Genomic DNA, 113,044 nt, shown 5'->3' with positions numbered 1-113,044 from the left:
GCGAGGAGCCGGCGTTTGGGGCCGGCACCGGCACCGGGGCCCGGAGATGCGGCGGCGAAATGCAGGAGCGCACCGGAAAGGGGAGGGGGGGCAGGCGGCGGGACCCCCGGGGGGGCTGCGGGAGGAGGGGGGGGGGTCCGGCATCTGCTCGCCCCCGGGGCTCCGGGAAGGGCCCGGCGGGGAAGGGCCCGGTGTCCCCGGGCTGCACGGCGGGGCCGGGCTTTACCGCCTCCGTTTGGGGCCGCGGCTTCTTTTTAATTCCCGTGATTTTGGCTCCCCAGAGCCCGGGCGGCCCCGCCGAGGCGCGGAGCTGCGGGCGCTGCTCGGGCACGGAGCGGCCCCGCAATGCGGCCCCGCCGCCGGGCACGGCTCCGAGGAGAGATCCGGTGCGAGGCTCCGGTGCGAGGCTTCGCTGCACGGCTCCGGTGCACGGCCACGGTGCGAGGCTCCGGTGCACGGCCGAGGTGCGAGGAACCGGTGCCCGGCCCCGGTTCCCCGCCCCGGTGCCCGGCCTGCCCGCTCTCGGTGCTCCGCTCCCGTTCCCACCGGAGGGAGCCGGGAGGCCGGGATTTGCCCCCGCAGCCCCCGCTGGGATCTGGCACAATTTCGTGTGACCGCGGGATCGGGACCATTTGGGGTCGGGGGGTACCGGGGGCGTACCGGGGACCCGCACCCCACGGGACCGGGGCCACCGCGAGCATCCAACGGGCGCATTTCGGCCGGGCTCAGCCGAGCAGGACGAGACCTGGGGGCGATTTCTGCCCCCCCCTTTGCCCCCCCTGCCCCTCGCCCCCCCCAGGTCGGGCGTTCCCGGCGCCCCCGGTGCCCCGAGCCCGGCCCGGCCCCGCGGAGCGCGGGTGGGGGGGGGCGCGGGGCGAGCGCCAGCTTCGGGTCGCCGCTGCCACCGGCGAGTGCCAGCCGGGGGGGGGGAGGAGGAGTCATTGCTTCAGTTTAAATTTCATGGCATCTGTTCATTATTATACAGTGCGGATTTTTATATGGACAGCTAAATTAAAGACAGATTTCTGCCAAAATTGCAGATACCATAAAAAACGGATGCTGCCGGCGCTGGGAGCCCGCCGCGCTGCGGAGCCCGGCCCGACGCCGCCACCGGGCCAGCCCGGCCGGGCCGAGACCCCCCCCGGGGCCGGGAGGGGGCTGCGGGGGCCGCGGAGGCCGCGGGGGCTGCGGGGGCTGCGGGGGCTTCGTCTGCTCGGGAGCGGCCGCCGGGGCCGGGGCTGCCCGGGGTGGTGGTGGGGGGGTCGGGGCGGGCCGGGGCTGGCAGCGGGCCCCGGTGCACCGGGGGGCTGCCGAGCCGCCCCCTCCCCCAGGCCGGCCTGCCAGGATTCATCGCAGAGGAGTTAAAACAAGGACATCTGTGCCTGGAATCGCTGCGAAGCTCCAAACCTGCCAACGCCTGCTGGCACGGCCCCGCCGAGCAAATGCCTGGTACTCCGGAATGCTGCGCAGCCTGGCAGCCCCCACGGCACAGCCCGGCCCGGCCCGGCCCGGCCCGGCCCGGCCCGGCTCGGCTCGGCTCGGCTCGGCCCGGGGCCTCTCCCCCCGTGGGGTGACCCCCGGCCGGTCCCCGGGGCCGCCCCCACTCGCGGTGGTGCCCGTGGGGAGCTCCCCATGCCCCGTGGGGACGGGCACGGGGGTGGGCGGGGAGGGGACCCCCGGGGACGGGGGAGCAGCCGGGGGCGGGGGGGGCACCCCTCTGCGGAGCCCTCCCCAGGCCCGGGGGGGCAGAGGGGGCACAGCCCCGGCGGGGGCAGCGGGGGAGGCTGGAGCCAGCGGGCGCGGGGCCAGCCCTGGCCGGGAGCGGTGGGGAGCAGGTGGCGCCCACCTGAGCCCCCCATGGCAGCCGGGCCCTCGCTGTGGGACCCCGCTGCACGGCAGGAGCCTCACACAGCCGCGGGGATCCTTCCCTTCCCTTCCCTTCCCTTCCCTTCCCTTCCCTTCCCTTCCCTTCCCTTCCCTTCCCTTCCCTTCCCTTCCCTTCCCTTCCCTTCCCTTCCCTTCCCTTCCCTTCCCTTCCCTTCCCTTCCCTTCCCTTCCCTTCCCTTCCCTTCCCTTCCCTTCCCTTCCCTTCCCTTCCCTTCCCTTCCCTTCCCTTCCCTTCCCTTCCCTTCCCTTTTTCTGGGACCCCCATCCTGGCCTCCAGCCCCATCCCCTTGGCACCTCTGGATGCCCAACTGTGTGTGCCACCCTCTCCCCATCCCTGTCCTCATCCCTGTCCCCATCCCCATCCCCGTCCCCTCACCCCGGGGCCAGGCCCGCCCCCCGGCTTGCTGCCCTCGCCCCCCTCCCCGTGGCAGGCGGTGGCACATCTCATATGGGAAATGTCCATTTTGTTGCTACTTAAAAGCTGATTTACGGCGGCTGCATCGCAGCCCTGCCTTGGCCTGCGTCCCTCCCATAATCTGCCCATTTCTCTTGGCAGCTCCGCCGCGGCCGGGCTCGCCCGAGGTCTGCGGCGGGCGGCAGCAGCGCCCGGCCCCCCCCGCGCCCCCTTCGGCTCCGTCCCCTCTCCTCCCGCCGGCTCGGGCAGCCTGTTCCTCATGCTGGTGCTCACAGCTGGATCCCATCTGCTTTGATCGGATCCTGACAGCGAGGAGACAGCAGCTCCGCTTGATGCCTCCGCGCACCCGGCGCGGCGATGGAGGGGCCCCGCCACCCCCAAACACCCACCTAGGCCACGGGGCTGGGGGGGCAGCACCAGGGGGGGCTCTGCAGCACTGCTACAAAGCCCTGACCTGCTCCCGTCCTTGGGTTGGGCAGAGAGGGCCTGGAAGCGGGGCAGGACAGATGGCCACGGTGCCCTGGACAGACCCCGGTGGCTGCGTGGGGCACGGTGGCAGTGCCAGGGCTGGGCCGAGGCCCCGCAGCCCCCACGCCGCTGCCCCGCGGTGAGCAGCCTCCCGGCTGGCCTGGCCCTCCCGCACGCTCCTAATTAAATTTTACCCGACTATAAATCTTTTTGTTAAATGTAATTGAAAAACACACCTTTGGAATCATCAAATTAACCCGGCATCCTCTTTATTAGAGTAATTAAAGCCTTTCTCAAGTTAGCGCCGGGCGGATCGGCTGGATTGTGCCGTAATCCCGGCAAAGCAAACAAGTTCAGAGCAAAACTAATTACATTTAGAACAGCTGTGATAATAATCCTAATTCAACCCCATTTGGTGCCTAAAATCCGGAGATCCAGCAGCGAGGGCAGGAGGAGGGGTGCCTGCGGCCGAGTTCTGCCCTTGGGCTCCCGCACGGCCCCAAGCCCCTGGCAGCAGGGGCTGCGTGGTGCCAGGACCCCAGCACCCATGGGTGCTCCGTGGGATCACCCTTCCCAAGCCCTGCACTCCTCCATGCCCGCAGGGCCAAGCAGTGAGGCCGGGGCACCCTCGAATCGCCCATGGCGAGCTCCGCATCAGCTCCATCACTGGGTGGTTTGGGGATGCTTGGGGAGAGAGAATGGGTATGGGGCAGGATGAGGCCCCCTCCCCAGCTTGTTCTGGCTCACCCCAAACCTCGGGGAGCCCCCCACGGCGGCTCCTTTGGGGTGCCCTCTTCCTCACCCACAGCTCCCGAGTCCCCTCTCCCCACCTCCCGCCCAACCCCGGAGCCCCCGCGCCTGGCACCGCCGGGGACGTGGCGGGGAGGGCGGTGGCGGCGGTGGCAGCCCCGGTGGTGGCACGGTGCCCGGCCCCCCCGGCCTCCCCGGGGACGCGGGATCGTGCGGCCGCAGCTGGCGCGCGCAGCCGTAATGGCCACGGCTGGGCTGGCACGGCGGCCCCGCGCCTGCGGGCACGCGGGCAGCAGCAGCTTGTGCACGGTTTGTCCTTGACGAGTCCCCGCGCGGCCGCCCCGGCACAAAGCCCCCGCCGCCGAGACCCTCCCCAGCTCATCACACGCGTGGCACCGTGGCCTCGCCGGGCTGGGGTCCGGCCAGGGCACCCCAACCCACCGCCAAGGGAAGAACCCCCCATGGGCATCGTGCCGTTGGCATCCTCCTGGCGGCGGAGGCCGGGGGTCGAGGCCGAGCCCCCCCAGCGGCAGCGCCACGCACGGAGCTGGGTGGGAGGGAGGGAGGCCGGCTGCATCCCGGCGGGGACCTCGGGGGAGCGTTTGCTACAAATGTATATTGGAGCTTTTTATTAAAGTTGCCAAAAATTTGTGTTAGCTAATGGATTCTTAATTCTGTCTAAAATGAGAGAAGGAAAATTATGCTATTCATCTTGTATTGGTTTGAAATCACATCTGACAACTAATCGATCATACTGTGGGACATTAACTCCTTTGGATTGGGGCCCAAGCCGGCTCTCGCAGGCTCCCTCGCTCGCGCGCTGGATTAATTTAACTACTTTACTGCTGGTATTTTGGCACATGGCTCCGAGGGCTGGTTCCTCTCCGGTTGGTGCTGCTGAATTATTTGCCTTCTCCGGATACAGCTGGCACGTCTCGCTGCATTATCCCCCGCCCCGCCGGCTCCGCGACCGCCCCTCCGCGTGCCGCCGGCGCCCTTCACCCGACCTTCACCCCGTGGCCGTGGCCCCCCAGGTCCCCCCGCGCCCCCCGTGTCCTTCTTGGGGTTATTTTTTAGGCCCAGCCCTGGGTGAGCATCGGGGGATGCCCAGGGGGACAAAGGGAAGGTCTTGGGGACCACGCGACGGGGGTGGCCTTGCTCCCTGGCCCTGCAGGTGAGCCGTGCCTCAGTTTCCCCATTGCTCCACGGGTCCCCAGGGCGAGCAGGGGTCCCCTGGGTTCCCCCCAGGGAACACGGAGCTGGTGTGGGACAAAGCCCGGCCAGGACGCCCCCTGCCACCGCGCGTCCCCATCCAGCCACCAGCAGCGCCCAGCGGGACCTAGAGCACCCCGGGGAGCACCCGGCTTATATAGCGAGGGTGGGCGGGGCAGCGGGCGGGGCCGGCTGTGATTGGTCAGCAGCACAAGGTCCTGACAGTGGATTGGATGGAGGAATGAGTCCCGGATGGGGATTGGCCAGGAACTGTCCCCGTCCCTGGGGCCGGGAGGGTCCCCGGGGGCACCCAGGGGTGCGGACGCGCTGCTGGGGACGCTGGCGCCCCGCGGGAGCCACCCCCGGTGCCCCCGTCCCATGGGTGCTGCAGCACCCGGGGGTCCCGGTGCCCAGGGAGGGGCCGCAGCAGGGCCCGGCCCCCCCAGCGCTGGGGGCACGGGGACAGCCCCTGCGCCACGGTGGCTTCTGGTGGCTCCTGCGCGTGGGAAGCCGTCTGCCACGACGTGTCCGTCTGTCCGGCAGGTGCCTGCCCGCCTCTGGCTGTGCACCCAGCTGGGTGTCTGCCTGCTGGGACCACCCATCCATCCCAGCTGCCCGTCCGTCCATCCCTCTGTCTGTCCGCCCTCCTGCATGTCCGTCCATCCATCTATCCGCATGTCCGTCCATCCGTCCGTCCGTCCGTCCGTCCATCCATCCATCCGTCCACGTGTCTGTCTGTCCGTCCACCCACCCATCCGTGCATCCGTCTGTCCGTCCATCCATCCTCCCATCCACACACCCACCTATCCGTCTGCTCGTCTGCCCGTCCGTCTCTGAGTTACCTATCCGTCCGTCTGTCTGTCCGTCCACCCATCCGTCTTTCCACCCATCCGTCGCTCCGTCCGTCTGTCCATTCCTCCCCCTGGATGCCGTGCCCCCCGCATGTCCCCGGGGGGCTGTGTCACCCATGAGCGTGGGCACGCTCACCAGGGGGTGCACGGGGTGTGCACAGCGTGCGCACGATTACCTGGTGCACGGCCTCGGGTGCGTGTGCGCGTGCAGAGCCCAGCTTTGCACACTTGTGTGCTATGTGGACAGGGTGTGCACAGCTGGTGCGTGTGTCTGTGTACATGTGTGTGCACGTGTGTACATGTATGTGCCTGTGCGTGCACGTGTGTGTGAGCACGTGCACGTGTGAGCGTGCGCTCTCGGGCTGTGCACTCACCCAGGGCCGTGCACCCCCTGCTGTGGGTGGCACCAGGCGGAGCCAGGCAGGGCGTGGCCAAACGGGAGGGGCCTAACAGGGCGTGGTCAAAAGAGGAGGAGCCTAACAGGGCGTGGCCAAAACAAGGAGGGGCCAAACGGGGTGTGGCCGAATGGGCGGAGCCTCCAGCACCAGCCCCGCCCCCGGCATCGCAGCATCCCCGGCCCTGCCCGCGAGGCCCCGCGGGGCCCCGAGCACGCGGCAGGATCCGGCCCCGCTCGGCTCCCGGTGGCTGCGCCGCCGCCCGCGCCCCCCGCCCGCAGCGGGGCCGGGCCAGGCCGGTGCCCCCCCCCTCGGCGGGGCCGGGGCCGGGGCCAAACCGTCCCCGCAGCGCGGGCGTCGCGGGCTGCGCGTGTGCAGGCGCCTTTTTTTTTTTGGATAGCAGTAGAATGCAGTATGCAAATGAGATGGTTATTACCGCAATGTTCGTCAAGCTGAGCTGAGAAGACATTAATAGCCTGATGAATATGCATGTGAATTTGTTAATTAAGTTAATTATTCTGCTGAAAATGCATTCGTCTTCCAAGGACATTTTCCCAATGATTTTTACATGCTTCAGTCATTAGTCATGCTATATTTTATCAGGGAAATGAGTTTGCTTAAGTTGTAAAAAAAAAAAAAAAAAAGGGAAAGAAAAAAAAAAAGAAGAGAGAAAAGAAAGAGAGCGAAAGGAAGCCGGGAAGGCAGGAAGGGGAGCAGGAGAGGCAAAACAAAGCGCGGGCGGCGGGCGCGGGCCCCAGCCGAGGGGAGCACCGGGGGCGCGGGGCTGCAGGTGGGTGCGGGCACCCCGGCGCTCCCGGCACCGTCCCCCCCCCGGTCCCCCCCCGGTCCCTCTGATGACAAACTTTTTTTTTTTCCGGTGCCAAATTTCCAACACATTAATTAATTGTTGTAGCCAATTAACTGTAGTTGTGCAAATGAGTTTAGCACTAATTACCATGCAGTGCCTGTAATCACATAAAAAACTTGCTGAGAGATGGAGGGAGCGGGAGGGGGGGGGGGGGGGGCCGGGCAGCAGGGGCTGGCGGGGGCAGAGGGGACAGGGCCGGGTCCCCCCCCCGGGCACGGGGCCGTCTGTCCCCAGCCATGCCCGACACCCACCCGCTCTGTGCTGCAGGGGGGTCGGCAGCAGATGTGGGAGCCCCCAGCGCCAGGGCACGGCCCTGGCAGGATGCGGCCGTGGTCCCGCAGCCCGGGGCAGCAGCAGGGCGAGGCCACCCTCGCGGTGTCACCGCGGTGTCCCCAGGGCTGGGGGGGGTCTCGGTGGGAGGGGGCGCGGGAGGTCCGGCCGCAAGGTGGTCGTGCGGGGGCAGATGCTCACCTGCTCCGGGTCCCTGTCCTCAGAGGTGCTGGGGCACCCCCACGGTGTGGCATGCCACGAGCTGTGCTGAGCTGTGCCGTGCCATGCCACACCGAGCCGTGCCGTGCCATGCCGAGCCGTGTTGTGCCATGCTGAGCTGTGCCGTGCCATGCCGAGCCGTGCCGTGCCATGCTGAGCTGTGCTGAGCCAAGCCGTGCTGTGCTGTTCCGTGCCACGCCGAGCCGTGCCATGCTGAGCCGTGCCATGCTGTGCCATGTGAAGCAACAGCAGAACAAAGGAGGGGGACGCGTGGCACCAAACGGATGCTCAGGCCGAGCCCCGCTCCTTGTCCCCCCCCAGGCCCCCCGGGCAGAGCTCCCACAGCCACCAGCGCCTGGCACCCCCCGCCATGCCCCCTGTCCCCCCCCCCATCACCCCGCTGCCCCCCTGGGCGCTGGTTTCGGCAGTGCCGGGGTCACCAGGCCCGTGCCGAGTCCTCGGGCTGCTCCCTCGGCCACTGCCGGTGGTGAGGGGCAGCTGGGGATGAGCCCCCCCCCCCAAGCCGGGCTGCAGGCAGCGGGCGGGCAGCAGCCAGGCTGGCACCAGGCCCGGCCGGGGATTATCTGTGCCATGGATACGGGCTCCACGGGGACCGCCTGCCCGCCCGGCTGGGGCTCCGGGTGGCACGGCACGGCACGGCACGGCATGGTGTGGCACGGCATGGTGTGGCATGGTATGGCTCGGCACGGCTCGGCACGATGCTGCATGGCGCTGCATGGCTTGGCATGGCACGGCACAGCACTGCAAGGCTCTGTATGGCTCAGCAGGGCACTGCATGGCTCGGCACGGCTCGGCACAGCCCCGCATGGCACGGCGCAGCCCCATCTGGCTCAGCTCCGGCAGCCCCACGCACCGCGTCCCACCACGAGCGGTGTCCCCCAGCATCCCCAGCACAGCACCAGCCTCTCCCCACCCACGCCCCCGTCCCCGTCCCCGTCCCACGCCGCCGTCCCCGCCCGGAAGGCAGAGAGTTAACGCGAGGGGCCCGGCGTGCTATAAATTTTGCATCCGAGTGTGGGGAGCCGGGGCGCGGGGGGAGGCTGGGAAGGAGCCAGTGGGCTGTCTCTAGGTAACAATAAACACTGCGAGCACGGAGCAGCTGTTACACTTACTCTCTCTGCATCACAATGCCGAAATAACGCTAATAAACCCACATGCGCGCGCATCCGCACGCCCCGGGCCGGGGGGAGCGGGAGCTGGGGCGCGTGGATGGATGGACAGACGGATGGAGACGGGGCTGAGACCCTCGGTGCGGGCAGGGAGCCCCGAAGCCTCCCCGCGAGGCCCGGGAGAGGCCGAGGCCGCAGAAGCGTGGCCGTGGGGAGGTGCCCGGTGCCCACGCTGGGGCCTCCCGTGGCCACGCGGTGCCGGTGGTGGCCGTGGGGACGCCGCGGGTGGGAAGGGGCGGCCACCGCGTGTCCCCGCTCCGGGCAGCTGGGGCGCTCGCACCGGGATCCTGCAACAAAGGCTCCGGCGCCGCACGGCACCGCGTGGCCGGGGGCTGGGTGGCACCACGGTGCCCTGTAGGATGCCCATGCCAGCCCCACACCAGGGCTGCCCCCATTGCCCCCCACAGCAGGGACCCCACCTGGGGGGGGGCGCGGCTGTGTCAGGACCGCCCCCCCAGCACCATCCTGCCCCCTGCACGCTGCCGGTGGCTTCGAGGGGCCGGGGCACGGCGCCAGCCGCGTGTCACACCTCTGGGGCATGTGGGTGTCCGGGGTGGGGGTGCCGGGGCTGTGCCCCCCCCAGCAATGTGCAGGAGGGCGGGGGGCCAAGGGGGCCGGGGCGGCGGCAGCGCTGCAGTTTGCATTCCAGCGCAGGAGGCAGCTGTGCCGCAACCCCGGCGCGGCCCCCCCAGCGGCACTAAATATTAATGCCTGCCCTACATTGCACGGCGGCACCTGCCACGGGCGAGCCGGGAGCCCCCCGGCCCCCCCGGCCCTCGCTGGCCAGGCAGCTGCCCCGGACCCCCCCAGGGGCTGTGCCAGAAGGTGCAGGGGGGGCTGCGGCTGGGCCAGCTGTGCCCCCCGCCTGGGCAGGGAGGAACAAAGCGAGGGCAGGGGCATGGGGCAGGTGGGGGCAGCGGGGCACGGAGAGCGCGGGGGGGGGTCACACAGAGCCCCCCCGCTCCCAAAAGAAGCGGCACCGGCCCTGCAGCCCCCAGCCCGGCCTGGGGGGCACAGCAAGAGCCGGGGGGCAGCGGGGTGGCTGCGCACTTTGCCAGGTCCAGCTGCCGGCGCTCGCCGCTCGCCCCCCCAAGCCGCAGCTGAGGCCGTGCCGCTCATCACACGTGTGCCAGGCGGCGGCGGGCTGGGGGCCGTGCCCCCCCCCCGGCCCTGGGCACCAGCCAAAAGTCCGGAGCCGAAAAGTGGCGGGTGATTGATGGCAGCGTTTGCCGGGTAAGCGCACCCCGCGGTCCAATCCTCCTACCTTCCCCAATTCCTCCCCTGTCCCTATTCAGAGATCATGTTGTCTCATGTTGGTCCCAGAGGCACCATTAATTAAAAATACATCCAATTAAATGGCAGGTGAAAGCGTGCAGGCGCGGGCCCTCCCCCCGGCCGCCTGCCTCGGCTCAGCTGTGCGGCTTCGCGGGGGGGGCGCCGAGCGGGGGCCAGGGTGCTGCGCCAGGCGCCTGCGCGGGGCCCGGCCAGCCCCGTCCCCGGTGTCCCCAAAGCCACCGGCTGCGCTTCGGGCCCCGTCCCCGTGCAGGCACCTGGGGACGGCGTGCGGGGTGGCAGGGACAGGAACGGCCCCAGAGGAGAAGTCCTGGATTTGCAGGGGGACGCGGCGGTGGTGGCACAGCCACGTGGGCTCGGCGTGGCCGTGGGGACACGGGGACACGCGGATGTGTTGAAGGAACACCTGGGGGCTGCCGCCACGGCCAAGCTGGTGTCCTGCGTGGGGGGTGCGGGGACACGGGGATGGGAGGGTGTGGGGTGCGGGGATGTGGGGTTGGGGGGATGGAGGGATAGGGGGATACAGGCATGCGGAGATGCAGAGATGCAGGATATGGGGATGTGGGGAGGTGATACGGGGATGCAGGATATGGGAATACGGGGATATGGGGATGCAGCGATGCAGGGTGTGGGGATGGGGGGATACAGGGATGCAAGGATGCAGAATATCAGGATGAGGGTATGTAGGATATGGGGATACGGGGATAATGGGATGTGGGGTTGCAGGCTATGGAGATACAGGGATGCAGGATGTGGGGATGCAAGGCAGGATATGGGGATACGGGGATGCAGGGGTGTGGGGATGTAGGATATGGGAATACGTGGATATTGGGATGTAGGAAATGGGGATGCAGGAATGTGGGGATGCAGGATGTGGGGATGCAGGATGTGGGGATGCAGGGACATGAGGGATGCAGGATAGGGGGATGCAGGATGTGGGGATGCAGGGTAAGGGAACGCAGGGTAAGGGAACGCAGGATGTGGGGATGCAGGGCTGCAGGATAGGGGGATGTAGGACGTGGGGGTGCGGGATGTGGGGGTGCAGGGCTGTGGGGCCGGGCAGCGGTGCGGGCCGGGGCCCGGAGGGGGCGGCCCGGGCCGGGGAAGCCCCCGGCTGCGCGCTCGGCTCCCGCTAATTGCGGATTTTAATCTCGGGCGCTTTCCGCTCGGGGTGCCGGCAGCAGGCACCAGCTGGGCGCGCCGCCGCTTTAATCAAGCTGCGGGCGGGGGGGCGCGGGGCCGGGCGGCCCCGGGGGGGCGGGGGCTGGGGGCTGGGGCCCCCCCCCGGGCTCAGCACCCGCAGCCGCTCCCCCCCCCCCCCCCCCGGCAGCAGCCCCGCGCCCCGCACCGGCGGAGGGGAGGTTGGGGGGGGCTCCCGTCCCGGGAGGGGGGGGCCCTGCCCTCCCCCGCAGCCCCTCGGGGGGGGTCCCCCCGCTCCTCCCCGCTGCCTTCTCTCCCCCCCCCCCCCGCGGCAGCGCGAGGTGGGAACAGATTCGGGGAGGAAGCGGCGGAGGCGCGGGAGAAGCCGCCGGTGCCCGAGCAGCTGCCAGCAAAAAGCGGCCGCGGGGGGGGCGCGGGGGGGGGGGGCGCGGGCGGGAGGCGGTGGCCGTGGGGACAGCGACACCTGGTGACGGCCGCGCGCGGCCACGCGTGAACGCGCGTGCACAGGCGTGAGCGCCCGGACGCGCCCGGAGCTCGGTGCGGGCGCGCGCGCGCCTGGGTGTGAGCGCGCCCGTGCAGGGGGCACGCGCGTGCAGGGGGCACGCACACGCACGTGGATGCGCACGCACGCGGGGCGCACGGACACGCGCACATGCGGGGCGCGCGCGGACACGCACGGATGTACACGCGTGCAGGGTGCGCACGTGCAGGGCGCACGCACCCACGCAGGTGAACACGCGTGCAGGGTGCGCACACACACACAGATGCACACGCAGGGTGCACACACACACGCGCGCACACACACGCGAACCCCTGCAGGGTGCCCACACCCAGGCACACGCACCCACCCGCGCACACACACACTTGTGCACCCATGCACACGCGTGCACTGATGTGCTGCCCGGCCTGGGACGCATCCTGGGGCTGTCAGAGCCCCTTTAGTCCCCGTGTCACCCCCCCCGTGCCCCCGATGCACACTCACCATCGGCACAGCTCCGCGGCGCGGCACCCACGCGTGGGCTCAGCCAAGAAACATCGAAAAGGCAACCTGAAAAAAAAAAAAAAAAAAAAGGGCCAAGACTCAGCAAGATCACGCAGAGGGACCAGGAGGCCACCAGGCGCCACCAAAAGCCCGGAGAGAGGTGGGGAAACTGAGGCACGGGCCGCGGCACGGGGGAAGGCGGCCCCACCGTTGGTGTAAAAGCAGGAGATTTACAGCGCTGCACGGCCCCGAGCCATTTGGCACGGCAGCTGCTGCGAGGGAAGTTCAATGCAAAAAATAAATTAAATGGAAGCAAACGCCCTGGTCACCTTGGGATGGGGTTGATGCCGCAGGAGCAAGGGCGGGGAGGCAGCCAGCATCCAGCTGGGATTTAATCCCCGTCTCGAAGGCTTCCTCGGGTTGCAACGGGGACACCCCCGACAGGTTCCTAGTGGGGAGGACGTGGGGGGTCGTGCTCAAATAGGACCAAGGGTGCTGCGTCCTGCAACCAAAAGGGCTTTGCTCAGGGTGCTGAGACAACCAGGGGGGCCCTCTCGCTGCGCCCTGGGTGATGCCCCAGGGCGGAGCAGCCCTGGGCAGGGCGCAGGAGGATGAGGATGAGGACGGATGGGGCTGCCCGGCTCCCAGCTGCCCCGCTCATAAATCACGAGGAGGGCGGCAGGGAGGGCGGCCAGGTCCGGCTGCTGGCGAGCTCGCTCCCGCTTTCGGAGGCACAGCAAAGCGCGGCGCCTCCGCCCGCCCCCCCCGCCCCCCCCCCCCCCCGCCATCTGCACGCGGGTGTATTTTAAGACGTGTCAGCGGTGGGGATGCTAAACCAGGCGAGAGGAGAGCGAGGAACCGGGGCTGCAGTGGGAGACGAGGGGCGGGTGCTGCCGAGCGGGAGGCACGGCGGTGGCACGCAGACCCCCACCCTGTGGGGAGCCCCCAGACAAAGCCCGCGGACCCCAGCCTCCTTGGGGCCCCCGCTTTGCTCGCTGCAGCCCGGACGGGATCGGGCCTGGCTGGCACCGAGGATGCTGGAGCCAGCCCGGAGGAGCAGCATCTCCCCGCCACCAGCTCTGCTCCTCCGCCTTAGCACCAGGCCCCAGCTCAGCCCCCCACCTGCACCCCCCAGGGTCCCCAAAAACGGCTGGGGCCACAATGCCCCAGGCTGGTGCCATCGCTGGGGGGCAACCACAGCACCGAGCCCCCGCTGAGCACCCCATGAGCCAGGCTGCGGCCGGGGCTGGCATGGAGAAGCCCAGGGAGCATCCGCTGCCACCCCAGGAAGGGCGACGCATCCGTCCCCGAGGGGCCTCGGAGCACCCGAGGGACGGGGCTGCCTCTGTCCCTGGGGCCGTGGGGACCCCCCAAGGCTGCGTCTCTGTTCCCGGCCCCCCCGGGCTCCGTTCAGCTCCGGGCTCCATCCCAGCAGCAGCCCCGGCGTCGCCCCCCGACCACATCTGCTGCTGGGGGCCGGGGGCTCGCAGACCCCTTCAGGGGGGCACGGTTTGGGGGTGATCACCGCGACCACCCGGCCCCGGCCCCGCTCACTTACCGGCACCGCCCGCGGCGCGAGGGAACAGGATCGGGCGCTGGGAGAGGGAAAGGCTTCGGGGAAACCGCGGCTACCGCGCCATCCGGCAGGGCTACGGCGAGAAGCGGAATAATTCAGTGCAACGGAGCAAAAGGTGATACAGTAACAGGAAATATTTAATTTTCCAATCTCCACTTTCCATTTTTATAAACTGAAAAGAAAAAATTTTAATATATTACAAAATATCTGTACAGAGACAAAGGTACAACCGAAAAAAGGCGCGCTCAGTCTTGAAACGGAACTCGGGAGAGGTACAGAGAGAGCCCGGCCAGCCGCTTCCCCGCCGGGCACCGACCCCAACGCCACCAAATTCGGGAGGAGAGGCGGGGTGGGTTCCTCCAACGACTTGTCTGCAACCTGCATCGCTTCCTAAATCCTGTCAATGCACGTTCCCCCCCCCCCCCCCGGAAATCCTTTTGTCTTCTTTGTACAGAGCCACTTAAAAAAAAAAAAAAAAAAAAGAAAAAAAAGAAAAAGGGGATGCTGAGGCTGCAGGAGGGCGAGCACCCCCCAGCTCTCCTGCACCACGGGGTGACGTTTGGGACCAAATCCTTGGCCCTGGCATCCGCACCCTTCATTCTGTCCTTGCAGGGACCGGGAGCCTGGTGGTGGGACCAGTTTGGAAGAGCCACTGGTGGAGGAGCCCCCAGCTCTGCCCACGCCTCTGCCAGGGAGCGGCGAGAGCCACGGACCCGAACAAGGGACAGAAGTCCGGGATTTCTGTCCTCTGCTCGGGGCGCAGGGGGCCAGGAGCCCACCTGGGGTCCCCGCTGCAAACCCGAGGGGCCCCGGAGCTGGGGCCGGTGCCTCGTGGTGCCTCCCGGCCCCGGCATCGCCGCGCGGGGAACAGGCCCCGAGCTCGGCCCCGAAGGCTCGCGGGGCTGCGCCAGGTCCCGGGGAGGCCGCTCCTGCCCTGCTGGTTTAAGGAAGGCTCCGTCCTCGTCGGGCTTTTCTGGGGAGAAGCCAATTTGGAAAGATAATAAATAGGCATCCGCTTCCTAAGAGGATTCAGCACTGGAACACGGCTTTTCCTTCCAAATTGGATGGGCTCGGGAAGAAAAGGCAGAACAACAACAACGAAAGCTCCAACACGCACCAGCGCTGGCAGCTGCACGGTGGAGAGAAACAAAATAAATTTAAAAAAAAAAAAAAAAAAAAAACCAACTCTGGAGAGGTGACTGCTTTATTTAGCGCGCTCTGCATCTTACACAACTTCTCTTCCCCCCCCCCCCCCCAGCACATCAGGCATAAACTGGCAATTAAAAAAAAAAAAACAAAAAGCTGCCCCAAACCCCAGACCCGCGCCGGGGATGCGCAGCCCGTGCTGGCGGGAGCCGCTCGCCCTTCCCGGCCGGGCGCATCGGGGGAAAAAGAAATAAAGCCAAAGGCTGCCAGGAGCGAGGCCCCGCGGCCCCTGCGAGCGGTCGGCTCGAACTCAACGAACAACTCCGGTTTCCATAGGAAAGGCCTACTCGGAAAAAAAGCTCATAAATATGTACCTCTGTTTTATCCGTCTCTTTTGTCGAAGTCTCATGGAAACGGGCACCGCAGCGCCCTGCGGGGGGAGGAAACCCACGGGGACGCTTCCCCAACAAAAATATTTACGCTCATCCCAAGGGCGGGGGAACGCCGGCGGCCCCGAGCCGCTGCCCGCCCCACAGGCGGCCTCCTGGAGCCTCCCCACCACAACCGGCGTTGGTTTTGTTTTCAAACTTTAATTCTTTCAGTGTTTTGGAAGTCCCGAATGACACAGAATACATATTTTTAAGTGAGGTGTTCTCTTCGGCTCTCGAGAATCTAAAAAAAAACAACAACAACAACAAAAAAAAACACTTCCCACTGCAACTTTAGGGCAGGAGAGGTACAAAACCCAAAGAGACCCTTCACGAAAGCCAATTTTCTAAGGCTACTGTCAGAAGAGAAGCGCCCCAGAGCCACGGCAGGGGGGGAGACGTGGCCGGGGTCGGAAACTCAACGTGGAATCGAGCGAGGAAGGGGCCGGCGGGCGCTGCGTGGGAAGGAAGCGGTGTGGGGAAGTCTGAGTAGAAGCCAGTGCCACGTCCTGGCTGTCCACAGCCAAGACAACTGAGCCCAGTGTCCCTGCAGAGATATATTTCCATTTATTTATTCCATTTTTTTTTTTATAAAGGGGATTGAAAACATCGCTTTGGGAAGCAGGCTCTCCCTCAGCCCTACCTGCCCCCCGCTTCTCCCTCCGAGAAGCGCTGCAGCCCAGCTTGCGAATTTTCTTTATTTCATTCCTGCACTGCGGCTGGTTTGTTCCATTCCTCCTTTTTTTCCAACAGCTCCCCCCCACCCCCCACCCCCCGCTGGCTCAGGGCAGAGAGCTCACCGTGTTTTTTTGTCGCTACCCAAGCACGAGAGGTTTTTCCAGCGCGCCCCCCGAGCCGGGAGCACAGTACGTGGCGGGGCGCCGCGGCGAGGAACGCAACGGGGAGCGTGGCAGCAGCTGAGCGCGGCCCAGCCCTCGCTCTGGCCCAAACCCTGTCACTAACGGGCGCGAGGCGAGGCAGGGAGAGGCGACGGCAGAGGACAGGGATCAGTAGGGAACCCCTCGGCCCCGTCCCCCGCGCGGAGGCACTCGGCTCGGCCCGCGGTAAGCCTTCCCGTAGGGCGCAGCCTGGGTCGGGGCACCCCAGGCGTGGCCGGTTCCTGCCCCGCTGGCAGCGGCCGTCCCCGCGCCCAGCTCGCCGTAGTTTTGGATTTTGGCCTCCGGGTGCACCAGCGTGTTGTTGCTCCCCTCGGTTTTGGTGAAGGACTGCCCGACCGAGTGTATGGCTACGGGGACTCGTGCGAAGCGGAGGTCCTGGTCCCCTGGGAACTGGACAGAGCCCATGCCCTGGTAACTGCTCGTCTCCCCGAGGTGGCTCACGGAGCCCAAGAAGGTCCTGCTTTTCCCCAGAGGCTGGGCAGAGGGGTCCAGCAGCGTCTGGCCAGAGTTCAGCTCCTCGGCCCCGAATCCCCCCTCGGAGCCCTCGGCGCTGTAAGTCCTGGACGAGTGGGACCTGACGTAGTCCGCGGACCTGGAGGCCTGGTGCTCGTGCGCCGCGTGGCTCTGCGACTCTGCCTCTTGCTGGGAAAAAAGCTGCAGCAGAGCAGCCGTCACGGCTGGGTTCAGCTCCGGCGCTGCGCTGGAGAGGTCTCCTTCGGAGAGAGGCGGCGGCGGCGGCGGTCCGGGGGGCTCGGGGGGCCTCTTCTCTGGTGGGAGAATGCGAGGAGGACATGCTGTGGAAGGGTTACTCCTTTTAAACACCGTCTTAAAAAGCACGCGAGCAGATATAAATACATTTCTACCAAAACAAACATAAAAGCAAAGAGCCCTACCACGCCAGCCCGCTCTCCAGGATGCGCTGGAAGAGAGGCGGAGGATTTTAGGGGCTGGCACTCGCTGCAAGCCCAGCGCACACATCCGTAAACGGCTCCCCCGCGCTCCCACCCAGTCAGCAGCAGCTGCCCTAACACCTGGGCACCCGCAGAGGGAATTCCTGCTCCCGGATCAAAGGCTAAGGCAGGGAGGGAGACAGATGTGAGCCACAGACAGCCCGTGCTCCGTGAAAGCAGGGCCTCCTGCCCACAGGGACACCAGTGACACGCTCGCTGGCAGCCGGGTGCCTGACTGCGTGCCACCGTGCTGGTAAAGGGTTTAGAACAAAACCCAGCCCAAAAAACAGCCCCAAACCCAGCCCCGACCCCATCCCACGCCCCAGCACCAGCTCCTGACTGCGCCCAACACTGATGGGAAGGGGACAGCTACCCCCAGCTGCGTCCCCGGCCGTGTCCCCTCTCTGCCTCCAGGGCTCCTTACCAGGGGCTTCCCGGCTTTGCCTCCCCCCCGACCCTTCTAAGAAGTATTACGGAGTACTTCTCCAGCGTACAGCCCCAAACAATCTCAACCCCCAACCATTTGCACAGCACAGGCTGCCCTGCCACACGTGAAAGCCCGTCCCCTTTCCCCCCTCCCCGCTCAGACCCGAAGCAACAAGCACTCCTGGATCCAAAGGATCCCTCCTGGCAAGAACAAAAGCACCCTCCTAGCACGCCCCCACCACGATCCTGCTGCTTCGCCTTCCTGAGCCGGCAGGAGAACAAAGCAGCCGGGTGAGGCGGTGCGAGGAGCCCAGAGCAGAGCTCGGGCCCTATCCTGCCGAGGCAGCCGCCCGCAGGACGCTCGCCCCGGTCCTGAGCCCTGCACTGCCTGCGTCTCACTCACCACCAGGATCGGCTACGTGGTGATTAAAGCTATTACTGGCGATGACGTAAGAGGCCACGAACGCCTGACTCGAATCAGATCCTCAAATCATTTGCAAAAGTGGTTATTAAAAAGGTCAAACTTTATTGTGAAAACCAGTAGTCTTCCAGGACCACCCCTCCACCCGTATCCGTCAGTCCACTTTAAAACTAGATTGTATTTAAATCCAGAAAACAATCTTCAGGTAATTTTAAAGCCAAGCTGATTTGGGGACAGCATAGCATTTAAAATAATTATAAACAGAGAACAATGTTATTTAATTGAATCTGCTCTACAATAACCTAATTATCTTCCAGTACTAGGGCAAAAAAAAAAAAAAAGCACGATCACAACTGGCTTGTGGTGGGCGGGTGTGTTGAAGGCACGAGAACACAGCACGTTCAGCTACATTGCAGAGGAGTTGTGTATCGGGCCAAAAGAGGCTCCCTGGAGAGTCTGAGACATACTCAGGAGGCGCTTCTAGAATTTGGTGAGGTCGTCACAGGATGTTGCTAATAATTCAAAAAATCAACAGAAAAAAAAAAAAAGACATGGAGACATTTACACTCACCTCTGAAAAGGAAATCCAAGAGATCACTGATACAGTAGGTCTTTAAACATGCCTCTTACTCGCTCTACAAGAACCAGCCGTGCGGCTCAACCTCAGAAGTTGCTGAATTTCAGTGCTTGTAAAAGTCAGACTAGGACGTACGGACCAGGCACGCTGAAGCCGGATGCACAGTTCGTGTGCAGAACTGCTACTAGCCTTCCGTTTCAGCGCCCTCCAATGTTTCAGTTCTCATGATATTTACAATCCTCTCTGCGCTTTTTTTCTGTTTGTTTCTTGAGTGGGCAGGCAAGTAGGAAGGGGACGGTGAAAAAATAGTTGGGATAAATAAGACAGGGAAATCCGCACAGCTGCAGATCCAACGCCCTGTGCAAAAAACCCTACCTGAGTGTGTAAGCCCAGTGTGAAATAACAGCAACTAATGACAGGGTGCAGACTAGCAGCTGCTAGGAGTATCAGAGGAAGAACTGACCCGCCACAAGTTCCCCCTTTCATTTTGTTTTTTTTTAGGGAAAAAGCAAAGCCTTTAATCTTCACTGACCCACTCGCAGTGGAGTATTATGGGTTTTCGTGTTTTGGAGATCTGAAGCAGACTGGTAAGTGTGCGTTTTGGCTCTTTGCAGTTGTTATAAACCTCCTGAACAGTCCTGTGCTTACCGCAGGGAGTGGGTCAGTGGCTTTCTTTGGAAATCTAGCGCTTGACCACCACATCCTAGCCCCCAGCTCCTCCCATCCTCACCCCCCTGCCCCGCTTCACGAGCCTCCCTCTGACACAACTCTCCAAACATCTCGGTTCCTCCCGGGCAGTTAAACTACAGGCACTCGTATGGAAGGCTCTAATTGTTCAAACAAGTGAATGGCATCCCAGATGCACAGGCTACGGTCATGAGTATTTACCTGTACTTTCCTCCGGATGCATTGTAGGGGTTTTCCTTGGCCCCCGCTGCTCGCTGCTTTTCTCCCCGTTGCTCTCCTCCAGGGTTATAACAGGCTCCTGGCTCTTCATCAGCTGGCTGAGCAGAACGGCCAGCACGTTCTGCATATCTCCCTGAGCACCGGCTGCTTCTGGAGTCACCTGCTCCTCCAGTGGCTGGGCCTCCGTGGGTGGCTCTTCTATGGCTTCCTCTGCTGCTGCTGCCGCCTGAGACTCCTGCTGCTGCGTGGTGGCTTCCGTCAGAGCGTTGATGGACTGGTTGAGAGCCTCCAGCTGCTGCTGCATCTCCGGGTTCGAGTGTACGTTTAACAGCTGGGCCATCTGGGGGACGCTCAGATCAGTCTGGCTCTGCAGCAAGTTCAGTAAAACAGCCAGCTCGCTCTGATTCAGCTGCTGGGTGATGTCTCCAAGGCCTGCAGGAAACACAAGAAGCATCACAGAAAGGTCAGGGGAAGCTACGTCTCACCAGTCAGTAATCGTGGCACTGCACCAGCCAACACCTTCTCCGTGGGCCTGGGGAAGGCGTGGAATCCTCTTTCTGGAGCCCGTGAGATTGTTTGCTCAGATTTCCCCATCAGCTTGCCCCCTCCAGCCTGCGATCAGCTCAGAACGGCACTGCAGCAGCACCCCGTGGCACTGCTCACACACTGCACTCACCCACGGCTGCAGCTCTGCTCTGTTAGGAAGAGGGAGGCTTTGCCGCTGCCCGCCCAAACCTACCAGAACCACGCACGGCTGCTTGTTAAAATCAGCTCAGCCAAACCTGCCCCCCGTGGGGCCGTTAACTAACCGAGGTCATCCCAAAATCACAGCAACTACACCCCTGGTCGTGGCAGCGAGCCTCAGATGCGTGATGGAGACCTGAGCCCGTTTCAGTGGTGATCAGAGCAGCAAGAGAGAGCAGTCAGCTCCTCCCGAGGCCCCTGCAGCGCCCCGTGGCCCAGGAGCACTCCCTCCTGCACTAGAAAGCAGGTTTCCTGGGACAGGGCTAAGCTGCTATTTGGGATGGAAGATGGGCGTGTTCCGCTGATGCGGCCAAATAAATTAGGTCAAGCTGAAAGCAATTCCTCACAAAAAGCTGGCCTGGGATCAGAGGGCCCCGTCCTGACCTGTGAGTTTGTCTGAAATGCCTCCTTTAAATGGCATCGCCTCCCTCTGCACCACGCAGGGCCAGAGCCCTCTGAGTGGCACGGGTGGCCCTTTCACACTGACCTTGCAAGCCAAGCTCCTTGGCAAGCACGGCGCGCTGGTTTGGTTTTAGAAGCTTAAAATTAATCTTCCCGTACAAATTCGGCTTCCCTTACTGGTACACAACCGATGCCCTGACACTCGCTCCTCTCTCTGTTAACCCAAGCAGCACCTTTTGTCCATCTGCCAGGTTTCAGCGAACACATGGGTCGTGCGTTCCCTCGAGCAAGAACCGTCTTCCTTGCTACTTGTCTGTTCAACATTTGACACAAAGGAATCCTCAGCCCGCATATGGGTTTTCCTCAGGCTTCCAGAGAACAATCGGAATGGTCTGGGCAGCTCTGCGTATCTCTACACTCCCGGGAATCAACATACCTCCCCCCTCCAACTATTTTTGGGACACCAGAAGGTTGAATGCATTTTGGTACAGTGCACAAGTCCCTGTCCTGGGAGTCTTTTAAGACCAGAGGATCTTTTCTCTAAGGAATAATGCTCAATAATATACATTTTTGCCCACCAACCCCTAGCCTGTTATCTCCCATGCCTAATCTTTATACAATTTGATCAGCAGGATCAAACTCCAGTTCATTTGCACGCTCTTTAGATGGCTGCTCCTGCCAGCCTGTTATCTGTTACTTTGCTGGCTGAAGCAACTCTAGGATTCCTCACATTATTCTTTGTTAAAGCGTGCTTAGGAGCCGATAATATAACTCTGACTTCTGAAGACCAGCCAGAATGCTCTGTAGCCAACAGTTTTCACAGCAGACAAAAAAAAAAAAACCAGGAAGATTCTGGAATGCCCCTTGTGTAGAAATGTAGGTGAAAGAATCAGACTGGCATGAAGAGATGCAAGCACCCCACATCCAGGGGAAACTGCAGACAGAGGGAAGGCAACAGATCAAGAGGAGCCCTTCACAGGCCAGACGAGGCACTGACCTACTGCATCTCCAACGCCAGGCTCTGTTTTGAGCTGGGCAGGCTGTGAGTGCACAGGACTGCTGTTGTTTTTGACAGTGTCTGTGCTTGTAACAGAGGTAGTTTCTTTCCGAGAAACTTTTGATAATGGTGGCTCCTCCACTGCAATCCCGCTCTGCCGCTGCCGCCGTCGCTTCTTGCTCCACAGCTCGTGGCAGTCCTGCCAGTGGGGAAGGCTGGAAGAGAACAAGACTTGGCAGGTAAGAAACGTGGCACCAAAATAAAAAAACAAACCACGTTTGAAGACCACAGAAAATTATTAGTGCCATCAGAGAAGCATGGATGTTCCTCTAACTGCAGCTCTACTATTAAACCCAGAAGGGGTGAGTGCTAGAACCAGGAAAGGCAGCTCGATTTCCTGTGAATCACGTAATCTGCACTGAGGTCGCACTCCTGAATGGACTGGGTTCGCTACAGTACACACACACCCATCACAAGCAAACTTACACCCAGCTTTGTGAGCACAGTGGCTTTAGAAAGCAACTCATTTTAATAACCCTGAAGGAAGGGGAACCTCAGAAGCTACTTGCTGTACTCGCATGCAAAGTAGCGAGAGCAGAATTTTATAGTCTGCCTGATTGGGGTGGGAGAAAAGAGCTGCAAACAGCGGCTGCTGAGCAGTGTTCGCTCTTCTAGCCAACTAACAAGCCGTATGAACAAGGCCTGGATAAACACGGCCTGGCCAGTCCTCGATGGCACAGAGGACAGGGGTTTACTATGTGCTGCTCTCATGTCTCCCAAGTTTTAGAGCACCTTATGAGCATTACGTTGAGCTTTATAAAACCAGCCCCAGTTCCAGGCAAAAATGAAGAGACGACAAGAGCTATCTGCTCAGCCATATCCACATCCAGGGGCAGAGCTGAGAAACAAATCCAGAAATCCTAACTTAATTCTGACGGAAAAAAAACAAAAAGGCCAAGTCAGTGATTCCTTCCCAAAACTCAGCAGAGCCCACCACCGGGGAGGATGCCAGCTGGAACTTACTCTGGAGGGGCCATTTTGCTCAGGTCAACGTCCTTAAGGAAGTCACTCTGCAGGGCCTGTTCTGCTGTGCAGCGCTTGCCAGGGTCTAGCGTCAGCATGTGGTCCAGCAGGTCGAGAGCAGACGAAGGAATGCTGCACAGAGTTGGAAACACGGCTGAGTTAAGGGGTTGTTCTGAACTGGGGGAGCTGCCAGCTTTCAGAGAGCCACCTCACGCCCAGGAGAAGTCTGTACACTCAGAATTTATTACTAAGGGATGCACAGCTCAAAGACATCACGACAGGAAACAGATCCACAATATTTTTAGTCTATTTTTTTCCCCATTTAAGAAGAGCGGTCCTGCCACAAGTCCCACAAGCTTATCACGCAATTATCCTCTCCCCCCAGAGAGCACATCTCTGAAGTCACACACAGCCTCAGCACTGGGAGGATGTCACGCTGCCAGGCGTGCCTTTCAGATACAGACCGACAAGGCAAGACCCAGCTCAAAGTGTCCCACGTGCACAGAGGCAGGGATTCCCTCTGGAAAGCACGTGTGGCAGATCAGCTATTTAGTGGACAGTGAGCCCCTTCCAGCCTTCCACAGGTGGAAGAAACCCTCATGGCTGCCTGAGGACACAGGAGAAGCATGGGAAGCACGGCTGCACCCTGCCAGGTACACTACAGCCGAGGGATGGATCTGTCCCACAAGGTAATAGGCGGCCGTAACCCCCACACGGCCGCTTATCCTCTCCTCAGTGGAAACTTACAAGGAGAACTCCTCACGCAGGCGCCTTCGGTATTGCTTCTTGGGTTTCATAGTGTTGAAGTAGGGCAACTTGATGACATCTGGCCACACTGCTGGACAGGGGCTCCCACAGAGGCGGCTGAGAAGCAGAGAAGCAGAGTAAAATCAGCAGGTGAAACGCAGCAAGAAGCAGAAGCGTCACTGAATCAAGTGAAGACATTTCCTTTCTAAGCAGCTCAGCATACCGACAGCATAGGTAAACGACAGGTTAAAAAGATGGAATCAGGAAGAGGAAAAATGCTTACCTGAGTTTATAAGCCATCCAACAAAATGAATTTTCAGTGTGAGATGTAATTTAAGGTCATGATTTTTGCGCTCATCTAACTACAGCAAAGATCACTGAGGGTGCATACATTAGTGGCCACACACTTGATAGTAGGTATGGACACCTAGATGCTTAACTATTCACATTTGCAGTTACAGTCATTTACTGATCCTATTTTGCAGGCAGATTAAAGAAAGAGGGCTCTTATAATACAGTGACTATGTGCACGAGCAGTTTCTGCAGTACCTCTTCTCATAGGCATGCATGTGCAATGCTTTACCTGATTAATTCAAGCTGAGCCAGTTCCAGATTGGCTTGAAAAATAGGCTTCTTTGTAAACAGTTCCCCGAGGATACAGCTGGAAAGAGGAAAAGCAAGAGGTCACACCAGCAAACCCTTGGGATGATCGTTTGAACACTGCAGCATTTCTGTTCAGCAGCAGGTTTGCCTAAGGAGAGTTATTTGCATCGGGGCTTGTAGTTGAGGACTGACAAACTAACCTACGTGTACAGTCACCAATTCCACGCAGCTGGGAAATAACACTCACTAGTCTGGTTAACACGTCATGGGCTTCACACTAACTCTTTGCAGGGAAAGTAGGATGTGCCAATAGCTCAATAAGAAAAACAGACAGGCATCTTTATCCTCCAGGTTCAGCCCAATTATCCTTCCAACTTTACTGCCACAATTTGGGGGATATCCGCGGGCCCAAATATCCTCAGCTGCCAGGAGCCTGCTGTTTGTCATGGCCAAGCACAGAATACAGACACAGAATGCACACACAACACTTGTACAGCTGGAAGGGAAAGAAAAGAAGGAGTGGGGACAGCTCTGGCTCAGTCAGTCCTTAACATCTACCCTGAAGCCTTCTGGTAGGAATGACAATCAGTGCCAAATATAGCAGCAGACTGATAGCGGCACCTGTCTGCTGGCGCTGGGCTGACCCCACTCATTTGGCACAGGACTGCGAATAGCAACGGGACTTCATGGCGAAAGTTTCCAGAAGTAATTAGGAGGGCCTGCCTTTTACAATGCCTTTGTTGTTTGCGTACTAAGCTCCACTAAAAGTTTACCCGTGTATATCACAATGGGATGCACACACTTCAGGAAATCCAGTCCCACTTCTAAATGTTGAATCCTCAAGATTTTGGTTCTGAATCACTTGGAAGAGTTTTTATCTTTGCGGCTGAACTGCCCAAAGATAGCTTTAGTTAGGTGACAGCCACCTATTTACTTAAAGCACAGAATTTTGGAAGTATTCCTATACTATTCCAGCTAGGCAGAGTGCTGTCACAGATATTTTCAGAGATTAGCACAAGTCAGAGGCTACCTTCCATCAGAACTACTCCATTCACATGATGTTCCCAGCCCAAAGAGGACAGAAGATACAAACCAGGCACTTACCCACAGCTCCACACATCTATGGCCGGCGTGTAACGCTCCTCACCTAGCAGCAATTCTGGAGGTCGATACCATAACGTAATGACTTTATTTGTGTATGGACGGCTGGAATGGAAACACAAACGTAAATTGACATCAAGAACCGTAAAATCCTTACAAAGGGTAATTATTAATTCCAAAGCATGGAGTTAGGCATGTAAGTAGAAGCAGTGGGCCTTCAAGTGCCTAGACTTTCACAGCACCTGAGTTAAACAGAGCTGCTGAGATATTGCAGCTTTTATAATCTTGCCTAAACGCACCAGACAGCGGGTTGTAGGTACTCAAGACTGAAAAATCCTGACCTGCAAGAGGCAGCAGCATGCTGCCGCAACTGAATAGTGACCGACCTCAACAGCTCACAGCAAAATGTGGTCCATGGCAGGCAGAGATGTTTCAGTTCCTCATGGGTGTGTCTGTCTAATGGGAGGCTATTAACACCAGCCAGGAGGATTTTCTCCTGACAGCTGGAACTGCAGTACACCACTTACACCACGCTGGAAATCATTTCTCAGGCAATGCCAGGACTTCCAAGTGAAGGGACTACGCGGGTATCAAAAACAAAGGAACTCATCCCACCTAGGTAAGTCATTTCCCTTCTCCTCTACCCCCAGCCTCACCTCTCCTCCGAGCTGTAGAGTCGGGCGAGTCCAAAATCTGCAAGTTTGATTTGCCCACTGAAAGACAAAAACATTCACTGGTTTGAACTGAGCTGGGCTCACGTGCTGCAAGCAGTAAAAGGGAAGGAAATCCCTCCATGTAGCAGAAAGGCCTAGTCAAGCAGCGTTTGCAGTAATTACTTCTGGCTCTATCAGTCTTAGTTTTTCAGACGCCATTTAATGCTTAAAAGAAATAAAGTACTAATTCAGTCCTATTTCTCTCACCATCCCAACAGACCAATGTCTCAGAAACTTCTATATGACAACCAGACCTGTGGATGCTGTTACGTGCAGTATCATTCTCACAGGTTCAAAGTTTTCTTAAGGGTATCCAGACCACAACTTGAAAATTAACAGCAAATGAATAACTGTGATGTATTCTGCAACGAACCATGTTACTGCCAAGCACTATCTGGAGAAGAGAGAATTCAGGGAGAGCTGCTGCTTTTGACCTTAACCCTCAATGGTTTCCCTGCATACCAGCACTTCCAATAAACGGTATTTCTGCCAAAATGCCATGGAGACCAAGGGCACAGGGAGATCCAATTTAAGCTAACACAAAAAGTTAACTACAAGAAGCTGCCAAACAGTTAGCAGAGGGTCTCATGTGGAGAGACTGCTACTGACAGCACGTTACACAGAAGGCTCTTAGGGCTGTTCCCCCTTGCAGAAGGAGCTGTGTTCCCAGCCAGCTGCAGCACCCAGGAAAGCTAACACTTAATTTCAATCGTCTGTCACGTTGCTGGTGGAAACATGCAGGACTTTATTCTTACAGGGGTTCAACACCTCCTATTCCTAAGCTTACTCAAGGTGAAGACAACCACTGAGTGCTTTCAGCTGAACCCAGGGAGAATGCAGGGAAAGGAACTTGGAAAGAACTGTGTCGACTGCCAGGTTACCTGTTGTTCAGTAAGATGTTGGAGCACTTAATATCCCGGTGAAGGAAATTCTTTTTGTGACAGTAATCCAGACCTTCCATTAACTGTTTCATGAAAGACTTGATATGGTCCTCTGAGAAATGTACCAAGCCAGATTCTAGCAGCCCCATTAGGTCATGGTCCATGTACTCAAACACAAGGTAAAAGGCACCTGGTAAAATAAAGAGGAATAATTAAGACAAGAGAGGAGAGACCAAGGAAGAAAAAAGAATGAAAGTACATTCAGTTGTTGAAACACTCTTTTCTTTGTGTGTTCAAGCCGAACATCTGAAATCCGAATGTCCAAATTCTGAACAAATCAGTCACCTTTGAAACAGTCATGTTTATCCAGGCATTTTTTATTTTTAAAAGTTACTTTGTTGAAAAGACTACTGCTATGCACGCCTTAAACTGGTGTTTCTGTTGTCCCCTTCTCTCATGACGGGGAAGCCCACAAACAAACCAAAGCAGGTGGGATGCTGTTGCACCATTCTTCCACAGTGGGAGAGGACAGAAAGCTTTCCCCTGTTGGTGAGTTTGTCAGCACTAATCAGTGCTAAGTGACCCCATATAGGCTTTTTTTCCCTCTAAAATTGCTTCTCTGACTCTATAGGAAAAAATGCAATGCATCCTTTTAAGCCTGTGTCTCCCTCTGCACTGCGACAACGCACAGTAACCAGAACCTATCCTTTGATGTAAGGCCAAATCTGGACGCCAAACTTGCTGGAAACATGCACTGAGGAGGAATGCAACAACAACGAAATCTACAAGCATCGGGATTTTTAGTTTCACACTAACAAACAAATGAAATTGCAACACCTCTTAGGCTAATTGAAGCCACACCCTGCAGCGAATACTACCTTTGTCCTTCTTGAAATCCAGTGCATCTTGTTTGTCCGTGACAATTTCCTTCATGTTAACAACACTGCGATGGATCAGCTGCCGAAGGATTTTGATCTCGCGGATGGCTGTGATGGGGAAGCCTTCCTTTTCATTGTCCAGTCGCACCTTCTTGAGAGCCACCAATTCACCTGCCAGAACAAGGCAGCGTTAAAGCCTCCGCACACATCCCTGCTAACAACTCTGGGTTTCCAGCAGGGTGTTGAACATAGCTACAGACACAGCCAACATCCACTCAGACACAGCGGAGCTGCTTTAGCTACCACCCCACTATTTTTTACTAGCACTGCTCTGTCAAAAGTTATCGCGCCAACACAAGGCAGGTGACGCCAGGGCTCCTCTTAGTTTGCTTTAGTGGAAAAATCAGACAGGTGAACTTCAATTACCCCAGAAGCAGCTCCAGTCCCTTTCACAAGCTCTGCTCCAATAAAACCAGATAGGGGCATGGCTTCAGTTGGCGTCTGTGGCTGCCATGGTTGTGCCTACCACGACCATTTGACCACACACCACGTTGTGCACACTGGATACACAATAACAGGAGCGGAGAGGGCAGCTGGGCACTCTGCAGCATTTCAGAGCCTGAAATGACCTTTACCTGTATCCTTGTCCTTGGCCTTGTACACCTGCCCATACGTCCCTTCTCCAATAATCCCGATGATATCAAACTTGTCCACGCAACGCTTCCCCCAGTCGCTTTCTGTCTGCCGCCTTTCCCCATATCGAGGACAACAGATTCTGAAAGAGGCAAGAGGGCTGTTAGACAGCTGAGTGCTCCACCTCACCCCTCAAACACCCCCGTTCAACCGTTTGGGGCTGTGCCCTAAAAAACAACAGCAGGATTTGTCTGTGCTCTCATACGCCAGGAGCATACATTTAAGAGTTTAATGAATTATGCTACGTGATCTCAGCTACTCCAGATCCAGGTGCTGTCATACAGGGAGGTAATCCTACTCCAGAGACTGAGGCACCCCAGCCAGAACACTCTCAGTATCAGCTCTTCCCGCTTCTGATACACACCTGCCAGCTGCGCATCGCTAACAAGCAATGCATTTCTCCTCTTGAGGAAATAAGGAGCACACAGCAGAGTGGAGAAGACGAGCAAAGCGGACAGCATGCCGCCTTAAATCCACAGGCTTTGAGATAGCAGAACCACTTTGCTACAGCCTTCCTGGGGCATGCAGGTTACTACGCAGATTTCTACACAGATCTCATTACAGACTTTAAGAGAGTAGCTCGAAGAACCAAAGCCGTATCTTTATCTAACAAATACCAAAGATTTACATTACAGTAAGGCGAAATTATTATTTGGAACTTTTCTTTTAAATAAAACCCAACTTTCCATATACGAAGTGCAGTTAGCACCTTGTACAAAAATTACCAAGGGAGCTCGCTGTTTCGACAGTTGCATAAGTTTTGCTACCAAGGGAAGTCGTGGGTGCCCTGCACACAGTCAGCTCTTCTAGGAGCTTCAGCGTGCACCACAGCACTACCGTAAAGTTTTGGAAACCCAGGCTGACACCTCTGAAGAAATACAAAACCCAACAACCAGAAAGAGCTGAAAAAAGACAGGCAGCCTTACTTTGGTCTCTTCTTGAAGGGTTGCTGAGGTGGTGTGGCTGCCTTTGGTTCCGGGGAGTCGGGAGGAGATGGATCCCCCCCAGGGAGCTCTGGAGGGAGCGGGAGGTCCGTGAGTAAGTGTCGTGGTCTCTGCTCTCTATCTTTCTTCACAGGTTTTGGAGGAAGAATCTCTTTTGGACTAAACTCCGAAAAGTTAATACAATACAGGAATCAGACTTAATAGCCAATTAACAAACAAACAAAAATTCTACTGTAGGACAAAAGCTCTCTATTGGAGAGCATAAAGCTAGGAGCCCACATTTAAGTGCCAAATTTAGCATAGCCAAGTATAAAACTGGAAAACAGCCTTAAATTTCACAATGATAAAAGTCAGGAAACGAGCGTTACATTTGAACGCACCATCTTCGAATAAACACGCGGCTCTCCGCAGCTAGAACTTGCTCAATCTGCACAAATAACTGCTGCTTCTGAAGTTCCTGTCCAACTGCTCAGGTTATCAGCCAGCACCCACTCTCCGACCCTTACTTCCTCTATCTAGTCCATTTTGCACTGAAATTCAATGCATGACTTGGTACGGATCGCTATAAATACAAACCCAGCACTACGTCCCTCTGTGAGTCTCTTAACTTCTTAGCAAGGACTGACACACAGCTCTAACTTGTGCTGAGAAACCAGAACTTTTTTTTTATTTTTTTTTGCAGTTATATTATCAATGGCATCAGAAGCTCGTCCGTGTACATCTCTCGTGTATGTACATGGCAGGAAGAATTCCTAGGTCTGATTTGGCAGGAATTCTTCTACATGCAACTCTGTTTCACCAGGCAAAGAAAGACTGAGAGGTATGAGCAACCTTCCAAGGTTCATTTTTTTGGGTGGCCAGCGGGGGGGTTGCAGTTTGCCAGCATCAGCAGGTCTAGCGCTCATCAGCGCAGACATCTCCGCTCAGACGAACGCTTGGAAGTGGGTCATTTGTCTGATTTTCCTCCTAGACACTGCCCAATTAACACGAAAAGCTCTTGTGAAATACAGTTAAGGTACAAGCGAGGCAAAGCAAGGCACTGAGATATGTTCTGTACAGGAACGGGGCAGCGACCACCCCCTGCTGCAGAAGTCACCGCGCAGCTGCAGAGCTCAGCACGAGCCACAGCAGCCAGGCCTCCAGAGGAAAACCTTCGCTGGCAGGCGCTGCTAGGAGGAAGAAGATCAAGAAACATCCGAGAAACAACAGGAGCAGGAGAGCTGCGCGTACTGAAGCTCCCTCCCCGTTATCTGGGAGCGCTTAGCATGCAGAAAGGTGCCCAGGGAGGTCACCTCAAAGCAGGAGCCGTGGTGAAGCCCGGAGGAGGCTCTGCGGAGCAGCAGCCAGAAAGCCAGCTCGTCACAGCCCTCACGCGGGCACTTGCAACGCCGACCTAGCGCCCAGTCTTACAGAAGTTCGCAGTGACAAGAAGGCAGCTCCTTATCTGACTTCACGTTTAATCCACTTCTAACTGGCAGCTGTTTGCTTCTGATACTATATAAATACCTACTGGTACACGCCAAGCTTAGGCCCTCCGGCCCTGCCAAGATCTCAGCCTCTTTCCAGGCTCACAAACATCGATGTCTTCAAAAGACTTCCTTGGGAAGGGTGCAGGTGTGCCCGTGGGCTCCAGCCACTGGTGGCCAGCCTCAGCTCCCTTCTCTCGCTCTCAGCCCCTTGCTGACGCCCTCTGTTAGCGGTTTACAGCCGCTCGTCTTAGAGCTACGAGGTGGCTGCTGGAACTTCGATTACCACCAGGACAGTCGGGCTTCTCACCCGGCATCGAGAAGGCTAAACGGACCCTTCAGAGTTAGCCAAGCATAAAGATGACAAAGTCCAAAAGCCAGCCCCCTAACAAAGGCTCCCAGAAGCTACCTCCTGTCCTCCCCACCCCGAGACAGCACAGATGCCATCGGTCGGGTCTATGTTTTTAACTGTTAGTGCTGTGAAGCCAGCCAGAGGTTCCCAAAGGCCTGTGCAAGCTAAGGGAGTTGGTGCAACGCCACAGATGATGTCTGTACCTCCCGGTTCTTGTCTCTGCCCTCCTGCCGCTCCGCTTCCTGCTAGGGGAGGAAGGCGAGGGGACCCGCGGCACACCCCGACCGCGGGGCAGCCCGAAGCTCACGGACAGGGAAGTCTCACGAGCTCGGCAGGCATCAGGGAAGGCTGGAGAGGCTGGGGAGTCTCTAATTGAAGGAGGTGCGCTTTGTACTGGGATGCTTCAAAGCTTGTTTTTGGACCCTACACTTACCAGGGCCTCAGAGCGGAGGTGTTTTCCACTCCAAGCATGTGAAAACAAGAGGCTGCTCTAAAAAGTTCTGCTCCTAAGAACGAAGCTGAGGAAGAGCGAACTTCTGCGGTGGTCGGTGCCATACGCACCTGCCACTGGCCTCAGCAGATCAAGTGGAGTTTCCCCATCCTTTTACTGGGAAAAAGTCCCTGAATCCCTTCCCTAAGCTAACAGCCAGCCCTGCCATCGTCCACCCTCCCGAGTTCACGCTGGCGGCGGGGACGAAGCACGCTTCCACAAACCTGAGCCACACCTGGGCAGGGAACAGGCGCTCGAGGTGCGAGCGGCTGAGAATAAAACACGGAATTCGCAGAACCATTTCTGTGGCTGGAAACAGGGGAACACAGCAGCAGGGTCCTGCTGAGGCGTGCATTTGAGTTGAAAAAGTCTGTAACCTATTAAAAGCTACTGCTCATCACAGGTGCGTTTAAACGAAACAGGTATTAGCTGAGCAGCATTAAACAGCCGAGGAAGGGCAACGCGAACAGGCGCGAGTTTAACTTCTGCGTTGACAGCGGTGACAGCATTACCCTCATTTACACCGACACCGGGATGACCGACGAAAATCAATGAAATTAATCAGAATACTTGTGTTCACTTACACCACGGGGTAATTAAAGCAAATCTTAACTGTCACGTAACACCCTCCTCGTTAAAATCATACAGCACTGACAAATGAGACACCCAATACATCTTCGGCAGTGGTTGGAGAGACAGAAGTTGTTAGGAGAACCACAGCCCGAGCAGAAAAATACCAGTAGCGACCTAGCAGTATCAGAACCACCACATGCTCACAACTACAAAAGAAAAAAAATGTTCTTTTCTACTCCCACTTCAGGTGTTCAGTAGGGTTCCCCTCCTCTCCTGCGTGTTACAGCTGTGAGCGTTACAGCTTAACAGCTGAGCTCAAGAGACTAGCCCTCAGGCACTAATATATATATATATATATATAAAAAAGACAAAAAAGCTGAAGTTAGGTGCACTTTTTCAGTTTTCAAACAAGCCATGCCTACCCAGTGATTAACAAATACATCACTGCTCAGGTAATTGAGAGTTACGCTGAACCAATGCCATTTCTTTACCTGGGGGCACTGCGTGTTCAACGAATTTGGAAGAGGCACAGCTCTGGTTCGTGCCCCTACACCGGAGCTGTTAGCTCCTTCCTGTTACTAAGCACAGCTTTTAGGCAAGTCAGGTTAAAAAGCAGTTTCAAAGCAAGTCTGTGCAAATGGCTGCAACGCAACGGGGCGCATAATTCCAGATCCGTGTTTCACTATGAAAAAATATAAACAAAGTGTCACAGAATTTTTGCTAGCCAGCATGAAAACAGAAGCCAAGCCCCTCTTCTTCACTGTGACCGTACGTAACTACCTGCACAGGATGACAAAAGGCTGCACAGAGAGCTGACGAGCCAGAAGCGGGACCAGCCCAGCAGCAAGGCATTTTTACAAGCAGCCCAGTCTTCAACGGACTCTGCAGGACGAGCTAGCGACCGTCTGCCCACCCCGAAGAACCACGAACCTGCCAAACACAACGAGGACGCTGTGACCTTACCTATCCAAGTCATCTTCCCCAACTAAAATAGGGGGGAGCGGAAGCGGAGGCAACGTTGAAGTTTTCAGGTGTGGGATAGCAGCCGTCACAGACACTTGTGGTTTTGTAGCGACTTGGACAGAGGACTGGGAGTTCACCTGAGAGGATAAAGTAGACGTCCTTGGGTGGGAAGAAGATGGCAAAGACGTTGGGACCGAAGTAGGGACCTGAACAGGAGTCTGTTGGGATGGTGGCAAAGGCGGGACCGCAGGTGACGGAGGCAAAGGTGGCAACGGTGGAGTTGGAGGTGGCGGTGTGGTTGTCGGCAGAGGCGGAGGAGGTGATTTTATGGAAGGTAGCGGGGGTGGGATCTCCTTCTCTGCCGTGTCCGTCTCTTTTGGAGACCGAAGGTCCTCTGCTGCTGCTACAGGCTTTGAGTCTTTTGTTCCCGGCTGTTTTGAATCTCTGACTGGAGCAGGATGTTTCCTCTCCGAGTTCTCCTCTGCCTTGATTTTTGTCGTCTCTGCAGGTGCTTTAGTCTCTGCGTTTGTACACGGTAAATTAACTAGCTCTGTATCTGAAGAAGATTTTTCAGATTTAACAGTTTTGGTGACCTTTTTGGATTCTGTTCCAGACTCCTTAAGTTCAGCTAAGCTGTTCTCCTTCCTAGACAGGAAAACCGGCGAGCCCTTTGCCTCCTTTCCGTCCACCTTCGCGGCAGCTGCCGCCGCTGCCGCTCGTTCCTTCTTCTTCCTGCTGAGCTCTGCCCCCAGGCTGGAGTTGAGCGGCAGCCTCGTGGGCGATATACTGGAATGGCGGCTGCGCGACCCAGACCTCTGCTTTTTGCTGTGAGATGAGTGTCTTGAATAGCCGGGACTTCGGCTTCGGGACTTCACAGACTTCCTGTGGACAGAACAGGGAGATAAATGAAAAAGCATCTCAGAGCCTCCGAGCTACTCACCAACAGCCACGGCTCTCTGAAAACACCGCGAAGTTATTTCCTAGGTCAGGTAGGCCGTTACACCTGGCAGGGGAGACCGAAGATACCCAAACCAGTTCGGGAGTACGAGCTTCAGGTCACCGTGCAGGCTCCCAGCACCAAGCCTGCCCCTACAAACCACGCCGTTAAGACGAGTGAAGGAGGAAGACTGGAGGAGCCCCCAGGTAAAGGGGACCCCAACAGAAACCCGAGTCAAGGCTGTGAGCTGGCAGCGCACAAGTCTCCCGCAGTAATTACGTACAGCTTCAGAGGGAACAACAGATAAAACACGTGCCCTCATGGGAACGCCGCCTCAGGACACGTCTCACTTCAAGCTAATTTTCCCCCGGTTCTTTTACCACCATCAGAACTTAGATTCGCATCCTGGGGCCCAGGAGAAGAAAACCCGAGAATTTTAATTGTTTGAGGGATGTTCAGAGGGTCTCGGTCTTCATCCACGATAAATGGGCTCTGAATTTGTTAACCTGTGTATGTGCAGAACGGAAAGCCCCACTGAAACCCCCGGCGGTGAGAGCAGCCAGGCAGGAAGCGCCTCGCACCACCAGGGCACGCACAGCACGCGGGGTGAACCCCGTCAGGAGACGGCCGGAACCTCAAACCTGCTGAAGACCGATTGGGAAACGAGATAAAAGTCAAATGGAACTGGGAACTGGCGCTGCCAGCGTACACAGCAAAACTCCTGACGAGACAGAAGGGCTTCCTCCACCTCGGGAGGAACGAGGGTGTTGCAGGGTACGAGGCAGCAACCAAACTGCACGAGGGGCAGGCTTCGGCGGCCTGAGGAGTTGTGGTAGCCGGCAGGAAAGACTCGAGACCAGATTCTACGAATATTGTAAAAGGAACTCTGCTTAAAGTTGATTTTTACTCCATCATTTACTATTGGGAACGTATCTGGCTCTGAAGGCACAGAATTCTCTTAAAGCACAGCTCCGCAGTAGCTGGAACTCCTCAAAGCACCCCACTGCGGACAGGTGTCAGTACAGCAGACGCTGGCTCACCTGGAACCGCGCAATTACCAACGAGAAGCGCTCCACAAACCAGCATTATCCTGAGACAGCAGAAGTTTGGCAAGTAAGTGGGAAAACTGATTCAGAGCGACGCAAAGCTCCTTGCCAGGCACCGGCAGAGGTGCCTGCGTGCCGCTGGCTGACCCGAGCCCTGCTCCTTGGCGCCCTCGCCCCGAGCATCGCGCCCTCGCTGCGGCACGCGGGGCCCCCGGCCTCCGGCGAGCAGTGGGCAGAGCACCAGCACCGTACGTGGTCCTTCATCAGCGATGGGAACGCTGCCTCAGGATCCTGACCCTTCCCAAGGCTTCTGCAGAATGAATTAACTGTCTCGGGCTCAGCGTACCGCCCGGGCAGCGCCTCACCTGCCGCATCCCAGCGCAGAGCTGCCAGGAGCTGCAGCTGCCCTTGGGTTTTCGCTGTGCTCAAAGACACGGGCAGGCCGAAACGTTCCTGAGGAGCCCTGCAGGTTGTAGCTGACCACAGCCACAAGCGGTGCTGGGGGCGGCACTCCCCGTCGCGTTCTTTCGGGATAGGATAGGAGGTGGCGGCGCTCCGCTCCCTGCTCCCTCGCCCACCCACCCGACCCCCTAGGGCCGCACCGACGCGGCTGGGCACGGGGCCTCCCTCTGGAGGAGATCGCTCTGCCCACCCGAAGGGAAACCTCTCCAGGAGCACGATTCCTACTGCGTTTGTCACAGGACGCCAGCAGGGCACGGGGCTGTGCCCCGGCACCGCTGCCACCCCGGCACGGAGGCGGCTCCGCGCCTTTCCGGCGCCTCGTCCGCCGCTGTTTCACCGGGGCCCGCTCCTCTTCTCCCTCCCTCCAGGCACCGCTCACCCTTTTTCTCCTCAGCTGCGTTACACAGAGCCGCTGTTCCTAGGCGCATTTTCCAGCTTGGCGTTCGTGGCTTTGTTAGACCTGGGAAGAGGCACGGCGTCCAGAAGCCCCTTGGCTTTCCCAGCCCTACCAGAGGCACCGATCCCGCGGTTGTACAACAGACCCTGCCTCTTGCACCACCAGCAGCCCCGGCTGGGCTTGCTGCAGTGCAACAACACTTCCACAACACTTCTTGCACCACTGCTGCGCCTTCCAGAAGAGTTACAGGGACGCGGAAGGTGCACGAGAGCAGATTTTGCTTTTCAAAGCCGCTTCCCGCCCTCCGGAACGGTGTCGCCAAGGCTCCACCTGCAGCCACTCACGCGTTCCCTGTAACCCCCGCGCCTCCCGGAGCTCTGCAGCTCCACTGCCCGCTGAAGTCACCAGGGATGGGCGGGGGGCAGTTCGGTCGCACAAGCAGATCTTTGTCCAGATAAACGGGGTTAAAAACCACCTCGTTGTCTCCCTAACGCCGGGAACCAGAAACGCAAGATGCTGACCGTGACTGAGTGAGCATAAAGTTGTCAGCGATGGGGAACCATTTAAAAACCCCAATTAAAAGAGCGTTAATTTCTCTGATACGATCCGAGTTAGGACAGGCCTGGGAGGAGGGCGCGCTGGAAGCCTCCAGGCCTGGCGCCGTGCGAAGGAGCGGGGCGAGGAGCTGCTCGCAGAGGTGACCCCGGGCGAGCTGGCAGAGCACGCTGCCGCATCGACGGGCTGCCACACGACCCCCAGGCCCCACAGACACCCCCATACTTCACTTGCCACGAGCTGTAACAGCACAGTGGGGAGCAAACCGGTACCCGGGCGGTCCGACCGCACGCCCCGCGCCCTACCTGCTCGACAGACGGACAGACAGAAGCTGCCATCGGCTCCCGAACGCCCCGCGAGCCCGAGCCACGCCGATCCCTGTCCAGCGCCGACCCCTGCCCGCCGCACGTGCCACACCGACACCTGGCTGCTGGGCTTGGTGACAGCACGACCCACCTCCAGGTAGCCGGCCCATCTGGAATTCCTTCCTCTGGTTCTAGCTGCGACGACAACAGTGGCCGCAAGGCGCGGCAAGCCACATCCGACACCCTCCCGACCGACCGACCCATCGCCGTTCCTCCTAAACGGAGAGCAAGCTGTTCCGCGTTGCCGCTTGGAACGCAAACGCCGCTTTCTCCAACCAGCACAGCACTTCGCTTCGGTTTCCTAACGCCGCATTTTGGGCGTGGAAATTAAACACACACACAAAAAAAAACCATATATCTCCAGCCGGCAGAACTAAAGCAGTGCCCCAGAAAGGCCCGCGTCACCTCCCCGGAGGACTCCAGTCACAGCCGGGTGCTCACGGCGCGCGCGCGCCACCGGAGGTGCTCCGATCGCTGCTACTGCCCCTCGGCTTCTGGAGCCGGCGTCTGACCACGACCTGGCACCGAGGGCTTCGCCGTGCAGGCTGCGAGCTCGACGAGGCAAAGCCAACACGTGAGCTACAGCGCGGGGTTTGCCCACCATACGGAAAACACATCAATTCCCTCCGTCCCTTCGCTGGGATTCACCTCAGGAGCGGTTTCCGAAGGCACGACCCGTCTTTCTTTGGGTGTGCCTGGAGAGAACGGACGGCACCGTGCGTTACGGGCCCAGAGCAGAGCCGGCGGGCACCGCCCGAAGGCGGAGGTGCAAAGAACCCAGCACAGGCCGAGCGTAAAGAGCGAGCAGCCTTGGGATCTCTCTTGGTTCGGGGTCCAGCACTTTGTCAGGGAGTCAGAGCCACCCTTAAAAAGTTTCCCACGTGAGTTTGTCGGCCCGGGGAGCAGCGCGAGGTGCTTCTGAGTGGCTCCCACGGCCGAGATCCAGGAGAGGTGCCGTGGTTTCCTCAGGACAGATTCAACTCGCCAGTTACGGGGAGAGCAAGCTCCGGGTTCGCCCGGGACACCGAAACGCCCAGGAAAGAGCCCCTTTTCCACACCCCTTCGGTTCCCACGGGGTTTTTCTCCCCGCGTGGGGCTGAACGCGGACGTTTAACAGGTGCCACAACGCAACCCCATCAGGAAGCCCGCGCGCGTTTCCTACTCCCGTGCTCTCACTCCTCCAGAGGCATCAGCACACAACCTGCACGGGCAGAGCCGCCAGGGCAAAAAGCACCGGGGGCGGGGAGGAGACGGACACCGGCTGTCCCTCGGGGCCTCCCGGGGTGCACGCAACCAGCGAGGCAGGGGAGACAGCACCGAACCCCAGGCCGCCGAAGCAGAGCCAGATTTCGTGACGCAAAACCGGAGCAGAGCGGGCAGATTTCACCAAACAGCTCCCGGGTGCCAGAGACCACGCGCCTCTTAGAGAGGACAAAGCCCGGAGCTCACTCCCACCGTGGCATGCTGTATTCCTGAAGCAAGGAGAAGAGTTCCGGGGGGAAAGGCTCAATTTGGAAGCCCCCCCCCAAACTCTCTGGGACCCTGCTGATCGGAGACGTGCTGGAGGCAGCCCCCCAGGCCCGGCTCCTGTTCGGAGCGGGGGATGCGGCGCAGCCAGCGCGGGGCAGAGCGGTTCGAAGCTCTCACATTCCAGGTCACATCTTAATCGCCATGGAGCCGCCAGCAAAGCGCCGCGGCACCCGTGGTGACACGGGGAACTCGCTGAACACCATCTGCAGCTAGAAAAAAACGTTAGGCCGTGTACTTGTGCGGGTAACGGGAAGATTAACGAACACCTGAAATAAAACAGTTGGCGCTGCCTTCGAGAAACAGTTTCCTTCTGCAGCAAACTGCTGCCTAAAGAAAAAAGACAATTACGGTTAAGCCAAAATCAGCCGATTCCTACCCTTGCTCCCCGAATGCCCCAGTTTCAGAACGGGAGCAACGAGCTGCAGAGAAAATAAAGTTTAGGCTGGAAAAATGGAGTTTGCACGGAGTCGTCTAATTCGGGGGAAGAGAAACCCCCGAGTCAGTTCAGAAAGGGCAAACCCCGCTCGAAACAAAGCCGCCTCCTGAAGAGCCCGATCCGATTTCACACCCGGCAAACAGAGGGAGGGATCCAGAGACAGGTGGAAGAGGTGAGAGCGTTCCCCCCCGGCCGAGCTCCGCCGGGGAGCGCCTCGTGCCCGCAGGAGCACAAAGCTGCCCGCGAGGCCGTGCGCAGGGGGCCACCTCCCTCCCGAGGGGACGGAATTCAACCCCCGAGCTCCTGGGTGCCCGCCGGGGAGGGTTTTCCTGAAGCCCCGCTCCGCAGGGCGCCGCGAGGAGCCTCCCCACAGCCCTTCCACGCGGGTCACCGACCCGCTACCACCCCACAGGGCACCCCCTTACCAAAAAGGGGTCGCTCCCCCCGTGCCCGGAGCCAGCCCAGCCCCCCCGCCACCCCGTCCCCGCTCCCCAGGCGGCGCGGAGAGCACGCACCTGGCGATGGGGCTTCGGCTGACGGAGCGCTTGGCGGCGAAGGGGCTGCTGGAGCGCCGGCGGCCGTAGGGGCTGGGCGACCTCCCGCTGTAGGAGCCGCTGCCTCGCTCGTAGCTGGAGGAGCGCCTCCTGTTGTAGGGGCTGACGGACCTCTGCCGGCGGCTGTAGGGGCTGGGCGAGCGGGCGTTGGACTGGTAGGCCACCGGCTCCTTGTAGGGCGGGCTGAGGGACGGCCGGCGCGACGAGCCGCCGGGGCTCTTGCGGTAGGGCTCGTAGGTGCTGGACGTGTGCGAGCGGGGCGGGCTGAGGTCGTACTCCTGGATGTAGGAGGCTCCCGAGGGGCTGTCGTCCAGCTTCGGGCTGTCCGACCATTTCCTGTGGGGGCTTCTGGATTTCCGCTTGGGGCTGTCGGCGGTTTTGTAGCTTTTGGGAGCCTCCCGCTTGCGGTGGCTCTTGCTGCGCTCCTTGTGGCTCGACTTGAGCTCCCGATCCTTCCTGGACTTCTCCTTGTGCGCCTTGCCCGAGCGGGACTCCTTGTTGCCGCTCTTGGACGACGGCGCCTTGGGGTGCTCCTCGCTTTCCAGGAGCCTCTTGGAGGACCCCGACACCCTGTCCTTGGCCGCCCCGGCCCTGCTGGAGGCCTCCAGGCTCTTCTCCAGCTTCCTCTCCCTCTCCGCCTGCTTGCTCTTCAGCAGCTCGCGGACCCGCTTGTGCTGGTGGTGCCGGTGCTTCTGCGCCCTCTCGCTCCTCTCCGCCTTCCTCTCCTCGTTCTCCCTGCGCTCCGCCTTGAGGCCCACATCGTCCGAGAAGGTGTCCGAGTCCGAGCTGATGTCGTCGTACTCCACCAGCGGCTTCAGCACGGCTCCCAGCGGGGCCGCCGCCGCCTCCTGCGCCGCCAGCACCGGCGGCGCCTCCTTGGAGTGCCGGGACTTGTGCCTCTTGTGCCTGGAGGCCGCCCGGTGCCTCTCCTTGCTGCCGGAGCCTCCTCCGCCGGGCCCGTGCTGCGAGGCGCCCCCGCCGCCGCCGTCCCTCTTGCCGCCGTGCCTCTCCGGGTTGGGCATCCCTCCCCCGGCCGCGCTGCCCCGGGGGGCAAGGGGGGGGGGGGGGAGGCCGCCCCCGAACCCCCCCCCGGCAGCTCAAAGTCGCCCGGCGGCCGCTCCTCCGCGCACCATGCGCGGCCCCGGGCCCCCCGCTCGCGGCCCCGTCTGCGTGAAGGGGGACGGGGGGGGGGGGGGGGCGGGGAAGGGCCCGGCCTCAGCGCCTCATCCGAGGAGGGCCCAGGCCCGGAGGGCGGCAGCGCCGCCGCGGGGGAGCCCCGGGAAGGCGGGGCCCGGGCCCGCGCTGCCTCCACTCACTCCACGCCTCGCCCTCGCCCCCCCCCCACGACCCGGCCCGGCCCGGTCCGGTCCCCTCCCGTAGCACCGGCCCCGGCCCCGCCGCCCCCGCCCCGCGCGCGGCCCTGCCCGGCCCGGCCCCGCCGCCCCCCGCTCACGGCCCAAAGCGAAACGGCTCCGGCGGAGGGGGGTGGGGGGGGGGGGGAAGGGGGGGGCGCGCCCGGCAACTCTCGCGAGACTCCCGGCAGAGCTCGCGAGACCTCTCGCGAGAACAACCCCGCAACACCTCCCTCCCCCCCCCCCCCCCCAGCGGCCGTCCTCTAGCCGAGCTCCGCGAGGTTTCCGGGAGGGGAGGGGAGGGGAGGAGCGGGACGCGCGCGCCGCGTGCTCTCGCGAGAGCTTCCACGGGGAGCGGGGAAAGAAGGGGGGGGGGGGGGGAGTAACGCCCCGCCCCCCTCCTGACGACGGGAGGCGGCGGCCAATCAGCGCTCGGCAGGTTGAACCGCGGGGGCGGGGCCTGCGCCCGGACGCCCCCGCCCCTACGCCGTGAGGCGTAGGGGCGGGGGCGTCCGGGCGCAGGCCCCGCCAGCTCTTCTCGCCCTCCCCACACCTCGCGAGACTTCGCGGCTCTCGCGAGAGGTGGCGCGGCCCGGGGATGGCGGCGGCCGGCGCCGTGTGAGGCGGGCGCGGAGCGGCCCCGGGGGCCTCCCCCCGGCCCTTCCTCAGGCGACACCGGCGCCGAGGCCCCTCCGCGGGCCTCCCCTCCCCGCCCCCGCGACATGAAGGCGGCGCCGGGCGGTGCCGAGGGTGAGTAGTGCCGCCCAGCGACAGCGGGCCGCGGCGGGGGGGGGGGGGACCGAGGGGAGGCCGCGGCCTCGCCGGTGGGGCCCGGGGATGAGGAGCGGGGGGGGTACGGGGATGGGAGGGGTCCAGCCGCCCCCCCCCAGCCTTCAGAGGGGCGACAGGCCCGGTGGCACCGGGCTGGGCCCGCCCCAGAGCCGTGCCCGCCCCAGAGCCGTGCCCGCAGCTCCCGGAGCTGTTGGTGAGGGAAATGAGGAGAGAAACGGTCAGGAAGGGGCCAGGAATTCTCGTCAGGAAGCGGGCAGGCGCTGGGGCGGGTTGGGCAGGAGGTGGTGGCGTCGCCGTCCCTTGGCGGGGGTTAAGGAAAGTTGGACGTGGTGCTGAGGGACATGGTTAGTGGGTGACTGGCGACATTGGCGACGGGGGGGTGGCCGGGCCAGGTGGTCCTGGAGGTCTCTTCTAACCTTAACGATTCTAGGACTCTATGAAATAAAGGCAGCAGCCTCAGCACGTCACAGCTCAGCCTGTCCCCGCGCTGCGAGGGATCCGCTCTGTGAGCATGAACCTATTGGGAAAAGGCAAGCACTTGCCAGGGGTTCCAGGCCACAGGGCAAGAGGCAGCGGACGCCCAGGTGGCACTGGCTGAACACCAAAGCACTTTGTCACCCTGTGGGTGACTGAGTCCCCGGTGGGTTGCCCTGAGCTTGTGGACCCTCCCCTGTCAGGAGAAGTTCAGAAGCCAGCTGGACGTGGTCCTGGGTCCCCAGCCACAAGTGGCCCTGCTGCAGCAGGGGTTGCTCCAGGTGGACCCAGGTGCCCTCGCCAACCTCAGCCAGCGTGGGCTTGTAACGGGGCTGGGAGGTGTCAAGTGTCGGAAAGCGTTTAACAGGCGCTCAGTTATTTTGTACCCTTGGACTTGGTGGTGCCAGCGTCAGCTCTGTGAACCGTGCGTGCATCAGTAACGAGAACAAAGCCTTTGAATTCCGCACCGAGGGCTTGCAGGGCTGTGTGCTGCGGCAGTTAACGTGTCACGGGCTCGTGTTTGCCTTGGAGCCAGTAGTGCCTGCGGCAGGGTTTATTTTGGCACTGATGTCTGCTGTTTTGTGTTTTTTTTTTGGCAAATGCAACTGAAGAAAAAACTCAGCACAAAGGGGGGGGGAAAAAGCTAAGTTATGGTAGTACCAAAGCCCACGTTCTCTTGTGTAAGGCTTCTCTTGGCTAAGGCTTTTGGTGAGGGAAGGTCTGTGAGATCCTCGCTGTACAAGAAGGTGGAAGAGTGAACAGTGAGGGGGAACCCCGGGAATTAAGCGTAACATCTCTTCTTTACTTCTCTGTTCCTTATCATGGGGAAGCTTCATCTTCAGGCCACGCTGTCGTAGCCCCGAACAGGCTGCCAGCGTATTCCTGTCGTGCCAGAACTTGTCCCGACGGGGCTGGGTCATTCAGGGAGGGGCCGTGCAGAAGAGGAGCCCTTCTCCAACGGGCCCTTAGGCCCTTGAGGGACCTCTAGGTTTTGATGGCTGGTGATGTATTCTTAACGCTTATTGAGCCTTAAAGTCTAGGTTGCAGGGGTAAAACAGTAATAAATATATATATATATATATTCTTGAAATCATTCATAGCTTAAAGGTAGAAAGAGTTATTGTTACAACTGCCAGGCTGTGTTACTTGTAAAACCTGCAGATATTTCTTGGTCTCTCTCCTGAGTTGTCCCCGTGGTTTGTCTCGCAGAAGCGGAGAAGCTGAACAAGATGAGCACTCTCTTAGAAAGACTTCACGCAAAGTACAACCAGAACAGGCCTTGGACAGAAACCATGAAGCTAGTCCGTCAAGTCATGGTGAGAAGGGCTGGGATCCGAGTAGGAGGGTGCTGGAGTTCCTTTGCTGTTCGTTCTGTTGTTGGCTTGTTGGATCTCTGCAAAGTGCTTTAGGTTTTGTTCGAGCCTTGGCTTCCTTTTGGGTGTCCTCACACCCGGCAGCGTGCAGGGAGGGGTGGGATACCCTTTACCCTTCCAGCTAGGTGAGGGTAGGGAGGAGCAGGAGGCAGGGCAGAGCTACCCCAAGGACTGCTGCATTTATCGTGGTGGTAAAAGTTTGCCTCTCTGTTTCTGTCTCCTCGTGCACAACTCTCAGCTTATGCCAGTTAAAAAGTTGTTGCGGTCTGTTGTTCCACAGGAGCACGTTGCTCAAAAAAAAATCAATTCCAGGCCTGCCTTTGTTACCTGCTTCCAAAGTGGGTGCTGTTCTCCTACAGGAATCAACATGAGGATGTAATTTCGGGATGAAATCTAATCTGCCTTTAATTACCTGAATAAACCTCACTTGACTGAACGAGAGTTGCAGCGATTCCCTCTCACTGAGTGACACACAAAAAGAACATTTTTCTTCTTCCTGGCTTAGGAAAAACGAGTTGTGATGAACTCTGGGGGGCACCAACATCTGGTGAGCTGTTTGGAGACTTTGCAGAAGGCATTAAAAGGTTGGTACATTCTGTGCATGCACTTTAGGAAATGCTTAACTGTGATATAGCGTGGAAATTCTCTGCATCGCAGAAGCAAGGTTGTTGGTAGCACAGCTCGCTGTGTTCGTGGCGCTCACGTTTCCATAAGCATGCTTCTGTCTTATGACTCAGTATCAGCCAAGATCGCTTGCGTTATTTTTATTCTTATTGCCCGTACCCGAATTCCACTCGAGGAAGAAATCCATTCTCCCTCTGTACTTCTGAGAACGTTTGTTTTTCTCTATACAAAATGTTCTGTTTCAGTTTTGAGTGCAGGTAATGTTTAGAGATGCACGTGTTAAGGTATGAGCAGACGTAGGAGTGAGTAAGGAGCTGGGGTTGTTTTAATGCCGATGTCTCATGCCAGGGAAAATGCTGAATCCTTTCAGTAAGCCTTGTTTTGTGCTTTCTCCATCCAGTCTCTTCTCTGCCTGCCATGACGGATCGCCTGGAGTCTATAGCCAGACAGAATGGGTACGTCCACTCCTTTGTTTTACGGCAAAGGCATTTCCTGTTTATCTGTACACATCGTAATCTCACTGCTGGTTTGATTGTTTTTTGTGTGCATCTCATAGCAATTTTTGTTTTGTTTTGTATGTAAGCCTTGGATCTCACCTTAGTGCAAATGGCACTGAATGTTACATCACTTCAGACATGTTCTATGTGGAAGTCCAGTTAGATCCTACAGGGCTGCTGTGTGATGTCAAGGTGGCTCACCACGGAGAAAACCCTGTGGTACGTATTACTGAGAAAGACGAGCATAATACCTTTTTGGTTTTGGAACTGTGGTTTCGCCTCCCTTTTGTTTGAGCAGAGAAAAAATCACGCTGAATGTCCTGCGACACCTAGCATTGTGCCTTTGCTGCTCGCTTGTTCTAATGGAGGGTCAGAGCCCCCGTGGCGTAGTCTGCGAGGAGCGTTTTACTCATGGCCTCTCTTTTTCTTTGAGTAGCGTTCCAACTGGAAAAATGATTTGAGGAAGTTGTCGGTGTGTTTCTGAGGATTTTATTTCTGGAGGAAGGACAGGGAAGTGAGTCTTAAAAAACTTAAATCTGTGAACGGAAAGCACTAAGATGTGGAATGTTATGGTTAAGATCCTGAAAGAAAGGGGCTTTACTTCCCTCCTCCACAGGTGTGAGAGTTTGAACTTGCCCTTTATGTTGGTGTAGCTGCTCTTCTGAAAACAGGCCGTTTTTATATCTCTGTGAGGTCGTAGGCTTTCAACTTACGGTGTCACAATTTTAAAAGCTTATTCCAAATCAGTTCTTTAAGAAGAAAGAACACTGCTTGTGTTTGTTCCAAGGGGGGTTGACGAGCAGAACTAGAAACATAGCAACGTGTAGTTGTGAGCATATTGTTGCTTCTCATCTAAAGATGATGCTCAAAAACTTCACCGTTGTAATATTTTACAGTTGCTGTGCTGCACAAAGGCTTAATCTGATGCGTTTGACATTGACGTTGCTGCATCTTCTTTCCTTTTCAGAGTTGTCCAGAACTGGTGCAACATCTGAGGTGAGCAACAAGAATTGGTGGTTACATTTTCGGGTTGGCTTCTCTTTGCAGTGTTGATGTGATGCTGTTTCATGCCTGGAAACACAAAACATTTCAAAACTGTTCTTTCCCCATAAAGTCTCTCCTCCTCAGGGGATTTTCTGGCTTTGGGTCAGATGTTTCTGATCCTGACTACCATGCCTGGCATCTTGGGAGCCACAGCACAACATTCATCAGAATTGTTAAAGCTGGATCATTTCAAGAAGGCATCGTTTAGCTGTCATGTAGCAAAAGTCTATTCTAAAGTGACTTAATGTTTGTATTAATATAGCTTTTAAAAGTTAAGCCTTATCTGCAACAAATTTGAACGCATGTTACTTTTTCTCCTTCTTGCTTTCAGAGAGAAAAATTTTGATGAATTTTCTAAGCATCTAAGGGGACTTGTGAACCTGTATAAGTTGCCAGGAGACAAGTAAGTCTAGAATATGTACGATATTTATTTATGTCCGTGTACATGCAATTAAACCTACCAGCTTTTAGCTTTGTGCTTAAATTTTCATTGTGCCTGTGATCCTGCTGACTTCATCACCATGGCTTGCGTGCGAACACAGTGGGCTGGAAGGATTTAATGCAGAGCAGTGGGAATACAGATCGAAAAGTTAAAATTTCTAAATGCTCAATCTGATAGGAAGTACTGCAGCTTGTCAGCCATCGGTTTGTGAGTTGCGTTTCTTTGCATGGTTCCTTTTCATTTTTCTTTTTTTCTTTTTTTTTCTCCCCAGCAAACTTAAAACTAAAATGTACTTGGCTCTACAGTCTTTGGAGCTGGATCTCTCAAAAATGGCAGGGATGTATTGGTAAGAACATCTCTATGGTTTGCTTTTTCTTTTTTTTAATTAATTGCGGTATCACATTGACTGATTATAATAATGCCAAGTACTGTATATCCATGAAGCGTCACATCAATCCCTATAAATTGTGACTTTATTGCTAAAAAGCGCAGTGCTGAGGTTATAGAAGGATCATGCTGGCAGGAGAGTGATAAAGAGAGACAGAAAAATCGCTCAGAGCTTTCTGGAATTTACCATTGTCCTTTTTAACTACAGAATTCAACTGAAGGAAAGTCTGGAAGGCCAAAAAAAGTTCATGATTAGATGGATTAGTGGTAACAACTGTTTTACAGTCAGAAACGAAGAAACATCTGACCCCCTTTTACTACTGTAGATTCAGGAGATAAACCATTCATGCTGTAGGAATAAAAAGTACCTTCTGCTTTGCCTATGACACTGTGAAGATTAAAATAGCTACTTCTGTGACTGAGCGGTGTGTATATCGAGTTAAAATCTTAGACTGCCATCAGGACATGAATTCTGGCTTCAGATATGGCTCTAGCTTGTTACAGACCTGTGATTGCCTCTCTTGCAGGCAAGCCACCAATGCAAATCCGCTCGACAAGATTCTTCATGGCAGTGTTGGCTATCTCACCCCCAGGAGTGGAGGTATCTCTGATAAACGCTTAAAAAAGGAAGGAAAAAGTTGGTTTGGTTCAGGGTCCCCTTTATTAATGTTAGTTGGAAATTAACTGGTGGTAATAAAGAAAAATGCTAATCAAAGAGGGACAAGGTGGTTGAATATTTGTAAGTCGCACGTGATCCGGAAAGGCAGTCTTCCGTTACAAAGCTACGTCTGTGGCTGTGACAGCAGAGAACAGCTTTCAAGGTGCACTAGGAGCTCTGTGCGGCGTGTGCTGTTCTAATGCAAACATCAGGTGGTTACAGGGGCTAGTAATGACGGGGTTAACCTGCGGCATCAGGATGCCCGCTCATAAGCCTCTCTCCCACAGGTCTCCTTATGAATCTCAAGTATTATGTCTCGCCCTATGATTTATTTGAAGACGGCACTGGAGCCCCCGTTATTTTGCATGAGAACAATGGTAGGTCGCCTTTGGAAGCTACTGTGGGCTTACTGCTGCTTGAAGGAGAGAAGAAAGCAGAAGTCCAGGGGAGCACTCTGGCTGCCCCCTGCTGTCACTCTGTAATACGAGGAAAGCAGAGGCTGCCTTACAGAGGACACGGGTTTAATTAGTACCTGAGTAAATGCCGTCTGAGCTGACCATCTTCTTGAGCCTCGCGGCTGTTCTGGAGTTTGAATTGGGCTACTACCAGTGGTGGCAGTCTGCAGACAGAGCCTTTGTCCTTAGGATGAATTTCATTGTTAACATGCGAGTTGTTTTATTGTCGGAATATTTGGGTATTCCCATCTGCTGTCCTACTGTAAGATTGTCTTTCATGCGTGTGTGTGGATATTTGTCTTTTGGTAAAATGACAAAACCCAGCACCAGTTAAAACTGAGGCTGGTCTTGGAAAAGAAAAGGGTGAAATTATTACAAAGCAAAACAATAAATGGCTTTGAAAGAACATACTACAGACTGGCAAATGTATCTGAAATATGTTTTAGGAATTATGCCACTGATCAACCTTGTAAGAAAAATAGTGTTAGGTAGCACAACTAACTTGTTCGGCTGTAGTCCTTTTAGTGATAGCAGTGAATGCTGAGAACTCTGCTCTGTGGAGGAAGCAATGCGTTTCCACCGTACTGATATTTAGTTCATAAAGGCTGCGTTGTTTTTTCATCACCTTATGTTGTTCTCTTTTTTTTTCTTGCCTTCTCTTGCAGTTCCTCGATCTTTAGGAATGAATGTGTCGGTAACAGTCGAGGGAACCATGGCGATGTACAAACTTCCAATTGCACCACTGATTATGGGCTCTCATCCAGTTGACAGCAAAGGGTAAGCAAAGGACCTATCGGCCAGGCCTTTCTCAGTGGCCTTGGTTAGACGCCAACTCAATATTCAGCCCTCTTTTGAAGTCAGAGTGGGGAGATGGCTGCGTGATGTCACAGCATTATATGAAGCTGAGAAATGGGTATTTCAGGCACGTGACATGCTTTTGAGGACTGTCTTTTAATTTTTAAGAAGGTATACCAGTCTGCTTGTATCTGAGCTAGCTGCAAATTGTACATCTGGCACACGCGATCATGCCCTGCATCTAAAAAGACCATGTATTAACTTGATTTTCCAGAACTCCATCTTTCTCATCAATCACCAGTGCCAACAGTGTGGACTTACCAGCTTGTTTCTTCTTGAAATTCCCACGTCCCATTCCAGTGTCTCGAGCTTTCATTCAGAAACTTCAGAGCTGCACAGGTGAGCGGCAGATCTGTGAGACGGACACTCCCTAGGTTCTTATCAAAAAACTGCTGCTATTTTTTAAAACACGCCATGAAAGTTGCTTAAGGTTTTGTGCTGTTTTTGGTAAGAACCAGAGAGGTTTGTTTCAGTAGATAGTAACTCCTCTGGCCCACCATCACCTTCCAGCTCCCAGTGTTATCATTCTGTGCCATTTTGTTTCCTCAGGTATTCCACTGTTCGACACACCACCACCGTTTGTACCCTTGTATGAGTTGATCACGCAGTTTGAATTGTCTAAGGAGGCTGACCCTGTACCGTTAAACCACAATATGCGCTTCTATGCAGTAAGTACGTCATTACAACCAGGGCATTATACTTGTAGATGAGCAGTGTGGGGGGGGGTTCATCTGTTCTGGGCCTCCTTCAAGGAGGATAAAGGAAATTGGTACAGCATTTGTTCGTGGGGAAAGACTGTGCTACCCAGTCATTAGAATTCTGATACGGACACGACCACAGTAATTAGGAAAATAAACTATTTTGTCTTAAATGTGGATTTGTCATAATATGCGTTCCCACAGAATTATTTGTGTCTACATCTGACCTGTTCTCTGATCTGAAAGATGGATGCAAAGGCTATTTGGTCACGCTGGTGCGTAAGCCGATGTGCGCACACCCAGTGAGGTTGCAGGGGTTGTTTTCTTTCTCTTTAGCTAAAATTGTGTACCAGAAAGCTTTATGTGGACTGGGTGACGTAAATAAAGGTGAAATGACACAGGGCAAACCTTGAATAAATGACTTCAAATTTAGACACGTGAGTTGGCTCTTCAGAAGGTCTGTTGGCTGTTCTTGGGTAGCAGGTGAGAAGAACACTGAAGGTAGCTGCAGCAGTGTTCTAGAGGCTAGACCGGGCTTGTGGGAAGACATCAGGATCACCTGTGATGTTTGCAGTTTTCATTGATTTTGTGTGCAAATAAATAAACATATAAGAAATGGAAAGTGACTTAGTAGTGAAAAATCCCTTGCAGTCAAAGTGCAGCTGCAGTAATGACAGCAGAGGTATTGGAGAGGTCAGCATTGCCAGATTCTGTCCTTTCCTTTTTCTTTGGACTGCAATTTGTGGCTGAATCACTTGCATCACTTGGGAGAAATCCTACTTCTTAAATTAGGAGATCTGTCACTGACTATTAACTTCAGAGGGTTTCTCTTTCCAGAGAAGGGGATGCCGTGCCACACGAAGCTGTTGTAGTGGGGGACAGTTAATGCTGTTTGGCAATACTGCTGCTGAGGAGCCAAAGTCCTGTCTTGCTTGTTCGGGTCTGCTTGTCATTTAATGGAAGGAAGATGTCTTCATTGTCATTTTCAGCCAGAAAGGTGGCTTGGCGTCATTTAGATCTGGAGCCTGCTCTTTCCTCCTTAGATGTCTGTTATCGCCTTGTACCCAGCACTGGCTGGAGTAAAGCAGAAATTGTTTGTCAGGCTCTTCCAGGACAGCAGCACTGTTACTTTCTGAACAAGGATGCTCCTCTCCCAGATGGAAGAAGCCTCCAAGGAACACTGATCAGTAAAATCGCCTTCCAGCACCCTGGACGGGTTCCTCTCATCCTTAATTTGATCAGACATCAGGTGGCATACAACACACTAATCGGCAGCTGCGTCAAGCGAACAGTTTTAAAAGAAGGTGGGTACGACATCAAGTGGAATACAATGTGGGGATAATAAGGAGCTGTGGGTGATTTTCCCAGGTGTAGGAATTAGCAGTAAGGCCCATGCTGCTTCCCTTTTTCTTTTCTCTTCTATATGGGTGTATTGAGCTGGCGCCTCTGGTTCATCTCCTGTGTTCCCTAATGTAATAGTTCCCATGTCTTTCAGATTCTCCTGGGATCCTGCAGTTTGAAGTTTGTCCGCTCTCTGACTCCTGTTTCAGTGTATCCTTTCAGCACCCTGTGAATGACTCCCTAGTGTGTGGTAAGTGGTCTCGCTAAAAGCATGATGTATTTAGAGGCAGGACGGCAGGGTTTTCTTCCATCGTAACCAGAATTTTTCTCTCTTCTAAATGCCTTCTCTCTTTCAGTGGTAATGGATGTGCAAGACTCCACTCATGTGAACTGTAAGCTGTACAAAGGGCTATCTGATGCTCTTATCTGTACGGATGATTTCATTGCCAAAGTTGTTCAAAGGTAAGCTGGATGTTTTTGTTCCGACGTTCCGTGTTGCTTACAGTGATGTTTGTAAGCTAATATGCAGGAGCTTGCAAGTACAATTAATTGCACATGCCTTTGATAGCATCCTACCAAGTTTCTTATATTGCAGAAAATTCAGCTTTCAGGAGGAGAAGCGACAATGCAAAAACAGGCTCCAAAAGTAACCCAGAAGCAGCTAAAATTAGTGGTAGAATAGCGAAAATTTTAATTGCTTTCCCATATTCCCAGGATTTCTGTGTAATGATCAGGATAAGTGATTTCTATCCAGAGTGTTTTCCATAAGAGTAAGCGTCATTATCCCGGTTTCATAACCGGGATGAGCCGAGGTGCGGGCAGACTGCGTGGCACGTCTGTGGTTACTCAGCCGACCAGCGCCGGAGCCAGAGAGGTGGCTCAGACCTTCTGAGTCAGTCTGGTGCCATGCCTGTAGGACCAGGCTCTCAGGTTCACTCCTTTCTGTTTTATGAGCTGTAACAGACAGGAGATATTTCATGTTTAAGAACATATCGGTGAGTACCGTGGCTTTAGTAATGGCATGCCTCTGTTCAGGGCACTCCAAATCGTGTGGATGAACTCTGTTGTATTTCTCCTGGTCGTTTTTGGAGTCATTCTGTCTGTGAGTGAGTTTTACATGCGGTTGTTTGGAGGAGAGGCAAACCTGGTGCCCTACTGAAAATTCCATTCCAAACATTGAACCCTAGCTACTTATTTTTGGGTGTGTGTCCGAGGTGCCTGCCTGTTTATGCTTTCTCCTCTAGCTGGTTGCTTTCAAAGTCTTGTAAAATGTGAAAGAGCTCCCCTGCAGGTTGTCATTTAGCCAGGTCTTTTATCAAGGTTACTCCACCCCAGCCACCATGGAGCCATGCAGAACGCAGCAGAATGTTAACAGTGCACAGCATAGACCTCTTGAGTGAGAATAGCTATCTTTATTTCAGAACATTATAGGGTAGTTGACCTTGAGGAGAATGTGACAGTATCATTGATTTTTACAGGACTGCAGGAAGTGTAAGGCTTGCCAAGCTTAGACAAAGGTGTTCCCTAGCAGAATCAGAGTAACAACCCAGACTGCATCCTGTGCTTTAACTACAAGATTATCATCTGTCAGCTATTAATTATTAGAGTTAGTTGACTGATTAATTATCCCTGCATTTGTGATTGCACGACACAGTTGTCTCATGGCTGGATAAGCACGGTGGGGTAAGTATGAATACAAACAGAGCAGCAAGGCATTTACGGTGCCTGGACCTGTTGCTCTCTTGTGCCCACGAGCCTCACTGCTTGCTTTGATGAAGGTCTTAAAACCGCTTTGGTGAGCGTCGCTGTAGGGCAGCAAGATGCCTGCTAAACCCTTTGCCTTGTGTCTTGCAGATGTATGTCCATTCCCGTGACCATGCGAGCAATTCGCAGAAAAGCAGAAACGATTCAAGCAGACACACCAGCCTTGTCCCTCATTGCAGAAACAGTAGAAGATATGGTGAAGAAAAATCTTCCCCCAGCCAGCAGCCCAGGGTATGGCATGACCACAGGCAGCAACCCAATGAGTGGTACCACTACCCCAACAAACACTTTTCCTGGGGGGCCCATCACTACTTTGTTTAACATGAGCATAAGCATGAAAGAGAGGCATGACTCGGTGGGCCATGGGGAGGACTTCAGCAAAGTGTCTCAGAACCCTATTCTCACTAGTTTGTTGCAGATCACAGGGAATGTGGGGTCTACCATTGGCTCAAGTCCAACCCCTCCCCATCACACACCACCACCAGTATCCTCACCAGCAAGCAACACCAAGAACCACCCCATGCTCATGAACCTTCTTAAAGAGAATCCCCCTCAGGATTTCTCCACTCTGTATGGGAGCAGCCCTCTCGAAAGGCAGAACTCTTCCTCTGGCTCTCCCAGAATGGAAATGGGCCCTGGGGGGAATAAGCAAAAGAAAAAAAAATCCCGCATGCCAGCCGACAAGCCCAAGCATCAGACTGAGGATGATTTCCAGAGGGAGCTCTTCTCAATGGATGTTGACTCCCAGAATCCCATTTTTGATGTCAACATGACTGCAGATACCCTGGACACCCCTCACATTACTCCAGCACCCAGCCAATGCAGCACTCCTCCTACTACATACCCGCAGCCTATACCTCACTCGCAGCCCAGTATTCAGAGAATGGTTCGACTCTCTAGTTCGGACAGCATTGGAGCCGATGTTACTGATATCCTTTCGGATATAGCAGAGGAGGCTTCCAAGCTACCCACCACTAACGAGGACTGCCCGCCCATTGGTACTCCAGTGAGAGACTCTTCTAGTTCAGGACATTCACAAAGTGCCCTCTTTGACCCCGATGTTTTTCAGACGAACAATAGCGAGAACCCGTACACAGACCCAGCAGACCTGATAGCAGATGCTGCTGTGAGCCCCAACAGTGATTCTTCAAACCATTTTTTTCCAGACGGGGTAGATTTCAATCCTGACTTGCTGAACAGTCAGAGCCAAAGCGGCTTTGGGGAGGAGTACTTTGATGAGAGTAGTCAGAGTGGAGACACGGATGATTTCAAGGGCTATGCATCCCAGGCTCTAAGTACTTTGGGGGTACAAGTATTAGGGGGCGATGGGGGGGAAAATAAGTTTAAGGGGAGCAATCAGTCCGATACAGTAGATTTTAGTATTATCGCAGCTGCAAGCAAAGCACTGGGGTCCTCTGACATCATGGAGCACCACAGTGGAGGTCAGAGCCCCTTACTGAATACAGGGGATTTAGGAAAAGAAAAGTCTCAGAAACGGGTAAAGGAAGGCAATGGTTCTGGAGGTAACCTGGCAGGTCCTGGAATAGATGGGAAGCCGGGGAAGCGCAGCCGGACGCCATCCAGTGACGGCAAAAGCAAAGAGAAACTCCCGAAGCGGAAGAAGCAGGAGACAGACGGGAAATCTCCATCTCACAGTTCATCGAACAGGCCTTTCACGCCACCAGCGAGCACTGGTGGGTCCAAATCTCCTGGCAGTTCAGGCAGATCTCAGACTCCTCCCGGTGTGGCTACTCCTCCTATTCCAAAAATCACCATTCAGATCCCAAAAGGAACAGTGACTGTGGGCAAACCGTCTTCTCACGGCCAGTATACCAGTAGCGGCTCTGTCACCTCCTCCAGCAGCAAAAGCCATCATAGCCATTCTTCCTCCTCCTCCTCTTCCTCCTCCTCGTCAACCTCAGGCAAAATGAAAAGCAGCAAGTCAGAAGGGTCTTCGGGCTCAAAGATGAGCAGCAGCCTCTACTCAAGCCAAGGTGGCTCAAGTTCAGGTCAGTCCAAAAGCTCGGCTCAGTCGGTGGGAAAGCCTGGATCCTCCCCCATCACCAAGCATGGCCTCAGCAGCGGGTCTGGAAGTACCAAGATGAAACCTCAAGGAAAGCCATCGTCGCTTATGAACCCTTCCATGAGTAAACCAAACATCTCGCCATCTCATTCTAGACCTTCAGGAGGTTCTGACAAGCTTGCTTCTCCCATGAAACCTGTTCCAGGTACTCCCCCGTCATCGAAGGCAAAGTCACCTATCAGTTCAGGTTCTGGAGGCTCTCACATGTCTGGGACTGGATCGAGCTCGAGTATGAAATCGTCTTCAGGAATGGGATCCTCTGGGTCCATGTCACAAAAGCCGCCTCCTTCATCGAATTCTTCCACGGCATCTTCATCTTCCTTTTCATCTAGCGGGTCTTCCATGTCTTCATCTCAAAACCAGCATGGAAGTTCCAAAGGCAAGTCTCCCAGCAGAAACAAGAAGCCATCTCTGACTGCAGTCATAGACAAACTTAAACACGGGGTTGTCACTAGCGGGCCTGGTGGAGATGACCCGATGGATGGACAAATGGGGCCAAGTTCCAATTCCTCAAGCCATACTATGTCCTCCAAACACAATATGTCTGGGGGGGAGTTCCAGGGCAAACGCGAGAAGAGTGACAAAGAGAAATCTAAAGTCTCTGTTTCCGGAGGATCTGTTGACTCTTCCAAGAAGAATTCAGATTCCAAAAATGTCGGAAGCACCGGAGTGGCCAAAATTATCATCAGCAAGCATGATGGTGGTTCCCCTAGTATTAAAGCCAAAGTAACTTTGCAGAAACCTGGGGAAGGAGGTGGGGATAGCTTAAGGCCTCAGATGGCTTCTTCCAAAAGCTACGGATCCCCTCTAATCAGTGGGTCTACTCCAAAACACGAACGCTGCTCTCCCAGCCACAGTAAGTCACCAGCATACACTCCCCAAAACATAGACAGTGAGAGTGAGTCGGGCTCTTCCATAGCAGAGAAATCCTATCAGAACAGCCCCAGCTCTGACGATGGCATTAGGCCACTGCCTGAATATAGCTCAGAAAAACATAAGAAGCACAAAAAAGAGAAGAAAAAGGTGAAAGACAAAGACCGGGACAGAGACCGGGATCGGGACAAAGAAAGAGACAAGAAGAAATCTCACAGCATCAAGCCAGAGAGCTGGTCTAAATCCCCGATTTCAGCTGACCAGTCTCTCTCCATGGCCAGCAGCGCTATGCTCTCGGCCGAGCGACCGTCCCGGGCTAGCCCCGAGTTTTTGATCGGGGAAGAAGATGATGATCTCATGGATGTTGCTCTAATTGGCAATTAATTTTCGTAGTATCTTTGAAAGATACTAAGTATCAGGACCTGCGGGTTCTAGAGATGGAAAGAAGGGAACCATTCGTTGCAAACCTGCCACGCTGATGTCGATGAGGTGTTTTAAGAGAAAAAAAAAAAGTATTTCCAAGGATCTCCAAAGTTCACACAGAACGTGTGAGTGCCAGCAGCTCATTCTGCAAGCCAGGTTCCTGACTGTGGCCTTCATCCTACGGACACTTACACTCATTCTTAATTTATAAGTATTAATAGGCCCATTAGAGGTAATGGGTATAAAGCTAAGTGTGCGTGTAAGCGTGGGAGCAGACCTCCAACTGGTGCAAACAAACATAGGCTATTCTGGGAGAATCTGAGTTCCTCTGCCCCTCTTCCCCCTCAGACAGAGTTGGTTTTGCTTTTAGGAAGTTTTAAGCTAATTATTTTAAGGCATATTTTAGGGCTGGGTTTTACTCTTTTAAAAAGGGTGGTTGGAGGAAAGAAAAAAAAAGTGCTTTTTAGTTATTTTTGTGGCATTTCTTCGTTCATTGCCTGACTGGGAGCAGTGCTGAGGAACTTTGTCTTCCTCTGGCGTGGGCTGCGGAGTCAGCCACTGTGAGGGATGTTGGCGTTTTATTCCAGGTCGAAGTGATGAAGGAATGCTGTCGAATTTTTTACTTCCCTTTCATTTTAGCTATTTATTTATGTCCGTATCTGAGTGCTTTATGCTGCTTGTTTTCATGCGATCTCCATTTTAATTGTACGATGGAGTCCAAAGGGACTTGAGAATTTGGGTAGAGCCTGTGGATTTGGAAAGCTCTGCACACGTGCAGCCACTGTAGCTTTGGTGAAGCTGGTAAAATTCTGGCGTGCATGGGAGCAAATCTAAATTGAAAAGGAACTCCACTGTCTTAATCTGAGCACTGCTTCCTTGTCAACCAAGCAAACAACGTCCCCAGGACCCCCGATGCTGCATTTGTAAAGAGAGAGACTGTAAGCCGCGCACGAGCCTCAGTCCTGCAAACTTTAGAGCTGTGCTAAATCCATCCACAGCGAATGCTCCGTTACTGTCGCTAGAACAGCTCGTGTGCATTCATGGTTAAAAACGGGCCTTGTTTTCTCAAGCTGTTTCTGTTGCTGAAGCGCTTAAGGTTTCTTTCTTTTTTTCTTTTTCTTTCTTTCTTTTCTTTTAACTTGCAGCACACTTCTCAAATAGTAATTCTGGTAATGCACACGAGCATTCCCTTCTCTCTCTGGGAGGTGTTAGCCTAGCACTGTGAGTCAGTCACTTCCTCGTGTTAGCACTTACACTGCTGGAAAAGCAGACCCTAACTGGTTCGTCTGGATAACAGTTGCAGCAGAAGCAGTGGTTTCCTTAAGTGATGGATTTTCCCCTTTTGGCTGGAATTAAGAGCGTGACTCAGGCATCCTCTGTGGTCTTATCTTGTGGTCCCTGAAAGGAGAAGAGACTCAGGAGCGTGTTTTATTTTTAAAAGCAGTTAAATGTGATTTGCTGAAGAAGAAATGTGGGAAATCGCGAGTTCTCCATTCGAATTTTGTACTGGCAGAGTCCTGCTCCCACTGGATTTTGGCATTGACTCCTGGAGGCCAGGATTTCACCTGTGGGAAGGAGATTAGACTTCGGGGATGCAGCCTGAAAACATGTCAAGGATTTAAGTTTCTTTTAAACACAGACATTTCCAGTCCTGCTTACGGTCTGACCCCAGTGATATTCCAGGCAAGCAGTTTCTTTTCTGGCTCGTTCAAAGCCATAGCAAGGTAGTTGTCTTTTCAGTAGGGTGGCAACTATTCAGTTAAGTGTAGGGGGTTTTCACCACTTCCTCCTGCCTTCAGCTTCATTCCCAGGCTCCTGCAGGGTGCAGGAGCCCTGAATTTCCTAAAGCCACCCTGAACTCCACAGAGCTGCCCTTCCTTGTATTTTCCAACAGTCATCCTTTGCTCCTTGTGGTCTGCGTTCCGTAGCTTCCCCCTCCCCAGTGCTCCCATCTTCACGTGCTGAGATGATAGAGAAGTAGTGAATAAAGCCTAAACCCGGAGCAAATGACGTTATCTTACGCAGCATCAGAATCGGATGACTGCGGGGTGCCTCTGAAGAGGATGTAAGGAATACAGCACCAGATGGCTTTATCTTGAGACCCTGCTACAGCGGCTGCACCGGGGAAGTAATACCTGCTCAGGCTCCAGCAGGTTGTCAGCTGTTTTCATTCTGCCCCCTCATTTTGTAAGTTACTTTGTTTATTTAAAAAAAAAAAAAAAAAAAAAGTCCTTTGATCTGTTCAGGGCTGTGTGAAGGTACAAACCGCCTTCAAAAGAAGCCCTCTTAAAAGTGGAATCAGGGCTGGGGATTTCACGGAGCAGTGTGCTGGACTTGTCGTTGATCGGAGTAATGTTTTACCAATGCGAAACGCAGCGAAAGTTAAAAGGAAATACTGTTCAGCTTCAGCACTGACACAGAAATGCGTTTGGAATGGAACAGCTGAACGCGTTTCCTTCTCTGCTTGCCCAAGACCAAAGTTCAATACTCTCAATTTCTCCTGCGAAAGGTGGGCGTCGCGGACACCCGCAGAAGTACAGGGAACAAAGTCTCCTCCTCTCTCAGCCTCCGCGACACCGAGCGCTGCAAGAGAAACCGGGGCCTGAACCGCGGTCGTAGCAGGCTGAAAGCTTTTGGATCCGTTTTGATGCACTGTACCCTTCCCCTTTGTACACCCTCCGTTTTGTATCGCGTGAGAAAGAGAGAGAGAGAGAGAGAGAGACCAGAGCCAGGCGCCAGCTGCATGATGCTTCTACCGCGTTGAGAGATGAGGTACGCCCGTCCCTACACAGACACTGTGTGTGTAAACGCTTGGTCTCTTACAAATGTTTTATTTTTAAAATATTTTTGCTTATTCTCGACGATATTTTACATCTTTCAGTATTGGAAAGATAAACGTGTAAACAAAATAAAAGCCAAACCTTTTAATCTCAGCTGCAGGAGCGTCCCAGGGACGTTAAAAGCCGTTCTTTCCTGGGGGGGGGCCGGGCTGCGGATCCGCGCCGTGAGCCCCGGGGGCTGCGGGGGCGGCCCTGGGAATGGCGCCGAGCTCCTTTTTCAGCCTCCTTTGCTCGTGGGGCTCCGGCCGGGCCCCCCCACCCCACCCCCGATCGCTCCCCTCGCCCCCAGCGGCCTCGGTTCGGGGCGCGCCGCGGCGGCCACGCGGGATTTTCCCGCGGTAATGACGTCACCGCGGCGCGCCGCCAGCCGGGGCCCTGATTGGCCGGCGCTGCCTCCCCCTCCCAGCACACCCGGAAGGGAGTGGCGGGGCGGGGCCGCGCCCCCCCTCGGAGCCCCCCCCGCAGCCCCCTCGGGGCGGCCCCGGGTTGGGGGGGGGAGGGGGCGCCCCGAGGGCCCCCCCCCGGTACCGGAGAAGGGGGGGGGGGGGGGCCGCAGCCCCCCGGAAGTACCGGGAGGGGGGAGGGGGTCGCGGAGGCCGGCGGCGGCGCGATGGGCGCGGCGGCCTGCGGGGTAGGTGGGCGCGGGTGGGGGGGGGGGCGGCGCGCGGAGGGAGGGAGGCGGGGGGGGGGGGGCGCGGACCGTTCCCCTCCCCCCTCCCGTTCCCGTCCCGGGGCGTCCCCGCCGCAGCGCCCCCCCCCCCCCGCCGCGCCGACCAATGAGCGGGCGCGTTGCTGGCAGGTGCCGTGTTTTTGTTTTGGGTCGAAGTTGAGGCCGGAGGAGGCGCCGCGGCGGCGGCGGGCGGAGGCCGCGAGGCACCGGCACCCCCGGGACCACCCCCCCCCACCCCGCGGGACACTCCCCCCCCCCCCCCGGTACCATCCCTCCCTCCCAGCCCCCGGCCCCGCCATGCGGCGGGAGATGAACGGGGTCACCCGGAGCCGCTTCGAGGTGAGGCCGCGGGAAGGGGGGGGGGGCGCGGGGGGGCTGGGGGGAGGGGGGGCGGTGTCCTGCGGCCCCCCCCGCGCCCGTCGGTCACCGGGAGGGGGGGGTCAGCGGGGGATGGGGGGGAAGAGACCGGGGAGGGGAAGGGGGAGGACGGAGAGGGGAAGGGTTTTTGGGGGGGGTTGGATTTGGGGGGGGTCGGGGGGGGGGGTAATTTTTTCGTCCCCGGCCCCTGAGCCGCGCGGGGGGGGGGCGCCTGCGAGCCCCGGGCCCTGTGCGGCCTCCGGGCCCTTTGTCCGCGGCCAGGCCGGGCTCGGCGCCCCCCCCCCCCCCCCGGGGGCCGCCCCGGGGCTCTGAGGGATCGGGGGGGGGGGTGCGGGGGGGGGGGGAGATTTGTGGGTTCGCGGTTTGGGGGCGGCGGCTTTTGTGTCTCGGGGGGTTTCTGTGCTCCCCCCTCTTGTGGTCACGGGTGGGCAGCTGGGAAGCAGCGCTCCGGTACCGGTTGGGGGTGTGAATTGAGCCTGCCCCCCCCCCCCCTCTCCCCCCCGGGACCCCCTCGTGGGGTTTGTTGGGTTTTTGCTTCGTGGCCCCCCCCCCCCCCCCCCCCCCCCCCCCGGGACGAGGCACCGCAGCCTGCCCGCGGGGTGGGCACGGGCAGCGGGGTTTGGTGCAGCCCCGACCCCCCTCCCCTGCACCCCCCAGCGAGCGGCCAGCTCGGGGCTCCCCTGCCCGGAGCACGCGGTTTTTCCACGTTTGGGTCTGAAGAGCCGAGCGCTGGGCTGTGCCCTCAAAAACGGGTTTATTTTTTTGGAGGGGACGCAGCCGAAGTTCGGTCGCGCCCTCCCGGACGAGCTCGCGGCGTCCCTGCCCCGGCAGCGGGAGCTCTGCGCCTGGGAGCCGTGGTTTGTGGGGACGGCCGTGCGCGGCTGCGGGGGGACTGGGAGCGGTGGTCGGGGGGGGGGGTCCTGGGGCGGCTTCGGCTCGGCGTGGAGGCCGGTGGGGAGGCTCAGCCTCCAGGCCCCGGTAAGGCACAGCTCGCCAGGGGGAGGCCGGTTGGGGCCCCCAGGACGGGGCGCGTGGTCCTCCGGTGAGCTGCGGGAGCGGGGTCCTGAGCTGCTGCTGCTGGGTTCCGAAATCCGCTCCCGAGCGGCTTTGGTAACGATTTGGTCTTACCGTAGCGATAAAATAGGGTGGCGGGGTAGGGGCTGGGCTCCTGGACGGCGGCGTGATGGGGGGTTTCTGGCGTGTGAGCGGCCAGCCCTCCCCGGAGGAACAGGGACTTGTTTCGGACGGAAGGCTGAGCCCCCCTCCCGCCCAGCCCGACAGGAGCCTGTCCCAAACGAGTCCCCTCAGAGCACGGCCACGCACCGCGGCAAAGCAAACAAAAGAGGAGAACGTCACCCGGCCCGACTCCTGACTCCCGGTGGTGGCGCTTTGATCGGAGCGGGGCCGGGCACGGCGGGGCTCTGCCTCGTGCGGTGCCCGCCTGCGGTGCCGGCCGAGCTCCAGCCCTAGGAGCCGAGCCGAGAGCAGGGGGTGGCGCTTCCCAGGCCTGGTGGGGGTGGGGGGGGGGGTGTCTGTCAGCCCCTGGCGCCCACCACGGCTTTAATATTTCATCCGTGCGCCCCTGGCTTAGGGCGCAGCTGGAGAGCAGGCGCCTCGCTGCCACCGAGTTGTCACCAAAACGGGACCGAGGCGCAGCTCTTTGGAGCGGACGCGCTCAGGGCCGCTCGGTTTCAGCAAGAAAAGAGCCGCTCAGCGCGGGAGCACCCGCACGCCTTCAGGAGTGGTGCTCCCTACAAAAACGGGCTCCCTCGGGGTCGGGCTGCCGGCATCTTCAGCACGGACGGGTCCTCGCTTTTAGGCTGTCCACGTGCAGGGAGCTTCTGCCCTGCGAAGCCTCCTTGCACCGAGCCGCGCTGCCAGGCGCGAATGGTTACAGTTGGGTTTTCGAGGCCGTGAGCAGCGCGCGCGGTCTCCCCCACGTCCTTAACCGAAAGCAAAACGACAACGAGCGCCGGCCCTGCAGCCTCCTCCGGGAGACGCCGAAACCTCCCGTTAGCAGGAGCCGATTTGGGCTGCGAGCGGCTCTTTACGGGGCAGCGGAAAATCAAAAATAAACACCGGGGATGTGGCTGAGGAGCGGGCACGCGCGGGGGCCGTGCGAGCCCCCGTCGTAGGACAAAGGCATCAATTCCGTGGTTTTGGGGCGTTTTTCTCCTCGGGTTTAGGGTGGTGAATGCCGGGCAGCCCCGACTCCTCCGAATGACCCGCCTCGTTCCTGGGTCTTGCTCGGACTTAGACCTGCCGTGAAATGAGGTGAGCTGAAAGCAGAACGGGAAACTTGGAATGCCCCAAACCCGAGCTGCCTTCCGATGACCCCCTCTGCGCTCAGAAAACCGAGCTGCGTAACCTCGGTTACCCCAATTCCCTTTCCGAATCCCTTCGGATCCCGGCTCTCAGTGCCTCCGTGTTTCGGCAGGGCTCGGCTTTGCGATGCGGAGCAGATCCTTTTTGGGGCCGTCTTTGTTCCCTTTGCACGGCTGCTCCTGCGCTGGGTCAGGGCTTTGTTATTTCAAGCCACGAGGTTGTGTAAACAGAGGGACCCGGGCAGGGCAGCGGGTAACTCCTTGCGTCCCGCGGTCTCTCGCCTCGCTGTTGGAGCGGGAACGCGCGGAGCCCGGCGCTAGGCTCACCGCGGTGCCTCGCTGCGTGTGGCGAAAGAAAAGAGGAAGCGCTGCTGGCGTGGCACGGCGGGGACGCTCGAATCAGAGCAGTTTGGTTTCAGCAGGTGCCTGGTGGTGTGGCTCGTGGGTGGCGAGAACCGTGGTCGATGCCTGCAGTGCAGAATTGGGGTGGGGAGGTGTGAAAGCTGATGTCCGAGCTTTTCCAGTCTCTTGCTGGCTCCCCAGTCCTGTTTGTTATTTTATTTCGGTGTTGCCTTACGCCTCCCTTTCTGTTTTAAGCCAGCGCTCCTGAAGACGGGGACTCTTGGGGCAGACGCCTGACACAGCGTTCCTTTATTGCCTGCGGAGTTGGGTAGAAGTTGAGGCAAGGAGAGAGAAGCCGCGACCTCTCACCTGTGGCTGAGCCCCGTGCTCCAGCCGAGGGGCTCAGCTGGGTTCGGAACCCAGAGGCGGGTTTGTTGAGCTAAAGGTACTCGGGGCAGGCTGTAGGATTAGGCAGGAGCGTGGGGTTTGGAGGAGGGGGCTGTGTGTGGGGGGGTCCCAGCCGCTCGGAGTTCCTCCCCTGCGCTCCCTGTGCCGCGTTCGGTGCCGCACGGGGGAACGGCCACGACCACAAAACGGGCTGGTGAAGGGGAAGGCGTTTTGGGAACCTTGCATCCTTTTGTTAAGTGGGAGCAGGATTCGGGCTCCCCGCCCGTGGCGGCTCTGTGCTGGCCGGCCAGGAGCACGTCCCGGCCGTAATTAGCGTGTCCGGGCCGTAATTAGGCGGAGCAGCAGCTCCCGGAGGAGGATTAGGTGAGCGAGTGCCCGACCTTAGCCTGCGCCACCTGCGAGAGGCGGCGTGGGGGCCGTGGGAGCTGCTGGCCGCTGTGTCCCGCGTGTCCCCGTGTCCTCTTCCTGCTGCTTCCTCTGCCGGGAGCCGCTCGCAGCTCGGGCAGGGGTGGAAGCGTCAAGTTCTCGGCAGGAAAGAGGCAGAAATGCCGCCGCCTGCGTTTCCTCCCCAGCTGCGCGCTGACACCGGGGCAGTGAGGAGCGCCGGACCTGGGTCTGGTCTGCAGGCGGCGGGGGGTCCTGGCTGCGTTCGGGGGGGGCCCAGTCTCATTTTGAGGGTCTGCGGGGCGCTGCCCGTGGTTTCCTGTGGACTGGGGCCATCGGGAAGCCCCCGGGGCCCTCCAGGGGAGGCGTTGGCCCGCGCCGTGCCCAGCAGGAGCAGGGCTGGCCGGTGTGCGGGGCTCTGCCTCGCTTCGTCGTGGGCGCTGCTAATTGGGGCCTGCACAGGGCAGGTAATTACTGTTTTCGCTGCTGGGTTACCTCCCCGCGGGTTCCATCTGAGTCACCCCGAGACGAGAGCCGAGGTGGTGGCGTCGGGCCCCATCCAGCCGGCGTACGGGGCCGAGGCTGTCGGGGTCGCCCCCTGCCCTCGTCCCGCGCCCCGGCACCATCCTTGGCTCCGTCTGAGCGCTCGTGCCAGGTGTGTCACCGTCTCGCGGGTGACAAAGCCAGCACTGAACAAACTCCCGGCCACAAGCGCAGAGCTGAAGGCAGGGCGCCGAGCAATTTGTTTTTCAAATCGGTGTTTGAGTCGGGCTGAGCTTGGGTACGTCCGCGGGGAGCTGGAGGGCTCGCTTCGAGCCTGGAATATTCAAGTGTGACTCTGTAAAAGAAAAATCCATTCAAAAGGTATTTGTAGCAAGCTGCTGACCTGCTAAAATAAGCTGCTAAAGTGGCCAAAGGGAAAAAATAAAGAGTGATACTGGCTGTCTTATGGCGCGGTTCATGGCCACGGCTACGTCCCTGCAAAGCCAGGAAGTCTTTGTCGTATTTATACTCTCCTTTGTTGCTCTTGGATGTTTGTTTTTTATGGTCAACCGTCTATATTTAAAGCTTTAAAGGGTGTGTGTGAGAAAGTAGCATCATTTTAAATCAAATCTATGTAATAGGTCATAAAATACCCAGATGACCGCTTGTAGGATGCTGAGGTTTTTAATGGAGCTTAAAAAAAAAAAAAAAGCGCCGCCCAGAACCACATCTGATGACAGCGTACGTGGTGTTTTTGCTTCTCGCTGTTTTTGCCATCTATTTAAAATGAGATGCCAGCCGCCTTTGACCTCCACAGCTCTCGGGTGCGCTGCCTGCCCGTGACGCCGTCAGTGCTCCTCATCCAGCTCCAGACACAACTTCTGGGAGGGACGAAGCCGATGAACCGCGAGCCTCTGCCTCCGGGTGCTGCCCAGCCTCACTGCCGGGACGCCCCGGGGGGCTCCGGGTGGTGCCTTCCAGCCCCACACCGAAACCCCGCGAGCTTTCGGGTGCAGTCGCGGGCTGCTTTGTTTCTGGGAAGCCGTCCTGGAGCCGGGGCTGGGGCAGGAGAACAACCCAGATGAGCAAAAAGCGCGTGAATGCGCCCTCCTGGTACCTGGCAGCAGCCTGTAGCTGTACAACAGGGTGTAGCGCCCGGCGTTTCCTCCGAAATGGGGTTTCTTGCACCAGATGTCCCCCAGTTTGTCACCAGCGCTGCGTACCCGATTCGAGGCTTTGCCCTCGGGTTGCGGCGCCCTCGCCAGCCACCTGCTGCGCTCCGGCGCCGGGGCTGCGCAGCAGGCAGCTCTCTGGGGTCCGTTTCTGTAGGGCTTCACCGATTCTCTCATCGCTCTCACGCTCCCAGCGCTGCCAAATTAAGAAAAAAAAAGGCCATTAATTATTTTAACCCTGGTCCTGGGTGCGGGTGCCTCTCAGGCTGCGCCCCCTGCGCCCAGTCCGCTCCTCGCTGCCCAGCTCCCTAGCGCGCCGGTGAGGACGAAGCGCTCCGGCGGCGTGCGCCAAGTAAACTGCACATCGAGCTATTTTTAGGGAGATTAAGCCCGTAATCAGCCGTTGCCGGCCGGGGTCTAGCTCGTAGCTTCTCGTTGCTGCTTAGTCACGGCCGTGGCCGGAGCCAGGCGGGCGCTGGCGGTGCCGCGGGAGCTGCCCCGGCACGGCGGCGGTGGCGGAGCTCGGCGCGGCAGCGCCTTTGTTCGGCAGCCAGCCGTCTTCCTTGGAGACTTCGCACCGATGGAGCTGGATGGGATAAAATAAAACTTGCTGTGTAACCGCGGGCTGGCAGCAGAATTCCCCCGGTGTGGACGCGTGCGCGCGCACAGCCCCGCGCTCTGCGGCGCGTGCCGAGGAGCTGCGGCTGTCGCCTCACGCGGCGTTTCTCTGCCGCACGGCGAGTTCTCGGTGCCCCTGGCAAGGCTCAGCCTGCCCCAGCCTCTGCTTCCCCTGAGCCCCGTGCTGGGGAGAGGGGACTGGGGGGGTACCCCAAGCGTGCCGGTGATGCTGCGGGTGCCTCCGCCCTGTAGCAGCGCTGGATTTTATTTCAGAAGAGCAGAACCAGAGGCGAGGTGTTGGTGCATGCTGGCAGCGTCTGTAAGAAGTCGCTTCGGAGCTTTGCTGAGCTTTTCCTGCAAAGCAGGCACAGAAGGGGTTCCACGTCTTGGTTTTTGTGCTCAGCTTTTTATTTTCTTTTACTACCTTCGAGTTGTGTGTGATGCTCTAGGTTTGACGTGCGTCCTGCCGCCTTTCGGTGGCTCTCCTGGGCTCGTTCATCTCCGTGTGGCCGTGATAAAAACCTCCGGTACCTCTAGGCTTCTTGGGGGGGGGGGGGTCCAGCAGCTGGGGAGCCCCAGCACCTCCCAGGGCACCTCTGACTCACCAGCGTTTAAACTCCTGGCATGAATTTGCACAGATGTTTCGTTTCTTATCTTTCAGAGCAGCAAAAAGTTCCCTCGCAGCTCCGAGGGGTGATCTCAGAAATGTCTCAGCACAGCCTGGGGAGGGATGTGAACTGGCAGAACGCGCCAGCTGCCTTTGCAATCCCTAATTTACGGTGGCAACTGTTGATTCCCCACCTTTCCTAGCTTAAAAACAATTTCCAGGATGCATTATTTATCCCCTAATAGTTGCAGTCTGGTTTCCGCCTTGGTTTTAATCACTTAATTTCCTGCGCTTGCGAGCAGCCGGGGAGGCTCTGGCCAGCGTGTGCGGGTGGACCGGGGGTGCTGAGCTCCAGGTCCAAGCAGCAGCTACACCTTCAGCCCCGGCGAAGCACGCGGTTGTCTTCCTCCTTTGTAAGGCTGCTCCGAAGAGGTTGTCTTACACCAGTTCCTGCTAAACAAATCACAGCATTAAAAAATGATATTTACGAATATTTCACAGATCTGAAGAGGGTGTGCTTTTAAATTCTGCGTCTGTTCTGCGGTGCTTGCTTTATATCGAGACACGAAACGCTTCCTGAGAACCCGATGCCGATGGTGTTTGTGCTTGCTTTCAGGAATGTTTATAGCTTTAATTTCCTGCTGAGCACCTGGAGGGACATGTCTCCTGCTCCCTGCGGTCACAGGGCTGGGGGGTTTGTTTGTCCGTCGTCTGCACCGACCTGAGCCTGTGCCACCTTTTGCGGGTGCTCCCTGGGCTGGTCAGGATTTTGGGGCTCTCAGGCGCACCCCATGTTCTGGGCTGGTGTGAACGTTAGGGCAGAAAGCCCCCGGTCCCATGTACGAGTGCTTCTGCTGCCCCTTGCAGCGCTAAATTCCGTGAAGCTCCCAACAACCGGTGTCCCTTTTTCTCCGCTGAGCTTTAGGAGAAAAATGTTTGAGTCCAAAGTCCGCGTCCAGGCTGGCGCCGGGTGCTCAGGTGTCGGCTGGGCTCGGCACAGATGCTTCTGGAGTTAGGGCTTGGGAGATTTTTTTAGTTAAAAATTATTTATTCGGGAGCACTGAGGAGCACGCGGAGGGGATGGAGCATCCGACCTCGTCGGTGTCCCTAACGGTGGGCGCTTCTGTGCGGGAACGAGTCCTGCAAAGGGTCAGGCTGAGAGCGAAGGAGTCCTCGTGGCCAACCTTTACTTCTTACGTCAGTGAATTCCCCGGGGTTTGCCGAGGAGGCAGGATTCCTGCTGTGCCAGGCTGTCACGCCGTGTGTGTCCAGGTAGGTCCTGGCCTTCCAGCCTCCGGGCACCCCAGCCTCTGTCTGGGGTATGGCACGTCCGCTCCGTCCTTTTTGCTCCTCGCCTCCTCCGTGGGCAAACTTCTCAGGAACAAAGCGCTGGGGAAATGCTGGTGTTGGTCAGCGCCAGGCAAGGCGGCCGGGTATCTCTTTGTGTCTGATCTGCACTTTTCTGGGGAAACAAAATGTCCCTGCCGCTGTTCTAGCGGCGAGTCTTTTTTTGGTATGTCAGGCGGGTTTGCTGTTGTTCGCTAAAAATGCAGCCAACGAGTTCAGAGTTGCTTACAGAGAAATGTTTGGAATATTTAGAGCAATGTAAAATGAAACGTGCTTTGTGTTCTCCAGCTGAATATTCCTCATTTACTTCCAGTAAACTGTAAGTGCTGTAACAACTCCGTTAAAAACTTCTCAAGTGTCTTTTTCCGATTGCAAAAAAGGGAAAACCAAAGCTCCGGTTCCCCGTGGGCACGCCCAGCCCTTCCCAGGGGAACAGCAGCACCCCTGCCAGATGCGGCGCCTGCAGGGAAGCCTCCAACCCTGCTGCCAGCCCCACGCCTCCTCCAGGCCCCCCCTGTGGGCAGGGGGCAGCCCGGTGCCAGGGGCTTTCTGTGGGTCTGGGGGGCAGGAGCTCAAAAGTTCGATGGGCAGAGACTTAAAATCCTCAAAGTGAGCAGGAAGCTCGCTCTCGGCGGAGGAGCTTGTCCTCGCTCTTGCAGACTGAAGCAGCCTGATGCTGGAGCCTCCTCCCTTAGTGCAGCTTCTTTTTCCCAGGTGGGAATGTCTAAAATGCGGGGCAGTGGGGGCTTCCTGGGAGGAGCTGTTGGCTCTGCCAGCTTCCAGCATCACCCTGGCCGGTACGACACGCGGTGTGTTACGGGGAGAAGATGCACGGTGGCTCCGAGCATGGTGTGGGGCTGAGTCCTGCGCTCGTACGGCTCCCGGAGCGAGGCTGAGCCGGGCTGTTCAGGGGCTCAACGGGTGGCTGCAGGGATGACACAACGTCCTGCTTTGTCTTTCAGCTCAAATAATCCGTGCCTGCTTCGGGTTGCTTCACTTGGGGCTTGCGTCAGCTGTTGGTCACATCCTTCTCTGCATGCGTGCCGAGCACGGGGCATACCTGGGTGTCTCTCGTGCAGGGCCGTCGGTAATTACACGCTGTCATCGCCGCACGCCCGGCTGCGAAGGGCTGTCACCTTGCTCCTGCGCTGATGTCACACACCGTGACCCAGTTGGGATTCCTGTGCCCCACGATGAGTGCTTGACACGACCGGTGCTCAATGGCAACTCCTCTGCACCGCCAGCAGAGCCTCGCAGCGGGTGGATCCCCTCCTGCTGGTGCTGTGCGGGGCGCTTGCAGGCTGCTGCAGGACTCCCCCGAGGAACAGCCAGCTTGCAAAACGTCCAATATTCTGAAAGGGCAAGCAAAGAGTTACTAAAATAAAAAGACAATGGAGTGTTGTGCTCAGGGACTTCGATGTGAGGCGGTAAGAAGGACATTTTTCGGACGCTTTTGTCCTTTCTGTGTTCGTAAGCTCGCTCAGTCTGAGTGCTGCTGGGTGGCAGTGCCCTGGGGAGAGGCAGAGCAGAGCCCAAAAACGCATCCCAGCAGCTCTGGCTTTGCTTCCTGACCTCTGCGTCCTCATCTCCGGGGCGTCTAATTGCTGTGCGAGAGAGCAGGAAAGGGTGATTGAATTTGGGGGCACCTGGTGAGTCCGTGTGAAGGACTGGTGGCCGGACGGGGAATGGTCTTCTCGCTGCTGGCTCCTGGGGCTGCCTGCTCCTCGCCACCGTGCCGTGCAGGCACCTGGGGTGCACCTCGGTCCTGCCTGCACCAACCTGCACTCAACTGAGCCACCTGCTTGTAATTCCCCTTTTATTGCCCTGTAAATGTAAGCGGTGCATTAACGTCTTAATTGGCTTGCTAGATAAAGGATTGACTTAAGGATTAAATCTCCCAGTTTCATCATTTCTTTGGGCTCGTGGAGGTGCTGCTGAACACTGAAGTTGCAATTAAATGGATTTTGTTCGTTCTCCCTTCTGAGCCCCTGTTGGAAGGGGGAAGCGTTTCCACTGACAGGACGCTGAAACGTGTGCGCCAAATACCTGCAGGGCTGTAGCACATCTTTCATTGTAAAGCTGCTGCCAGCAGACATCAGCCCTGGAAAACTCTGCGGGTTCTGCACGTTTTCCAGCCTTGGTAGAAGAACTGGATGGTGCGGGGGTGTCAGGAAGAGTAAATCTGAGCTGCTACCGACCAAGTGCTGTGTGTGACCGGCCCTTCTGCCACCTGCGGACGTGGCTCTGAAGATCCCAGGAGGAGATTATCTGAAATAACTGGGATTTGCAGCACTCTCCACTTCGAATTTTGTCCAGCTCTGGCGTTTTGGCAGGACATATCTCCCTTAGCCTTGCAGCAGGCCACGACCACCACCTATACCGGTTTAACACAAGCCTTAAAGCCTAGCGCGTGCGCTTCCACGGCGTTTGTTCTGGATCGGTCCCTCCTGTTCTAGCTAGAAAAGACGTTGCTTTAGGTTAAGACGCTGTGTCAGTGATGGTAATCTCGTGAAAATAAATCTTTGGGTTACATTCTACCAAAGGCAAAAATCTCCTGACCTGCCAGGCCCATGTACGTCGTCACTGTGGGGACTGCCCAGAGAGGAAAAGCTCTGGGCAGCTGAGCTTTGTGGTATGTGCAGACTGCTAAATTTATGTGAGAAGTGTATATTTTTCTATATCCTGTCAAGAACAACTTATTCTACTGAATAACACCTGGCATTAAAGGACGTCAAGGGAAAGGTTTGTCTCTAGAAATAGTTTTGGAGGCCTGGAAGCCTGGAATAGGCTCTTAACATTTTCAGGCTCGCTTGGTTCTTGTGCAGCTCGCCCAAAGGGCTCGCTCCATGCGTGCACCGAGCTGGCCACAGGGTCCCAGCCCATCCTCGCCCGGCCTCTTGTCCTCCCCACAGCAGAGGAGTAAAAAAAAAATTCAAGAAGCTGTCTGCAGTAGCACGGAGCTGCCTGTGAACATCCCTGATGGACGATTCCGGCTAACGATGGGCACGGCGACTGCCTGGGTTCTTGCAGTGAGATGGGAATTCAGCCCAAGCCGTGCTGCCCGTGCCGGTGAGGCCTTGCTGCTGCTGGGGTCTGTTTTAACGCTTCCTGTTCTCTTCCAGTCCGGTTCCTCTTTGGAAGCGCCCGACCCCGATCAGATCTGGTCCTTGAATGTCTCCCCCTGTTTTTTTGAAGGGGGCGGAGGGCGCTGGCTCGGTTGTCAGACTTGGCCTGGACAATAATGGGAAGGAGAGGACAGATGGGCCTATTTACTATTGTTCTTGTAACTGGGGGCAGAAAAATCACACTCATTTTCCCATGAATCATTCCCCTGCCTCTGCGTTGTTCTTTCATTAGCGCTTTCTCCAGAATTTCCTCTGTTTCCCAGCTGATCAAGCAAGCCACCTAATGACGATGGGATCCCAGAGCTCAGCACCATGGATCCCATCCTGGTGCGGCAGGGGACCCGCGGGCACGGGACGTGCTGCTGCCAGGCCCCGTGGTGTGCCTCAGCCGGGCAGCGGCAGCGCTTCCCTCCTGGTTAATCTGCAAAAGGGGCTGAGAAGTCGCCCGTCGTCTCGTGGGCCATTTAGGACTTGCTAACTTGTGATATCTGCTGGTGGGAAGCGCTAAAAGCGTCTGCGGGGGAGAACGACACCTCTCGTCTGCGTGACGTTTGGGGAGGGAACGCTGAGAGTTCACGGCCCACTTCAGCAGCGCGCTTCGGTACCTCCAGATAATGAAAAGGAAAAGGCAAACCGTGGTTCAGAGCAGCTTTCGAGTTTCGCTCTGGCTCCAAGGGCATTGTCGTGTTCCTGTAATGGTGGAATCATCCTGGGATAGCCGCTGTGCTATCACCAACCGTGCTCAAAGGCATCGCGGCAGCACGTCGGCTCCTCACGCTGGGCTCCGCTGTCCTGCTGCTGGAGCTGGGCAGCTGTTGCCTCCCATCGGGGCCTCACACAGAGCCCCGTAAGCCACTAAGCCCTTACTTTCCTTTTTTAACTCTTAATCTGATCCTCTGCCACTTAAGTGACCTGGCTGGGGCTGGTTTTGTCTGCGTCGTGTGCCTGCAACCCGACTGATTTGGATTCGGAGCACTGCCTCGGCTGGTGGGAAGCAGCCTGCTCAGCCCGTAGTCCAGTAGCAGTTGTTACCAGGTGTGTAGCTCAGGAGGACCAGCTCTTAGTTCTCCAGGAGGCTGAAGGGAACCTTTATTAATATTAAAGCTCCTTCTCGTTCACTGTCAGTGCTGGGGATGTTGGAGGCACGCCTCCAAGCGGAGCGAGGCGCTGCCGCTCGCAGAGCGCTCTAATCATTCCTCCCACAGGCAGGAGCGTGTGGAGGCTTTCTGTTTGTTTGGTTTTTCACCATGGCAAGACTATACAAAGTCTTTTAAATATATGTTGGTACGCCTTAAGAAACAAATGAGGCTTGGCAGTTTGTTTTTTTGGACTCCTTGGGGAAGAGAAGTTTCTCGCGCTCTTACAGCTTGTGAGCTGCTTTAGCTGGTCAGAGGGTCCCATCCCGGACGGGTCCCATCCCTGGCCACTTTGCTGCTTGTTTGCATGAAATAGCTTATGGGATACAACGAAGCTCTGGGTTCAGGTCCTTGGAGAACACAGTTCTTTCCCAGAATCGCCTCTCCTCCTGACACAGCACCGAAGATCATGCCACTCTAAGCCGTGCTTCAGGATTGCAAGAAATTCCGTTTGCCTTTCTCCCCAGGGCTCCTGAGAGCTGTGTGAGCGCTGTAATGCAGCCTCATTAGGCTCCTCTTCATCAGCCCTCTGCTTCCTTTCGGGCTGCAGAAACCAGCCCTGCCGTGCTGACATCCTCAGCCTCCATTTGGTGGATTTAGAGCTGCTCGGTTGTTCCTGTCGCTGCCCTTTCCTCCGACCCGTTCCCCACATGCTTGTTTGTGTCGTTGCGTCGCTGTTCTGAACTGAACGTGAAGGTTTGCCTTGGCAGGGCTGTGGCACACCACCTAGAGTGGTGTGGTTGCTGCTGTGTTCCTGTAGGCAGTGCCAGCTCGCAAGTACCCACCAATTACCATTCACATTAACAAATAAATAAAACTCTCCATTCATACTTAATCTGCCAATCCACCCGGTGTTTTGGGGCCATTTGAAAAACCACGTGGGGTGTAATATTAGCTATGATCTAATCCAGGAGTTTGAAGAGTTGAGCACAAAATTTACCTTTGGAGAATTTATTGGGCTGATGTCTCTGGAAACGGCCTCGTTAACCAGCAGTTCCTTCCCTAGAGCAAAGGAGGTTTTGTTTCCTTAATGAAAATATATGGCTAAAATGTTGAATTGTTTTTGTTTACAGATGTTCTCAAACAATGACGAAGCTGTGATCAACAAAAAACTTCCAAAAGAGCTGCTGCTTCGGTAAGCCTTCTTGATTTGTATTTCAGCTGTGTTTTGTTATTTGCAGCCAGGAGCTGGTTTTGCTGGTATGCTCGTAAATCACGAGCCTGGATTGGGTCACTTACAAAGCCATGGACAAACAGAAGCAGATCAAAGGTCTGCATCAGTGGCAGTTTATGCTAAATGTTATTAGGGCTTGTTTTTTAAAATGTTAAATTAATTTGCTGGTCACCTGTTTTGTAGATGGAAGAACTGTAGGACTAGTCAGGCCCTTAATGAAAAGAGATGTAAGTATAGGGTAATGTGTAGAACAGGATTCTGCCCATCTCTGGCAAGTGCTACGTTTAAATAAAAATTCCAAATAAAAAGTTCAGCACCTGGCAGAATGGTCCTGTTGGCCAGGATCAAAGGGGTGAGGCTCGGGGGATGCGGGTATGCAGCTCTGCCCGCTCCCCGTGCTGCCCTTCACTCGCACACACCCCTGCATACGATTTGCAGCTTGCCTTCTCAGCACAGGAGCAGCACGACGGATGATGTGTGGCTGGCTCGGCCCTCCGTTCAGCATCTCGAAGCAAAGTCTTGCTCGTCAGTGCTTCGAGCTGAGATGCGAGACTGTAAACGGTGACACGCAATTGTAGGTGGTGGCTTGAATTATTAACACGAACAAAATTCTCGAGCTGCAAGAAACTGTGCAGCACTGTCAACGTTTAATGGCGATAAAAGCCTGGGGAGAAGAGCTCTGGCACAAGAAACAGCTCCTAGCTCACTCGTGAAATAAAGTGAATAGGAAAAAAATATATTGACTTTCTCTTTTGGCCACACTGTCTCCTGTATTTTCTGTAGCAGTATCTCTAGTTGGATTCAGCTACTTCTATGCCAGTATTACTCACCCAAAAGCCAAAAAAAAAAGCAAAGGCTGTTGGGACGGAGTTTAACTGAGGATGTGCACGGACCTCGGGGGCAGCGGTCTGCGGGCGCTGGGCTCCCCCGTGGCAGGACCTTGCTGGAGTGTGGGCGAGATTCTGGCAGCTTGGTCAAAGTGACCAGGGAGCACTTGGGCATCAGCCCAACTTGGGTGGCGTTGAGGAACATCGCTGGATGGCTGGAGGAGGATTTGTGGTGAGCGAGGGAAGCTCCTGTGCCCCGCGGGAGCTCGGTCAGTGCAAACCCATGGCTGGGTTCTCAGCAGTGCATGCACTTCTGCAGCATTGGAACGCTTTGGGGTCTTGCCTTGCTATCACCGATCGTCCCAACGTGCTGTAGGAAGAGCAAGCACTCGGGATCGTGTGGAACCTAGGGAAAATCAGGAGATGGAGTTTATAAATGTTAAAGTTCGTAAGTAATAGTTTTGAGAGTTGGAATTCACTGTTAGCATACTGTGAAAATTAATTAGTGTGGATCGACAGTGCAGCCTTTGAAAGAGAAACTTGGATGCATTTATCTGCAGGAATCTCCTGTAAATGAGCGTCGCTGTCTACAAGACAAAGACTTATGTGTTTAAGCAGTGCTGCTGCGTAAAGGCTTGTTCTCTGGCGTGTTCATTCTGCAGATGGCATTGATGTCTCATGTATGTGGTTGCAAAGTGGAAAGCTGTACTTGAGCAAAATAAAGAGTAGGAGGATATGCGAGAGGTGAACAGCAGTCTTTGTCACGCCCCACGACAGAAAAGTGTGCAGCTCCAGTAACGCTCTTGACTGGGAGGATGGGGTGGACATGTAAAGCACCCGTGAGGCCGACCTCAGGAACCATTCGTGCTTCAGCTGTCATGTCCTGCCCGCCGTGTTGCTGGCACACAGCGATGGTTTTGTCTGAGCAGCTCTCTTAAACAAAGCTGTCCTGCAGCACCTGGGGCCAGAGACCAGCTGATGGCCCCAAGCCTTGTCCTAACACTGCTGTACCTGCCTCAGCCTTGTCTGCTCCTGCCTGCTGGGCTTCTAGGGGCTTGTGCATGAGCTTCATGCTCTTAAAAATAAGCCAGAGCAGGAAAAAGCAGAATTCTGCTGGCTGTCTCTGTTACTTCGGTGCTGCCAGCTCCTCTCTGGGTGGCTCTGGTTGGGTCCCTTCCCCTGGTTTCCATCCACCATGGCCTGCCCCACAGCTGTGTCCCCTCCGTTGCCGGCCAGGCCTGGGCCTTGAGGCGCCGCTGGTGCCCACTGCTCTCAGCGTGGCGTGGGGCTGCTGAACTGCTGTGCCTGTGGGGTGAGGTGGCCTCGGGAGCCGTCCATGTCCCCTCTGGGTGGTGGGCAGGCCGGACCAGGCCTCTCCTGGCATAAGCAGCTTTTGCTCCAGCTCCACATCCTGACCTCCGCCTGGCATCATTGCTTGGAGCTCTGGATCTGTCCAGGGCGAGGAGGTGGCGGAGAGGCCATGGGGACACCCATTGTGCCCCCTCCCGGTCAGCCCACCGCTAAAACGGGAAAGGAGAGAAATTCAGCTTGAGCAGTGGGCCACTGGCGCCGGTGGTTTTGGAAGGTGAAGGTCCAGGCTGGCTCACCCCAGAGCCTGCAGCTGCCAGGCACCTCATCAGTCTTGGCCCTAATCTAATTAGAGCGGCAGTGGGAAAGTGAGGAGCCCTTAGAAAATCCGCAGTGGATTAAGAGGTTGAAACCTGAAAAATGCTCCAGCCGCAGTGTGTTTTAGCTAAATTGTCTGCTGCCGGGCTGTTCGGGCAAGGCCTGTCCTTGCAGCGTGTTCCAAAGCCTGCTTGGCCCTGCTGCCTCGTCACTGCCTGCAGCGAGCTGCTTTGCAGTAGGATACTTTAATCTGATGTGGTGCCAGGCCTGTCTAACTCCCCTTGGGAGTGCTCGGTCTGCCTTTACCTTTGGTCACCACTCGATGCTGAAGTGACCGGTGAGGGTTATTTTCTTACTGTTGGCTCCGATGAGCAGAAAGGCGAGAGGAGAGCAGTCAGCTGCGATCGCCCAGCTCCGTGCCTGCTGCCCGACGAAGGCAGAGCCAGGAAGCCATTATTCAGGCAGCGCTCTTCAACCTGCTGCTGCTTACTTTTTTCTGCTTTCTTTCACCAGAGAAGCAGAATCTGAGCAGAGCAGCAGATATATTTGCTAAGGTTCTGGTGCCTTGGAACAGTCCCAAGGGGACGGCTGCTTTCTGGTGCCCTGCTATTGCTGTGTCTGGAGCTGATGGTTTTCATCCAGATTTCCTGTCAGCCCAGGATGCTGCCTTGTTGTCAGGCTTGTAATTATTTCAAGTGACTGTGTAGGTTACTTTGCTTTGCTTTATCCTGTGCAGATTGCTGAAAAGAACCCCAGTGCTCATGCCCCTTGCTGTACTCGTGTTGGACAAAGACGTCTGCCCGGTCACTGCTAGGGCAAGCAGCTTGGTGGTGGGATTTGGGGTGGTTTGATGTTCCCCAGGAGCTCCTCGGAGAAGCAGCAGCCTGTCCTTGGGGCTGTTTTACAGAACTTGAGGCCGTTGTGCCTGCGGGACTTGAGCTGTGCTCCTGCTGCTCCCAGCAGTTCGCGTGAGGGCTGAGGCTGGAGCCAGCTCTGAGGCAGCAGAACCACGCAGCAGCGTGGCCCTGCTGCTGGAAGAGTGATTTTTTTGCAGCACATTCTGCTGAGTCACTGGCTAATATTCCCCAGCAAACATCAGAGTAGTGCAGAAATGAGAAATGCTCTCAGGCTTTTCAGAGCAGAAGTCCCCAAATCCTGTTGGGGTCTGTAGGTTTTCTGCCGAGGTGCTGTGCGGGCTGCCACCCCAGCGCCCGGAGCAGCAGAATTTCTCCTTCCCCTCAGAGAGTTCAGCCTCACAGCGAGCAGGAGGGTGGGCTGTGCGTCCCAGGAGCCCTCCAGCAGCAGGGGAGCTCCTGGCAAAGCTCAGAAATGTGAGCTTGGGAGGTGAGGGGCAAGCGTTCAGTGCTGGCATCCCTTCTGCTGTGTGGGCAGGCTGGGAAGGGAGGAGCAGGAAGCAGAAAAGAATTTGGCCCTGACAGAGGGATGAGGGGGTTATTAATAGCCTGGGATTTCCACGGAGAAAGCGATTTTAATGAAAATATAGAAGTGTGCCTAGTTATTGACTTAGCCGCTGTTCCCATGGAGGTGGTTTTTGTGCTCCTGTGCTGGGAATCCAGGGTAAAAGTAGGAATTTTCCCCAGCTTCTATCACTTCCACAGGCTTTCCTTGTATTGTTGTTTGTTCATATTGTGCTAAATAAATCCTCAGCGCTTGCATACATGCACACATAAATAACGTTTATTTCAAGGGAAGACTTGTTCCTAGGCAGTGAGAAGTGAGTGTGGAACTGCGGGTGTATCTGAAGTGCTTTGTGTGTACCTGCTAGGTCGGAAACCTTGAATCGCATGGTTGCATCATACGAAATCATCTCTAACATCACCTCAATCTTGCTCCTGTCCTCTCCTAAAATTTGGAAGTCTGTTTTGCTGTTTGTACCTAGCAGTGTGCGAGCACACGTGTGCCTGTGGATGTGCACGGCACGGTAACGTGCATACTGCCGCCAAGGTCTGTAGCACAAGCCGAGGTAATGCTCCTCCTTTATCTCTGGGACAAAGTGCAGTTTGCCTGCATGCACACAGTGTTTGTTGTTCCCAGCGCTCTCCCCCCAACTTTATCAGCACTTGTGCTGTTTATTCAAATGCATTCTTTGTAAATATCTGGGTAGGTGAGCACCTCGTATGGCTTTCCTCTTTAGTAGGAGAGTTTCAGTAAGCGTTAGTGCAGGGCGTTTGGGTCTTATATATAAAGAGCTCGCTGCTGGCAGCATCTCGCCCGGGAGGCTCTTCCAGCACAGGCGGCTCTCCTGGGGACGTAGGAGAGCTTGTGTTCGCCCTCCCAAGCCCACCACATTGTGGGGGGATGAATCGAGTGTTGTGGGTATCAAACAACTGCTTGTCAGGCTGTACGCTGTTCTCTTGAGAAAATCTGGAGGTTTTTGGAGCGGTGGGGCTCTGCTCATTCTCAGAATTTCTTCTGGATAGCCGTACTTTATCTGACGAGAGTGTTTTAAGAAATGTGGAATAGCATTGGAACAAAACTGCTTGCCCCAAAGCCGTAGCGCTCACATCTGATAACGTTTGCCTTTTCTTCCTGGTGGTCTTCAGGTTTAAAACACCAAAGCACACGTGCAGGTGTGTTCCTGTGGCCACCTGTATTATCGGGACAGTTGGACCAAGTGGTCTTGGAGGTCTTTTCCAACCTTAATGATCCTGTGATTCTTTATTTCCAAAAACATTGCATCCTGTGATTTTATAACTGCTGTCACAGAGAATGAAACCTTACTACCTTTCCACTAACTGTTTCACCTTTTCTGTTTTTGATATGTGACTGGATAACCATACACCATAAAATACACCATAAAACAATCCTATTGATAAAGATTTGCGATTGGTACAGATTTGGGAGCTTTAAATGGGCACAGTACTTCATGCCTTCAGACAGAGGTGCCCAAGATAAAAGCATTGACGTCTCACCCCACTCTAGCACTGCCAAGTCTCACTGCCTAACTCCTTTATCCCAGTAAGTGGGACAGCAGCGCCGGGGTGTTGTCCTGAGCATGGGGTGTGCCCGGCAGAGGAGCACGCGTAGTAGAGAGGGCTGGCGGAGCACGGAGCACGCCACGCCGACACACGCCAGCACGCTGACACACGCCAGCACGCCGGCCAGCTGCACGAGTCGCTTCGCAGCGCTACGGAGCAAAACTCTCCTCCCAGCCCTGTGTTAATGACACTTTGTGTTTAGCACAGTGGTGAGAGAAATAGGAAGCAAGCCATGCGCCGAAACCGGGCCGTCGTGCTGCTCTGATTTATTGGCTGGTAATTAGCACGCTGCCCGCTTTTGGAGCGTGGTTGTTAAAGAGGATGGGCTTTGCTGAGCGGCAGCACTGGGTACAGCTCTACTCTCGTGTCAGAGAGGAGCCAGCACAGCCAAAAGTGACTTTATTTGGCCGTATCCTGACCCATCCAGTCATTTATGTTAAGCTGTAGGATGATACCTGTACGCATCTGTTTCAATACCTGCTCGTCCTGTTCACTGTCAGCGAATGCTGAGGGGTGTAAGGTCAGTGCTCCCCAGTACATCAGTGTCTCTGGTTCTGCTTTCATTTGTTAACTGCTAGGTTTGCACTTCTTTTCACAGTTCAGCTTTCGACTGATTTGCAAAGAAGTTTTGCTGTCTCCAGCCCTTTTTTTCCCATTGTTTTTCTTTTTTTCCATGTTCTCTTTGTTGTAAATGTGGATAACCAAAAGGTATCTTCTGTTTCTGTTGCAGAATTTTCTCTTTCCTGGATGTGGTCACTCTGTGTCGCTGTGCTCAAGTCTCCAGGGTAAGAACCTTCCTCCTTGCTGGTGGATTTTCGTGGTTCGTGGGACTGTTACGGCTCTCGCTTGCAGCCCTCCCTGGCATTTCAGGCCTGGGGAATTTGTACAGGGGAGCTTTGTGCACAGAACATTTCAACTATTGTTATTTAGTGTCCTGTATTAAAGGGGAATGCCAGAAACTTCTGATGGCTGCTGAAATCAAGCTTGAACGCTGTTTTAATGGCACCCAAGGCCCTGAGCAGACTGTGAAAGGGAAGCAGCTGACTTTGACAAAGAGCTCTCCCAGCAACCTGGGCTTTGTACAGGAGGCCTGCACTGATGCAAGCACTGAACTTCAGCTGTGATGTGTGGATAAGTCTAAAACTTTCTTGGTTTTGGTGGAAGTAAAGAAATTTTGATTGACAAGGATACTTGCACAGTCAATGAGTGTTTACTTTCCTACGTGGATTTAGTTGATACAAATGTAGAAGAAAAAACAAGTGTCTTGTTTACACTTTTTTTTTTTCCTTAAATATCTCATAGTCCTGCAGGATTCAGGTAGCAAGACCTGGCTTGAGTTATTCACTTGGGAAAACTCCACCTGCAGGCCCAGCCATCTAAAGCTGTCAAATGTGTTCAGGTGCTTCATCTTGCCAGAACCTGGTTCAGGTCAAACCCGAACCATAACTTTGTTCATTATTCAGAGCATACAAGAATATGAAATACTATGCTTAACGTTTTTAATTGCATTTTAAAGAAGTCCTGTGATGTCCAAGCAGTGTGGTTACGATTCCGCATTCTCAGAATACCACAGATCTTCCGATGAAAGCTCCTCCAGCTGAAGTTCGCTGCTCCAGCACTGACAGCCCATTTCGGTCAAGCATCCGTGCCGGTCCCAGGTTGTGCTCCCAGTTTTGTCACTGCCTTCTGCTTCCACAGGGCATCTGAGAGCAGATCAGTCACTGGCACTGCGTGTGTTGTAAAGGGCCGAAGTACCTCCGCAGAGCCACAGAAGTTTGCGTGTAGAGATCCCTCCATTAGACATTAAAACACGCAGTGTTACAACTTGCATCTACTGATGGGTTTCTCTTCCACTGGAGCTGGTGGCTTTCTCTTGCCAATAACCAGACCTTAAAACAAACACCTGTAATGAGGCTGCAAATGCAGAAGTGAGTCAACGCTCAGTTCTGTGAGCTGCTGGAAGTCCCTGCGTGGCTTGCACAAGAACTAGTATGTTGTGATGGAGATGTGGCTTAGTGCTTGCAATAGGTGTAGTACAGGAATACGCCTGTACGCACACACACTCTTTCACAATGATGGACTCACGGCTATTATGAGATTCAGCTGTTTACTTTGATTATGCAATTAAAACTTCAAGTACGGTATTGATGACTGTTTTCAACTCTGCTGAAAATCAGCTCTGTTAAAAACCTTGATTTATTAAGGGCAGAATTACTAACTTTCAATTCCTGGTTCTCATTTGTAACATAAGCAGTATGAGAGGTGTTTTTTTGTTTTTTGTTTTTTGGTTTTTTTTTAATTGTCCACTCCTGCCTGCTTAACAAGCCAAAACCCACTCTAAGTCAGAGGTAGAAAACGCTGTCACTACAGCAGTGGCGCACGGCTCTCGGGAGCTGGATGCTTCACCTTGGCAGCTTACGAGGCTCTGAATTTGTCTGGGGGACGTAGCACCGATCCATGGAAGAGCCTTGAGCACCTTTTCCTGCTGGAGGTAGGAGAAGGTGTGCAGGATGCCAGCCTCCCCCACCTCTGATGGGATCCGACCGCGAGCCTGGCGCCAGCTGTGCTCCTCGGGGCAGCGCAGGAGCCTGGGGTCGCTTCTCCTGTGTGGCTCCCCCGTGTCCTAGCACCCTTCACATCCTTCACCTCGGCTGCTGGCTTCCTCCGAAGGTGCTGGCGAGCTGCGCTAAGGGACGGGGCTCCAGCAGGACTGGTGGTGCCCCCGAGGGACCCACGGAGGAGCTGTGCTGTGGGCGGTAACTGATCGGGGCTGGTAACCGATCGGTTTTCCTTGTCGGCCGTAATCACTTGTTGGGTTTTCCCCCGAGACAGAATGTTGTTTCTGAAAGGAACGAACTGTGACTAGGTCCCTGCTGGTGTTTTTTTTCATATTAACAACACATTTACATTTTTTCCCCCGATAAAGGCATGGAATGTTCTGGCCCTGGATGGCAGTAACTGGCAGCGAATTGACCTGTTTGATTTCCAGAGGGATATTGAGGTATAATTAAGTGACATACAAACCCGTTTTTTCTTGTTAAAATGTAATTACAGCCTAGGATGGATTAATACTCCCAGCGTAACCCCTTCTACCTTCCCTGGAGATAGAAATCATTAATTTCAGTTCTTCGTAGCTTCAGGGAGTCTTTAAAGTCTTGGCAATCCATTCAGCTTTTGAAAATGGACAGAATTACATATCTGTATCAAGACTTAAAGATAGTAATAGAGGGAGAGGTTTTTCGTGCATGTGTTCTAAAACCAGAAATAAGTAAATAGGTATATTGAGGAAAATTAGTTCTGCATAGCAGAATTCAGGCTGCTTTTCCTTTGACTCAAAAGATAAAAATGCTCTCATAGCATGGACTTGGACCATTAAGACTCTGAATGTCTCTTGAAACATGGCCCACAACATCTCTCCTTTCCCGTCTATCTTTAATGTAAAGAAATGCGATGTAAATGTGGATGTTTCAGGGGCACCAGGGGCAGAGTTGCTCCTAAAAGATGCAGCTTTAGAAGTGCTTCGTTGCAGCTATTCTAAATCTGTTGGATGTGGTCTAGTTAGCACCGACAGGAAGGGATGCTGCTGCCATCCTCTTCTAAAAACTGAAATTGCATTTATTAGGATAAGAGACCCCACCCCAAAAAAAACCAAAACTACAAGAAACTAGTTTCTTAATCACAATATTCATATGCTCTTTGAAATGTTTTGGAGGAGGGAGATAGTGCATCGCTCAACTTACTGTAGACGTGAAGCAGACGATGGCTGAAGATGCACACCTTGTGGGAACTGGAGGGAAATGCACGCAGTATTGCTGGAGGAAGGAGTTAAAACCTTCCTGCCAGCTGTGTCTAAGTGAGACGCCCGGATAAAGTCACCACCCTGTGACACTGGGTGACTTCTGTGACACTGGGTGACTTCTGCCTGCCTGAAGGGGTCTGGCCGGGCTGGGACTCCGTGCAGGAAGTAAATGGTGTGATGTTGTTGTTGTCGATAACAGATACTGATCTGATAACAGATACCGATCTCTTACCGTGCCCTGGACGTGCCGGAGGTGTGCCATTACCCTTGCACAGAGGTGCAGCACAGCCAGAGGTGCCCGGTCTAGTAGGAAGCATGGCTGGAGCCGCTGCGCTTGGTCTGTGTAGGAGGGAGAGCAGAGTGCTGCGGGCACAGCCCCACCTGCTCTTACCAACTGCTTTTTGCACGGTTTCCACATCAAACGTGTTCTTCCACGAGCCCCAGCCTCCCCTTTCAAAGGAAGATGCCGTGGTGTGTTGCACCTAACCTCCAAGCACCTGCCAGGCTTCCCGATGTCCTAAATGTTCTTGCTTTAAAGCAATGCAAATCCACCAGCTGACATGAATTCTGTTTATAATGTGACTTATTCAAATCTTCTCGTTCAAGCATATGACTTCATAGGCTGGCCAGAGGAATCACAAAGGTACGCGTGCTGTTTGGGACCCTCCAACCCTTCCGTGCAGGTCAGGATTTCAGCTGTTCCCACTGCCCCCAGGGCCGGTGGCTGGGTGTTAACAGGAGCCCACGCAGAGGTCTGGTGGGGCTGGTGCCCCTCCTTCAGTCGTGGTATTATGTGGTGCCTAGCCTGCTGCTTGATTCTTCGTTATTTTGATTGGAAGAAGATAGTGGGAAAACATCTTTGGCACTACAAGGGGCTTAAATGCTGCCTTGAAGAACTGAGAGGAGTTCCTGTTGTGGGATAAACAACCGTAGAATAAAGTGGAGGGGAAGGTGTTGGAATTCCTGGACACTGGTACTAATGCTCTCTCAGTGGCTTTTGCACTTCATTCAGTCAGAAATACCTGGCTAAATGCTACCTTGTCCTAGGGTCTTTGCAGACTTCCACTGAGTGCAAATGTGGGGGGAAAAATCCATTTCTCTAGATCTCTTGAACACAAAGGTTTGGATCCCTTTTTCTGCAAGAGGAAGACTCGTGGGCTACTTCTGTCTCAGCTCTATTTTGAATAGAAGTTGAAGTATCTCCATTCACAGTGCGCTCGCTGTACTCATTTGTCAGTCTTCTGCCCCGCTGTAGCAGCAGCACTGCTGCTTTCCTTCTGCTCGGGTAGTCTGCATCAACGTCCAGGGCTCTGGGCTGGAGCAAATCCTCAGCTGTCAGCCTGAACTCGCCTCCTCCGGCTTTAGGTGCCTTGTCTCTCCATCTTCAGAAGCTGAATAATTTCCCCTCTCCCTGCCTTAGATTATCATCATGGCGCTTTTGTTTTCTTAGCAATGTTTTCCCTAGAATAGCAAACTGTTGTTAATGTGCAAAACTTTGAATTCAGCTTTTTGAATGCTGAAGTCACTTTGGGTTCTTCTGGATTTTAACTTAACTCTTTCTGTCTCCAACAGGGCCGAGTAGTTGAGAACATTTCCAAGAGATGTGGGGGGTTCTTGCGGAAGTTAAGCCTGCGTGGCTGTCAAGGAGTGGGAGACAATGCGTTAAGGTAATGGCACGGCTTGCTTCTGCTCTTAAAAGTAAAGTAGAGAGTGATTCGGTCTCTACAACCACAGAGGACTAATAGCCATGAACGCTTTGGAACTGAGATCTTTAGCCTGTGTCTGACTTAAAACACTGAGAGCAGTAACATAGAAGCAATCTTAGATATCTTTATCATTTCTGAACTTCACTCACTGGTTGTTCGCATTAAAATAATACCAGCTGCTGCTACAGGCTAAGTAGTAATTGCTGCTAAATCACAAACTTTTGCTTTTGGGCTGGGAAATCTATGAATTTATTTCCATTCTATGAAATTCCAGGGCAACATGAATTTACTTTTTGTTTGTTTATTTTGCTTGAGAGGATTTTATAAAATTTTATCTGATGTGTTAATAAATGCAGTAGAACACCTGGAAATCTATTGCCTGACAAGTACTATGTTTTGCCTTCCCTTTAATAAAGGACATTTGCACAGAACTGCAGAAATATTGAAGTATTGAACCTAAATGGCTGTACCAAGATCACAGACGCGTGAGTAACGGTCTCTTGTTTCCGCTGTTATCCACCTTTTCTGTGTGCACCATGTTATATTCTCAGCTCCCTTTTTAAGGGAGGGCCAGGCTTGTGCATGCAGCAGGTAGTATAATGCATGTCGTATGAAATGCATATGACTTGGAATACGCCTGTCATGTCAGAGTCTCTTGTGTGTTCTCTTTCAGTACGTGTACCAGCCTCAGTAAGTTCTGCTCTAAGCTCAGGCACCTTGATTTGGCTTCCTGCACTTCCATAACCAACCTGTCCCTGAAAGCACTGAGGTAGGAGTTGACAACGTTGACTTTTGCCCGTTGATTCCAGGTAGTGTGACCTGCTGCAGCCCCGTGTTCCTTGTGTGCCTTGGAGGAGACTGAAGTAGGCTGAGGTTTAACCGTGGTTAGAGTTCAGGCATCCCCCAGCAGAGCTCAGTGTTCGTGTTGTGCCTCCTGGTTTGCAGAGACAGGGGAGGAGGATGCAATAAAAGCTGCCCTTAAACTTGTTTGTATCCATCCTGGCGATTGTTAGCAGTAGAAGAATTATGTTGCATTGAAGTCTTGGAGGAGGGATCGGGGGTGTAGGGAAAAAAAAAGGCTTAGTCAGTTTGCCTTTTTTAAATGTTCGTTTGCTAACAGTCAGCTTCTGCATTGTAAGTGTACCACTGCATACTTAGTGTTTGTGTAGCCAGAAGGTGAACACCAGCATGTGACTATTTGTCTTTTCAAACTGCTTAGGAGACTTGTAACTGCTTAAATCTGCTAAATGGAATTGCCAAGTAATCTAGAAAAGGAAGGGAAAGACAGACATTGGTGGGAAGATATTGGGACAGAGGAAAGGAGGAAAAAAAACACTGAAGGTAATGATAGAGGCTGAGCTTTAAAAAAAAAAAAAAAAAAGTTTCAAGTGGTATTCCAGTGGAAGAAAATACAGGAAAGCTGTATCACAGGGGAAAAAACTGGAGGGTTCACCTAGGTACCAAAAGAAAAACACAGATTTAAAAGAACAAATGAATGGTTATATTATTTTTGTGGCTACGTTAAAATACTTTGAGCTTGTTTTTTCTCTCCTTGAGGGTCTTCATCCCTGTCTCTAATTTCAAACGGTCAAACTTGTGCTGCAGCTGCCTTAAATACCTGGTAGCATCTGTATTTCTTCCTGATTGCAAATTGCACTTGAGTGTTGCTCCTGCTGGCAGCTATTTGTAAATGCAGGGTTACATATGGAAAGTCAGAAGCAGCATGGTGGAAATCAACACAATTTTTGGCTCTGGCTGCAGGTGGTTTGGTTGTATTTGGGTCCAGAAAGCACATAAACTGTGTGTGTGTGTGTAGGAGCTGGGAGGTGCCCAAAGTGGGGTATGCTCCCAGTGCCTCCGGAAAGCTGCTCACACCTGGAGGTGTTTGACAAGGAAGCGTTCCCCGTGGGGTGTGGGTGTGCATCGGTGCTTGTGTGGATCCCAAAACCGGGGGATTCCCAGTTCTGTCTCGAAGCAGGATGTCTTTGTAAAACAAAAAGTTGCCACGCGCTTTTCCTTTCACCTCCCAAGCGAGGGATGCCCGCTGCTGGAACAGCTGAATATCTCCTGGTGCGACCAAGTGACGAAGGATGGCATCCAGGCCCTGGTGAGAGGCTGCGGGGGGCTCAAAGCCCTGTTCCTGAAGGGCTGCACACAGGTACGGCTCCGCAGTGCTCCAGCAAGCCACAGCAGCTGGCTGATGTCTGCTGCAACAAAGTGTTAGGGATGAAGTGCTGTGGGATTTTCTGTTTCCAGAAACATTGCATTACTGAAATTATTCACAATCTGTCTGGTGGAGATTAACTGCTTTTTTTTGGAAATACTTTAATAGCTGGAGCTCAGCGTGAGTAGTGGGACAGTGAACAAATTGCCTGTCTAGCTGTAGAAACATTCTTCTCCCCCCCCATCGGGAACACACTGAGCAAACTTTTCTTTTTTTCTAAAGAAAAGATAACTTTATTATTCGTGACTAGACCCATCTGGTTTTGAAGGCTCAGAAAATTTTAGAAAGCATGACAGGCCTTTCATTCGCAGTGGTGATAGAATTGCCTTTCCGTGTCAGTTGGACCTTCCAGCTGGTCAGAGAAATCCCCGTGTTTGGGACTCCTTGAAAAGACTTCTGCAGCCGGCCAGGATCGTAGTACTGTTCCCACAAGTCCCTCATGTAGCTCTTGAGCCACATCAGTACGTTTTGAAGAGGCTGCAGAGACCGTGCTGCTTTTCTTTGGAATATGTAAACGGCGTGCCAGCTCTTACAGCTGAAAACTGGCTTGCTCCCTTTTCGATATTTAGACTTAATTTCCCTTAATCATACTTCAGTTTCTTGTCTGGTGAATCATTGGAAAGTGTAATACAGGGAAACATTTACACTACATCTTTACTAAGGAGCTATATTAATTGTGAGCTGGGGCACAGGGAACATCAGCCTTGGGCGTTACTCTCTCAGTGAGCGGGAGCTTGCAAAGCTCTTTCATAAAGAACGTGGGGACCAATCCTCATTTCTTAATTGGGGTGCAGTCTTTTTAACGCAGACAGATCAGGCTAGAAAGAGCAAAGCTGCATCTCAGAATCTTGCCCTTGAAAAAGGAGAGGAAAAGAGGAAAGCTGACCCTGCAGGGGCTGAAACCTGCAGACCAGAGGCTGCCGCGAGCTGAAGAGCCCCACGGTGGACCCAGCAGCTGGTCGCTGTCATCTGCTGGGTCCTCGTCCCCAGACACCATCAGCGCTTGTTTGGTTTGGATTTGTTTTTTTGGGGGGCGGGCATTCCTTTAGTATGAGTCATTAAGTGCCATTTTCATCTGCTGCATATAGACAAACAGCTATATGTTTTTATCTTACAAAAAGCACATTTCTCTTGTGCAAGGACACAAAGTCCTAAAAGGTTTTCGTGATGGGCAAAGCAGCAACACATCGTGCGTGCACAAGGCCGAAATACCCCTGTGTGCACAAGAAAGCCCAGCTGTAAGAGCAATAGTCGGCAATTTTCGTTAAATGTTTATTGCTGTTGGTTTTTTTAACATGTGAGGTGGGTATATATGGCTGTCAAAATGACTTGATTAAAGATAATAACAATCTCAGCCTATTTTGAGGATTCAGGTCATGGAAACAGCTTGAGTTTCTAGTAATTTATAGAGTCATGAGTAATATTGATGGTAGTACATCCTTGTTATCAATTATTTGCCATCTGTTCTTATAGATTTAAGAATAGCAAGCTTTTTTTTATCATCAGAAAGCAACGTGGATGTGTTTGTGCTCCTCATGTTGAAATAATACTTTATCTTTTTTGAGAGCTCCACTGTTGCAGTATGAAAGCAGTTCCTCGTGGGCCCTTGCTACTGAAGCGTTGCCTTAATTCCCATAAAGAGTTTCTGACTTCACGACTTGCTTTGTTAATCACACGTTTGATCGGATCAGCCTTTCTCTAAATCAGTAACTTAGTGCTGTGGGTCTTTGAACTCTGTTCCTGGGATGTACAAAATGGCACACGCTTACTGCTGCGTATTTTCAGACTGCATTGCCCTCCTCCCCACAGCTGTCCCAACCACAGACGTTTTATTGTTCTCAAAGCTTCCTTTTGAAGACCGTTTCAAGTATTAACAGGTTGTTTCAGCCTCTAAATTTTTCTTTCCAGCTTGAGGATGAAGCTCTCAAATATATCGGTGCACATTGTCCTGAACTGGTGACTTTAAACCTTCAGACGTGCTTAGTAAGTAAACCACCCTGTGACTTCCCAGCTCAGCCCGCGTGCGTTTTGAGGCCGTCCCTAAGCAGAACCACGCAGAACAGACTCGATCCCAGAAACGTCGTCATCTCTGCAGGCGGGGCAGTTGTAAATTTACGAGACTCTTAAAAAATAGCTGATGAAAAACAGCTTTCTGGGAGTGCTCAGCAATGTTGAATAAGCCCCCAAAACAGTGTCACCGCATTCAGCTTGTCAGCTTTGTTTGTCTCCTTGCCCTGCCTGTAGGGCTTCTGAACTCCTTTGCAGGACTAGCTAGAGAAATTCTTTCCATGGGGCTGGAATGCCTGCGCGGCATTCCAGCCAGCTTCCTCACAGCTCTCCTCACACTGAACCAAGAGGGGCGATTTCCCTGCTCAGGACTCTCAACCAGTTGCTCTGCAGTGCCAAAAATGCGTTATTTACGCCCAAAATGAAACCGGAGCGGGCTCTTTGTGCGTAATATCACACAGTCGGTCTGATGCAGTGGGGATGGGCGGTCCCGGCCCTCTCCCAGGGAGGTGGGCAAGGCCCCTGGGGGCTGTGGGGCCGGGCCCTGCGCTGCTGCCCTGGCCCCGTGAGCAGAGTGGAGTTGCTGTGGTGTGAGTTTGACGGGGTCTGGGCCACAAGGTGGACTCCTTCCACTCAGGTTGTGTTCCCAAACCGCTCAGGTGTTTGGTTTTTACAACCAAGAGCTGCAGAGGTAGGAAGGAGATTCAGGCTGGGTGCTCCTGTGCCTCCCCCTGCCATCCACGTGGCCCAGCTCAAACCCATCCCCGAGCGTGTGGGATCACTTTGGGGATGTTTACAAGTCACCACAGTGCGGCTTAGCCTGTGTCAGCTGCTCCAGTGAAATACTTGAATGCGTTTTTGGGTTGAAAGAAGCATAACTTGGCCTCGGTTAAGTTCCTGGTTGGAAATCTGAGAGGAAAATGTGCAGCGTGTTGCTCTTCCCCCTCCTCCGTTACGGCTTGTGATGTTGTTGTTGTTTCTCTTGCAGCAAATAACAGACGACGGGCTCATCACGATATGCAGAGGGTGCCACAAGCTGCAATCCCTGTGTGCCTCGGGCTGCTGTAACATTACCGACGCCATCCTGAACGCCCTGGGACAGAACTGCCCCAGGCTGAGGTAAGCTCTCAGTGGGTACCTTGAGTTTCGGCAACCCCTGAGCGTGAGCAGAGGGTCCCGGGGACACGGTCACGCCGTGCTTGAGCTGCTTCGGGCACTGAAGGTCTCAGTGTGCTTTGTTACTGCTGAGCTTATTCCTGTGCTGCGAGGTGACCGTGGTTGTACCCCCCAAAAAATCCCTCAAGTTTAGGAACAAACTCAAGGGGACAGAAGGCTGGAAGGAGAGCTCCGTGCCGCGGCTGTGTGTGCTGCCAGGGCACTCGCTCGCAGCAGTCTCACTTGAAACTGTTGTGTATTTACTTCTGTTTTTTGTGGAAAACAGCTGAGGTTAGGTTACTTCAGTACTGAGAACTGAAAATGCATTTAGACAATATTGTTTCCTCTTAACGTGTGATACTCGCGGGATTTTTGTGATAATTTTATAGCAGATGGAATTTGTGCTTTCGCTCAAAAGGATGAGCTTCCAGCAGCAGCTCTGCAGGTGCTTGCTTTTATTTAAAGACTTAATTTATCAGGAAAAGTTTTTCCAGGAAGATTTTGCTGTAATTCAGAAAATGGCCAGGTGCAGGAAGAAGAGATGGTTGTTATCTGGCATCTGTAACAGCTGGGTAGCCTGTATTAATTAACATAAAATACAGGGGGGGGAGTATATATTTTCCACAATAAGCTCATTTAAAGAATCGTGGTGTAAAGTGCGGTGTGCAAGTATAAAGAAACTAGTTGTGAAAGGGGAAGGCAAAATGTGGCTTCAGTTCAGGCGATTTCTCTGTGTGTTCAGCTGAAGTTCCACACAGTTTTGGGAAAGTTGGTTTGCCTTTCTCTAAAGGCACATAAATGTTAATGCTGTGAAGCAAACCCCTGCAGAGCTGCAGTAACTGCCCACCAGAAAGCTCGTCTTTTGTCACAGAAGCAGGCAGTTGGCCTCTGAGAAGACCTGAAGCTCTTCTGTCGAGGCATTAAATATTTATTTTCGTGTCCGTCTGCTGGGTTGTCGTGCGTCCTGACTTGTATTGCACACTTTTCATGATGAGCCCTGTGTTTGGGGTAGAAACCAGAGCAATGAAGACTTTTTTTGAGCACCTTAGTCCAACGTTTTTCAGATCAGACCTGCCCTGCCTCGTAGCAGGCACAGACTGAGCGAGCCTTGGAGTTCCCCGTTAGCCCAACTTCTCCTTTTCTTCTCCTGTGACCTACACTCAGGTGTAGAGGGTGGCTGCTCTGTGCCGATCATCCTCAGAGAGCACAGCCTAAACTGGGGCAGACTTTTCTGGGTTGCTGGAAGCTTTTAATGAAACTCTGAAAAGCAAAACGACTCCACCATGGTTATTATCAATTCTTTCTGTGCAGAATATTAGAAGTTGCAAGGTGTTCTCAACTAACAGATGTGGGCTTTACTACTCTAGCTAGGGTAAGTGCTCGTTTCCACTCTTCTTCGAGTATCTTTGCTTTCTTTTCATGATGGATATGAACAAACAGTAGCCTTCTCTCTTGAGTGTAGTGTTTTTAATGCTTTTCCTCTTGAAGTTTGGATGGAAGCTAGGTTGTACATAATTTCTGATATCTTAAGCATTGTCCTGACCCACACACCTTAGAGGACTTGCATCTGAACTAAGTGAAATGTTAAATACTTGGGAGTTACAAATCTGAATGTTTGTTCTAGATTAATCTGTGTTCTGTACAACTGACCCTACGTTTAAACCCCCTTTACTTTCTATGAATTAAAAAAAATCTCAGTGCGTTTAAATGAGTGAAATTGCTAGATTCCCTTTACTGTTTGGTGGTGTGCATAAAGAAGCAGCGAACTTTCTTTTCCATCCCACTGTTTCATGGAGAAAAACCTTTGTTCTTAAAAAGGGCTGTCTGTCTTGTAGATGTCTTTGTGTTTGCTGTCTGAACTTTGCACCTAGTTTTGTATTTGGTCTTCCGCTTGTTCCTAGAACTGCCACGAGCTTGAAAAAATGGACCTGGAAGAGTGCGTCCAGGTAGGAGGTGCCACCCCTGGCAGTTACTTGTTTTTGTTTTGTTTTGTTTTTTGTTTTAGCACAATCACAGCAGTGTAGAAAGATGGTGAAAAAGCAGCAGGTTGTCTCCAAATGGGAGCTTGATTTAGGATCCTGAGGAAAAAGATCAGATATCTTTGGACAAGAAAACGTTGCCTTTGTAGTTTAATCCTTTGTTTGTGTTTCATAGTAATAAACGCTACTGTAAGTGTAATAAAATAGATCTTTAATAGTAGTAGATGTGTCTAGGAGGCCATGTATTGTTGTGTGAGCTATGACCTTTGACACGAGATAAAGTCCCAGAATAAAATCTTTGCACATAAGGGAAGGTTTGTGCCATATAATATTGCTAGGAATAAAGGAAATTAGGTTGTTTGTTTGTTTTTTTTTCTTGGAGAAGAGAAAGAAATTGTTAGAACAGCAGTGAATTTTGTACACGGGGCATGGAAACAACTTGAAATAAAACCAGGGTGCCCGTTCTAGTCTTGGCCTTCCTCAAAGGCAGTGGGATGCAGTGTAACGAGCCTGTTGTTGTTGACTCTGGACATCCCCAGGGATGTGCCGTAAGCTGGTTACTGTTTCAGGAGAACCTTGACAGGGAAAAATAGTTGAAGTTACTGAGGATCCCAGGACAAATTTCCAGCCTTAAGGACAGACTTGAAGCTGATTGGGGTAACTGGGTTTTGCTTCCTGCGATGAGAACACGGCGACCCCAGCATTCTGTGCTTCCTGATGTTTACGGGGCAGAAATTCAGGAGGTCGTAGGAGGAAATGACAGTAGTACAGACAGGAAGCGATTTAAAGTTAACCCAAAAAGGAAGAAGAAAAATTGGGCTGTGTCCTTGGGCTGCGTTGAACAAAGGCAGCCCAGCGAGTTCCCTCTGAAAGCCTTTAGACGAGGAACCCGTTGTGCTGAGTCACTTTCTTCCTGGAGAAATAATGAAGAACAATTCAGTCCACGGAGCTGTTGGAAGGGGTTTGAACACCTCTTGTACTTCAGAGACATTTAGGAGTCGTCATATTTCTGCTCGCCTGCTTCACAAGAGCTGCTTCAGGAGGCTCAGAACAACAGCAATACCCGTGCCCCAGCAGTCCTTTAAGGACGTGAGTTGATTTCTGTGAGGGAGCAGAGGAATCTGAAGCTTGGTCACGGAGGAGATGAGTCCTGAGGAGCTCAGGACGATGCCTGTGGTGAACACGGCCATGGATTAGGCAGAAGTTTGCAGTTGGTCTTTGGTAGGGGGGTAAAAAGTCCTTGTGCCAAGCGTCCGACATGAAAAGGCTTTTCTCTTTTCCAGATAACAGACAGTACACTAATCCAGCTCTCCATACATTGTCCGCGGCTTCAGGTTCTGGTGAGTGTTATAAGTGAGACTTTCAGCATTTTCTTCCTACAAACAAAGGGATTTCGAGCACTGCCTGTGGGGATTTGTCTCTCTGACTTCATAGATGTGTTGCGAAGTCTTAGAAGAATTCAGCTAGAAACTTGACCCCGGAGAACCTATTGTCCCTCCCCTACTGCTAGCATGAATCGTGTGCCAGGCACCCACAGCTGCCTGAAAATGAGTTAGAGGACACTGAATTCTGATAGCAGCCTCTGGTTTTCCTCAACACACTTTGCAGAACCTGTCCACGAGGCAGGCTGTCAGTAAATGTGTGGGAGAGGAGCCTGCAGCCCTCCTCACCTGTAGCATGGAGCTGGGCACCTGAGACCCACAATAGCCTGTGCCCCCGTGAAAAGCAGCAGGCTGGTGCCCTCTCCTAGACCAAGCCCTCTTCCTCCTGCAGAACCTGTAACATGCAGCCCCCAAAAAGCACCAAGCAGGTGGTGATGCTGCATTCCTGCTGCTTCTTAGACCCAGCACCAGGGTCCTGCCTGTGATGTGTGAGGCCACAGATTTTATGAAGGAGGCTTCTTCAACAGCAGAGGCGTTCGTTCCGTTCCCTTGCAGTGAGCATCTGCTGTCCTGTCTCCTGGCCCTGGGCCTCGTCCTTCCCAGGCCACCTTTCCCCTCGCCTTTCCCCCCCCAGGACCTCCAGGGGTGGCTCCAGCGCAAGGAGAGCGCAGATCTGCCCGGAGCACCCGTGGGGCAGACCCACGGGTGTTGCACCTACAAAACCGGGGCCAGGTTGTCTCTTGTCCCAAAACACCCCCGGCAGGGCGTTTGCTGCTGCTTGCTGGTGGCGGAGGCCGCTAACCATCTCCGCTTGGGTGCAGAGCTTGTCCCACTGCGAGCTGATCACGGACGATGGGATCCGCCACCTGGGAAACGGCGCCTGCGCGCACGACCGCCTGGAGGTGATCGAGCTGGACAACTGCCCGCTGATCACGGACGCCTCCCTGGAGCACCTGAAAAGCTGCCACAGCCTGGAGAGGATAGAACTGTACGACTGCCAGCAGATCACGCGGGCGGGGATCAAGAGACTCAGGGTAAAAATAATAATGATAATTAATAGGAGCACTGCGAGGGTTGTGACTTGGATGCTTTATCTGGTGGGGAGAGGGGAGGGCTGAGGCTGTAGGTTCCTCGTGGTCTGGTGCTTGTTCTGGAAAGTATCGAGATCAATCATCTACCAAACTAATAGAATTAATAGCGCTCCTGTGCTCAGAAGCTTGTGTGGGGCTGGATGCTGGCTGGTCGGGGAGAAATGGAATTGCTGTGTCCGTTTTTTGTTTTTTTTTTGTAATTGCTACGTGGCCGTTTGGGTGGGCGAGGAGCCAGAGCAGCTCTGTCACTAGCTGCGGGGCCAACTGAGGCACCCCGAGCCCTGTGCCTCAGTTTCCCCATCCATAAAAGAGGGATAGGAATGCTGGCTTGTTTGCAGAGAGCACGTGGGACGGTACGGAGATGTTCTGTTCCTCCAAGAGGAGGAAAGGGTGTCATCAGTTCTTACTCGCTGCAACTGTTTTCAGCTAACACAGTTTGCTAATCCGCAGTTCGTGGAAATCACCTCACTGAACTGAAGGAGTCCGACCCTGCTTTTCACAAGCATTGTGTGTTTGTAGTCCTAGCCCAAGTGAACCAGGCCGGTCCCGACCCCTTTGCTTGGCCGCTGCCCTGCCCCTGCCGTTGTTACTCCCCGCGCTGTGTTTGTCGTTGCAGACCCACCTCCCCAACATCAAAGTCCATGCCTACTTCGCGCCCGTGACACCCCCTCCGTCGGTCGGGGGCAGCAGACAGCGCTTCTGCAGATGCTGCATCATCCTATGACGGCGGCGGCGGCCGGCCTCGCGGACTGAGTATTTAATGACACCCGTAGAGTCACGGTGGACACCAGTACCCTCGAGGAAAGCGATACCAGTGTCATTCGCAAGGGCCAGTGACCAGGGCCGTGGCGCCAGGCCCCCGTAGCCACCCATACGCATACATCCACACCCCCACCTGCTCCAGCAAACCGCTGAACTCCGCGCCCCGGAGCTGGAGCCGTCGGCTTTTTCTGTAGGTGGACTGGGAGAACTCGGAACCATTCGTGCTGGGCATGCTCAGACAAAAGCGCCGCGGAGAGGAGGGGAGGCTTTTGCGAACCCGAAAGGACTGCTGCTGCTGCTGTGGAGGTTGGAGTGGTAACTGCAGCCCTTTGAAACGGGGAGAGGGAGAGGAAGGATCGTGCTTTAACCCTGCATCCGCTGTCCAGGAGGGGGAGGAAAAAAAAAAAAAAGAAAAGAAAACCCCAACGAGTTCCGTGTCCGTTTTTCAGTGAGGGGACAAACCAGCAGCTGCTGAGGCACGGCTTCCTCGTGCTCCCCTGCTTCCCGTTCCCGGCCGAGCGCCCTGAGCATGCTCACGCTGAAGGTTCATCCCCTTTGTGCTCGGTAGCATCCGGCTCGGCGGCTTCCTAGGTTGTTGTGATATAGCTTGAAGTCTGTAACGTCAGGCTCAGTTGTTTTTTTTGTTGTTTTTTTTCTTACCCTTCCCACATCCTGCTCTTTTTTTTTTTTTTTCTCCTGCCGATTTGCAATTCAGTAATTCTGAGATTTACCAGACGAAAGTTACGGAAACAATTTAAACTATTCTTTTCCCACCACTAGGAGCCTGAGCCTGTAACGACCGACCCCTTGGGAAGGTTTTTACACCGAAAGCGACCTGCGCTACAGGCTACACTCGTAGGCTCCTCGGCCTGTTTTTCCCAGAGATTGGGTGTCTGAATTTGTTTTGCATTTCAGGTTTTACCCCAGTGATGAGAATATCCCCCTCGATGTAGGGGGGCGAGTTAGAGTCTGTTCCGGTGACCGTAAGTCCCCCGCTCTGCCTGTCCTTCCCCCCCGACCCTCCATCCTACCCCCGGAGGAAAAGCAAAGTAGGGAAGTAGGGGCTGCTGCTCATTGCCCTGGCCAAGAGGCAAGGACCCCGTAACGCAGCGGGAGGAGCGGGGTCGTGCTCTGGATTATTCGCTTTGTGCCCTGGGTTGTTCGCTTTGTGCCCTGGGTTATGGTCACTTGGTGCTGCACCGAGGTGCCGGGTGCTTTCCTGACTCTTCGGCATCTTCCGCAGGTAAGTGGAGAAGGATGAAACGAATGCAACGAGATTTTGCCATGTGCCGGCTCTTCCCGGCTGCCAGGGGGTGCCCACAGCAGCCGCTTTTGGGGCCGTTTCAGGCGGGTTTGACCCCGGTGCTTCAGAGGAGGGTGGTCGTCAGCCCTCTGCAGCCGAGGAGGGGGGCTGCCCCGTTCTGCCGGAGTCCTGCCGTGGGGAGGAGCCGGCTGCAGCAGGAGCGGCTCTTTGGGGGTCCCCGGGGCTCCGTTCACTCTTGCTTGCCTTGAGGACGCTCCAAAGGGTCGCTGACCGCCACCAGCCCCATATAACTCGGCCTTCCCCCCCCCCCCAGGCGTGTGTTTAATGAAGTCTGTTGGAGGAAAGGCAGCGTGCCGCCTCTCAGAGGCTGCTGCCAGCTCCTTCCCCGCAGGTTGCTTTCAGTCCCTGCTATTTATTCAAATCCTTTCCAGCACCGCGGCCTCTCCCTCCTCAGCGAGCATCTTCTGCGCTCCCACCCGCAGAGCTCCCTGCTCTGGTTTTTTTTTTGGGGGGGGGGGGGGGCAGAGCGCGGGGTGCAGGTGGTGCTGAGCCGGGGGGAGCCGAAAGTGGGCTGCAGCTGCCTGCTGCCTGGTACCAGAGCAGAGTTTTGGGGGAAAAACTCCCGAGTCCCGAACCCAAAGCCTCTTCTCTCTCGTTTTGTTTCTCGGACAGGGTAACAGCGTAAGGTAGCTCGAACGCCTGGGCAGCGTCCTTTAGGTGGTTGTCTGTCTACATGGACTCTTCCTGATGTTTGTATTTATAAGTACCAATAAACACCATTTTCCAAGCCTCGCCTTACTCGGGGAACGCCTCTGTAGGAGAAAAGAGCGGGGAAAAAGCGTAATAAATGGGGCTGGGGCTGGGGCTGGGGGCCGCCCCCCCATGGGGCTGCGGGGTGAGGGGGGCTGGGGGCTGTTGAGGAACGTCCCGATCCCCCTGGGGCTGCTCTGAAGGGATGAGGGGTGCCGGGGGGGGGCTCATTTAGGGGGGGCATTGAGCATGGGGGGGGGCATCGACCATTATCTCGTGTGCTCGGCAGGGAGCAGCGAGCTGCCCCATCCCCGCGCTGCCCCATCCCCGTGCCCCCTGCCCTGGTCCTTATGGGGGTGCTGGAAGGGGGGTGGCAGCGAGGGGGGTTCTCCCAGTTGGGCCCAGTTTGGGGAGAATTTACCCCGAATTTACCCCCAGTTTGGGGAGAATTTACAGTAAATGGGGAGGGGCGTTACGATTTCGCTGCGGGGGGATTTTGGTGGGGGGGGGTTGTTCGTGGGGGCTCCGAAGGACCCCCCCAGCCCTGTCCTGTCCCCAAGGACACCCCCCCCACTGTCATCCCCCCCCCACACCAACCCAATTCCCTGCATCCAAGGCTCGCAGCCAACGCCACCGCCGCCAGCCCGCGGCCCCCGGCGCATCTCAATTCGGCCCGGATTTGGTGCATTTTGGGGCGGGGGGGGGGGAGAAATGGAGGGGGGGGCACTGAGCACCCCCTGGGTGTCAGTGGGGGCAATGGGGCCTTAATGGGGGAGCTGGGTGTGGATTGGGGGGGGGGGGTCCCATTGGTTCCGGCCCCCCCCAGGTGCAGACTGGGGGGGGGGTCCCCGTGGGTGCTGCCCCCCCCCGGCTGTCAGTGTGGGGGGCGTCCCCCCAGCGCCCCACCCGCGTGCATCGCTGGGGGCGTGTCCAAGCCCCGCCCCTTGTGGGGACAGCAGCCAATGAGCGGGCACAGATTTGCATATCTCCTCCCCCCCCCCGCGCGCATCCCCTGAGGGGAGGGCCCGGCGGCAGCACGAGCTCGGGGCTATCGCGACCGGCTCGCGGCGCTGTCGCGACAGGCGCGGGGGGGGGAGGGGGGCGGGGCGGGCTTATGACGGAGCCGCCGGGGGAGCGCGAGGCACCGGGACCCCCCGCGCCCCCCCCCGCCAGCCCCGGGGCCGGGCAGGGCAGCAAGGTACGGCCGGGGGGGCACGGGGGGGGGGACATAAGGGGGGGAGCAAAAAAGGGGGGGCTGCACGGGGGGGGAGCACAAGGGGGGGCCGCAAGGGGGGGGCATAAGAGGGGGGAGCAGGAAGAGGAGGCTGCAAGGCGGGGGGGCACAAGGGGGGGCTGCACGGGGTGGGGGGCATAAGGGGGGAGAGAAAAAGGGGGAGGCTGCACGGGAGGGGTTGTACCGGGGGGGGGCAGCGTGCACAGGGGACTAATGTGCCCCCCCCCATGTGCCCCCCCCCCCCAAGATGCAGCGCTTGAGGCGCTCGCTGTCCCTCCGGACCCTGCTGCGCAGCAGGAGCGTGGAGAGCCTCTTCCAGCGGCCCCCCCCGTCCCCCCCCGGACCCCCCCCGGCCTCCCCCGGACCCCCCCAGCGCCCCCCGGCCCCGCTGCAGCCCCTGCGGACCCACGGCTTCCAGGAGCACGTCTTCAAGAAGCACTGCCCCTGCCGCCTGTGCCGGCAGCTGATCGCAGGTGGGTGCCGGGGGGGGCTCCGGGGAGGAGGGGGGTCTGGGGGGGGGGGGTCCCGAGCCCGGCCCCGGCCCTGACCCCCCCCCCCCCGCTGCTGCAGGCAACTCGCGGCAGGGGCTGCGCTGCAGGAGCTGCAAGGCCGGCGTGCACCTCTGGTGCTCCCAGGAGATCTCCCAGCAGTGGTGCCCCGGCAGGGCGGTAGGTGGGGGGGGTGTGCACCGGGGTGCGTGTGATGGGGGGGGGGGGGTGTGTGTGTGTGTGTGAGATGGGACGCGTGTGCGTGGGTGTGTGCTGGGACGTGTGTGTGCTGGGATGTGCGTGTGGGTGTGTGGTGGGACACGTGTGTGTGATGGGACGTGTGTTCCTGTGCTGGGATGCGTGTGCGCGTGGGGGGACGTGTGCATGCACGTGTGTGTTCACCAGGACTTGTGCGCACACTGGGATTCCTGCATGCACCAGGACTCGTGCACGCGCTGGGACGTGTGCGCACACCAGGACCCCACACGCACCAGGCCGTGTGCACGCGCCAGGACGCGACGTGCACCGGGACGTGCCCGCAGACTCGTTTGCACGCGGCTCTGTGCTGGAGGCGCCTGTGCAAGCCCTGCCCTGGGGTCCTGGCCAGCCCCCAGCCCCCAGCTCTGCCCCCCCCCCGTACCCTTCTTCCCCCCCCAACACCAATTCTCCCCCCCCCCAGGCCACCTCTTTCCGACGCAATTTCAGCTCCCCCCTGCTGCTGCAGGAGCAGACAGCCCCCGTGCCCGGCTCGTGCCTTCCAGGTGAGCCCCCCCGAGCCCCCGGCTGCACCACGGAGCCCCCCTGGCCCCAGCGTGGGGCGAGCCCTGGGCTTTGGGGGGGGCCCTGATGCCACCACCCCCCCGCAGCCCCCAGCACGCAGGTGGACCCGGTATACGAGGCGCTGAGGTTCGGCACCTCCCTGGCACACGGCGCCAGCTCCACGGAGCTGCCCCCCGGCGGCCAGGTACCCCCCGGACCCCCAGGAGGGGCTGCACGGCTCGGGGGGGGGGGGCACCAGTGGGGTGTGCGGCCCCCTCCCCGAGCCCTCCGTCTGCACTAGGGTGAGAAGGAGGTGGCGGGGGAGGAAGCGAGCACCGCAGAGAGCCCGAGCAATGGTGGTAAGGGGGGGGGGCTGGAGGGGGGGCCAGGGCTGGCTTGGGGCCGGGGCTGACCCTGTCCCCTTGTCCCCCTGTCCCCCGTCCTGTCCGTCTGTCCCAGCGGCTGTCACCCCGGCGGACAGGGGTGGCACAGAGCAGAAGAGCCCCGGGCAGCAGGTGGGGGCCTGGGGGGGGGCGGTGGGATGGGGCGGGATGGGGCTGGAGGATGGGGAGTGGGGGGGGGATAAAGGGGGGGCTTGGGTGGTGCACCAGGGCCGTGGGTGCTGGGACAGGGCTGTGGGGCAGAGATAGGGGGCTGCGGCCAGCGGGATGGGGCACGGGAAGGAGGTTGTGGGGCAGAGGAACGGGGCCGTGGGGCAGGGGGATGGGGCCGTGGGGCAGAGCCGTGGGGCAGGGCCGTGGGGCAGGGCCGGCTGTGCCCGCAGGCTGCCCGGGGGCCGACGCGGCGGGACGGGGCGCCCATGTTCTCCTACGTGGCCCTCTACAAGTTCGTGCCGCAGGAGCACCACGACCTGGCGCTGCAGTGAGTGGGGATTTGCGGGGGGATTTGGGGTGGCGGGGGGCTGACCCACGGCCCCCCCACTGCCCTCCCACCATGGGGGCAGCGGGAATGCCCCCCCCACCCCACTGCCCCCCCCCCCCCCCCTCCTGCCCGTAGGCCCGGGGACAGGATCACGCTGGTGGACGACTCCAACGAGGAGTGGTGGAAGGTCAGGGGCAGGAGGCTGGGGGCCGGGGGGGGGGGGTCTCGGAGCCCCCCCCCCCCCTTTGGTGCAGCGGTGCCGGGGCTGAGCCACGCGGTGCCGCAGGGGAAGGTGGGCGACCGCCTGGGCTTCTTCCCGGCCAACTTCGTGCAGCGCGTCCGGCCCGGCGAGAGCGTCTGGCGGAGCTGCCGCGCGGTGCCGGGCAGCCGCGAGCGGGGGCACCTCAGCCTGAGGGAGAACCAGGTAGGGCCCGGCCAGCGGCCCCCCCCCCCCCTCCCGCCCCCCCCCAAGGCACTGGGTGGGCAGTGACCACCCCCCCACACACACCCCCGCACCCCCGCCATGGTGTCCGTCTGTCCGGCCGCACGTCCGTCTGTCCGTCCATCCCAGATCTGCGTCGGCGTGGGCGGCAGCCGGGGCCTCGTCCGCGTCACCAGCGGGAGGAAGAGGGGGCTCGTCCCCGCCGAGGCGCTGACCGAGATTTAGGGTCCGGATCTCCGCCAGCCCCCCCCTCCCCCCGAGCCCCCCCCCCCAGCGGCGATGTCCCCAGCCCCGGACCAGGGCAGCTCAGGGAGCCCCGTCCGGGTGGTTCCCGACCCCCCCCCCAGGGCCGGTCCCCAGCGTCCCCATCCCCTGGGGACCGGCCGTGGGGGTGGCACTGCCCGGGGACACGGCCGCTGCGTGGCTGCTCCTCACCCCGCTGCTCCACATCGCACACGCGTGTGCAACGCCAGCGTGCGCAGCACCAGCACGGGTGTGCAACCCCAGTGCGCGCACCAGAACCACGCACACGCAGACACCACTGACACCACCACCACCACCCCGTGCACCGTGCACGCTCCCGAGCCCCTCACGCCTGTCCCCGGGCGCTCACGCACGTGTGCAACACCGCTGGTGCACGGAGGCGGGGGGGGGGGGCTCTGCACACTCAGCTGCCCCCCCCCCCCCCCCCCAGCGATGCCTGCGGGTGCCGGGGCAGCGCGTCCCCGTGCCCACCTCGCGGGGTGCTCGCGGCGCAGAGCCTGAATTAAACGTTGCTGTCGCAGTGCGGCTGCCATGGGGGTGTTCTCCCACGTAGGGCGGGGGGGGGGGCGTGGGTGCACCCCCCCCCCTCACCTTGTGCCCCCCACCCCCCAGGGGTCCTGGGCTCGGTGCTGGCAGCACCCAACGGTGTCACCCCCGGGGATGGGGTGGGGAAGGGCCCACGCCGAGCACCGGGTGCTGCGAGCCCCTGGGTGCTGCCCGGCCCAGGTGCCCCCCACCTGTGTGATGAGCGGGGAGGGGCTCGGCCGCGCTTCCTGCGGGGGGGGGGGGGGTGGGGGGGGTGGGGGGGGGGGGGAGCCGCAGCCTAGAAATGCTCCAAACCTGCCCCAAAGCTGGTGCAGGGCTCTGGGGGGACGCTCTGGGGGTGTCCCGGTCCTGGTCCCAGTCCCGGTCCCGGTCCCGTGGCAGCGGTTTTGGTAAGGAGCTGCTTGGGGGAGGTGTTGGGGGGGGTCCTGGGGGGGGGGAGCACGGTGAGCGCGGGGGCGGCACCCATCAGGTGGGTCCTGGGGCTCGTTCTGGCCCCCAGCCCCCTGTGCTGGGCCCCGGGGGCACACGTTGGAAACCCCTCCTGGGGCTGCGCCCTGACCCCCGGGCATCTCAGGAGGGGTTCTTAGGGTGCTGGGGACCCCCGGGGGGGCTTCTTGCTGCCTCCCCAGGACCACCCGCACCTGAAGCCTTCCCCCGCTCACACCCCCCGGCCCAGCTGTCAGGCCGTGCTTTGGGGCCGCTAAATGGAGGCCGAGGGCTCCGAGCCCCCGCCCCGAGCCACTCAGCGCCCACCCACAGCCACCCCCACGGCTCTGGGGTGCAGCGATGCGCTGGGGGGGGGGGGGGGCCAGGTCCAGCAGGGCCCCCTTCAGCAGGTCTGGGACACCCTCAGGGACTCGCCTGTCCCCGAGCACTCCCACCCCAGGCGCTGGGAGCTCCAGCTGGGCTTGGCCACCTCCGGAGATGCGGGGAAGGGCCCCGGGTGCCCCCAGACCCTCTTCTCCCACCAGCACCCAGCCGGCAGCACCCTGGGTTGGGGCCCACCCTGACGTGAGGAACTGCCCCACTTGTTCGGTTCTCAACAAGCAGCGCAGGCCCAGCACAGAACTGGGGACCAGCACTTTGCCCCCAGTCCTTCCCCAATCCACCCCCCAGTCCACCCCCAGCCCCATCGCAGCTCTGGAAGCCCCCCCACGGAGCCACACCAGGTGCAGCGGCTCTGGAAGCGGTGTTTTATTTAACCCTTGTGGATGGAAAGCACTATGTACACAAGACAGACAGCGTTCACTTCTTGGTCTCCTCCTCTTTGGAGAGGGTTTTGATGATCTCCTCCTTCTTGGCTTGCAGGCGCTCCTCACGGCGCTTCCGAGCCTCCTTGGTCTTGGACCTGCGAGCCTCAGCCTGGTCACTGCAAGAAACAAAGAGCTCATGAACGTGTGTGGAAAACCCCAAACAGCCCAGAGAAAGCCTTCACTGCTGGCCCTGTCTCCTCTCCACTGCTCTGTTTTTTAAACCAAGCAGGCATCAGGATTTTTGGAAAAACGCTGACTCGTGCTTCCCCCGTCAGTCATTCACTGATCTAAGGGGCGGGGTCGGCAGATCTCCCAGGTCGCAGCAGCACGAGCAACATTCACCTGCTGCCCAGGCAGTGAAACGCACGCGGCTCTGCCAGGACGACTCGGTTCTGATTCTTCCCCAGGGCTCCAGACAGAGCCACCAGAGGCAGGAGCCCCCTGGAATTACCTGCCTGCACTTACTGAAGAAACCAGAAAAGTTGTTTTCACAACTTGGAAGAGAGAAGCTTAACAGCGAGGCAGCACTTACGCCAAGAGCTTCTTGCGAGCCTTATCTGCCTTGAGCTTGTGGATGTGCTCCATCAGGATCCGCTTGTTCTTGAACACGTTGCCCTTGACCTTCAGGTACAGGCTGTGATACCTACGGGATCGGAACGAACCGTGAGAGGCTGCCCGGGGATCAAACCACGGCAGCTTCCAGACGCCTCGCGCCCTTCCTGGCGCGCGCTTTCTACAGAGGATTTCTTTTCATCAGCAAGCTCCACACCAAGGAGCTGGCCGCGAAGCTGCGTACAGCAAGGGAGACACAGGTAAGCACGTGGATGTGCTCCCCACGACCCAAAGCTGGGTGCTGGTGCGGCAGGCTTACATGTGGCGGTCGATCTTCTTGGACTCCCTGTATCTGCGGAGCAGGCGCCTCAGGATCCGCATTCTCCTCATCCAGGTCACCTTCTCGGGCATACGAGCATTGGCCGTACCCTTCCTCTTACCTAGGGGGAGGAAACGAGGTAAGAACGTCACCAGGCTTCTGCCAGTCGGACACAACACTTCTGCTTGTGTCTAATCCTTCTCTTTACTTCAAGAAGTAAACTGCTCACGCACAAACTCTGCAGCAAGATCTTCACAGATCTTCGCTCAACACAAGCTTGTAGGTGCGCCAAGCACCACAGAAAACAAACGTTTCCTTCGGTCCTCCGAGGGAAGCCAGCACTCACCGATGCCCATGTGCCTGCCCTTCCGGCGGGCCAAGGTGTTCTTCCTGCATCGAGCACGGGAGTGCACGGTCACAGGCTTGCGGATGATGAGCCCGTCCTTAATCAGCTTCCTGATTTGCTGACCTAGAAAAATAAACACGTTCAACATCTTATGGGCTAAGAGAAACCACGTTAGACAGACTGCAATCCAGCCTGGATATAGACAAACCAGACACGACTCCAGCAATACGAAGGGCTTTGGAGATGCTCTTTCCCCATCCCATTTCTCCCATTTGTCATCTCGGAGAACACCACATACCGAATGTACCACAAGAACCCACCCACTGGGCACCACGTTCCTGTGAACGTGATGGGGGAACTCTGCAAATCCTGGTGGTGACTGAATTCCACTTTACAGCACACAGCAGCTGCCCAGACGTCAGAATTTTACCTGGGCCAACACCGCTGCTACAGAGCAGGTCAAAAACACCCTTCTAGCACAACTGACATCTCCTTTTTCCACGAGACACCCCACCTAGCCCATCCAACACCTCCCTTTTCCACGAGGGACCCCACCTAGCCCACCCACCGCCTCCCTTTCCCCCCAGCGAGGTGCCCCACGCCCCCTTACGTGAGTTGGCGTTGGCGATCTCGTTGGTCTCGTTGGGATCCAGCCAGACCTTCTTCTTGCCGCAGCGCAGGACGCTGGAGGCCAGCCTCTTCTGCAGCCGGAGCATACTGCGGGCGGGCAGGGGGCCAGCTCAGCGGCCGGAGGGACCCCCCGAGCCCCCTCAGCCCCTGAGGGACCCCGGAGCCCCCCTCGGCCCCCAGTCCCCTCTCAGCCCACCGAACCTCCCTCAGCCCCCCCCGAGCCCCCTTACCCTGCTCAGGACACCCGACCCGGCCCCCAGCCCCGTTCCCCACCCCCGCCGCCGCCGCCATTTCGCCCCCTCCCCAGGCCCCGGCCGCCATTTTGCCCCCCCCACCCCCGAGCCCCGAGCAGGCCGCAGCCGCCCCCGCGGGGCCCAGCCGCGCTCCGCTCCCCCCAGACCTCCCCCGCTCCCTTCACACGGGCCCGGTGAAGCCCCGCGGGCGGTGCCGGCCCCCCCCCGAGCCCCCCCCGTCCCATCCCGTCGGGGTCCCCCCGGCGCCGCGCTGCGCTCACCTCATGGCGGCGGCCGGGCCGAGAGGGAGGGGCGGGGCCACGCGCCGCGCCCACAGCGACCGGAACGTACCACCCCGCCGCTTCCCCCGCCGCCCCCCCGCCGCTCCGTGGGGCACCGAGACGGGATCGAGGAGACGCCGCGGATCGGTCACGGGTGGGAGAAGCGGTGAGAGGCCGCCGAGGCCCGCTCGCGGCGTGGGGAGGGGGAGAAAAGCAACGCGGCACCCCCCCCGCTCCCCGCGGGGTGGTACGGCCCGAGCGGAGCCTGCGCGGTGGGGAGGGCTGGGGGGGGGGGGAGCGCGGCGCATGCGCGGTGAGGCGCCGTGGGCAGCACGTGGGCACCGGGCGCTGCTCGCTGCGGCGTCCCGGGAGCCCTAAGCCCCCGTTATGCCCCGGGGGGGGGGTCCCCGGTACCGGCCGCCCCCCGGTGCCCCGTGAGCGGGAGCCCACCGCCGGCCTCTCGGCGGCGATCGCCGCCCCTGAGGGTTCTGAGGGTCCCGGGGCCGCTGCTGTGCCCGCGGGATGGGCGCTGCTCCTGCTGCTGGGGGGGGGGGTCCCGGTGCTTGGGGGGGGGGGTGTCCCCGGGACTGGGGGTCCCGGGGTTGGTTGGGGGGGTCCCCGGGGCTCGGGGGGGGTCTCCGGGGATGGGGGGTCCCGGGGATGGGGGGGGGTCCCAGGTGGTGGGGGTCCCCGGGTAAGGGGGGGTCTCTATGCTGGGGGGGTCTCTGGGGGTGGGGGTCCCTGGGGATGGGGGGGGGTCCCGGGATTGGGGGGGTCTCTGGGCTGGGGGGTCCCCGGTGCTGGGGGGGGCCCCTGGGGATGGGAATGTCCGGTGCTGCGGGGGGGGGGGTCCTGGGGGTGGGGGGGTCTCCGGGGATGGGGGGGGGTGTGGGGGGGGTCTTCGGGGATGGGAGGGGTCCTGGGGATGGGGGGTCCTGGGGTTGGTTGAGGGGTCCGCGGGGCTGGGGGGGTCTCCGGGGCTGGGGGGTCCCGGGGCTGGTCGGGGGGGTCCAGGGGCTGGTCGGGGGGGTCCCGGGGATTGGGGGTCCCCGGTGCTGGGGGGTCCCGAGACTGGGGGCTCCTGGGGATTAGGGGAGCCCCCGGAGACCCCTCGGCCCCTCGCCGAGCCCCCAGACGGGTGCCGACGCCCCCCCCCCCCCCCCCGAACCCGGCCGCCGTGCCGCAGGCGGCGTGTGGCGCGAGGAGAGGAGCCGGTGGCGACAGATTTTGGGTTGGTTTCGAGAGAAAAACACGAATAAACACCGGGGCTGCCGTTCAAAAGCCGCCGGCCGTTTTCCTCCAACAAACCGCGAAATGGGAACGGGGGCAGGAGAGGGGCCGGGGCTGGGCACCGGCCTGCGGGCGGCCACGGGGCTGCGCCCACCGCCATTTTGTGGGCCCACGGCCCCCCCGGAGCCCCCCACAGACCCCCCCAGGCCCCCCCCACAACCCCACGGCCCCCCTCATCCCCACAGCCCCCACAGCTGCGACCCCATAGCCCCCCACTGCCCCCATAGCCCCCCACTGCCCCCACGATCCCCCCCAAGTCCCCCCACAGCCCCCTGTAGACCCCCCCCCACACCCCCCACAACCCCCCCCGATAGCCCCCCACAGTCCTCTATAGACCCCACAGCCCCCCAGAGCCCCCCCCCACAGCCCCCCCGGGGGGGGCACGATGGAGCCCATGCCGCCGTAGGCCCCATTCCGGGGGGGGGGGGGGGGGGGGGCGGCGGTGATGGATGGGGCCTGCTCATGGAAAATGCGGCGCCAGCTGCCCCGGGGGGGGGGGCGGGCGACGCCGGAGGACCCCCCCCTTGCAGGGCTGGGGGGTCCCGAGGGATTCCGAACTTCCCAACAGCGACGGTGCCCCCCTTGGGTGCCCCCCCCCCTTGGGTGCCCCCCCCCCCCGCATGTGAGCGGATGGGTGGCCCAGTATGGGCGCCCCTGGGGAGCAGAGGGGCTGGGGGGGGGTCACAGATCGCTATATGGGGACACCCCCCCCCCCCCGGGGGGCCCTGCCCGGGGACCACCACGGGTGGGTTTAGGGGAAGCCTCGTCCCAAGGGGGGGGCCGTGGGCTCCCCGGAGCACATCCCACTGGGGGGGCTGACAGCAGGGGAAGGGGCTGGGCCCCCCCTTTATTATTTTATTTTATTTTATTTTGTTTTGTTTTATTTTATTTTATTTTATTTTATTTTATTTTATTTTATTTTATTTTATTTTATTTTATTTTTTGTAGGGAAGCTCCCCCCAGCGAGCAAATCCACTGCAGGCTGCATGCTGTCCCCCCCCCCCCCCCCCCCCCCAGAAAAAAATATATATCTATATATTTATTTTTGCTGGGGGGGTTAAACCATATATGTATGTATGTATTTTTTTTACTGGGGGGGTTAACCCATATATATACATTTATTTTTTTTACTGAGGGGGGTCCTCCTCCTCCCCGCCCCCCCCCCCCCCCAACGCCACTGCAGGCTACACGCTGCGCTTCCCCCCCCCAAAACCATATATATATATTTTTGCTGGGGGGGGGGTTTAAACCATATATATATATATTTATTTTTTTACTGGGGGGGTTAAACCATATATATATATTTTTTCTCTGGAGGGGTCCTCCGCCTCTCCCCCCCCCCTTGGGGGTGCCCTTCCTTGCGGGGGGGGGGGGGCGGCCGCATCCCCGCATCCCTCCGGCAGCGCGGTGGGAGCGGCCGGGGCGGAGGCAGAGGCCGTGCCCGGCCCCCCCCCCCGCCCCGTCCTCCTCCTTCCTCCTCCCCCCCCCTCGGCCTTCCTCCTCCTCCTCCTCCTCCTCCTCCTCCTCCTCCTCCATCCCCCCCCCCCCCCCCCCCACCCGCCCGTCGCCGCGGGGCCCGGTGCGGCGGCGGCCGAGCTCCATGGTGCGGGAGGGGGGCATGGCGCGCCCCCCCCGCAGCGCCGCGCAGGACATCCAGATGGACGTCTTGGACAACGCCGCCCTCCAGGTGACACCCCCGGGGGGGTCGGCTCCGGGGGCCCCCCCCCGGCCCATCCCTTACACCCCCTCCACCCCCTCACGGCGGAGATTTCCCCCCCCCCCAGCCGAGCTAGCCCAAACGCAGCCCCCCCCCCCCCCCCAAAATAAAAAGCACCAAGCGGGGTCGGCCCCCCCAGATTTTTTTTGGGGGGGGGGGTCGAGCCCCCCAGCTTTTTTTTTGGGGGGGGGTGAGCCCCCAGATTTATTTTTTTGGAGGCGGGCTCGAGCCCCCCAGATATTTTTTTGGGGGGGGGGGCAGCGCGCTCGGGGGCTCTGCGCCCTTTGCTGTGTCACCGCCCCCCCCCCCCCTCCCCGGGTGTGCCCCCCCCGCAGCACCCCGGGTTTGGGGGGGGGGGGGTGCATGGGCCGGGGGGGGGGGGGGCACAGCCCCATGGTGCCCCCCCCTTGGGCACGGGGAAACTTTCAGCAAAACTGCACGGGGAGTCGGTGCGGGGGGGGTGCCCCCTAATGTGTCCGTCCCCCCCCCCCCCCAAAAAAAAGCCCCAACCCCTGGGGGGGGTGGGATGGGGGGGGGCTTCTCTAGGGTGGGGGGCACCCAGGAGCCTGGGAGCATCTCGTGCCTGTGGCGTGGGCGGGGGGGGGGCTGCCCTGGGTTGGGGGGGGGCCTGTGACAGCGGGGGGGGGGGGCACAGGCCCTGGGGGGGGGGGGGGGCAAAGCTTGGCCCATCACACCCCTGCCGTGATTTGTGGGGTGGGGGGCGCTCCGTGGGGCTGCCCTGCCCCCCCCCCCGTCCCAGGGACCTCCACCACCTCCTGCTCTGAGCGAGGGATGGGGCTGGGGGGGGCACCGGGGGGGGGGGGGCGGCGAAGGACCTAAAAATACCGGGTCTGGGGGGGGACCACCCAGCCCGGCTGGCGGCAGCTGGGCCCAGCTGTCCCGCGAGGGGGGGGCCACGGTCCTGCTCACCACCCCCCCTCCCAGCAGGTTCCGGCCCCCCCCCCCCCCCCCCCAGCCCCCCCATCCCCAGGGCCTGGGGGGGGGGGGGCTCAGGGGGGTGGGGGCGTTGGGGGGGGACTCTCCCGGTTGGTCCCAGTGGGAGGCACTGGAGGGAACTGGGTGGAATGGGTGGGGGTGTGTGTGATGGGGGGGGGGGGGGGGCGGTGGGTGCACACGCGTGTGCAAGGGGTCGGGGGGTGCACGAGTGTGTGACACTGGGACAGCGGGGGGGGGCGTGGGGTGGGACACCCCCCTGCCCCCCCCCCCCCCAACCCCTCCGTGGGGTGCTGGCTCGGCTCTGGGGTGTCTGCTGGGGCTGGGGGGGCTGGGGGGGGGCTGGGGGGGTCCGTGCCCCCCATGCAGCGTGGGGGGGGCTCCAACTGCCCTATTTTGCTGGGGGGGGGGCTGCGGGGGGGAGCTGGGGCTCCCCGTGGGTCCAAGCGGCTCCTTCCAGGCGTGGATGCTGGGGATGGCGGAGTCCGGGGGGGGAATTTTTTTGGGGGGGGGGGGGGGGATTTTTTTTTGAGGGGGGGCCTCGCTGCAGCCCTCGCCTCCCCCCCCCCCCCCCCCCCCCCCCCCCCCGCAGGGCAAGTACAGCAAGCGCAAGAGCCGCTTCAAGCGCTCGGACGGCAGCACCTCGTCCGACACCACCTCCAACAGCTTCGTCCGGCAGGTGAGCGGGGCTGGGGGGGGGGGGGGGGGGGCTTTTTTTTTGGAGGGGGGGGCACAGCCCCCAGGTTGGCCCCAGCCATCACCCGTCCCCCGGCGCGCATCCTGCAGGGGACGGTCCCTTGGGGGGGCTGCGGTACCCCCACGAGGGTCCGAGGTGGGGGGCCCGGTGTGCAGCCGAGCACCGGGGGGGGGGGGAAGGGGGGGGGTAGGGCCCCCCCCCCCAATTGAAGCAGAGCTTTGGGGTGCTCCCAGGGGTCCCCAAGCCCATCCCCACCTTTCCCTAAGCATGGGGGGGGAGGGGGGGGGCATTTCTCCCCCCTCTACTGGGACCCTTCGGGGTCCTGGACCCCCCCCGGCACCCCCTGCCCCTCCTGGGGGGGGGGGGGGCAACGCCGGGTGCTGGGGGGGTGGGGGGGGGGCACAGCCCACCCTCCCCAGCCCCATCCGCCGCCAGGGCTTGGCACCGGCCCCCCCCCCCCGCCTCCCTGGGCTAAATTTACCCCAGCAGGCTGCGAATGTCTGCAACCTGACCCGGGGCGCCCAGCGCGCCCGCCCCCCCCCCCCCGTGTCATTCCCCCCCCCCCCCCAGTCCCACTCGCCCCCCGGCCCTGCCACCATGGAGATGGCCGGCAAGGACCCCCCCGCCGCCCTGGTGAGTGCCCCCGCTGCCCCCCAGGGCTGCCAGTGCCCCCCCCCCTCCAATCCCTTCCTGCCCCCCCCCCCCCCCCCCCCTCCGTGCGGGGTCCCCTCTTGGTCCCGGGGGGGCTGCAGCAGGTGGCCCCAGGACGCGGTGGGGCTGTGGGGGGAGGACATTGTGCCTGCACCCCCCCCAAGCAGCCCCCCCCCAGCCCCCCCCTCCTGGTACCCCCCCTGGACCCCACTCCATTGCCCCCCCCCCCCCCCCGGGACCCTCAGGCTGGGACATGTCCCTATGGGGGGGGGGGTTTGGTGGGGGGGGGGGGGGGGCAGCTGATCTCTGCCCCCATGGCTCTTATTTTTTTGTGGGGGGGGGCTGCTTGCTGCCCCATGGACGGGGTGGGGTCTGCACCCATCCTGCTGCTGTTTGGGAACAGGGGGGGGCAAATTGGGCTGCCCTGCCCTGCGGGGGGGCTGGGGGCTCCCACAATGGGGGGGTCACGGAGGGGCTGGGGGGGGGCAGCCCCCCCCCAAAAAAAAAGGTTGCCGTCCCCACGGAGGGCACGGCCCTGGGGTGTCCCCACCGCCTCCCTCCTGGGCTCCCCCTGCAGCGAGGGGAGGGGGCCGGGGGGGGGGGCACAGGTTGAGGTGATCCCACCCCAACCCCAGCCCTGTCCTGGGGTGACCCCGGCCCCCCCCCGCCCCCCCCCATCACCGCAGGGCTCCTTGGTGGCCGGGACAGGGCCCCCACCGTGGGAAGGCGGGGGGGGGGCAGCGGGCAGGGGGGTCGGGGGGGGGGTCCGGGGGGGGGTCTGAGGGTGTCTGGGGGGGGTGTCAGGGGGGGTCCCCGTTGCCCTCGCATTTTAACAGGAGGCCCGGTGTCACGTTCCGTGCCGGAGCGGTGGCGACAGCTGCGGCCTGCCGTAACCCCGGCACGGCCCCCCCGGCCCCCCCGGCCCCGCGGGGAACACGGGCTGGGGGCCTGCGCCCCGGGGGGGGGGGGGGGCCGGGGGGGGAGCTCAGGGCCCGGCCGAGCTCTTCCTGACACCCCCAAACCTCTGCCCCTGCTGCAGGGGGGGGAGGCAGGTCTGGGGGGCGTTTTCTCCCCCCCCGGTGCCTGAATGTAATGAGGTGGGGGGGGGGGGGGGGGGAGGGAATGGGGCTGTTTGAGGGGGGGGGGGGTTGGTGGGGGTTGACCCCTCTCGCTGCCCCCCCCCCCCCCCCCCCCAGGGCTCGGCAGAGTCGTACACCAGCCGCCCCTCGGACTCGGACGTGTCGCTGGAGGAGGACCGCGAGGCGCTGCGCAAGGAGGCCGAGCGGCAGGCGTTGGCGCAGCTGGAGAAAGCCAAGGTGAGGGGGGGGGGGAAGGGGGGGGGCTGGGACCCCCCCCAGTGCGGGATTGGGATCCCTGGGACCCCTCCCCAGTGCAGGACGGGGAGGGCTGGGACCCCACCAGTGCAAGACAGGACCCCTGGGACCCCCCCCCAGTGCAGGATTGGGACCCCTGGGACCCCTCCCCAGTGCAGGACGGGGAGGGCTGGGACCCCGCCAGTACAGGACAGGACCCCTGGGACCCCCCCAGTGCAGGATTGGGACCCCTGGGACCCCCCCAGTGCAGGACGGGGAGGGCTGGGACCCCCCCAGTGCAAGACAGGACCCCTGGGACCCCCCCCCCCAGTGCAGGATTGGGACCCCTGGGACCCCCCCAGTGCAGGATTGGGACCCCTGGGACCCCTCCCCAGTGCAGGACGGGGAGGGCTGGGACCCCCCCAGTACAGGACAGGACCCCTGGGACCCCCCCAGTGCAGGATTGGGACCCCTGGGACCCCCCCAGTGCAGGACGGGGAGGGCTGGTACCCCGCCAGTACAGGACAGGACCCCTGGGACCCCTCCCTAGTGCAGGACGGGGAAGGCTGGGACCCCGCCAGTGCAAGACAGGACCCCTGGGACCCCTCCCCAGTGCAGGACAGGGAGGGCTGGGACCCCCCCAGTGCAGGACAGGACCCCCCCAGTACGGGATGGGACCCCTGGGACCCCCCCCCCCACCCAGTGCTGCACAGGACCCTTCAGCGCACTCCCCGCTGTGCCCTCCTGCTCCTTGTCCGCAGGCCTGGGGCAATTAGCTAACGAGCACCCTCGGTCTTGCCCCGGCTCCTCCAGGAGCCCAGCCAGGCCCTGCCGGGGTGGGGGGGCTCGGTGGGCCGGGGGGGGGAGGGGGGCAGCGTCCCCGTGCTGAGCGCTGTCCCGTCGGCAGACGAAGCCGGTGGCGTTCGCCGTGCGGACGAACGTGGGCTACAACCCGTCGGCCGGCGACGACGTGCCGGTGCAGGGCATGGCCATCTGCTTCGAGCCCAAAGACTTCCTGCACATCAAGGAGGTGGGGGCCGGGGCGGGGGGGGGGGTGGGGATTGGGATGGGGGGGGGGCCGGTGGGGGTGTGGGGCTGCGGGTGGCCGTGGGGCAGGTGGCAGGGTGGCCGTGGGGCGGGCGGTGGGGCGGCCGTGGGGCAGGCAATGGGGTGGCCGTGGGGCTGGCTGTTGGGGGGGTTTCAGGCATTTTCTGCCCCCCCCCCCCCCCCCCCGCTCATCGCGGTGCAGAAGTACAACAACGACTGGTGGATCGGGCGGCTGGTGAAGGAGGGCTGCGAGGTCGGCTTCATCCCCAGCCCCGTCAAGCTGGAGAACATGCGGCTGCTGCAGGAGCAGAAGATGAGGCAGAACCGGCTCAGCTCGAGGTGCCGCCCCCCCAGCCCCCCCCCAAATCCCTCTGCCCCCCCCCCCCCGTCACAATATTGACCCCTCTCTCTCTGCCTCTCTCCGCCCCCCCCCCCCTCCCCAGCAAATCGGGGGACAACTCCAGCTCCAGCCTGGGCGACGTGGTGACGGGGACCCGCCGGCCCACCCCGCCGGCCAGCGGTAAGAGTGTCCGGGGTGCCCGCAGCCCCCCGGGCTGAGCGGGACCGGCCTGGTGCAGGGCGGGGGGGGGGGGGGTCCGTCACCCCTCTGGGTAATGCCCCCCCCCCCCCCCCTTGCCCGTCCCGTCGATCGCGGCTGCCGCGTCCCCTCTGCACCGTGGCGGGGTCCGCAGGGCGGAGGTGTCAGCCCACTGTGGCACGCTCACACGCGTGTGCACACGGACGGCTGGGCGTGCGCGGGGTAGCCCCGAGCACCCAGGAGCCCCCCCCTGCCCCTCTCTGCCCCCCGTCCCCGCCATCCTCCTGCCCCTCGCAGCCCCCCCGCTCCCATCCGCCCCCCCCCCCCCCTCTCGCTGCCATTATCGCTCTTCTTCTCTCCCCCCCCCCCCCCGCCCCCGGCTCCGGTGCGTCCCCAGGTGCCCTGGACATGCCTAGCTTTGCCTTTGAGCCCGATGAGTTAGAGGAGGAGGAGGAGGCCGCGGACACCCACCGCTCCCCTAAGAGTAGCGTGAGCAGTGTCACCACCCCCCCCCGCCCACACCAAGCGCATCCCCTTCTTTAGGAAGGTAACGGAGCCCCGCGCACGCCGGCCCGGCCTCGCGCTCGCCTGCTGCACCCTGCCTGCCCTAACACTGCCCCGGGGGGGTGCCGGCGGCGCCCCCCGGGGCTGCTCGGGGCACGCCGTGCCCCTGCTCCCTCCCCGCGCCACGGCGGCGCGTGGCCGCTGCGCAGCATGGGCATGAGCGTCTGCGACGGGGGGGGAGCGGGGCC

At 57.5% G+C, this 113,044-nt stretch overlaps 6 protein-coding genes across 16 annotated transcripts in view; 4 read left to right on the top strand and 2 right to left on the bottom strand.

Annotated features, from left to right (window-relative positions):
- Positions 1–15,923: 15,923 nt before the first annotated feature.
- Positions 15,924–40,486, bottom strand: CDK12 (cyclin dependent kinase 12). 3 transcript variants are annotated; one of them, XM_040536534.1, is made up of 14 exons: positions 39,104–40,486; positions 32,861–33,742; positions 28,999–29,175; positions 28,015–28,154; positions 27,380–27,550; positions 26,502–26,691; positions 25,564–25,620; positions 24,911–25,012; positions 23,787–23,864; positions 23,204–23,320; positions 22,457–22,588; positions 21,434–21,648; positions 19,273–19,722; positions 15,924–16,804 (listed from the first exon to the last, which is right to left on the bottom strand). In XM_040536534.1, exons 1-14 carry the CDS (start codon positions 40,162–40,164, stop codon positions 16,119–16,121), a joined length of 4,458 nt encoding a protein of 1,485 aa, XP_040392468.1. In that variant the 5' UTR covers positions 40,165–40,486; the 3' UTR covers positions 15,924–16,118. The 3 variants fall into 3 exon arrangements, with proteins under 3 accessions (XP_040392468.1, XP_040392469.1, XP_040392470.1); XM_040536535.1 differs by having other exon boundaries at positions 15,924–16,777; XM_040536536.1 differs by lacking the exon at positions 15,924–16,804 and adding an exon at positions 17,893–18,319 and having other exon boundaries at positions 39,104–40,484.
- A 499-nt stretch (positions 40,487–40,985) lies between these two features.
- On the top strand, positions 40,986–58,210 carry MED1 (mediator complex subunit 1). The gene is made up of 17 exons (XM_040536526.1): positions 40,986–41,244; positions 42,970–43,076; positions 43,639–43,717; positions 44,158–44,212; positions 44,341–44,473; positions 45,222–45,250; positions 45,630–45,701; positions 46,012–46,086; positions 46,655–46,728; positions 47,073–47,162; positions 47,906–48,017; positions 48,310–48,434; positions 48,645–48,763; positions 49,896–50,097; positions 50,289–50,384; positions 50,491–50,596; positions 51,989–58,210. Exons 1-17 carry the CDS (start codon positions 41,217–41,219, stop codon positions 55,236–55,238), a joined length of 4,752 nt encoding a protein of 1,583 aa, XP_040392460.1. The 5' UTR covers positions 40,986–41,216; the 3' UTR covers positions 55,239–58,210.
- A 455-nt stretch (positions 58,211–58,665) lies between these two features.
- FBXL20 (F-box and leucine rich repeat protein 20) lies at positions 58,666–95,898 on the top strand. Of its 5 annotated transcripts, none has more exons than XM_040536806.1 (15): positions 58,666–58,748; positions 72,185–72,246; positions 78,468–78,522; positions 80,664–80,738; positions 83,109–83,203; positions 83,659–83,727; positions 83,916–84,011; positions 85,274–85,400; positions 87,375–87,449; positions 88,462–88,592; positions 89,940–90,000; positions 90,530–90,574; positions 91,891–91,947; positions 92,811–93,023; positions 93,697–95,898. In XM_040536806.1, the coding sequence occupies exons 1-15, from the start codon at positions 58,728–58,730 to the stop codon at positions 93,802–93,804; spliced, it is 1,290 nt and encodes a 429-aa protein (XP_040392740.1). In that variant the 5' UTR covers positions 58,666–58,727; the 3' UTR covers positions 93,805–95,898. The 5 variants fall into 5 exon arrangements, with proteins under 5 accessions (XP_040392740.1, XP_040392739.1, XP_040392742.1 ...); XM_040536805.1 differs by lacking the exon at positions 58,666–58,748 and adding an exon at positions 58,877–59,126; XM_040536808.1 differs by lacking the exon at positions 58,666–58,748 and adding an exon at positions 62,957–63,487.
- A 965-nt stretch (positions 95,899–96,863) lies between these two features.
- Positions 96,864–100,445, top strand: STAC2 (SH3 and cysteine rich domain 2). Of its 4 annotated transcripts, none has more exons than XM_040536827.1 (11): positions 96,865–97,054; positions 97,338–97,563; positions 97,661–97,758; positions 98,258–98,339; positions 98,445–98,542; positions 98,639–98,696; positions 98,797–98,852; positions 99,185–99,219; positions 99,355–99,406; positions 99,506–99,643; positions 99,791–100,016. In XM_040536827.1, exons 1-11 carry the CDS (start codon positions 96,971–96,973, stop codon positions 99,884–99,886), a joined length of 1,023 nt encoding a protein of 340 aa, XP_040392761.1. In that variant the 5' UTR covers positions 96,865–96,970; the 3' UTR covers positions 99,887–100,016. The 4 variants fall into 4 exon arrangements, with proteins under 4 accessions (XP_040392758.1, XP_040392762.1, XP_040392761.1 ...); XM_040536825.1 differs by having other exon boundaries at positions 96,866–97,054; positions 99,122–99,219; XM_040536824.1 differs by lacking the exon at positions 98,797–98,852 and having other exon boundaries at positions 96,864–97,054; positions 99,122–99,219; positions 99,791–100,445.
- A 1,205-nt stretch (positions 100,446–101,650) lies between these two features.
- Positions 101,651–104,235, bottom strand: RPL19 (ribosomal protein L19). Its single transcript, XM_040536889.1, has 6 exons — positions 104,086–104,235; positions 103,552–103,658; positions 102,942–103,064; positions 102,596–102,716; positions 102,257–102,367; positions 101,651–101,840 (listed from the first exon to the last, which is right to left on the bottom strand). The coding sequence occupies exons 1-6, from the start codon at positions 104,088–104,090 to the stop codon at positions 101,717–101,719; spliced, it is 591 nt and encodes a 196-aa protein (XP_040392823.1). The 5' UTR covers positions 104,091–104,235; the 3' UTR covers positions 101,651–101,716.
- A 2,669-nt stretch (positions 104,236–106,904) lies between these two features.
- CACNB1 (calcium voltage-gated channel auxiliary subunit beta 1) overlaps positions 106,905–113,044 on the top strand; it is an 11,019-nt gene continuing 4,879 nt past the window's right edge. Inside the window, exons 1-6 of one of the 2 annotated variants that reach the window (XM_040536809.1) lie at positions 106,905–107,062; positions 108,639–108,725; positions 110,591–110,710; positions 111,615–111,737; positions 111,957–112,093; positions 112,198–112,274. In XM_040536809.1, the coding sequence (XP_040392743.1) occupies positions 106,976–107,062; positions 108,639–108,725; positions 110,591–110,710; positions 111,615–111,737; positions 111,957–112,093; positions 112,198–112,274 (631 nt within the window). In that variant the 5' untranslated portion in view covers positions 106,905–106,975. The remainder of the gene's footprint in view (positions 107,063–108,638; positions 108,726–110,590; positions 110,711–111,614; positions 111,738–111,956; positions 112,094–112,197; positions 112,275–113,044) is intronic. The other variant, XM_040536810.1, reaches the window with a different exon arrangement.

This window comes from Cygnus olor, chromosome 25 (genome assembly GCF_009769625.2).
Source record: "Cygnus olor isolate bCygOlo1 chromosome 25, bCygOlo1.pri.v2, whole genome shotgun sequence".
Lineage (NCBI taxonomy): Eukaryota > Metazoa > Chordata > Aves > Anseriformes > Anatidae > Cygnus > Cygnus olor.
Note: the sequence above shows the minus strand (reverse complement) of the source record. Positions and strands in the feature narration are given on the sequence as shown.

Excerpts from the sequence above, each read along its gene's own strand:
- STAC2 (XM_040536824.1), top strand. The coding sequence starts at position 96,971 with ATGACGGAGCCGCCGGGGGAGCGCGAGGCACCGGGACCCCCCGCGCCC. Across the intron at positions 99,220-99,354 it reads CACCACGACCTGGCGCTGCA|GCCCGGGGACAGGATCACGC; the intron begins GTGAGTGGGGAT and ends TCCTGCCCGTAG. Across the intron at positions 99,644-99,790 it reads TCAGCCTGAGGGAGAACCAG|ATCTGCGTCGGCGTGGGCGG; the intron begins GTAGGGCCCGGC and ends CGTCCATCCCAG.
- RPL19 (XM_040536889.1), bottom strand. Across the intron at positions 103,065-103,551 it reads GATCGCCAACGCCAACTCAC|GTCAGCAAATCAGGAAGCTG; the intron begins GTAAGGGGGCGT and ends TTATTTTTCTAG. Across the intron at positions 102,368-102,595 it reads AAGAAGATCGACCGCCACAT|GTATCACAGCCTGTACCTGA; the intron begins GTAAGCCTGCCG and ends CCGATCCCGTAG.
- FBXL20 (XM_040536804.1), top strand. The coding sequence starts at position 66,584 with ATGGAGCATCCGACCTCGTCGGTGTCCCTAACGGTGGGCGCTTCTGTG. Across the intron at positions 83,728-83,915 it reads TGTACCAAGATCACAGACGC|TACGTGTACCAGCCTCAGTA; the intron begins GTGAGTAACGGT and ends GTTCTCTTTCAG. Across the intron at positions 88,593-89,939 it reads CAGAACTGCCCCAGGCTGAG|AATATTAGAAGTTGCAAGGT; the intron begins GTAAGCTCTCAG and ends CTTTCTGTGCAG.
- MED1 (XM_040536526.1), top strand. The coding sequence starts at position 41,217 with ATGAAGGCGGCGCCGGGCGGTGCCGAGG. Across the intron at positions 46,087-46,654 it reads AAAATGGCAGGGATGTATTG|GCAAGCCACCAATGCAAATC; the intron begins GTAAGAACATCT and ends CCTCTCTTGCAG. Across the intron at positions 48,435-48,644 it reads GAAACTTCAGAGCTGCACAG|GTATTCCACTGTTCGACACA; the intron begins GTGAGCGGCAGA and ends TTGTTTCCTCAG.
- CDK12 (XM_040536534.1), bottom strand. The coding sequence starts at position 40,164 with ATGCCCAACCCGGAGAGGCACGGCGGCAAGAGGGACGGCGGCGGCGGG. Across the intron at positions 29,176-32,860 it reads GGGGAAGATGACTTGGATAG|TCCAAAAGAGATTCTTCCTC; the intron begins GTAAGGTCACAG and ends TTCGGAGTTTAG. Across the intron at positions 21,649-22,456 it reads AGCAAAATGGCCCCTCCAGA|CCTTCCCCACTGGCAGGACT; the intron begins GTAAGTTCCAGC and ends GTTCTCTTCCAG.